The 143,776-nt window shown below is 41.1% G+C and overlaps 4 protein-coding genes across 8 annotated transcripts in view; 2 read left to right on the plus strand and 2 right to left on the minus strand.

Moving 5' to 3' along the window:
• The window catches only part of TFPI2 (tissue factor pathway inhibitor 2), a 6,215-nt gene extending 4,589 nt beyond the window's left edge, over positions 1–1,626 (minus strand). Inside the window, exons 1-3 of one of the 2 annotated variants that reach the window (XM_074574687.1) lie at positions 1,284–1,626; positions 1,017–1,196; positions 365–544 (exon numbers count right to left, since the gene is read on the minus strand). In XM_074574687.1, the coding sequence (XP_074430788.1) occupies positions 365–544; positions 1,017–1,196; positions 1,284–1,365 (442 nt within the window). In that variant the 5' untranslated portion in view covers positions 1,366–1,626. The remainder of the gene's footprint in view (positions 1–364; positions 545–1,016; positions 1,197–1,283) is intronic. The other variant, XM_074574686.1, reaches the window with a different exon arrangement.
• Positions 1,627–4,914: 3,288 nt separating this feature from the next.
• LOC141738772 (guanine nucleotide-binding protein G(I)/G(S)/G(O) subunit gamma-11) lies at positions 4,915–8,772 on the plus strand. 2 transcript variants are annotated; one of them, XM_074574694.1, is made up of 3 exons: positions 4,915–5,056; positions 5,215–5,318; positions 8,320–8,772. In XM_074574694.1, exons 2-3 carry the CDS (start codon positions 5,223–5,225, stop codon positions 8,443–8,445), a joined length of 222 nt encoding a protein of 73 aa, XP_074430795.1. In that variant the 5' UTR covers positions 4,915–5,056; positions 5,215–5,222; the 3' UTR covers positions 8,446–8,772. The 2 variants fall into 2 exon arrangements, with proteins under 2 accessions (XP_074430795.1, XP_074430794.1); XM_074574693.1 differs by lacking the exon at positions 4,915–5,056 and having other exon boundaries at positions 5,080–5,318.
• Positions 8,773–8,828: 56 nt separating this feature from the next.
• On the plus strand, positions 8,829–107,486 carry LOC141738770 (putative acyl-CoA dehydrogenase 6). 3 transcript variants are annotated; one of them, XR_012585472.1, is made up of 10 exons: positions 8,846–9,100; positions 25,870–25,990; positions 66,849–66,978; positions 74,123–74,229; positions 80,187–80,354; positions 86,520–86,693; positions 91,413–91,574; positions 91,736–91,886; positions 99,922–100,074; positions 105,768–107,486. XR_012585472.1 is itself a non-coding variant. In XM_074574690.1 (9 exons), exons 1-9 carry the CDS (start codon positions 8,948–8,950, stop codon positions 100,010–100,012), a joined length of 1,257 nt encoding a protein of 418 aa, XP_074430791.1. In that variant the 5' UTR covers positions 8,829–8,947; the 3' UTR covers positions 100,013–101,341. The 3 variants fall into 3 exon arrangements, 2 of the variants coding, with proteins under 2 accessions (XP_074430791.1, XP_074430790.1); XM_074574690.1 differs by lacking the exon at positions 105,768–107,486 and having other exon boundaries at positions 8,829–9,100; positions 99,922–101,341; XM_074574689.1 differs by lacking the exons at positions 99,922–100,074; positions 105,768–107,486 and adding an exon at positions 92,711–93,916 and having other exon boundaries at positions 8,839–9,100.
• BET1 (Bet1 golgi vesicular membrane trafficking protein) lies at positions 102,678–110,861 on the minus strand. Its single transcript, XM_074574692.1, has 4 exons — positions 110,676–110,861; positions 107,475–107,590; positions 104,712–104,768; positions 102,678–104,204 (listed from the first exon to the last, which is right to left on the minus strand). Exons 1-4 carry the CDS (start codon positions 110,692–110,694, stop codon positions 104,049–104,051), a joined length of 348 nt encoding a protein of 115 aa, XP_074430793.1. The 5' UTR covers positions 110,695–110,861; the 3' UTR covers positions 102,678–104,048.
• Between the last annotated feature and the right edge of the window lie 32,915 nt (positions 110,862–143,776).

Raw genomic sequence — 143,776 nt, forward strand, 5'->3', positions numbered from 1 at the left:
ATAATAGGATATCACTGCCCTGAACGTGACTGCCACATGTCTCACACATCTGCCTCAACCCAGATCTCCAACGTTATTTCCCTTCAGATTACACATGTACAGCTCTCTAGAAGTCAAGAGATCAGTTAAACATAGCTGTGGGCATACTTAAGGTCACAATCTTAAACTAACACAGCATTTTGCTCTTTCAGTAACAGCTGAGACAAGTGACATGTGAAAGTCTGTAGACAATATAAAAATCTGCTTCACAGAAGTCTTCAGAAATAACGCTGTACGGGTATCCAGAGGAAAATACCAAACAAAATATCGTCTTCATATTGCTTTCAAACCATCTATTTTATTAAAAAGTTTGAACAACCATTACTTTTCTCTGGAAGACAGTGGTCCACACAAGACTGCATATCTCTGAAGTTGTTGCCATTTCCGTAGCAGCCACCGTAGATGAACTCCTCACACCTCATCGAGCTCAAGTTAAAGGCATATCTCTTTAGATGACTCCTGCAAGGTCCTCCATCAGCCTCCATCCGGCATAATTTGGGCACTTCTGCAACAAAAATAATTTCATCCTCTGTAAAATCAACCCTTTGCACTGCCCGTACCCAACAACATGGTAGTGTAGACAAAACACTATTGCTCCAGTCGCAGGCAAGTCCCAGCTTGTCCCACTCTTTATGAAGTGGGATAAGCTTTACAGGAAGAACCTGATGCATTAATTAGCAACTAGCTATAATGCTAAATTACATTTAGAATATTAATAGTTAAATTCTGCATGTTGCCTCTGAGACAACTTGCTCTGATTTCTCTGCATACAGTTGACATCAGTTAGAGAGTTGCTACGGGCAGGAGGGGCAGGAGGGGTAGGTGCGAAGCATCCCCCAAGGAGCGCAGCCGCCCGGGTGCTCCCAAAAGCCCCCTCCAGCCCCTCTGCCACCCCAGGGACACTCCGGGGAAGACTGCCCCGTCGGGCGGCCCCCCGGGGCTGAGGAGGGACGGCGGGGCCGGTCCCCCACACTCACTTTTGATGGTCCAGCAGTTCTTCTCGCAGTCGTCGAAGGTGAGGAAGTTGTTGGCGTTGCCGTGGCAGCCCCCGTAGTTGAACTCCTTGCAGCTCTGCGTGTACCTATCGTAGTACCAGCGCGGCACCATGGCGCGGCAGGGGCCGTCGTCGGGGGGCAGCAGGCAGGAGCGCTGCTTCTCTGCGGGAGACACCAGCGACCGGGGCTGAAGCCACCGCGGCAGCGGAGGCGACCCCGGCCCCGCGCTGCCGCCCGCGGGGTCCCTACCTGTCAGGGTGCGGGGGGCCAGTGCCGCGCAGGCCAGCGGCAGCAGCAGGACGGGCAGCGGGAGGCGGCGGCCGGCGGCCATGTCGCGGCGGACGGGAGGAAGGGGAGGACGGGCGGGTGGCAGCGGGGTCCCGGCAGCGAGCGGAGCTGCTCGGCCCGACGGCAGCGCTTTATAAGAGCCGACGGTTTCCCCGGGCCGCCTCCCTCCTTGCGCATGTGGTGGGAGGGGAAGGTCTGATTCAGCGGGGCAGCAGGTCCCCGCTGACCTGGCCGTCAGCGGGGCGCGGCGGGGCTGCACGCCTGCCTGAGCCCGGGCGCCGGGGGGCGCAGGACAACCCCCGCCCCGCCGCCGTCGGGGGTCCCACGGCCGCCGGGGGGAGCAGCCGGGGCCGGCTGGGGGCGCCGCGGGGGATGGCTCGCCGTCGGGCTGCGCCGCCCACGGCGGAGGGGTCTCCGTCGGCGGGCTGCAGGGAGCTGCACGGGGTCCACGGCTGGCCCGTTCCCCCCCTCTTCCCCTCCCCCCCGCCCCACCCTTCCCCGCACGTTACGGGATGATGCTCGAAGAGCATTTCCTGTTAATCACGGTGAAATCCCGGACGGGTCACTTAGCGAAAGTCCTCTCCCCCCTCTCCCCCCTGGCGGCCGCTCCCTGTTCGGGGGCTGCGGGCAGAGGGCGGCAGGACGCCGAACACCAGGCAGGGGAGCCCCCGCCGGGTCCCGATCCCGCCGGGTCGAGCACGGGCCGCTTAGCGAGTGCCGCTAGAGACAGCACCGATAAACCCGGGTTACTGGTTTGTGTATAACGCTAATGAACTTGAGAAAACCGAGGCACCGTCAGGGGGCTTGGACGCCGGGGAAACCCGAGGGGCCGAATGGATGAAAGCTCTGCTTACTTCAGGGAGCTGGATTCCAGAAAATACCATGACTTGTTCTGTAAATTTTAACCCCACCGGGCAATCCGGAGTGATCTGGGGGAGGAGGGGGTGAGCAGCATACTTTCCCTCTCTAATCTATTAGAGCCATTACATTAATTAGTGTTTACTCCAGATTTAATACAGTAAGAGAGATAAGAGCGGCTGCAAATTAGACATGCTCTCTATAGATAACAATAAACTAATCTGATCTCGTATTGTTCTTCTCCACTCCCTTTACAGCCACGGTGTTGGGCCTCAATCCTTCAGGCAGGCGCTGCCGTCGATGGGATTGTGATACAGGGCCCTGGAAACGTGTGGCCTGCAGGAAGGAAGCCACAGTCCGTACGGGCTGTAAGGAGGAGGAACTTCATAGCGCCCTGATTATTTCAGGAACTGACTTTCTCTCCACGGCTTCTCTGCTTTGCTAATCTCATGGAGGATTACAACCTAGTTTTCCGACATAATTTTATTTTTCACAAAGGCAAGAAAGAGGAGTAAATTCAACCCCCACCCAACCTAGCTGGCATCTGGGAGGGTACCAATGGCACCTCTCTTCCTCCTTTTTCAACATCGTTCCTTTTTTCAGAATCTCCAGTTGCCAAAGGATGAGTGGGTGCTTTAGTGACAAAAAACCCCCAGAAACCCTGATAGAGTTTGAGACATTACCATGGGAGACATCTGCTGTGTTTTGAAATCTTATAACTACAACTGTTAGTAACAGGTGTCCTCCTTTGTATTTTTTTTAAGCTTATTAAGCACAGCAATTATAATAAAGCTTAGGTCACTCCAGTAGGAAAAAAAATAATCAAACCAAAATACATTTTCTATTTCCAGAAAAAAATCAAAAGACCATCTTTCTAATATTAGGAAACTCTCAGGTGATTTTAGTATGACTAGACTGATGTCCTTTAGTTTTCATCAGATTTTGTTGGGATTGCAAAGTCAGTCATTGAAATACTACTTTAAACAATAGCAGCAAAATGAAAGCTGTCATGCAAATACCATTTCCATATTTTCCATTTCCACTGCGCGCACACATACAAATGAAAGTTTGAGCTAAACCCACCTATCCATTAATGCTGCATCACAGTGCAGTATTTATTCAGATGCTCCTTTGCTGTAACAGCAAAGAATTTCACTTAGATTAGGTAAGTATCTGTAAAATATATGAACTAGAGTAAAGTTAACACAGCAAGTGGTAGAAAGTCCTTTACTAACTGCCATCAGCAGAGCTAGTCATGTCAGCAGACAGCTCGCTGCAGGCTTTCCATTACAGGGTTATCAATGCAACTGTCCTTCCCACCCTAACCATGCTAACCGTGTGCCAGAGCCCACCCTCAGCTCACTCTACACTGGCCACCACCAGACCACATGCTCTCTACATCTCTGCACAGCAACGTTTCTGCTCCTGGCAACAGCCCTGGCTCCCCTGAGACCCTGGCCGGCCAGCTCCTCCCACCTGCTCTGACTGGCCCAGGGACCAGCAACTGGTGGGATTTGTGGATGCAGCTGCCAGGGTACATTATGGGGGTGTAGAAATTGCATACCAACAGCTGGTAAGGGGGTGGGGAGAGGGGAATAGCCAGAGGGAGGGGAAGAGGAACTGATTTTAGTGAACTGGCTAAAACAAAACAAATACAAACCTCAAAAGCACTATAGGAGCAACAGTGGAGAAGAAAGATGTAGATCTTACATACTGCTAACAGCTGCTTACATCTGGTGAGTGGGGAGAGGAGGAGAAAGAAGTGCCCTTAAGGAGAAAAGCTAGAGATGGAAAAAGAGAGGAGCGACCGCCTATAGGGACCTTTGAAGTGCCAGATATCAGAAGGACTAAGATACGGGCCCATTTTAATGGCCTGCAGCCTTGTTCAGTGTAATGGGTCATGGATTCTGCCTCCACTGATTTTGTAGGAAAGCAGCAGCTGGAATCAGAGATGTTAGGTGCTGTACAAACATGCGTGGAAGGACCACCCTCTTCCAAAAAGCATAGCACCCTGTTTGGAACCTAGACCTCAAAAGTGTATGCAACCACAGGAGAAGAATGGCCTAGTTCCTTCATTTAACCCATAATTTCTCTTACAGACAGTGCCCCATTCTCAACACCTGTCATAACTCCATGACTCCAGAGATGCTCTGTGCAGGTCGGGCACGGCATCCCTCTCACACAGAGCTGCAACTCTGCTTTGCAGACAGAAGTACCTACCACAAAACTTGCTGTGTCTGCCATTGACAGCCTGGCCGCCTGCCGGGACACTTGACCTGAGAGCGGTTCCTTCCCCTACCTTTGCTCCAGTCCATTCATAGTTTAAACGCACAAGCCTAGAGTAATGTGCCTCCACAAACCACCTGCTGCTGCCTTAGCTGCTGGGCAGAGGAGCACAGAGCCCACGGGTGCTGGTGGCACGGGAAAACAAGAAGCATCGTGAAGGCCAGGGGGAGCAGAAGGAGATGGCAGGAGAAGAAAGACCTCACTGCTGGGCCAAAACACCCGGCCCATCTCGCTGCCTTTGCCCCACAGCGGTGGCGGAGAAGTGGAGGAGGGGGGATGCCAGCACAGGAGGGTCGCCGCTGCTTCCCGCTCCAGCCGCCTGCTGCCCCCCGGGGTGCCGGGGCGATGCGGCGGCGGGGCCCAGCGCCTTGCCCGGGAGCCGCGCCGGGGCGGCCGGACCCTCCCTGTGCAGTCAGGGCCCGTGTTAACGCCCCAGCGCCCCGGCAGCGGGGCCGGGTCGGGATTTAATCCGGTTAGGGGGGGATTAGCGCGGCGGTTTAAAGGCCGGAGCGGCGCGGGGAAGGGGTGCCAGGCGCGCCGGAGAGGAAGCGGCCGCCGCCGCCGAGCAGCGGGGCAGCCCGGACGGCACCGTGTGAGTGAGCCCCGGGGGCGGGCCGGGGGCGTCCACCGTCCCACCGCCCCGCCGCCCCGCGCCCGCCCGGGGGCTCCGGCCCCGGCGGCCTGGCTGCCCAGCGGTAACCTTTTGTCCTCCCTCCCTCCCTCTTTCCCTCCCTCCGCGCGTTGGCAGTGTAGACGATGCCAGCCATCAACATCGAGGACCTGAGCGAGAAGGACAAACTGAAAATGGAAGTGGAGCAGCTCCGGAAAGAAGTGAAGCTGGAGAGGCAGCCGGTGAGTGGCCGCGGAGAAGAGGCCCGGGGCTGCCCGACCGCCGGGACCCGAGCGGGGAGAAGCCCCGTTACTCCCGGGCCGGGGTGCGGGGGCTCATGCGGCGCCCGGGGGCACGTCGGGCGGGCGGCGGGACCGGGGGCGACAGCCCAGGGCGGAGCGGGAGCGCCCCGTCCCGCCGCGGCTGGCCCGGCGACGGCGGGGACAGTGGGGCTTCTCGAGCGGCTCTCCGGGAGAACCCCGGCCGTTTTGGGACGACCGGAGTTTGCACCGACGGCTCCAGCCACCCCCTTTTGGGGCAGGGACCGGGGACGACGCTGGCGACATACCAGCACTGGCAACGTGTAGGAGCGCGGCTCCTTCACGGGGGTGGCTGTGGAGCGAGGGGGGAAAAGGGGCCCACAGCCCCCGGAATGAGGCGCCCCGAGGGGCCGGTACGGGTCCCCCTTGGCTTCCCCTCCCTTGCGAGTCCCTGGAGCCCAGTGCCAGCACAAGGCAGCCCTGCCTGGCGAGGGAGGAGCGCGTCGAGCTCCGTTCCCCTCCTCTATAAAACGTGTTGGGATCCGCCAGTGCCAGGTGAGGGGGCGGGAAGCCCTGCTGCGGCACCGCTCCCCATCCCGGCCGGGCTGCGGGAGAAGCTGCGGGGCCACGGCCGCCCTCTTCCTCGGGCGGGCACCACGCAGTGCCCGGGCAGAGGGCAGGGGCCGAAAGACTGCTGGTGCAGAGCCATAAGCCGTCCGTGGTCCGTTAGAAACAGTGTGCTTCTAGTCAATTATGCTGATTATTCCTTTCCGCAGGTGAAATTTTTGTCATTTTGCACGTTTTCTAGAGATGAAAGACATGCAGAACTGATCTCGCTCCATGATAAAACTAATATTCTTTTTATTTTTCTTCTTTATTCTGCATGCCAGCAGAAGCAAACTACATCTAAATAAATGCTTCTAGTTAGGACTAAAAATACATTTATATGTGGGAATCAGTTGCATTAGTGACGTGAATTTCATTTCAGGTCTAGGTGTTTAGCCCAGAAAATAAAGCCACAGTTATTTTTTGGCTGTCAGTTAGGTATCAGTGATTGTAGATGTAATGGTATAGTCTACAGCTCCAGCAGTATTGAAGATTACACATCCAGCTACTATAGATAGCTGTATCATCCCTCAGGGAGTTCCCAAGCAACTGAAATATACTCTGCAGGGTGTACAGTTTTTGATTTTCATAATAATAAATTAATCATAATTTCGTAATAATAAATTAATGAATTTAAAATTCTTGCCTAAATATTTGGAATAAACCAGAAGCCCGGTCACTTAAGGGAAATGGATATTTTCAAATTACCTGTAGTAAAACACAGACAACATCCTCAATTTTACTGGTGCATTATAACAGAAGTTTCACTGTGAGAATGAAATCTGTGTTGCAGTTGTCACAGTCCCCTGGTACCTGTATGAGTGTAACACGGACAGGGAAATGCAGAAGCCACAATTCTGTGGTCACCAAAAGTAAAAACGTTTAGCCAAAGTTTTCTTGACCCCTTCCTGTACCTTTACATCACAAAGATAAAATATCCTGTTGAATAATTTTTTTAATGAATAAAAAATGTCTGAATGTGTATTTAAGCAGACATTTTTTTCTTATATGTGAAAAAGATCCTGATTGTGCTGACTGAAGTAAAACAAACCCTGTTCCTGCATATACTTTGGAGCACACCTTTATGATGGCGTAAGGTGCCCCAATTTGAATGAACAGGTTTGCGAGGCACAAAAGAGCAAGGCACATGTAATGGGATTTGCAGGTCCAAATTCTTCTCTGCTGTAAGGCAGCTAGAGGTAGTTAGACCTTATTTTATGCACTGTTTAATTGGGAATTAACTCCGAGTTCTTTCTGATGGCTTAAAGTTTAGTTTTGCACAGGCCATGCTCTGTTGTTCTGTGATACAGCAGGTAAATTAATTGGTTCTCTGGTCATAATTTTACCTATGGAGTAAAATATAATTAAGAAAGAAGGCAAGGGGCCTTGGATTAGAGATACTAGTCATCTAGTGGCCTGGGCAACAGCTGGTTTCTGCTGATGACTCTGCACTGCTGTGCCTCGGCAGGGACTGCGGGTAGGAAGGGAGGAGGCAGGGACAGAGCTGGAGCACGTCCTCAGCCGTGTCAGGTACTCGAGCACCTAAGGACAGTTTCTGCTGACATAGGGAAGAGAAAAAAGAGATGCGCATGGACAAGGATCCTCTGGAGCTGGTGGGATTTGCTTGTGTGCTCTCAGGCTCCACAGACACTGTTACTACTTTTGGTGCATGTGGTCCTGTCTCAGTCAATGTAAACTAAACCCATTTCACCTTCACAGGTGGGTTCTATGCAGGCTTACCTACACCAGTGCTAGTTTGCTATGAATGTCATGCAAAGCGTCAGGTATATTATGTTCTCTCACAACACAATAGGCTGTTTTATTAACCATTGTTCAAAATAACCCCAGGTAACCTGTAAGTAAATTGTCTTTCCAAGTCAGGTCTTTACTCCCATTCAAGATGCATGGTTGCCATTATAGAACCACAAGGCGAGAATTTGTATTACCAACAAAAAATCATTACTGAATGTTTTGTTTGGGAAAAACAAGTAAAGACATAAACACTTTGAAATTGAATTGAAAGTTACCGATCCTGAACCCATTGACCGTAAGTCATGCTGATGCTGAGGGAGAGTGTGATCTGCAGCTTAATAAAACTATAGTGGCTAATTATAAAAATAAATGCACGTTTAAGTATGTAGCAACTGCTGTTCCGAGTGGCATACACATTCCCGGTGATACAAGTTCTGTGAATATCGGGCTCTGGAAAAGTGGAAGGAAGCCCAGTCTGCACATGCTTAGTGCTGGCTCTGTGGTCACATCTTTTATATTTGATGGGACGGTAAATAGGAAGGACGTGAGTTCGCTGTTTCGCTGTTCCGACGTGCACGGTGAGCCCCGGCCCTAACGCAGCCCCTTCTCCCTTCTTTCACTCCAGGTGTCCAAATGCTCCGAGGAGATCAAGAACTACATTGAGGAGCGCTCAGGGGAGGACCCGCTGGTGAAGGGGGTTCCCGAGGACAAGAACCCCTTCAAGGAGAAGGGGGGCTGTGTCATCGCTTAGGAGAACCAACCCACCGGAGCAGATGCTCCCCTTTCACCTGTAGGGAGTCACCAGTGTGTCCCCACCGCCGCCGGTCCTTGTTGAACGAGAACAGGAGCGGATTTCTTTTTCTTTTCTTTTTTTTTTTCTTACAAAAATAAAGAAACCAACCCGAAAGCAGCCGAGACCCTCGGCAGGGACGGCTGCCCACCCCCGGCTCCCCGCCGTGCCCGTCCCTCCTCCCGCGGCTGGGACGGCTCCTTTCGCTTCGCGGCGCCCCCTTATCGCCACCCCGTTCCCCGGTCGCTTCGTGGCTGTTCGTTGGCATTAAAGGAAACCTGCCCGTAACCCGAGAGCCTGCCCTGGCTTGCTGCGGGAGCTGGAGGAGGGACGGGACGGGACGGGACGGGGCGGTGCAGGGGCCGGCGGGACGACCCGGGCCAGCCGTTAAAGCTCGTCGGGGCCAGGCCGCGGCCTTCGCCGGAGCGGGGCGGAGCAGCGCGGCGGGGGGCAGGCGGCGGCCATGGCGCTGCGCGGCGGCGGGCGCTGGGCGCGTTTGGCCTCGGCGCTGCACGGCGGGGCGGCCCCGCGGCGGGGCGGCAGCTCGGGGCGGCGGGACGGAGGGGGCGTCGGCGACACGCCGCAGCACCGCGAGTTGCGGGCGGCCCTCAGGAAGGTACCGGGGGTGTGCTGTGGGGGAGGGGACGACGGCAGTTCCCCACAGTGGGACACCCGGCCGCGCCGGCCCGAGCGGAGCAAGGTCACCGAGCCGCCTGCAGCGGCTTGGGCTGTGTTTAAATAAGTGAACGCCCCCCTGGCCGGTGTCAGGAAGGAAGCCGTGTGTCCCCCGCGTGTGACAGGCGGGACAGCAAAACGCAGGTTAAGGTCCATCTGTGGATGCAGAGCGCAAGAAAAGGCGGAACTGAGCCCAAAACAGAGCCCGTTTGTCCCTAAAAGGAGGGTAGAGAGAGGTCACTGAAAGGCTGAATCATAAATCAAGAGGACAGGAGGCACTTCTGGTAAGGTAACACATAAATTGAATGCCAGACGACAATCTGCAGGTAATTGGTGGTGCCGTTGGTGAATGCTGTGTGTTCCCAGCAGCGTCACACCTGCGGAAGGCAGCGGTATAATCAAGCACACCTGTCAAGGTTAGCTAATTGGATGGTTTGAGGCAGGAGGCCCTGGTGAGGCTCACGCTGAGGGGGCTGCCGGGGGGAGAAGCCGGCCTTTAAACTGTGAACTGATGAGGCGAGGTCAGTATGGCCGACGGACGAGGTGTGCACAGCCACACATGAAGAAGCAGAATAAAGGTTCAGAGGCAGGCATTATGGAGCGTAAGGACTTGTCCCTCGTTTAGCTGTAGCTAAGCTTAACAAGGCCTGGCTGGTGCTGCAGCAGAGTGCCGCAACTTTTTAAAAAGCAGTATGCACTGGATCGCCAAATATTAACTCATTCACGTGACTTTGGAGCTGTGCTGTCCTGTCTTTGATAGATGCTTTTCAAAATTACTTGAGGAAACTTACATATTAATGGATAAACTTAACCTTTTCCAAATTTCACCACTTTCTCGGTCCACAGATAGTGGAACTGCTTCTGAGTCATGTGATTTTTACATTTCTGCAGGGTTGGTTTTTTTAGGAGTTAACTTTCACATCTCCGGTGTTAAAACAAGATATCCCAAATGCTATTTAATTAATTGAGTTTTCTATCGCTAAAATGAGGCCTGTTATCCTTGAGCTTTAGCTCAAGTTTTGGGTTCATCTTTAGTATTATAAAAAAAGAAATCTGAGCAATAAGGAAAAGCCGTGCATGGCCAGCCTGTTTCCTAAGAAAATTAGTTCATTAGTCTAAATTCCTGGACTTTTTGCAGTGCAGAAATAAGGTGACAGAAAGGATCAGTAGAAGAAGTTGGAAATGAATCCTCTTCTCTCACCTGGATTAACAGTACAGGATTTTGCAGCTAATACCACAGCATCAAGTTTGTGCTGATCCCGTCTGGAGCGAGCCTTCGCTCTGCGAATCTGCAGAGTAATCTGCTTGCTGAACTTGTTCCCTGGCACTCAGTTACCTGCCCGGGCACTACAATTGCTTTACTGAAAAATTGGTGTCCTTCTGAAATACAAGCAAGGCCAGACCTGTGAAGGCAGTAATCTGGATCTGGAAGATTTTTAAAAGTCTTGCTTTGCCAGGGGTAGGTGTATCTCAGATGCTTGCAGCTGTGTATTTGCTGAGGGATCCAGGGGCAAGTGGCTCTATTAGTGTCTGTTGGTGCAGTTTGCTGCTCTGCTGTGTGACACAAGGCGTTTTTTTTATACGTACTGCTCTCCCCGCCCTTTTTTTTTATTCCCCCCATGCCTGTTGGATTGCAGCTAACAGCGTGCCCTACCTTGCTGGGTTTAGTGCGGGTAATTGCATCATGGGCTAAGAGGGAATGTGATGCTACATTTATCATTTAAATCCCTGTGATGAATATATTGTGGAAGAAATTACAGTAAGCAACATAAACCCAATTTTATCATTGTCCTGTATTTTACAAAATGCTTATATAGTGTTTATTCTAGATTTTATCTGATTATATGGGGGGAAAAAAAAACAAAATCACCAGTTTATGTCAAATCCAGTCTGATGTTCACCCCAAAGCTTCTAGCAATCAATGTTTGTTTTGGCATAAGTTAAACCTGTCCTCAATGACTTTAGGATAAACTAGAAAGTAAAGTCTTTGGGAGAGGATGGCCACTCAGGATCTGTGACGCATTTTAAGTGTGCCTGCTATGTAATTTGGGACACTCTTTTCTCTAGCTAAATCCATGTGCAGCTACCAGGGAGACTGGAAAAATGAGCGGTGCAATACCATGATGGGGAGCTGTTATTTTTTTTTTTTTTGGTCTCCATTCACTTTATTTTTTAATCTATGAAATTAATGCATTTTAAACGGTCTGTAACTTTCCAATTGTTCTGAGCAGGATGAGGAAGAGACTCTTATAATTCCAGGGGGCTGTTTTTAGCAAGGGGTATTGAAATAAGCTTCTGAGTGGTTTCCTTTACAACTTTGTAGGTCACCACCCTTCCTCTTGGAAATTGAAAACGTAACTTAACTTGTCGAACAATGCTTGCAGGGCAGTGGTGTCCCACAGCTTGCTGCAATAACTAAATTATAGTATAACTGGCTTGGAGGAAAAAGATTTAACCTGCTCTCTGTGTGTGTATGCACAGGAGTATGCATATACATATAGGATATATACATGCTGTCTGTTTTTCTTTTCCTCTGGCATTAGTACTAAGAAGCTTTGGGAAATAGGTTTGAAAAGGATTGGCATATATTTTGCTGGAGTTGCATGTGATATAAATGAGATTTCATTTTATATCCAGCGGTCTCTTAGTCTAGTTACGCTGTGTTACATCTCTGTAGGATAAGGGGGATTTCCCCTGTGACAGTGAGACTCCAACAAAGGACACCGCTGCCTTATTTGCCACTCTTGGCTTGTATGTCATGAGTTTCTGTTTATTAATATACATATTTTTACAAGAATTGGAGCCCCTTCATATTAGAGCGTGCAGGATCTGAATTTAATACTGACATTCGCTTTAACTTTCCGATAAAATTATTGTAAATTGTCTGTCAAAAGGATATGGCTCTTTTGACCTTCTGCAAAATACTGAAGGGTGACCACCTTGGATGGAGTTGGTTTATTTGTCTTTGTAGCAAATTATAAAAAAGAGTAACAGAACAGCAAAGTAGTAGGTGGCTGGTATTGCAAATAAATCACCTAAAAGTTAGTTTCTCACTGAATTGGGAAGGAGAAAAGACACAGCTGATGCTGCAAAATACATGAACTGCATCTATGATTTTAAAACCTTATTTATCATGCACCTGAGGCAAAAGTTTCAGGAAGAGACAGTTAAAAAATGTGACATTACTAAGGCTCACAGATTTGCACTGTCTAAGGGAAGCAAAAAGTATTCACAGATTTTGGGGTATTTGCAATAGCCTTTTTCATCTTGTGTCTGACAGAAACATCATATAAACGTTTAGGGGCTAGTTCTCTTGCTGGTATAGATAAGCACAGCAATGTGCTTTACTACTGCCAAAAATTTTTGGTGTTAATTTAACAGAGAGAAAATTTTCAAATTGATTTTTGTTGTTATTGGAAGGGACAGCTGGGATATACCACTGCAATAAGAGGAACCATCCAGTACATTCACTAGTGCCCTACCAAGAATTGCTTTTAAATCAGTTTAGGAGAGGAGGAGAGAAAAAAGTGAGCTTCAGCATAGTCAAGCAAGCTCTGTAAAAAGCCTCTTCTGATAATCAAAAAAATGTCATTTAATGTACAAACGCTTCATTGTGTAGCAGAAATGCAGAAAAGGCAATTTTATAAGCAATGCTCTTTGTTGTTACTCAGTGTCAGAGTAGTGCATACATATGAGATTGCAGTTGCTGTGCCCAAAGATTGGATTTTTTTCCAACCCCATATTCATGTTAGAACAAATTTCCACTGCATCTACTTAGACTTTTCAATGAGCATCTTTCAGTAGGAGAACTGGGCCTAAGGGATATTTTTATGGCTCAGGTCTAGCTATTCTGTTGCTTTATCATTGTCACACCTGATGGGATTAGGCAATAGGCACTTCTGACAACTAAAATTGTGTCTTAATAAGCAGTTTATGACTGAGCAAACGTCTGGGGTTTATATAGGTTTTGCCATGACTGTTCAGAAAATGTAACTTTGCTTAAATCTTCTTAGGTCACATACCCCCACTAATGAATGGGACATGTCCCAGCCAGGCATCAGGGTGCTCTGAAAGCTCGTCTGTATTTCATCTCACCTTGCTCTGGACTTTGACTTTCTGGGAGTTGGGTTTTTTTTTTTGCCTTTTTTTTTTTTCCTCTCTGGACTCAGAAGTAGTGTGAGTGCCTACATCCAGATCCAGTCCTTGAAGATGAAATTTGATAGATGAATGGTGATAGACTACACGAGGAGACTTTCAGGATACTTGGTGTGCTTCTTAAAATCGTTTGCTATCATGCAGCCAGGCTCGTGCATCTAGACAGTGATTGTTATATTTTCAATGTCCTTTAAGAACCAAAGATCCCTGGTCACTAGCCCTGGTAGCACCACCTGAGCTGTATTGTCCCTCAGATAAGTTTCAATGACTAGTTTTTAACTTCTCATTTGAAAATTAGAGCATTAGTTTCTCTGTAGGAATAAGTCAGGACAAGCTTAATAATTTTAAGTATTTCCAGAAATGCCATTATATCTGCAGTCTGCCATTTTTGATATGGCAGCCTTCAAAATATGCTGTGGAAACCTGAGATTAGGAAAACTGGTATGGGCGGCATACTGCGCTCCTGAAAGACCGAGCACTGTCTGAAATGGTGAGATGCAGAGATCCTAAGGGGAAGGGAGTAGTGGGGAAGCCAAGTTGTTGCACCTGAAGCTGCTCTTTGGTGGTGGATATTCTGCTCCCTGCCCACGCTGAATGCCAGGCCACCTGGGGAGAAAGGATAGAAAGGCTGAGTATGGAATATGTTCCGATGTGCTCTTGACCGTGCGTGCTGGTTTCTGGTCTCTGTCAATGCTGCAGAACCGGCAGGATTTTGTCTGTCACCAGAAGTCTTTTCTCCTCAGTCAGCATCGTGCAAACCTGTTGCAGGTAGGAGGATGGGTTGGAGAAGTGCCGCAGTGTTTGAGAGCGGAGCTGCTCTTCAGGCAGATTTGGGAGGGTTTCTCGGGAATGGGTCCTCTCAGACCCGTTGTCGTAAGTCTTGCCGTTAGAAGTGTGCAGTGGGATAAGCACAATGGTCTGCCATTTCCAAAGTCAGAAAAGGAAACTAGAAACTCCTCTCTTATTCTTGAGAAGAAACCAAACTTTCCTGGGGAAGCTGATGAAATCCTGGAAAAAATCGCCTCGTTTGGAGAGAAATTTGGAATATTTTATTTCATCTTAAAAAAGAAGGAACTAGAGCATGCTGAATAAAAATGTTTTGCATGATGCTGGAGTGCTGCAGTAAGTAGATCCTGTGTAAGCTTCTTGTGGTTCATATGAAAGTCCATATCTTTAGCTAATGATTCAGTATTGCAAACTAGCAAACCTTAAATGATTTCAGCGGTTTTAATCCGTAATGATACCCCAAATTTACTAGGTACTTGGCTGATACTGTGATGAGAATAGTTTAAGTTCCAGCACATATGTAAACTGGCATAAGCTGCAGGGCTGTGGTGGTTCTCTACCTACACTTTGCCATGTGCAGAAGCCGTTCTTTGAATAGCTCTAGAGAATGTTTTTTCCTCTTTCAGTGATGCAAGACAAAGAAAAGGTGAGGGCAGCAACAGAGTTAGGATCAGTTCCTAGAACTGAGTATTTTCTGTTTTATCTAAAGGATGTAGTGGGCCTCTTGGATGCAGTCAGTATCTGATGTCTGTCTGTATCTGATATGATGTCTTACGTCCAGGACTACATTGGGTACAGGTGTGATGGCACAGATAGCCCTGTCTGAAGGAGGCCCACTGGTACAGTGGGAAGTCCTAGAAGTGACAGGAGACCCTGGTTGCCACTTGTGGTCCTGGTTGGTGAAAAAGTGTCGGTGAACACTGGAAGCTCTGCTAATGGATACAGACATCTTGAGGATGGAAATCCATCAATTCAGATGAATGGTGTAGCCCAGTCAGCACTCGATACAACATTGCTTAACAAAGTCAATCTCTTCAGCTGTTACCCAATTTTCAGGTTGCGCTTCTGCCTAGGTACTGCATGAAGTCCTGAGCCCTGGGACGGGGAGCAGTGTGTGGGTGGCAAAGATGGATAAACTCCAGAGGCACGTGCCTTTGAAGTTGGATCCCATCATATGATTCCATGATGTCCTAGTACCTTGCAGCAGAGAGGTAGCCTGCGATGGCATGTGCCTCAGTGAGGTAACTGGTTTCATTCCTGCTAGGATATAACCCAGAGTCAAAAGCAGGATCCAAACCCCAACATACCAGCCTCTGGTGGGCATTACACTATGCCTCAGCTCAGCATCTCCGTTGGAGAGTATGAGATGCAGGGGCAAAAAAAAATGCTTCACTTGCTCAGTTCTGAATCACTTCTGTAAGTGTGTACAAGTAGCCAGAGCTCCCAGGCGTCCTAAAGCTTTGTCTGAGATCACCATCTAGATTGACATGACACGTATTTTTGCTTTTGTAGGACTAACCTTGTTTGAATGCATCTGCCCTCAGATCATAGGAATAACCATGCCCTGGGCACTCGCTTGCTCTAATTCTTAGTTCCCTGTATGCCAGGCTAGAAAACAACCCCCATCTTTGCCTATAATATTGTGAAAGTCTGTGGTTTGTGCTCATTCTGGTTGCTTCTGGGATGAGTCCAGAAGGATAAGATGATTGGGACAGTCACATGTGGGAGTTTTTAGATATGTTGTAATTTGTGGGGAGGGAAGGTTAGTGATACGATTAAAATTGTGAAATCCTGTGTTCTGGGGGTTGGTGCTGTGAAGAGCCTCACAGAGCACCTGGAGAGGTTGCTTTGTTACCAAATACAAAGAATCACGCTTCTTATGAACAGAATTTGTGATTGCTGTGGATGAGGGTGAACACAGTCAATCGGCTGGTGGGAGGTGGAAAAAGGGATTTCTTTGACCTGTTTTTTTCCCCTCATGCACACATGGTGCTTTGCCCGTTGTGGTGTGGTTTGATAGCAGTAGATACTGCCTACAGAGAGGTAGCTTAAGTAAAATACAATCTGCATGTGCTCAAAGGAGAGGTGGTGAGAAATTCTGTGGAACTAAACACAGAACTGATTGCCTGATCTCAGGAGGCTTTGCAAATATGTTCCTATCCTTCTCTGCTGGAGAACAGGTTTCGGTATGGTAGCTGTAGTTCTTGGAGTCCAGAGTGGGAAGCAATTTTGGGATTCTCCCTTTTCTGCCATATTCTTGGACAGGGCAGTTGGAGGGGTTGTGGTTGGGAGCGTGTAGAGACTACCAAGATACTCAGGCCTGTACAGGAGGGATTTCCCTATGCACCTGTCCTGGGAAGAAGGACAGAGGGAGGGAGGAGAGGTTGGCTAGGATCATGTGGGTGCCTCCCTAGCTGGAGCTGGTCTTCCAGCTTCTCATTCCTCAGGAAAAGGTTAAGCTGGGCTCAGCTCCCAGGGCCTGGACTGGACCTTTTATTTTCTTAGTATGGTGATAATGTGTGCCCTCTGCTCCAGCAGTGGGGCTCCCAGGTGCACCAGCAGCTGCACAGGGTGGAGAGGCAGTCCATGCTTCTGCACTCCCTGGCGGACTTGTAGATTTTTAAGTTTTAGATAAGCATTGGCAAAAACTTTGTAGTTGATTCAAGGTTTGGGTTTTTTGGTTGGTTTTTTTTGTTTTGGTTTGGTTTTTTTTGTCTTCTGAAATAAAAACTGTAGGCCGACGTATGGGACAAAAAGATTTGTGGTATTCAAATTTCTGAACCAATAATCAGCTTTGCTTTATGTATTATGTATGTTGCAAGGAACTGTGTTGCAGTGAAAGGGAAGAAACACAATGATTTAAACAGAAGCATGTCCAGTTACTGCCAAATGAATAGCCCAAGCAAAATTGCAGAATACTCATAAAGTGTATGCTTTTTTTTTTTTCTGAAAATCAGATTTTGTAAAAATAGATTAGGGCAGGTATGTTTTATTATATAATGAGATGCTGCCAACTCGTACGTTACAGCGTTTTTCCCTCCGTTAATTTTTTTTCCCTTTGAGAAAGGGAAAGTTTAATTTAGTAACAGTTTGTTCCTGTATTTGCCGATCACTGCAGTCTTCAGTTCCCAGAGCTGTAGCAGATTGCATGATTCCTTTGTTGCCTGTGGCATGGCTTAATTGAAATTACAAAAAGGAACTGTGGCGCTTTAATTAATTAAATTTAAATATATGTCTTCCCATTTCAGCCATGTATTTTCCAACACTCGGGAAATTTTTCTGGTTTTCTCTTATATGAGCCTGCTGAATGTTGGTTTTAAATCCACTGGAAGATTCTCTGGAAACTCGGCTCTGGCCACAGCTATGTGCAGTGGCAGTGGAGAAACCCAGACGTGAGCCAGGCCTGTTCACTCTCACTTTGCAGCAATGAACAGAGAAGTAGAAGTATCCTGAAGATACCTGAGGCACTAGCAATGGCATGTTATCTGCCCCTTTAGACCAGCTTTATAGTGCTAAGCTGGAATGGCTATTTTTCCTTATTTCTTAAGCTTATGTACCACCCATTGGGAAAGGGAAAAGGGGAAGGCGAAACAAGCTGAAATCTGTGTATATTTGCATCTAAACGTACATATGTGCACAGAGTAGGTTCAGGAGGGGTTACATATAACATATGTCTCTATTTTGTCAAGCGCTTAGCACATTTACAAGTGAAATAAAAGATAAGCAATATAGTCCATGGAAAAAGAGGGTGATGAGCATAAGTGGCTGCTATGGAGCCCATGCTCAGCCAGGTACTTCAGTGTGATCCTAACCTTATCTCTGTGTAGTTCCACCAAGGCAAGGGGATGGCAATGCATTTAAATAGGGTATTTTGCTTTTCAACAGCTGTTTAAGGTTTTTAGGTATGGAATGAGAAAAAAAAAAGATAAAATGTAGTTGTATTTGACTTGGCTTTCTTTTTTCTTCTCAATTATATCTTCTGGCTGGCTTGAAGTGTTCTTTTACATCCCTCAGTTTTTCTCACTGGGCTGGTTGCATCTTGTCCCACAGGTGCCATACAGAGTGGTTGGGTTCTGCACATGAAGTGCAAGAGAAGTTGGGGAGACCAAAATGATCTGAAGGGCAAAGGCAGCAGATCATGGACTTTTGGATCTCCACAGCTTGGACCTTTTCAAGGGGTGGGCGCTGGCAGATGTCCTGCCTGGTGTGTGAGTGTCTGGCATGTTCTTCAAACTGCGTGAATGAAGGACAAAATTTTGAGAGCGACTTTCCTACCTTCTCTTTTTAAGTAATGCCGCAACCACTTATTTCTTGCTCAGAAGTGCTTGTTTAGTGTTCAAAAAGATGCTGATAAGAACAGCCCATCCCACTGCTTAATGGCATTTATATACCCAGGGCTTTTATGTGATTGCTTTTTAGTCCATGAATTTGTGCACCTCTCCTTCATGGGATGTGCTTGGGGTGATAGAAGTGAGCTTGTTTATAAGGGCTAAATCAGTCACATTTCAGATTAGACCTGTTAGTACTTAATTATAATGGGGAAAATATAATAAAAAGACTTGGAGAGAAAACCAAAAATACAACTTGAGGGGCATTTTGTCTTTCAAATGCAATAAAGGCATTTAAAAAAGATATGGATATGTGTGTTAATTCCTCATTCATTTTACGTTTTCACAGGGGGGAAACAAGATTGAAAATTCTAAGTAGAGTAACAAAATGTTTTGAAAAAAATGTTTCCAGTAGTTGTAGAAAAATACAGAAGATAAAGAAAATAGAAGAAAAAGAAGATAAAGAAGATAAAAGAGAAAAAGAAGATAAAGAAAATAAAGAAATCAAAGCTGTTTTATTTCAAACCTTTATGTGAAAGTTTAAACCACGCTCTCTAGATTCATTGCTACTAACTGTAAAGTTTTAAGTTAGACATATACTTAAATACTGTGTTTTTTTCCTGCTGTTTCATCCATATTCTATGTGCTGCACTCATGTTATTATTTAGTATCTTGATGATGGCTTGAAAATATTGATACTTTACAATGGACTGCCATCTAAATTATAATTTTAGAACTTGTTGGTTTGTGGTTTGTAAAATGAATCATACTGCTCTAAAAAGCATAAGTCAAAATTGCTTGATTTTTTTTCTTTATTTTAATTATCTGGATATTCTACTTAGGACTACTTTTTTCTTTTTTTTTCCTGCCCAATGGTCATGAAACAGATATCAATGCATAAATCAAACTTCTTCAGTTCAACCCTGTATCCGTGTGGAAAGCATTTTCTTGGCTTGTTCCCAGCAACAGTCTGATGACAGCTCAGAGTACAGAAGTTTCCGTATCATCATTGAGGCCCAGTCCCAAATCCTGGACTCAAATAGGGCAAATTCCTCTGTGACTGCTCTTGTAGACAGTCATTTGCCCAGGTGTCACATCATGCGTTTGGCTGGGTAGTCAAGGGTGAATACAGAATAAGAGGCACAGATTGTATCCGAATGCCAAATCTTCCACATTGTGGGCAAAAGGGAAACTTGTCTTCCTCATGCAATGGGGAGACGTTTTTTGGTATTGTCTAGGACATTTGCTGCCTTGACAGGACCCCTTGCATAGCGGTGAGTCATTTTTTTTACACAGATCTCATAGGTTTGTCCTAACCAAGAAGAGCATGTATGTTTTTATATGAGAGGGAGTGAGGTCTGTCTCCCTTGTTTCAGTTAGTATTGGGGGGGGGGGGGAAACCAAACCAAAAAACACCACCCTAAAATGCCCTCAAACCAAAAATAACAAAAAACCCCACTACCAAAACAAAAAAAACCCAACAATCCCCAGAAAAAGTTCCTGCAAAACTTCCTGAAAACCTTTCCCCTGTGGTGGTGATGCATTCCGAAAAAGGAAATGATAGGTTGCAGCTTTGCTCTCTAGATCACTTCAGACCTTGAGTAAGCTGGTAACACTGGATTTTGGTTGCAAGAAGAAAGTTCACTAAACTTTGTATGAGCAGCCAAGTTTAGCACTGCAGGGAACACTTTCTGCCTGCTGTGTGGTTAAATCATCTTTGTGTGATGGAGTTATTTTTAACCTGTTGTTGTCTTCGAAGTCACATACTGCCTCTGATTCTGCTTGTAATGTCATTGGAGACCAAATGATTGCCTTGTCCATGAGGGTAGTGACCGCTGCGGGTCCAGGCTCATCACCAGCAGGCTGGCTGATCCGGGTGCTCGGGCAGTTTGTGGCTTCTGCCATGGTCAGGATCTCCTGGCATGTGTCACAGGGCCTGGAAGCACAGGAGCAGCTGCCATCCTGGCAGCGCTGAAGGGAATTCACGAGGGCAGGAGGGACAGCAGGACCCTGCTTTGCCCCTCATGTGCTGGTAGACGTCCTTGTCAGCAAGGTGTCATGGTAGAAGCGTCAGTCTCTTCCCCAGCCTCTCTAGTAGGTATGAGGAGCTGACCTCCTTCTCTTACCCGCCTGGATTTGCCCTGGTTGTGTCCTGAATGTATTTCCACATCCTGGTCCTCTTCCCTACGCCCTTTCCCTACCTTTCTGAAGAGTATTACTAAGAAAGGATTGGCCACTAAACTTTGTTTAGGGCCTTGGAGGTGTTGTGAGGGAGTCGAGGAGGGTCATGGCCTCCAAGCCCAGGAGCAGGAAGAAACAGGGAATATACAGTGGAAAACTCATTCAGGTGTGCTTGGGATGTGTGCCTTGGGGGGACCCAGACGGGGACCAATGTGTGGGAAATGAACAGCTGCTGTTTGGATGTATAAGTTCCCCCACCAAGGAGCAGCTGAGAGCACCTGCACAGGCTGCGGTGTGGTGGCCGGCCAGGAGCTTGCTAGGACCTGACTGCCTCGCACCCATGGGGGTGGGTTTTGGAGGCCAGGTTTGGTAGCACCCACTGGTGGCCTGTGGGTTTGACCACCTCAACTCTGCCTTATATCTTGCTAAAGCACTGCATCGTCCTCAGCACTGGCGTCCGTACGGTGCCGAGGTGTCTCTCAGTGCAGTTGTTGCTGCTGGTGGTTGTGAATAAAACTACAAGGAGAAAATTATTTTCTTTAGTTGTTGTTGATGTCAAAGGCAAAGGGCGCTCTGGTCTGTTACCTCCGTCCTTTCAAGTCAGTGTTAACGCTGATGTCTAGATGTAACCACTGAAGAACTGTCATTAGTGGTTTGTTGCTTATTGATTTGCTTTTTTGTTACGTTAAAGATCCCATTAATTTTGTCATCTTTGGTTATTATATTAGTAGAGCTAAGTTCAATTACTGTAACTTGATTTAAAGGAAAAAAATGTTCCTTATAGCATAATATGGTACATTTATGAGGCATCACTAAATCAATTTAATCTTCTTAATACAAAATACCCTTTTCTCAGAAGTTTTCTCTTGCTTTTCAAGTCAGTCTAATCTCAGCTTTGGTATAACTCCCAGGAAGCTTTAGTAAAAATTTCTGTCAATTTGTAAGAATTCAGTTTATTGTTTTCTTTTCAAGATTCATCATCTTGCTAATTGTGTGCATGCTGAAATATACTACCACTGTACAGTATTGTAAGGGATAGATATAAGAGGTATTGTGTGTAGAAGTGGCATGGCCTTTAATTTCTGATTTGAAATTCTGAATTGAAAGTGACTTGCTGGTGAATAATGGAAAGAAATCTTTAATTGCTGTAAAGGAGATCTGTACATACTCTCAGTACCCAAATTAATTCAATTACCTATTTCAACTGTTGTAGAAAAAGTGTATTTATTTTAGATTAGAGTGGGAATTAAATGGCATTTGCTAATATTTCTGGGTACAATATCAGCACAAAATACTGAGCATCATGTGAAGGAAAATCCCCAAATGTGTATTTTTGTTTCTTTTCTCACTTAAACAGTGTACTAACTTCCAGTGGAAAATAAGCAAAACATGAAACTATCTGGCAGTGTTTTGGGGAGATTATTTTCATTTTTTTTGTTTTAGAGAGAAATTAGGATAATCTGTAACACACAAACAAATCTGAATTTCTGTCTCTGTCCCCTCCCCAACCCTGCCACTGCATTTCCCCATTCCTGGGCAGGAAGCTACAGGTGCTGTTTTCACAAAACTTTGTAAAGACAATTTTAAATGAAAACACCTTTATTTTTCTTACCGTCACTCAACATGAAGTGAGTTTGTTGGCTCGATCGGTTTCCGACTGGGCAAATACACAATGTTTTTTGAAATAATTCACAGCTGATAACAGCCCCTGAAGCCATTCTTTCGGAGGCTCCCTGGAGAGTAGCCCGAGCTCTCACTGGGATGCAGGCTGAGCTCCAGAGCTGAGTCTTCCAGGCATGCATCTTTGTGGTTCAGAGGAAGTATCTTGAGAAAAACACCGGTCCCATACATGAGAATCAACTGTGCCCTCACCATCAGGAAAATAACAGAGTTTCTCTTGTGGTTTACTGGTACTTGATCAGCATGTGGGAAAGATACACGGCTCCTAAATCGTCTTTACATCCCAAATGACACTGAGATTTGGCCAGCTAGACCAGGCAAAAAGATTTCCTTTGTGTCTGTGCGGCAGCACCTGTAGTATGCTGTGTTAAAATATTTCTACTGGGAGGAGTTTTAGGTCTTGTTACGGTCAGTATCTTAGTGATGCAAGTCTAAGTGCTGTCACCCATGATTTACACGTTTCTTATGATAAAGCGTATAAAAATAAGCAATCCAGCTGCTCACCTACTTCCAAAAGCTTGCTTCTGTATATTTGTCAAACACTGCATGTTTACCTTATGATTTAGGTTAAAGTGCCTGCGTAATTTGTGCAGCTCTTAGTGTTTACTTCTTAAAGCTGTGTGCATTCAAAAAAAATTAAATTAATGCAAAGTTAATTAGTCAAGACTTAAATTAGTTCAAGTGTGAAATACTTCTCTGGAGGCACAGATGTGAGGAATTGGCTAAAGCCAAGGGAAGGGGCAAATGAAATAGTTAGGTATGCAGCGTTATTTGACCTGCATCTACGTAAACCCATCTTTAGCAATGTTTTAAGCACACATTCTGTAATTGTGTGTATTCCTTCAGTCATTGCTGGCTTGGCCCTTTGAAAATCTCTCTGTTTGTTTGCTTTTATATGAAGGGATGATAGTACCCAATAACCAGTACTAAGCATCAGCCAGTTGCCCAGCACTGCAGTTCTCTAGCAACGTGGGCTATGTTTGTGTGTGATAATGTAAGGGGAAGGTGTTTCCCAAATCCCCTCTCCCATCCAAGCCGTCTGCCCTCCGATAGCCCCACAGCCTGCTCCTCCCCTCTGTGCAAATTATTCAAGGATGTGTGTTTTCTGAAGATTTATTTTGAGGAATGATACTTTTAAAGGAATGAGACTGCATGCCTGAAAGTAGGTTAGTTTGTTTAGAGTCTTGTTTATGATTGAAAATGGCATGTGTGATTTTTGCAAACAATTTGTGTCTAAAGTTTAAAAAGCTTTTGACAGAACCTATTTCAGTTCTTTGCAAAAACACAGTTTAAAGTGAATGGTCCAGTGGCTAAGAAACAACTGTGGGTATCAGTATCTGGACAGTGATATTCTCTTTTTTTTCCCTTCAGTTTAGAGGCATGCACTGTTTGTGGTCTGTGCAGCGAGGCTGTCTTCGTTTTTTGTTGTTGTGTCATGCAGGGAAGATCTTGTTCTACTCCACATGGCAAATTTCACCTAGTAATAATTAAACTTTGGCTCTGTTAAACAATCTGAGTTTTACTCAAAGTCACAGGAGCAAGCAGGTCACAATCTGTAGAAATGATGTAAAACCACTTCCGTAATGCCTTAGTCATTCTTCTGACTCCATTTAATTTCAAAGGTAGCTTTTGTGTGTAGGTTGTGAAGCATTTGGCCCAGTACCTGCCATAAGAAGCACAAAACTCTGTTAGTACTTTCACTTCATACTTTTGCCAAGATCTGTCCGGGGTAACTTTCTGTACATGCTTCATAACCTCTTTCAGGCATTTCCCTGCATGTCATCTGATGAACATTATCAGATGTTGTTACAAACAACAATAACTCAATGTTGAGGGTCAGTGTCCTAGAATCTGAGCATCTAGGATATGACGGTATAGAAAGTTAAATGTGGGCTCTTCTAGATAGTGTCCTGGTGAGTATTCTATTAGTATTAATCATGAGACTGAGACCTGCGTTATTCAGTATAAGAAAGGGAGAGAGATGATAATTTCTGAATGAGTTGAATATTCAGTATATACGTTTCTTGGAATTTGGTGAGAGAAGTGAAAAAGTGATTTTTCTGTTACCAACAGTGAAGTATCCTTATTTCTGTGGCTGACTGGGAAGCAGAAAGCAGCCATATATGGGCTGAAATTCTCTGAAGAATGTGCAATAAATAGATAGCTCAGAAGAAGGCTCCGCAGGGTCTCCTGAGCCCAGCAGTTTGGGAAGGAGAGGAGTCTATTTCCAGCTTAAGAAACAGTGAGCACCACAGGACTTGTTTATTTACTGTGGAGAAAAGACTAAGAGGAGCGAGTTCTTAATAAATTCTTTGTAAAACAGTGTAGCAGCAAAATTTTGGTCGTGGATTAGAGGCATTTACTTTCCATTGGGAATTGGTGTTTATTTTGCTGAGGTTGGTTTGGAGGAAGAAGGGTGGCTTTTTTGTTTTGCATTTGGACCATCTCGTACGTGCTGACCCAGGTGCATGGTGCGCTTGGCGACACGGCAGAAGCAGCCTGCTCCAAGCCCTGGTTTGGCTTGTTGAGGTAGGCAGGGGTGGGCGCTATGCAACAGCTGAGTCCTTTTGAGAGCTGTTGCGACCATAGGTTGGTAGGCACAGGGAGCAAGAGTGAGGTGGCAGAAGCAGGAGAGCCCAGTGCATCCCGCAGCCTAGGGCCATTTGGCACAGAGCTGGCTCTGTTTGGGCGTTACTGCCAGCCTTCGAGGTTGTCTGCAAAACTGCAGGTTGCCCATTTTGCTCCCTTCCCATGGCCAGGGAAATCTGGGACGCTGCAGGGTGAGATGCCCAACCCTTGTGCTCTGAAACCTGAAGGTGTTACTGAACATAGTGGCTGTACTCCAGATGTGTTTTCCCTGCATCAGCTGGAAGGGAAGACAGCAACCTGAATAGAGCAAGGATGCAGTAGCCAGGCAGCTTAGGACACTGACTTTTGGAAGGTGTGCAGCAATAGCCCAATTGAGAGTTGCCCAGGGACTAGGCTTGGAAATGCTATAAAATCTGAAAGAAGACCATATTTTTCCAGTGTGTGTTTTGTCAGATCCGAGGGAAGTCTAAACGCAGACTGGACACAAGTGCCCTGAGCAGCGCTGACGTTCTTGAGAGCTTTTCAAGCAAAGGGAGGGGAAATGAGGTCTCTCCCCCTTTCCTGTCTTGCGTACCTTGTGTGGTTATGGTGAACGGATCATCAGCCTTCTTTGGCAAGGTCCCACTGAGGCCAATCCAGGTTTCCCTTCTTGTTGCTTTCTAGAAACCGTACCCAGAAAGGTAACAAATGGTGAGGGGGAACTGCCACTTTCATAGGTCTTGGAGAGACGTAAAGCAGTCCTGATGACTTACTGTTGTAGTAGTTGTAATTGCTAAAAGAATAATTTATATTTGTCTCCTTGCTCCTGTTGTAGTAGTTGTGGGTGGATGGAGAGTAAGGACATCCAACAGAAAGTCAGAAAATTAATGTGCTTTCAGAATTTTCTCTGTATGTTTTTTTTTCCTTTTTAAATTAAAGTTTTTAGACAAAAGTAGCTAAAGGTGTTTCTGTAGGAATGTCTGTGTTAATAACTTTTATTTTTCAAATCTAGCTCATCGACAAGGAGATTAATCCCTTTGTGGACAAGTGGGAAGAAGAAGGACAGTTCCCAGCACATAAAGTATTTAAAACCCTGGGACAGGCTGGATTCCTTGGTGTGGATAAGCCAACAGGTAAGAGAGCGCACAGCTGCCGAGTATTGATGTTGACAGTAATAGACTCATTATCTTAACTCACATTGCTTTTGCTGCAGATCAAAGCGTGGTTCAAAACTCAATGCAAAGTTTACTTATATTCCTCAGTCACAGGCATGCTGGTTACCAACTGTGCAAACAGGGAAAATGATGTTGCCGAGTGCTCAAGTTGATACTCTCCTAAATGGAAATGTTAAAAACATGGGTGATTGTTATTTTAAAGTCAGTGAAATGACTGTCGCTTCCATTTTCAACATACAATCCATATAATGACTTTTCTTCTGGATCCAGAAACATACAGAATAATCTCAATCTTCATTAAAGGCACCACAATTTGAAGGCATTGAAAATGTTGTAAGATTTGACCTATTATACTTCCTTAACCTGTAACCTCTATATCATTGTAATGTATTCTGTCTTGCCATTCAGAGGATGAGGTTTGTGTGGGTTTTAGGCCATTATTTCCTAGATTATCTTTAAAATGCCTATTTTAGCCCACAGGAGAATAAGAAGCTAATGACATACATAGCAAGGACAGAGCAAGTTTCATGTTTACATAGATATATTTGTGAAGAAAAAAGTCAAGAATTCCAGAGGAGTAGGAGATATTTCTACTCTTCAGCTAAAATATGTATTCCCCTAGTTTTTTTATTTGTGTGCAATGTAATATGCACCTGATTTATTTTCAAACGTTACTGTTACATGTTCCTGTCAGAATTATCTGGGTTTTTTTGCCCCTCATTTTCTTCTTTGTGGTTAAAAAGTTTAAAACAAAAGTAAGTTTGCATTGGTAAACCTTTAGCAATCGTGGTGAATTCAGAGCAGCCCAAAGAGACAATGTCTGAACAGTTTAGTGCAGGTAATCATCTATATGGAGCAGGTCACACAACCTTAGCTATGACACACCTCATCATTTTGTTGCTAAGGGATAGGGTTTGAACTGTGGAACAAATTACGTCTTTTTACCACTTATTTTCAGAGGAAATTTTTCCTCTTGAAATGAACTTTCATATTCTTATACATTCCGATGTGGAAGGTTGTGGTGGTTTTTTTTTGTTTTTTTTTTTCTCTAGCTATTCAGCTGTTGGAGCTCACAGAACTGTTTAGCTGTGACTTTTCTGACAAATCCAATTAGGTCTGAGCTCGTATTTATTTACAAAAATGCTGACAGTTTGAAAGTATACTTAAGATCTGTTTAAAGGACAAATAGGATTACTGGGGGAGGGAGAGAACCACCTCTACCTTCTGCTGTAATTATTTGGTAGGCAGATTTGAAATCTGTCTCGGTGGGGTCTCTTTCACACTGCTAATAATTGTAATAATGGTGCGTTGCATTGCTGCCCAATTACAGCCCCATCTTGTTGTTGTATTCATCACAGGGCATGGAGAGGCCTCAGCTGGGGTAAGGAGCCTCAGTGCTGAGCATATTGCCCATTAAAACATTGTGGAGGTGGGAACTTTGCATAATGCTCACAAAATAGCTAGGACAAGAAATAACTGGAGTGAAATCTGGTGAAGAAGGGACTTGTAAAGGCAAAGATGGGCACAGAAGGTTGCATGCACTGACTACGCTTGTTATCGTTAAGAATATTTTAGCCTTGGCTTTGACATGTGTATCTGCTGTTAATCTAATTTGTTGGGGCTCTGCAGCTGAATTTTATAAAAGCTATAAAAAACTGGATAAATTTCTCGGTGACACAGGCTCTGTCTCAGTTCATCTTCTCGAGCAAGGTATTGTTGGGTACATAAAATGCACCAACACCCTGGAAGATGCTGCCTGTGCAGCGTTCAGTTGTGCAACAGAATGTCACCAGATCCAGCTTTGCTCTGTAATGGTATAATGCCATCAGGTACATCCTGAAAGTCCTGAAACTGTCTCGTGACGGTAAGTGAAAGAGCCAGGTGAGTAACAGCTCAGGCTCAACAGCAGGACTATGGCAAAGCCTGAAATTCCTTATCTTCTACGCTTCTATAAAGTGCTTGTGCTTGCTGTGGGATTAGTGTCTATTGGTAGTATTAATTAAAAATAAAATTAAGAGGTATACCTTTTATACTCTGCTCAACCACTTCTATCATTTAAATGCTGTGGGCAGAGGAAGAGCGGTCTTAAGAGATTTGAGGAAGCCAAGAGCAGACAGGAATTTTTGGGGGATGCCGGTAGAGGTCTGGAGAAGAGAGGTTAATTAATTTGAGGAGAGCATTCATGACACGGAGCCATGTGAGTAACAACTTGCCCTACTTTCTCTTTCCAGCACAAACCAAAATTATAATTATCATGTTGCATCCCTTCAAGCCCAGATCATAAAGCATTCTGTTTAAAGAAGACTAAATTTTTTCAAGTGAATTCACTTTAGTAGGAACTGCGATTTTGAAATATAAGTTTTTCTGATTTTGTTTTCCAGGGTCATTCTGTCGAGTACAGGGTTGTGGTTTTTTTCCTGTAAAATTAATTTTGAAGTTTTCTGATTGGGCAGAAATGGGTCACAAACTTGTTTTGCTTAGATAGAAGGAAACATCTGTTGGATTTCAGATTTGTTGAAACTGGACTTTTTCCTGTGTAAACACCATTCCCTTTATGAACAATGAGCTGCTTAATGGGAGTCAGGTTTTTAAAAGAACGTGCCTTACATGTGTCCCTTATCGTTGGAAACTTTTTCTATGTGAAGAAATGATTTGGGGCACTATATGTATTGCAAAGGCTCCATCAATTCCCACCATATGGAGTTGAGGGCTACAAATTTGTCAGGGTTTTTCCTGTATATATTTTTTTTTTTTCTCCACAGTTGTTTACGCTTGTAGTGAATATTGGTTGTAGTACAGTAGTTCAGGATGTTAGTTGGAGGGGTCATGTAAACACTGTTGGCAAGGCCCAGCCATGCACCCATAATTGGAGAATCACGAAGATGATCAGTGAGTTTAACTTCCTACCCAGTCTGTTCAGTCCTCTGCCAAAGAAGGATTTTTCTTTTTGAACCATTACTCTGCTCTGGTATTCTTTACACAACTCAAAAATAGCGCATACACTGGTTTTCCTTGGGAAAAAGTATGTGTTGTTCTGTTACAAGTAGGAAGACTTTCCTAATATAAAATGCTTGCTGAAAAAGTGAACGTTATTTATGCATAAAAACTGTCTTTTTGCTCTATGCAAAATGTGTTTTACAGAATCACTCAGTTTAGCCTGAAGTATTTAGTTTGAGGGGAAAGAAACCCCAACATATCTATATACTTATTACTCTCCATTTATGTTTAATGTGTGTTTCTCCTCAAATTATAAGGTTTCTGGGATGTTGAGGTACTGACAGTCCCAAAACTAAGGGCAGAAAATATTAGGGTAGGCAGCAAAAATACTTTTAACAGCCTTGGTAGTTGGCCATTGTCTGTTTTGCTAAGGGAAGTGGGCAAGACATATTCTTTGGAGTGTTTTATGTGCATATTAGATGAGATATTGGAGTAAAAGCGGAAAAGATCTATGCGGTCATTAGTGATCTTATGGTTTATGAATCAAAGCCTTGGCTGTTGCTAAATTTTAGGATGTGTTGCCAAAGACACAGGCTCAAAACGTACTGTTATGTGCCTGTGTATGCCGACGCAGATGATTAAAAGTTGGTTTTTATCAACTGATGCGTAAGTACAGGAATCCTGTAAAGGCTGAGGGAAAGCAAAGAGGAAGGTTTGCAAGTGGGTGGTGTCTGCTGTCCTGCATGTTCGCATAGTATCACTGTGAGACGTAAGTGGCAATGATGGTATTTCTGGGTATTTCACTGGTGTTTTTACTGGCAGGCCCCTAGGAATATTTAGCAGAATGCAGTTGCACGTACAAATAATTATGACAGTGTGTCCAAATAGTAGCCTTCATTTATTCCTGTCAAACACTTAGCAGTGCACTTGCAGAAATATGTTCTTAAACATATCAGGAAGATCAGGAAACTATGTGGTAAGACATGTACGTGGATGGGAAAGTATAGTTTTACGCTGTCGCCTTCCCTTGCTGCTTGGGATACATGCTGGGTACGGGACTGGAGAAAGTAATGAGCAGTACGTTCTTGTCACTGGAGACAGATAAGCATCTGATGAAACAAAACAAATGTTTCAAATGATTGATTGCACTGCAACTGGAAAAAGATGCAGTATCTTCCCTTAAGTAAGCCTGTTTATTGCATGTGTCTGGGTGTTGAATGTGGGAATATAGATCTAGGCTGTCCTCTAAGGTTAATTTTGTTGTTTTCACAGAATCATAGAATGGTTCGGGTTGGAAGGGACCTTAAAGATCATCTAGTTCCAACCCCCCTGCTGTGGGCAGGGACACCTCCCACTAGACCAGGCTGCTCAAAGCCTCATCCAGCTTCACAAGTATACCTTTCTCTTGTAAGATGAGACTTTATGAGAGCTTGGTAGTGGAGAGTCACTTGGAAAGAGTGTGTGTGGTGCTCTTTTTCTTTCTTTTTTTTATTTTTTTTTCCTCTCCCCTTTTTGTAATACTAAGCCTTACTATTACATGGAATGAGCAAAAGAAGGGCCTGGGAGGAGCAGTGAATTCTGTCACTAGAAAGGGGCATAGTAGTTCAGATGAAACAAGGTTTTTATGGCCTTTAAGAGAGTTACTGAAACTTTTTCAGGTGTATCTATGGATAGTAGCTAAAAGGGATATATTTGTCAGAAGAGAATTAATATGTCCCAAACCATTTCTGTATGGCAGGAGTGGACCAGCTGCAATGCTTGTGCTTGGTTTAGTAGATTTAAACATAGCCAGCTGAACTAATTGCTTGATCTCGTTCTCACTTAAAAAAGAGTGCAATAGTAGTTAATTAGTAATAGTTGTGATCTAAAAGTTTGAGAGAGAAGCCATTGTACCATGTTCTCAGATACTAATGAACCAGCAAAATCATCATCTGAAATGTTTACCAGCTAGGAGGTATACCTGGTTTGCAATCAAGGAATAATTTAGATAAGCCTCTAAAAAACAATAGACCAGAATCAGTCACTGCTTCATTTGAATCAAATTAATGACAAAGTTAGTGATGGATGGCAGTGGTTTGGAGACCTTGATCAGATAAGTATAAGAAATTTCAGGTGCTTATCTGGCCTTAATTTTGTGGAGTGGATTGAAATCTCATGAAACAGGTTTTTGTTTGCGTAAGTTCTATGTGGGTGAGACTCCCCCCCCGCCCCTTGTGAAATGCTGAATTCAAGTCCCATCTAGCATCTTGCAAGTGTAGGATGAAATGCAATAGAAAATGGTAAGGAGGAAACAGGGTTTTGGGCTGCATTTCACAGATCATCAGATACTCCTGATCAGACCAAGGAAATGAGTGCTCGAGTCCATCTTTGGTTTTTCTTGACTCTGCACATGACTTGGAAACACGAGTGCTTCATTCTCCATGGCTGGTTAGGAAGTGCGGCTGTACCTCTGGGAAGAGCTCCTTCAGCGAACAGCAGCAGTTGAGAGAACAGACATACTGAAGGACAGCAAGTCTTTGGGGAAGAGATAATCTTCCTTTGAATGTGTTGTTGATAGAGGGATCAGATTAGTTCCTGGGATTCTTCTTTTGTACTTGAGATAAGGCAAATCCTCACACTTGTGACTTGTAATGCAGGACACAGCAGTAACTTGTCCAGTTGAGATATGTGTATACCAATACCTGAGGGGCAGGATATGAATTTCTGAAGTTTTGTATGTGTACCACTGGTAGTTACAAGTTATGTCAAAATGGTATTGAGAAAGAAATTAAGAAGTCCCTCTTTCCTGGAAGAAGTTAGAAGTATCTAACTGGGAACCAAATGCTTAGCTACGTATATGCAATTAAGCGCTTGAGCTCTTGACGCGTGGTTCTCTCATGGCACACCTGCTGTGCCGAATTCGCTTCTGCGTATCACAGGCTTTGCACAAACTGGCAGATCCACGTGGTGTCTTGAGGCTGACTAGGAGCACCTAGTCTCCGTTTGTAGATAAGAGGCAGTCACAAGCAGCTGTCACTGTTCCGTCCCCGTTCAGCACGACGTGCAGCGTTGTGCTCTGGGTGGTGCAGGAGGGTCCGTCCTTCTCTCTTGTACTTGACTTTAGGTTAAGCATACACCAACCTAAGTGCTTTATATGAGGCTTGTTAATGAAGTTTCAAGGTTGCACAAAACTGTATAAACTCCCATTACCAATTATGTGTCTTTAGGGGAACGCAGTCTAGAAATGCAGATGGAGAAGCCTGGGGGGAAAGTAGAGGTACAGCTGTTGGAAGGTACGGATGTTGTTGGAAGGTCACACTGAAATGGAGTGTTAGAGTGAGAACCTTGCTTTCCAGAATCTGAACTGTGGTCTTATCTAGTGCCTAGCTGGTTCAGTCTTTTTTCATCTACTTATGCCTGCAGCTTCAGGATGGACGAATTTCATCACGAGCTAGAGTTTTCTCCCTAATGCTGAAGTTGCAACAATAATAGTTTTCTAACTTCAATAAAATCGTGAGAAGAGGACCTGCATACTGGTCTGAGGTCCAGGTGCTGAATCAGGAGCCAGATCTTAACCTGCGGGAGAGAACTAATTTTACTACTTGTCACTGAACTGGACCAAAAGCCAGATGGTGTTTCTCAACATAACACCATGATAAACACTGGAAGAAGCAATCAGGACTCTTTGTAGTATCTTGTGATCATTTATTTGGAGGTCCACCTGTTTCAGAAGCTGTGCACTAAAAATTGTTATATTGAAGTCAATACTTCATTTAACTTTGTGACTTCTTTGTTGCATCCTTGTGTGGGGTGTTCTCGTTTTTGTTTTCCTCCTGTTCCCATGCTTCTGAAGGTCTCTGTATATCAAACTTTGGTTTGAATTTCCTTCAGTTTTGTAGAAAAGTGTTATGTTTGGAGATTTTTGAAGAGGCAAATGTGCTAAAAATCTGGTGTTCTTAATTTTATAATTGTGAGTAGGAAAAGACCGCACACTAAAGAGAGCGGCTGAATAGATTAAAGAAATATGAAATATAATAACACCTGAAAACAACATAGGGGTTGAGACATTATCAAATAAGACATACTGTTTGTCAGTTTCCATTAGAGGAGTTGTTTATCCTTTACTTCTGTGGATCGAAGGGAAGAATTGTCTCTTGACAAAGCATGGACCAGTGAATGAGTTTATACTAACATAATTTTGGTATTATAAGTCTTTCTAATTTACACATAACTGTCTTTTCCCAGTCTCAAAAGTTTGATGCTAGATTCTTGACATCTGTCATATACCTAGATGGAATAATTGGAAAGCTTTCTGAAAGGTATAAACGCACTTTTTACACTTTGAGACATGTCAGTACACCAAGTGTGGAGAACGTGGGAAAACTATCTCTGTAAAACGTAGGCTAGATTTGCTTATACCCACTCACTTTTGCATTATTAACTGCCAGGAGTGAAGATTAATTTCTTTCCTGGGGCTGAAATGGAGAAAAATATTGTGAAACAGTCATTCGGAGGTTGACATGGAAAATCTCTGAAGGGCTGTTGACTTGTCAGGGCTTGCAGATCCCATAGGTCAATAAGCAAATCACAAACTTTGAATGACATCTGACTTGAAGAGAGGATTAAAAAGATTGCAGTAAGACTGAGTTGTTCCTGGGTAAGTGTTTCTATCCCCAACACTTGGGCAAGATAAGAAGCTGGTGTCCAGCCTGTGCAAACCAGAACATGTGTAGTTGAATAAGAAGAAATGAGGAAAGAAAAAAACAAGAAATATGTTTAGTTTTGGTTCTTCTATTCTGATCTAACATTTCTCATCCCTAGTGACCTAGTTAATGCAAAATGATAAGCATCATTAATAATCTAATCGCTGGAGATCTTGCGAAACCCTTAGTCACTCCATCCTCTCTAAGGAAGTTCAGAGGTCCCCATACCAGTGAAGTGCCTTTTTGTACAAGTGAAAACCAGGTCTTGGCAATATCTTTCTCCCTCTCTGACAGATGGCTAACACTGCAGCCACCCTTGTGAATTGTGTTATTACCCTTGCAACACAACTGCGGGGCTTCCCCTGCTGTAAACTGGACTCCTGGGGATAGCACTAATCCTTTTTGGCACTTATCCCAGAAAGGAGGACAGGCGAAGGCATGGACCCAGTATTTGTGAATCTGCGTGTGACAGGCAACTTGCTTACAGGATAAGTAATGCACACAACACTTAATAACTTCGCATGCTACATGGTAATAAAAAGATGTCAGGGAAGGACAACAATATAAGGAATTTAGCTCCTTGGGGCTTAATGCTTAGATAAGGTTAGAGCTGGCAATTTGTGGCTTTCTCATTTGATGTTCTATAACAAGCAAGTTGTGAGGTAAAGATGCAGAGGATTGTGACTGCGGTGTTTTTTATCATGCTGTATTGTGGAATAGATATCACCATTTCTCAACAACCCTGGAAGTTAACCATAATTATGTGACATGGGGCTCATGTTTATACTGCTTTTAGGTGTACTTTGATTTCATTTTTTACCCTTGTGTAATATTGATACATCAGAGACTGCATGATATCCCCTAGTAGGTAAAGCAGGAAATGAAAAAAATGGTTTTATTCTGAAATGTTTCTGAAGTCTATTAAACTGGTCTGAGAAATCCCATATGGAAAAGTAATATTCTGTCCTGCATAGTGCTTTGTAGTGAGAAGCACGATCGTATATACATTATAAATTTATATATATATTGCAGTAAAGTATGTTTCATTTTATGCATATTTTTATATGGAGAGAAGGGATCTCTGATTTTTCTTTCTTTTTTTTTTTTTTTTTTTTTTTGTTTTGAACTTTAAAGAAAGGAACATCCATCTAGGCAGTTCGGCCCAATGTTGCCTGGTGGCTTGGTTTTGACATATTTCAAAGGCCCATGCTTGTTTTCTGTGCAAAGTTCATATTTCTAATCTTACTATTTAAAATAACATTGCCGTAGCCCAGTGCGGAGATATCATAAGCACTACTGAGGAGACTGGCTGCAATAAGGAGGCTTTCTACTGTGAAGACTTTTACTTATTTTTCTGTCAAATAATGGCCACTGCTGTGTGGATTCCTGGTGGGGAAGCTGCTCTGAGGTGCTCAGAGGTGTATGCCTCAAACTTCTGGATACATGGAAACCCTCACCTGTATTTGAAGTCAGTAAGATATTCGCGTTAGTTCCCCCCACACATATGGTTCCCTCAAGCAGAGGACAGTGGCCAGTTTGTGACCCAGCCATGAAGCTTGGTCTGGAGAGCACCGTACCCTCGGTGCATCTTCCTCAGCCCAAAGCTTTGGTGGTCAGAGACTTCTCATCCTGGTCATCTTTTAGGGCACTTCACTCCTTTAGCTGACCAGACTTCCTGTGGGACTCTTGCTGCTTCATTCACAGGGATAAACAAAGTGATAAATGTAATATTTTAAGTGCTTAAGAATGTATGGACTGAGTATTCACAAATATTCACCAGTTCTGATGAATATTTCTTATTCTTTCTGAGATTCATTTTTTTCATTATTTTTTTATTCTCTCCAGAGGAATTGTGCCATGTTATGCCTCCGTTCAATGAAAAAGGAGCTGTAGATAAGTGTTTAAAAAAACACTGCTGTGGTTGTTATCTGTAGCATCTCCCTACACCCTCTGATAGCCATATGTAGGTACAGCAGAAGAGAAGCATGGGCACTGCTTCTCCTGTGCTGCCGCTGCAAGCAGCAGTGTCCTGTTCCCCAGCATCACTGAAATTTGACAATTACTTGATTCCGTAAACATTTCCCAGGAGCTGAGGGGTTTGGTGGTGCCTCAGGGCTGGTAGTCTCACAAGGGGTGGCCAGGCTGAGCTGTGCCTAGAGCTTGGACCTACCAGAAGGAAGTTGTCCATCTGTCTGACCTGTAAGTTTTCTGTCCCAGCCAGTGCTCAGGGTTCTTGCCTGATGCATTAAATTATTTAATCTGGAGTCTTCTGTACACCGCTACATGAGTAATAACTATTGTGGCTTATTTTCACATGAATAAGGATTATTCATGGGTCAGAGAGTTTTTACAATTAGGTTCATTGCCCTGTTCCTAGAAACCACGAACAGTCTGCCAAGCAGACAACTTCTCAGCAAAGCACTTAGATATATACTTAAATGTTGTGCTTTAAGAAAATAAGATTTGAGAGTGCCCTTTGCTAAAAGAAGAAATAAATCTAGAACGCAGGTTTATCCACTCTTTTAAAATCTATCACAAAATAAATGTTTGGACTTTTTCCTCATGGACAGCATATTCCTAGCAGTCAACAGAGTCGACCAGAAAAGCTGGTGCTCCTTGGCCTGTCAGCTACTCCTCAAATGCCCTTGATCATGCAGCACGAGATACCTTTAGCCCTTTTATTTAAATATATGCTTAAATGCGTTAAATGTCTGGTCTTATTGCTTTGGTTCCTAAGGGACATGGCTGTGAACTGGTTGCCATTTGATATCACACTTCAGCTGTTTTTTCTAATGTGATCTGTAACGTCCAAGGAGAACACCACCAATGTTGTTTCCTGCGAACTGTAATTCAATATAGAGAGCACATTGATAAGACATGATGAATTGATAGCTCTTTTTCTTAGCATTTTGAACGAAAGTGAAGGAAATTATTTGATTTGTGCTGGAGTTTTTCAGATGTTCCTCTTTTGTGCACCTCATAGGACCAAAAAAGAATATAAGCAAATGTGCCTTTTTGAAGCTGCTGAAGGATTGGTTTGGTTGGCTTGGGTGGTTTTTTTGGGTTGGTTGGTTTTTTTGGTTTTGTTTTTTAAGTCCTGCTGAGGTACGATGCTCTCTCTGCAGACTATCATCAACACGCTGGAAGTTTAATGTTGTAGTCTTAGTGGGTTTTGTTTATCTGGTCTCCAGCCTGTTTTAAAAGAATGGTGCAGAGACTATCTTTAAGCGGAAGCGCACACAGTTAACATTCAGGGCAAACTGGGTCAGGTGTCACTGCAGTCTCCGTGGGGAATGGGTGCACAATGCAATGTAAAAACGAAGGGACTGGAAAATTTTACAACTCCACGGCTCTGGGAAACAATATTGGTCTTTTAGGGGTGGAAGGAGCACGGAGCGGGGCTGGTGGATTAGATGTGCTGGGCAGAGTTTGTTGCAGTCTCGCCTCTGTGGTGTGGTGCCAGTGAAATCTGAGCAGCTGTCTCAGTTATTTTGCAGCTGACCTTATTGGCGGAGACCTCGGGAGGAGACGTGTCAGAAGTTTATTGGGGCAGAGGTTGGGGAGTGGGCATGGGATAACGGGTTTCAGGAGGAAACAGGGAAAAGAAGCTGCAAGACGGTGTGAAGATTCGTTTAACACTTTTATTCCAGTTTTGTGCCGTCATTTCAAAGTCATGATCACCTGGAGGCAATACAGCTTTACCCAGTTTGAAGAGAAGAAAACAAAAAATAGGAAAAGTGTGTGTCAGTTGAAACAAATTGTGAAAAGAAGGCTGAATTAAAACTTCATATTTTTTTTTAAATTATTTTCCTTCTGTCCACGCAATAAACCCTTTAAATACCTTAATATTCTAGGTATCTTTCAGTAGCATAGAGAGCTTGGAGCCTTTTTGGAATGCAGAGTTGTTAAAAAGTGTCTGTTTAAGTATTTGACATGTTGGCCAACCGTGAAGCACAATGTTATAAGGAAAGTGTTCTTCTAAACACCAGAATTGTACATACACTGAAATTTAATGCCACTCTTCTGTTTTACAGAATCAGTTTTGAAATCAGACTTCAGTATCAGATTTTTGTATCGTTTTGTTTCCTGAGCAGATGCATAGGAGACCAGTTGTGACAGATGAAGTGTTTCTTGCAGGACAGTGGTATTTCCTGAAGAACATGCCTGTTTGTTGCCTTTCTGCCTTTCCTGGGATGGCCTAGAACAGCTGGTTTCTCAGTCATCTCCAGTGCAATAGCTATTGTTTCCCATAAGACCACAAACCCTCTCTGTGGTCTTGTCTGCTCTGGGAAATGTCTTCAGTGCTGGGAAGCAGGAGCCAGGAGCACAGCATGGCTCTGGAGGAGGGCAGGGACTTTTTTTTGCATAGGACCTTTGAAACGCCATGACCTGTGTATGTGCACTTTCCTTCAGCCTGTGAAGCTGACGGAAAACGTGCACTTGCCCAGAACCTCAAGCATTTATAAATTAACTTCACTTGTACAGCTGAACAGGGAAACAAAGGGTGGAGATAATGGAAAATTTCTTTGAAGGAGTATCACAGAGGCAGGTATCTGAGTGTTTTAATGGCATCATTAAATGGTTTAAAAATCTCTGAAGGTGACTTCAGTCAGCATTTCTTCTGCTTCCTATTCTGTGCGTCAGAGGAAATGAATGAGACTGTTATGCTCACCCTCACTTTATTATTCAAGAACTGGGGTCTCTCAGTGGAGTGGAAGATCAGTGAGTAATAAGCCTGCTGAAAGGAATTCTTTTTTTTCTTTTTCCTTTTTTTTTTTTCCTTTTTACATTAGATATAACCTGTGAAACTCATCCCACAGAAATCACAAGGAGCAAAGTTTAATAGGAATCCAGAAGCTATTACATACTTTTATAGATTGTGGGACCATCCACAGTTACTTCAGGGAGAGTAATTGTATTTCTGATCATCAGCTACTCACTTACTCGGCTGGTGGATTCACCATTTCACAGCTTCTTATACCCCGTGGCCTCTACTGGCTCACTAATACCCCCCGGAATAGCACATCTAGCACAGCTCTGTGTGCTGGGGTCTAAGTCTGGCAAGGGTAAAGCAGCATGTAGGTGGATAGGAGCAAGTAGGTAGATTGGAGCTTTAGTTGCAGCAAAAGATTGTCATTTTATGCAAGAAATCTGGACTTTATCTCATGACATTAGTACCCCTCTGGGATGAGATATGGTATAGGATGTTGGTCTCGTCAGTCTGCTTGAGAGCAGAGTTCAGCCTTTGGTTATTGCAGATGTTGCTCAGGGGTGATTTGTGCGCTTCTGGATGGAGTTTAATGCATCACTGAGATGCAAGGTGCAGTCCTGATGCTTTGGTTGGACAGCCTGGGTACCACTGTGTAGCTGGGGAGGATGGCACATGGCCCTGAAGAGCTCTGGAAGAAGGTCCAATTTTCTTGATTGAAATATTTCTCTCTACATGTTGACCCACGGGGAGCTTTGCAGCTGCAGGACTATGATAGAAAGGGTTGAGTGCGCTCACCTGCTTGAGAGGTATGTGGTGAGCCCCATCCGAGGCCGGGCTCATGTGGACATCCCATCAGAGCCCTCTCCACATGCTGGTGGAGCACCAGAGGAAAGATGAGATCAGGCTGCAGCCAGCTGGTCCAGGGCTGCTAGGCGTTCAGGTGGAACGTGGCAGAGCCAGGACTTGTGTGGAAAGAAAACAATCTTCTGCAGAACTACTTCTAGCAGGAAAAGATTTGCTTCAGGCTCAGTTTTGCCAGGAATGAAAAGCTCAAGTAATTAAAAAAACAAACAAACAAAAAAACCCAAAGCAAAACAAAACCACAATGGATATTTCAGCTTTTTAGGATCCTCCTCCAGCCCAGGAGAGGAAATTTTTTATATTTCCCCTTCCCTCTTTCTTCATATATTGGACTGATTATGATCACATTTTTTTTTACAGGTCATTACTACCCATATTTGTTTTCTAAGCTTTACCAGTTGTTTTCAGCCACCTCTGTCTACTTGTGTTTTCCCACTGAGCCTCTTATCTCTTTCTTCTTACATTTTTTCTCACCTTAAGAGAACTCAGGTGGGTCCTTGTGTTACTTCTCTAACAATTGCTATTTGCTGTTTCTTCTTTTTTAACTCACTTGTGAAGGACTGAGGGTATTAAAAATATTTTGCGAAAAACTAGTGAAATTCTGAGTGTAAGGAGGGGGGGAATAATCTTTAATGGTCAGATATTCTTGCCATTACTGAAGACCTTAAGGTCCTGAAGACTGAGAAAATTAAGGCTTTTTAAATCATCTACTTGCTGTGGATTTATCCTTCAAAGCCAGTGCCATTTAAAAGAAGTTTAGACAGATAGACTTTTTTTGTGGGGAAAGCTTATTAAAGATTAAATTGCATATTTTTTCCTCGAACTAGTAACGTGCTGTGTTTCCTTTACCTGGTCTCTTGTTTGTTCTTGCTCAATAACCTTTTCAGGAGTTTTATTTTGGAAGATAAATAGATTATCTTACTCCTTCGGCATTCTAATAGGGATTTGCTTTCCAAGTCTTTCTTCTCGTAGCTGAGTACTTCAGGCTGAATCCTGGTATCGTGGAAGCCCATATTTACAAACCAAAGCAAAAAAACTCTGAATCCATTTTACTAGCTTTTTGGACTTTGTTTATTTTAGGTAGAATACTGAGGGTTTTTTCTCCCTTTTCTTCTCAGGGAAGCAGCACGGGAGCAATTTGCTCTTCTGTAGCTGACGGAAAGAAGCTGTTAGCTGAGCTTGTCACTCACAGCGAGTCAGGAAATTCTTTCCACTGTGTCCAGATGCTTCCTGTGCACAAGGCTGGTGTCATACTTGGCACGTGATTAAAAAAAAAAAAAAATTGCACTCAGACTGCTTTTTATTTTGTGTTTAGCCAGGTCCTTTGGCACCATGGAGGGAGGATAGCCTTGCTGATTGGGCAGTGTCACTGTGCTTTGAGTTGTTTGGAAGAACCAAAAAGAGCTGTGTAAAATGTAATCTTTTTTTATTTTAATTTTTTTTTTTTAGCTGTTGAAAGCTTCCCTTTGCTTTCTTATCCATGCCACTTGCGTGCTGTCCTCCTTGAAGTAATAGACTAAACTATTCTGCACGTTTCAGGTTCTGCACTGCTAAAAAAATAGTTATGGCAGCTGATTCTTGTAGCAGTGCTGCATTTCGGAGGGGGAGGAGAAGATGTTGGCATCTTTGCACTCTGTGGGGGATTTGAGCTGACCGTGATACATCCTCTGACCCCTTTGCAGACTGCATTTTTCTCTTTACATGCCTCTGTGTGGCAAAAGTTGTATAAAGCGTACATTCTGGTTTGTCCTTGTAAAACCTGTGAACCTGTAAAAGAAAGTATGATGCATTTGCTACCTTTGGACTGGTCTTTCCTGGACTCCCAGGCACCACGCTAATGAGGCATCCGGATAAACCAGATTCTCTCAAGTGTCAAAGCAGTTTCCTACACTTTTTCCTTATCTCCTTCCAAACACAGTGTTGGGAATCCTGTCCTCTGTCTCTACCCAAGCTGTAGCTGGATGTCATCAAGTCCTGTAGTCCCATAAGAGGATGTGGAGAGAGGAGAATACAAGAGGAAACAAATACCAGGAGGAAAATTCTTTAAGTGGGAATCATTGCAACAGGAAATGTCCTGCTCCTTTTGGCAAACTTGCTTTCTAACTATTTTCAAGATGCTAATCTCATTTTATTCCAGTTTGGCGTTTATTTCTTGCTACTGAGAATCCAGTTTCTTCTCTCCTAGAAGAGAGAGGTGTATTTTGGTTTTTGAACATTTTGTCTGCTATTACTGATCACCAGCAAATGTACAAAAGAGATGTTATGAGTTCTGTTAGGTGATAATTTTAAAACTGAAGGAATGTGCAGTTTTGGAGATGCCCACTGAACATGCTTGTGCAAACGGATGTGCACAAGGACTGACTTGGCCCGTAGGCTCACTGCACTGTGTAACCTCTAAGCAACTCCAGAGCTTTCAGAGTTGGGTACCTGTCTGTGATAGATCAGAAATTGGCCATTGCACGGTTTCTATGGTGCTGCCGCTAAATTAGAGAAAGAAGGGAAAGTGCCAGTTTTCTATTTGGGAACAAGAGAAAGAGTGGAACAAAATAAGTCAGACTTTCTCTGAGGCTATTTTTCAAGCAGTTTACCTCTGCATCTGAAACATGAAACATGTAAATGTAGAGAATTACAAAATCTTAAAATCTTCCAACTCTTATCTTGCTAAAGCTTTAACAGGTTTTAATTGCTTACAGTTTTAAGGCAATTTTAAACAATCTGAGATTCCAAACTGAAAAAGATGAGATTATTGGGGTTTTTTTACCATTGCAGTGACCATTATCTAGATCTATAGCACAGTGTGGTTTCTTCAAGGAAAAGTGTGGAGCAAAGTGGGGAGGATGGAGATGGGGGGCATGCTATGTTGTACCTTGTGCCTGCATGATGGGGAAACAGGAGACAGCATCAGGTCTTCTCTCCTGCTTCCAAGCTGTCTGGGGCTCATACTGAGTACTGTGGATGCCACTGCCCTGTATGGCTTTAAAATATTTTGCCTGGATTTGGGTAGTTTTGTCTTTGTCCCTTGGTGTGGTGTGGATTGTCTTCCACTGATGAATGTAGCGAAGAGAAACTGGATAGAGAGTGGGTATGTTGATGTGGCTGGTAGGTTTGGGGGGTGAACCTCCAGTGAGTGCTGTAACAAGCTCATCTGTAATGAAAGATGGAGAGAACCTCCAGCAGAAACTTTTGGTGTCCTGATGTGGAGATGGAGCAGCACATGTGAAGGGTGGTGATCTCTAACACTAGCTACCATCATCCCTTTTGCTGTCTTCTGAATGAAGACACTGATAATGCTTAAAGGAAAAAAATTAGTTGACAATTTAAAATAATTTTCCCTTCCTTTCAGTATTTTATTGATTCAATGGGTAGTAGTGAGCTGTATTCTGTAAATGCCTCCACATGCTGAATGATCTCATTTTCCATGTGGGAGTACAGAATAAACTTCAGAACACAAAAGAATGCATGAAAAGGTGGCATTAATTATACAAAATTACCATCAGAAGGCAGATTATTATACAGAACATTCTTTTTGACATTGTGAAACAGCTTTTAATTTAATATTAAGTTTAATCTGACAACAGTCAGAAATAACCACAAAGCTCTGCAGTTTAATTTCTGGCAAGGGAATATCCTTAACGGTAGTTATTGAAGCATACTAACAGGTTTTTGTGGAAAAGGAATTTAAATATAAGTTCTGCTGAATAATAATGAAGAGGAGCTTAATTGAAATCAGTAATTTTTAGTCATAACGTAGCTCGGTGAGAAAAGGTGAAATGGAACAATACCCAAAATCTTCTCAGACTCCCAAGTATCTAATAGCTATGAAGCAGTTAACATCATGGACATACACAAGTAAACATAGAAGTTTGGGAGGAAAAAAAAAAAAAAAGGCTTGACATTTAGTTGATGCATTGTTTAAAAAGAAAGAAGAAAATTAATACAGTAAATAAGAGGAGAAATCAAAACTTAATGTATATAGCAGGCACCAATTTGTCTGTGGCTACAGTTGCAAAATGCGCAGTAAAGCGAATGCGGGTGAGGTAAGGCTCATGTTTTGCACTTATCCCTGGCTTTGGAGCTGCGCAAGCCCTTACATGATTCCTTTTTATCTCTGTTTATGCCAGAGAAATACTGGCTTGTTTTAAAAGGCAAAATAACCCCAACCCAAAAGCTACACTTGCAGGGTTATGAAAGTGGAATGAAAACTCTCATATGGTCATAATTATCTTTGCTTGTGTTTGGAGGCCACCACTGTAAGCAGGGCCGGTGATGCTGGGTGGCTGGCGGGTGCCCACACAGAGCTCATCACTGGCTGGAGCCAGCTGCCAGGAGGAGCCTGCACACCTGGGAGCTGAAATGCAGAGGTGGCAAAGGCAGTCTGGAGCAGAGCCAGAAACTGGACCTGAATTTTAGCAGGCCGGGTAGCTGTGATGAACATGGGAGACGGGAAATTCCCGATCAGGATGGTTTGTGTTTGCTCTCAGAAAGTCTTGGGGGAATTACTGTAGTCCAAGGCTGGAAAGACGCCAGCAGATGAACCTCGCGGAGAAGTGCTTGCCTCCAGCACCTCCCTACATACCCGCTCAGCTTCCCCTCTCCCTCCCCATTTTTGTCTGTGATGTTTTTCAGTTGAGTTATTTTTGTTGTGAGAGTGGCTGATCTCAGAAATAAGGGGAATGTTTTTAAAGCATTTTAAAAAAATGTTCTTGCTGGTCAGACACCGGGCTGTGAAATCACTTGGTAGGGGTTTTTTTATTTCAGCTGTCCCTGGAGAGTCTGAAGGATACCACAAATGCATTTTTAATGGTCAGCAAGCAATTTTACTCACAAGTAATAAATTAACAAGCAATCAGAGCATCATTTAGGGCGAAAAATAGCTTAACAATATGAAGTCATTCTAAAGTGCAGGGCCAGATGAAAATATCCATGTTCAATATAAGCTTTGAACTCATCATGTTTGTGAAGATGGGCAATAAAAAGCAGAATCAAAACATTGCTTTGTTTATTTTTTTGTGTGAGATGTGTGTCACAACCTACTCCGCAAAGGACCAACCTCGAGGGATTATAGTTAAGCTTGTTTTCACGATGATACTCTGGGAAGACGGTATGTCAACATTATATCTTGTTCTTGCAACAGTGCTTTAAACACCCAGGCTGCTGGCTGAAACTCTCAGATAATGGAATATAGCGTCTCTGTTGCTTACCTGAGCCTTTTTAGCTGCTTAGGGGCAAATATTACCTTTCTTTAAATAACCTCTGTGCCAGATAGGACCTGAGTGTTGGTTATTGTCTTCTTTTTTTTTTTTTCTGTTGAACATCAATGACAGTTGAGGACATATTTGCAATTTTAGTTTTTTGAAAATTGAAATTGTAATGAGAAAAAGGAAGCAATGTGACAAATATGCTTCCTCTTTGTTTACTTCCTTAGGATGTCTTTCCTTGTTGGTTTCTAATAAAGCTCTCAAGCTGCCTTGGACTGTGTAAGCAGATCAGTCGGTTTGCCCGAATTGTTTAACTGCTGCAGCTCTTTCCTCTCTTCCAGAATGATTATGCCAGTGCAGTGCAGAGCAAGGGGATGGCAAGACAGGTGGCGAGTCCTGCTCGCAGTGATTTTAATGGCAGCATCCTCACTGACTTTCCTGCCCTTCAACCCAGGGCTCATTAAACGTCTCCTGCATCTTCCTTGTAGCCCAGGGAAGCTTCCTGAGCCACCTGTGGATGTGCCAGCTCTGGGAAATGGCGGATGTCGCCTTACCCCCTTTCTTGTCCAGAACAGCTTCTAGAGTTTAGGTAGAGGTTTATATGTGATGAAATAATACTGATGCTACCTGTGCTGCAGCAGTGGTTGTTGAAAGCAAGGGGGGCACTGAAGGCTGTTGTTATGAAGCTGCGATGTGTTTTAAGTCGGCTTCCTAAAAAACAACTCTTACATTGTTAAGTGCTCAGTTTTCTTTAATGCTTTTGGATGTTACCAAGCTTAGCTAGATGAATTCAAGGTCCCAAAGATAATCGGTTCCTGCCTGTCTGAGAGAGTCATTAACAGGTGAGAGGAGCGAGACAAGAATGAGTGCCACCAAGAAGAGAAACATGGTGGTGTGAGCTGAAGTCATCTGCTCCTTTGGCCAGATACCTGTCTCACCTGCTCCTTTGGCACCAGCTCAGGCAGCTGTGTTTGGAGCCGCTTACTCTGTGGGCTGCCTCTTGCCCAACGGCTACCTGGGGGCCTGGAGGCAGGAGTTGGTGGTGTGGAGCCCTGGAGGACCACAGGGTGGTGGGATCAGAGCACCTGTAACTCTGCTTTTTGGACAGGATTTCTCCTGACATGATGGCAAAAGACACCACAGTCTAATTCTTTTTTCCTTTTCTGGAAGGGCAGAGTAATGATCATCACTGATGCCATAAATACAGAAAAAAAAATTCCATTCCATCTTCCACTTTCGCTGACGTTTTTTATCCTTGCTATTTCTCTGCTTATTTTCAAATTACCTATCTGATGCATTTTTCATCATATATACTTCTCGGTCTACGCTTGTGGGCTACTGTAATATTGCATGTCTTCAGGTTATTGTGAGAAGAATCATTGTGCTAGTTTTGGAGTGCTTTTTCACTATAGATTTAGAGTGTTTCTGTATTGCTTTGAGATGGTATGTTGCTGTTGTCAGATGTGAGTGTTGGTTTTTTTTCCTATATTAGTTACACAGCAGTGAAGCTTTTTTGGTGTTTTAGAAAATACTTCACTGGCTTGTTTTTTCTAAGGAAATCTTGATAAAGCCATTTTCTGTAGCTATGCTTTACATATTCATGTACTTATACATATTTTACACAGCCTAACTACGTTAAAGAAAAATTAGGGGTCAAGCAGAAGCTCACTGATCCAATTAATGAGTTCTAGTAAATGTCCTTAAATCCTTTGTGTGTTGGAAGTGGGGCACAGAGAAACCTCTCCTGATGCTTATTTCTTCTTACTGCTTTAATATTTAATTAGCATGGCTTAGTTGTTGTAATTCTCAGTGAGTTTTTAAAATATTTAATTTGAAACTAATTGGACTAATGCACTGACTATTAATTACCTGGACCTGTAGATGTAGGAATAGTAGGAAATCGGTCCATGTGAGGATGCTGTGTGCACTTCTAGGTCAAAACTGAAGCTCAGGTGTGGCTGAGTAGACTTAGGGAGATGTCTCTGTCTTTTTCTGTACCCCTTTTTGTCATCTGCAGAGAGGGAAAAGGTGAGTGGTGTAACAGCATTGGTGCTGTGCTTGGCATTTGTCCTACAAGGAGAACCAAATAAGCAGTGGTCTTCAGTCAACGTTTGTCATGGGCGGAGTGAATAACTTCACTTGTAAGAGAGTAGTGAAATGTTTATTAACATAAAACAGTGATTTAACAAAGTTAGTAGTGAATGCGACAGTGTTTTACGAGATTCGATGCCAGGGTACACTTGATTATTTACTGCAGAGAGGCCAGGGTCAGACAAGCTCTCAGGGAGACCCTCCCGTTGAGTCACGAGGTTCAGAAAGGACCCCCTGGCTTTCTAAACTCCTTCCCAGAGAGGAGTCTAGGTGCGGCTGGATCCAATCCTAGTCCCAGACTTGGTCAACGGTTTATGTCTAAAGTATTATATATGTGCAATCAATCCTTATATCACTCAGCTAAGATTTCAAAGTTTAGCGTGCTGTTAGTCACTTACCGAGAACCTGTTGCGGCAAGGAATCTCTCAGCCTCGAGGAGAAGAACCTTAAGCGAGCGTCCCCAGTCAAGGGGAGGTCCTGTCGTGCAGCCCGCTGCCGTGCAGGAGAGCTCAAAGGGCTCTTGGGCCGTACACTATTTATGGAGTAAGATAATTGACCTGTAGTCATATTCTCATGGGAGCTAGATACCTAGGTTCCCACTCCAGACAGTGTTTTGGTTATGTTGCCAGCCATCTCCCACAGTTCAAGTGCAACTCAAAACAACTCCCACTGATGTACATGGCTTGAGCAGGAGCCGGGGGGGGAAAAGGGGAGAGCACACCGCCACAACGTTATCCGTAACATGAGTAATAGTGGTAAGACATGTTGCTGTGTGTGTACATGCACACCCGTTGTATAGACACGTGTCTTACTGTACATACATGTGTGTAGGTGTAATGCACATTAAGACACATCATAGAATCGTAGAATATCTCAAGATGGAAGGGACCCATAAGGTGATAGAGTCCTACTCCCTGCCCCTCACAAGACTACCTAAAACTAAATGATATGACTAAGAGCATCATCCAGATGTACATATATTTTCCAGGCTTTAAAGACGTCTTAATGAACAATTTTTGTTTTGCCATCAATTTTAAAGGGCGAAACAATTGCATTGCTTGTGAAACATCATCTTTTTTCTGAGGCCCTTTCCTGATTGGATTTACAGGTACGGGTGGTCTGTGGGGGAAGCCTTATTTCTTAGAGGATCAGTGTGCTTTTTTTTTTTTTTTCCTTTGGCTAGTAGGTATATTGCTAGTTGGAGAGGCTTATTTGTTAATCAGCAAGTAAAAATTCAGTGAAGCATTACAAACTGTTAAGTTTTGCATTCTCACTACTGGGTGGGTGGACATTACTGTAAATTTGCGATAAGTGTGTCATACTGAAATTTGAAAACTTGCTAGTTTGATTAAAGTAAGGAAGCTTGCTCATGCTTCGTAACTCTTGCAGTTTTGTGTGTTTCCGAAGTGATCTCAAATTGTCATGAAGAACACACACATGAGTCTGTGTTAGTTCAGAAAAGATGTGGAGGCTCAGATCTCACCCTTAGAAGAATAAAAAGTAAAATCGTGCACGTTTGGGTTTGGTTGGTTGGTTTTTTTGTTTTCAGTTTTTGGGGTTTTTTTTGTTTACATTTTCCAAAATAATGCTGCCCTTTTTTTCTGCTGATAGCTTGGTTCTTGCCTGCGACTTCAGTCCAAGGTCTTACATCTTGGTGAGTGGTTAGATGTGACTCGTCAGCAGTGTGTTTGTGGGCACGGAAGCGTTGCTGCGGTGTCCTGCGCAAATCCTGCCCAGCTACCTGTTCTCCCATGTACCTGCAGCCCTGCTGGGCAGCAAACGGTATGGATGGCAGAGCAGAGAGCCTGCTGTTTGAGAAACAGCTCTGCTGCTGTGGGGTCTGGTCATGCAGTGATACAGGGATTAGGCTTTTCTATCCATCGTTTTGTTCGAATGGCAGCATGAACCCAGCTTTTGCCTGATTAAAACCAGAACAGTAGTAACTGTGATGGAAAATATTAGCAAGACTTTTTTCAGTGAGTTAACAACTCTTCCTGGTGTGGTGGCAACAAGAGTTTCAAAATGGATTACTATTTGGAGGGGTGCCCTGCTTTTCGGAGACCCTCAGCTGCTGTAAATTACAGTAATGCAGTGTGAGGGTTTGTTCTTCACACTGACAGGGAAAACTGTGGCTGCCTTCACACTTGTCTCCCAAACTCACATCTCGGGGGGGAATGAAGGAAGCAGAACTGTCTTGTGTAATATCTAGGAGATGAAGTGTAGCTATTTTCATGTTTCTTGGAGGAGCTGGAGGCTGAATGTCTTCAGTCTGCACTGCTTACTTGCAGTAAAATTGGTGTTGGATCTCCATGCATCAGCTGCTTCAGATCCCAAGTAGCAATTGAAGATATTCATATGTGAGGTGTCTTTTAGTCAGTTATCTATAGTTAAAGCAGTATACATTATTGACTAGGAAAGCTGTGGTTTATCTGCTTAAGAGTTTAGAAACAGCAGAGCCCTCTTCCTGGCATGTGCCATATCTAGTGGCAATAAAAAGAACTTAGATCTGTTTTCGTGTTTTTTTAACTCAGCTTCATTTCTTATGCTTCTTTTGTTTTCCCAAATAAAAAATACTGAAAAATTACTTTTTTTTTTTTTTTTTTCACATGCTGACAGAGACATAGCCTTATTTGGTCTCTGATCTCGATTTCAGCCTTTTTTTAATAAACCATCTTTCCATCAGCAAAAGAGACATTTTTGAAAGCTGTTCATGTTTGACTGTTTGAGTAAATTTGCTGTGGTGCTGGACTGCTTCTGCCAGTAAAGACCTAAGTTCACTATGTAGCACCGAACCACGTTCTGCTGTTCAGAAGTTTGCAGTTAATCCTTTATATAAGTGTGAGCAGAATTTGATCCCTTCTTTATTTTAAAAGTTGTTTTCTTTTTTTCTCTCTGCTACAAGGCTGCTTTCTGTATCTGTTTACCACACGCGTTGCAAGGGTCATCACTGTAATTACTAGTGAAAGCTCAAAAAAAAGGGAATTGACCTTTCCTGTGTTTCAGGAAGTTTTCATCTACAACTCTTTGCCCAAACCTGAAATTAACTGCATATTTTACTAAGACTGAGGATGGATTTGGAATGGGAGCTCTTAGCCGGGCATGTCTTGGCCTGAAAGTTTTTTGGCAAACTAATGAGTTCAGGGAAGAAACAAAGAAAGCTCAAAGGATTGATTCGTAGAAGCAATTAAAGAGCTCAGTAGTTGAGCTTGGGAGTGATTAAAGGCGTGTGATTACAATGTATGTGTCGGGCATAAACAAGGAAAGGAGGAGCTGTTTGGGACAGTGGAAGAAAGGGAGAAATACAGCCTGAAAAACTACCAGCAAATAGAATGGTGAGATTATCACCTATCACCAAAAGTTGGAAACCTTACTGCTGGAGGCATACCAATTGTATTAAATTGGTAAATGGAGAAGATGTCCAGCCTGGGACTCACTCTTCTGGAACTCATGGGATTATTTAATTTCTTTGATTCTTTTATTCAGATTTAGTGGCAAGCAGGGGACTGCTTGAGCATGTCATCTGACTTCAGGTTTAATATGGGTAATTAAGTTAAATGCAGTAATCGGCTGATCAAATCCAGTACTTGTGGATAAATTAGAGAAGTAGGTTTCAGCCTGTGGTCTATGGATCTCTGTAGATTATTTCCAAAATGAACACAAAAAGTTAACGAGGACAACGAACTTCTTGTCAGTAGGTTCTAATATTTAGTGTAAAAAAAACTATGTCCCCGAAGGAGGGGAGAAAACCCCCAACAAAATAAAGGAAAGCAGTAAAGATATTGTGTATGTCTGTATATGCTTAAAATGTCATCAGATTTTAATTTTTGTAGAGGAATGGTCAGCATGCTGTTTGGCAAGATTGTTTATAGCAGTTAGTTATACTCACTGATGAAAATCTGTGTCTTGTTTCAAGACTCCATTTTGCTATTTTCTGCTTCTGGTTTTTGGATCGTATGTTACCTGCCTTCTCCTGAATCACTGTTTTGGTTATGGGGTTAAGGTCACAGCAGGGAGACTGAAAACAACCATAGTTGTACCAAAAAGCAGCATGCCAATGTAAGTTCGTTAACAAATATTTGAAGGCATAACATCTCCAGCAGATTTCAGGCCAGATCAACTACCATCTTTCATTTTTGGAGTTGGTGTAGAGCAGGTAACCTCATACTGTGTGCTGTGGCTAACGTGACAGAAATGTGGTTATGCCTGATCCAGGCTGAATTTTTACTGTGGTGGAGCTGCTAAAGCACTGGCCTTATGTCAGCGACTGGGGAGTCCTGGCTTCTACTAATCTTCAGTGTTGCAACTATCTACAATACTTTCTGTGTTATGATGCTATCTAATTTTTTTACAATTTTTTTAAGATTTTTTTTTTTTAAATCACTGACTTAATTTATCTACTTATATATTTTTTCATTAATCTCAGGAAATGCTTTAAAGGGTTTTGCCTTTGAGATAACAATGAAATAACAGTGCAATGAGTCATTTCAAATCCAGTTTTCATAACTTACTGTCATTCTTCCACTTAGTAAAGATAAAAACAGAGGAGGTCCTATGGTCAATATTAATACTTACATATGAAGTACATAAGCAGGAACTAAAGAAATTAATATCCTTTAATTTATATACAGACTACTTTTACATTTCATATAACTGTAGTGTTACTTGGTGTTATTTCTCATGCCCTCAAGTCTTTGTTGTAAGAGCATCTTTTTTTACAGATAAGATACAGATATAAATAAGTCACTTTTCAGTGAACAGTGTCACGGTATGAATAATGAAAAGGGAATCAGGTTGGTATTGACAATAGGCAGTTCGTCTTCAGAATCTTCATAAATTTGTTCTGAGAAAGGGTTTATTAAGCAATTTCAAACAAAAGTTTGTTCACTATTAGCAATAGGCAGAAAGACCATCCATTTCTGACTGCAAATTATTTGCTATAAGCATTTCAATCACATGTATAACTTCAAGTATAAATTATCAGTAGTGAATTCTTTTATGATTTTTTTTTTAACGTTTTGCTCTGTTTCTGTGTACAGGAAACCCAGCTTATGGCATCATTGAAAGTAGTCAAAAATGTGAAGTCATTTTTCATGAAACTAATGAGAAAATAATCTCATCTGTAAACAGAAAAAGATAAACACAAAAAACATCAGTCTTTAGTTTTCTTGTTACTCCCTCTAGACAGCTTGTTAAGTCACGTTGAATTTAGAGAGTACATGCGATGTAAAAACTTTTAAAGTAAATTTTATGGAATGAGACACGAAAATCAGTGTGATTTTTGTTTTTGTCTTTTGCTATTCTGTCATCTAAAAGACCCAAGTAGGGCATTTAACAGACAAATTTGAAAACTTTTTAGAGAGTTTGGATATGGGTTTTTCATTTACATCTACTTTGATTTTGCATTATTCAGACAGTCCTGTTCTTCTGTTGCGGTTAGTGACACTCATTGAAGAGTGTGTAGTGTTGCTCGTAGCATTAGAAAGAGGGAGTTTTTAAGTGGAAGCATACCTTCTTGCAACAAAGGTTCTTTGAAAGCTGATGTAAATATTATAAGTTCATTTTAAAAAAAAGAAATAAAAAGAAAAGTATCCTTCTAAGAATTAAAAGTAGGGACCCACTATGTCCAGCTTGCATCTTGCCCTGCTGGTGTTTGAGGAGAACCTCTGGGTTACTCTGAGTGGTGGAGCTGGGTTTTGTCTCTCCAGGGTCTCCACCTGCCTCTCAAGCAGCCTTCTCTTACTGTTTGCGTTCACCAAGAGGAGTCTCCAGTTAGAGCACACACAAGTTGGTTGTGAGGATTCATGTTTCCTTCCACCCTTTGCTTCATTGAATTAGATTTAAAAATAAAATACTTTTATTCTTAAACTTCCTTCTCCTTTGTTTTGTGCGACGGAGAGCATCACTCTGCCCATCTGTCTGCCTTCCTTCCCCATGCACTTCCCTGAAATTACTCCTCTATTGTATTCCTTAATTAATTGTGCTCTTCCCAGCTTCAGGCATTTTTTTCATCCTTTGACTTCTTCAAGATGGTGTCAAAATCCTGTAATTTGTGTATCAAGAGACTTGCTCATTAGACCTCTGTTGGGTATCTTGCATCATCTACTTTGCCATAGAGAACATAAACAACACAATATTAAATTGCAGGCAATGCATTTTTTTCTAAATTACTTTGTCCTTCCACACCATCCTCTTCCATACCTTTTACCAATTTGGTGGATCCTGCTGTCATCATCAAGGGGAAAGAATAATAAGGGATTTTAAAAGAAGGTCCGTGGTATAATACCGGGACTTTGTTGCCTCATTGGCTATTTATTTTAAAGGCATACAAAATGTGTCTGTGCTTATGCAAGGAGATGAGAAAATGAAGGTAGATGAGTGGGTAAATGAGGGATAGGAGATACGGGTGTTTGGCCTCTCTCTTTTGTATGATGTTTTCTCAGCAGGAAAGCCCTGATAGCAGGTACCCTGTGACTCCAAAGTGAAACCTGACCATCAAGAAATGGGGACAGCAGCAAGGCGGTGTGGGGACTTGAGGGCTTTTTGCCCAGCAATCAGCAGAGCTGTTGTTGGCTACAGTTGAGAAACTTTGCTAGAGGTCAGATTAAAAAAAAAAAGTGAGTCAACAGGGAAACATTAGGGATAATGAAATTCCAATATGATTAGTTTTTATATAACCTTGTTGTCACACATTCTCCATCGCTGGCAGGCTAAACAGAGAGGTCTCCTGATCCAGCTGTAAAATCTGTACGCATTTGTTTGGGGTTTTTCCATCTTTTCTGTGTTTGTAATCAACAAAACAACCAGATCAGCAATGCCCATTCATCTCACTAGGATATTACAAAAGCATCCTGAATGTGGCAAAAAAGAAGATAAATCATCACTAGCATAAGGAACGAGGCTGGGTGATGCACAGTGCCCGAAGATGGGTTTGCACTGATGAAGACCTTTCAACAAGGGAGAAATGAGGATGCAGTTTCATCCCAGGTCAGGATGGGAAACACAGACCAGAGAGCAGGATTTGCCTGAAGATGCATCCTAGCTCTGGGAAGTCAGCATGGAAGAACACATTGAGAGATCGAAAACAACTGGAAGAAAAATAAAAATCATATCAAGATGTGTTCTTTGATTTATCCATACTTGTCTTTGATTAAGAGTAACCAGGTTCTTAAAGCTCTTCATTCCAATATAATGAAGTTTGGTAATTTTTTTTTTCTATTTCGCTCAAAGTTATTTAGCCTTACGACTAAGTTTTCTGGAAGCTGACAGGCTGCACACGTCTTTTCAACTTTCAGGGCTGGATTAAACAGGACTCCCAACAGCACTGACCACTCCAATACAAAATCAGGAGCAAGCCAAATCTTGCAGAGTAAATTGCAATTAAATTGCGAGTGGGGAACATTTTCTAGTAGTAAAACATTAGCCAGGGTAACCTCAGTCTGCAGCAGCAGAGCTCCCAAACACAGGGATTTCCCTAAAGTGGTAATAGATTGGGGTTTCTTTGGTGTGGTTTCTTTTTATTTTTTTCTCTGCGTGGCAATACTTCTAACGCATAAGAAGAATCTGTGAAACAAGGAAACGTACCTGATTCTTTTGTGTAAATCTCCTTAAAATGCAGAGAATAATGACTTGGTTTGGTTTGAAAGTGTAATTGCTAAGATCTGTGTGCCATTTAGGTGAGTTTGTACCTAAGTGCATTTTTTCATGTCTTGTTTTAATTAATCACTCTCAGTTTAGGCCATACTTTGTCGGTGCTGCTCTAAAATTTAGAAAACAGCATTAGCCACATTCACAATGCGAGAAGCATTTCAAACAATACTCTTCACCAAAAAACAGAAAACCTGTAGTTCAGTCATTACAGTTACCATGTTTGCATAAATGTGAGCAAAATGAATGAGTCAGTTTTTTCCTTTGTTTCTGGGTGGGTTTTTTTTTCGGAGGAAGAAGGTATGCATTAATTCATGTTTGACTTGTTTTATGTCCCCTGACTTGAAGTGGTGAGGCTGTAGCCTAGGAGATGGTGTGGTCTTTTCCAGGTAGAAAAACTTATCTCACTTCCTGCCCCGCCCCCCCCCCCCCTTTTTTTTTTTTTAAGAGAAAGACAATTTCAGCTTTAAATTTGAGGAATAGTTCATGTAACTCTTCATTGTTTCAGTGAAGTATAGCATGGTCTTAAACCTTATTTCTAATTTTGAGGCCATTCAGTATTCAATAAACAATGTTTTTCGTCGTTCCTCAACTATTTTAAACATAGAATGAGAGTTGAGCGTAAATTTATGTCTTTAGTGTGGGCTTTCTCATTCTTTATGCTGTAGTATAATGATGTGCTTTGAAGAAAGGAGGCACAGTCACTGCTGCTGTGCTCACTGTCAGTTTAGAGTTGCCAGAATCACTCCATTTGGGACTACCTAATGCTGAGAGATAGTATAAACTGGCTTCTCATTAAGCGTAATGAGTTAGCAAATAGTTGTAGTTGTTAAAAGAAGGAAAGAAAACATGATAATAAGGCAGCACTGAAAGGAGATGTAGTATTCTCAATATTGTGAAGCTTATGAGTTTTAATACACTTATTATATTTTCATGTGAGACGTTGCAGAAGCTTCAGAATTGGTTGCTGATTAAAATCTGTAGCTGCTTATATATCACTTTGCTTCTTCTGCATCAAGCTCTGGACTTTTGCCACGCTAATGTTGCTAAAAAAGGCATTTCACAAACTTGAAAAACTGACCTGGCTCTTGGGCAGTTTATGAAGACAGTCTGGAGTCGGTGTGGGATTGGTGTCTGCACCAGACTAAGGGTATGCAGAGATGTTGAACTTGCGATGTTTTTCCATGGGTGTGAGATACAAGCTTTGTGCTGGAAATGCATCTTTAAGCTGGAGCCGTTCCAAGGCAGGCATCTGCATGTCTGCTGACTCTATGGAACAACGTGGAGAGCCCACAGCACCTCAGCTGCAGGTGAACTCCAAAGGTCCAGCAGTAACGGGCTCCTCGTGTGGTTCAGAGGGACGATCCCTGCACGCCCAGCCAACTCCCGTGTCACGCACTGCCCGTAAATGAGCAAAGCACTTCAGCCCAGCACCTCTTTAGGGTTTCTCTGAAATACTGGAACGCTTATCAGCCAGCTCTTTGGAGATCTGGCTTAAGAGTAACGGGAAGGGGGTGGAAAATATTTATCTCTTTGAACAGAAAGGGTGTCTAGGAGACTGAGAAAACAAAGAATGCATCAGCAGCCTTAGTAGAGTGGCTACACAGCGAGCCATCTAACCGTGATAAAAGGTGCTTGTAGTAATGAAATCCCGTTCAGTTCCCTCTTACAGCCCTGTGCTACTCAGCAGGGTCTCATGGCAACAGAAGCCTGTTGTGTTACAGCTGGACGGATGGAGGCATGTGAAAATCAGGCAAATGTTTTTGTGACTCTTGGATGCATTTCTGAAATAGTGCCTTTTGTGAGAGGGTAAGGAACGTAACTCTCAAAACACGTGCCAAAAAGCCTTAATACATTAACATAGTTTTATAATTGTGTGTTCTGTTTCTGGAGATTCTTACACCTACGTACCAATAAATTGACTGTGATTTTCTTTTTTGTTTCAGATGTTTCAGTTACTCGTTTAGAAATAGTACACACAACACTATAACAAATCCCTGGTATCTGATGGATGGTTGCCAAGCCTATCATGTTTTTAAAATTGTTTGCAATTAGATGGATCTGATGGAAACTGCACAATACAAAACCAACTTAAAAATAGTAATAATACGTAGTTTTGACAAGTGCTTTTTCGTTCACGAAAAAGCTACCTTTCTCTCCCCATCCTCCCCAGCTTCCGTCTACTTGTTGGTGTGTGGGAGAGTTCAGGGAAGCACGATAGCTCTGGTACACCTGTCTCCTCAGGAGGTGGAGAGGACTCCAGCCTCACTGGTATTTTTCTTCTGATTTGAAAGGAAGGTATGTTACTGGCTAGATTATTGAGCCATGAAGATAACTCAGGTATTTGGCAGTACTACTAAGATCATTTTTCAAACATGTTCTGGAATGATTTTCTAATTTCTGGGAAGCAGGATTTCCCCCCCTCCAATATATGAAGTTGTTTTGCTGCTTTTATTTTCAGATGTGAATATTTAAATCTCAGTTTCAGAGCCATCCCATAGGTATGAATATATACTATATATATATGTTGATTTAATATACTTTCCTTTTCAGAATTACTCAACGTACACAATAAAATTTAATTTCTTTGCAAGTTTACTATGTGACCACATATTGAAGGTATTCTTTTCCTGAAGAATACATTTATTGCGTTGTAGCTCTAGTATGATATTTGAAGAACAAGAATATAGGATGTAATTCACTGTATAACTACTTATAAAGAAGGAAATGAGTGATATGAATAGCCAACCTCTGATGTTCTTGGAGCTGCTGGGTGGTAGCTGAACACATGAATGTCCCTGCTTGGGTTCCTGAATGATTTGTGTGTAGCAGAGATAGTATTCATGATCAGGAGAGGTCTGACTGTAGCTGCAGGTCTTTATACCGTCAATAGAGCAAAAGCACTTTTACTATCGACTTTAATTTGCTATGGCTAAATGTATTTTCTGTTTCTGTTGTAAAGAAAATACAGTTAAACTGTGTAGTAAAAGGGTAGTTATGCTATTGGGTGCATAAACACTTAGGGTCATTAGTTGTAATTCAGGTAGGACTGGGAGTCAGGGAAAGTGGAAGGGATTTTCTGGAGGGTTTTGTGGTTTTTGTCTAATCTCACTCTTCTATGGATACCTTTAATCATGGCATTGTTCCCTTTTGTCCTACGTTATTCTCTATGTATGTTACAGACCTCATTGTGTCAGTCAGATAATTGTGTATTAGGCGGTTTGATTTAGTAGTAATTTTTTACTACCAATTTTACTAATTTACTAATTACTAAAAATTTTACTACAATTAGTAGTAAATTATATTAAAATTTTATCTGCTCTGCAGCTGGGTGCTGTCATGCCTCCTTGGAATAACTTGCTTTTCATGGTTTTGAGCGCTGATTAGTTACTGATTTCGGAACCAAATCAATAAGAAGAAACAGGTAATCCTGATCAATGGTAATTTCTTGGAGTGTAGCACAGGGGATGATGAAATGCCCATAGGGATAGTATAGTATTTTGAATAGAAAGTTCTTTTGAAGAAAAAAAATCTTGAGTGGGGAATTTGATTTCTGGTATGCTTTGCACTATAGTGAAAATCCCTTCATTTGTGGCCAGCGCCACACATAAAGCACACCCTCCAATTTCAACAAAAATAGAAATAGCGATGTGGTGTATTTCACATTGGAGATTGCAATTCAGATTAGAATCCTGTTGTGTTAGCTCTTTTACAAACAGAGAGGGATAATCTGTTTTATAATAAGGTAGGGCTGACAAATCCGAAGGGAAGGATGCACACAGAATGGTGGGCAGAAATGAGAACTAAACTAGGTACTTTCAGCTCTAGAGTAGTGTTTAAAGTGTTTGTCCACACTCCTGAAACCAAATGAGAGTTTTCTAGGGAATGTTTTTTTCCAGTAAAATTATCAAGAATAGAGAAAGCATGGGAAGGTGTCAGTTTCTTTGTTGGAGAAAAAGAAGGGGAAATGCATTGTTTTGACACTGCATAAAATCTTCCGGTTTCATCCCAGAATGGGTTTTAATTATGAAAGTTCCTTTGTATGTCTTTTTGAAAAAAAAATAAAAAACTGACAAAAGGATACAATTTCATGTTATAAAAACATTGAGATTTTTGCATTTTTATTTTGCTTTTGTTCCCAGTCTGATTTCAAACTCATGACCCTTCCTGGAAAACTGAAAGTTTGAGTTTTGTCCTAGCAGCTAACCACACTCCGTTGCTCAGAAATAGCATCAGCCTGCGGATGCAGATGTTGCCAACTGAAGAGAATTTTGCCTATTAATACTTATAAACAAGGAAGTTACCTGATGAGGGAGGGGTGTGCTTCTAGCTGTGGCATTAGGTGATACCTGTCTCTTTAATAATTTGCTCACTGTGACTGTGCTAAGAATATGTTGATCTGCAATGTGGCAGGTATTCTGGGATGGCATGACGTGGTATGTTTGTTTTCAGTATCTGGCCCAGCTTCTCTGGGACGTAAGGAGTCAGCCACTGGAATATCATTTGGTCCTGTAAGCCTGTGCTGATCAGAAGTTCCTGTGGAAGCCTCCTGTGGTGTGCTTCTGTTCCAAATTCAGTGCTACTGAACTCAAACCACTGTGCTAGCCAGGCGAGCTCTAGAGCACATCCAAGGTTCATGTAATTATTCACTGCACAGACTCTGAAATGTTTTTGTTTGTTTTTTTTTTTTGAATCTATTCAAAACCAGCGTTTGTCAAGTTTCTCCTCCTATGCCCACAATTTCAGTTCTCAAGTTTAAAGCTCCATTTGGAGGTTGCAAGTTTTGGAACTTGTGTGTTCTAGTAAAATGTATGCCTTCCATTGTGACATCTTGGGCTAAGCGGCTTAAGTTTTCCATGTCAGACAAATCTGGATTTCCAACAAGCTGTTTATCAGCTTGGACTGGAAGAAAAGGTCTTGTAGGGAAGAAAAACACAGCTTTCAGCTGATAAATAGTCAGCCTTTGTATTAAATTTTGGCATAGAAATTTTAATAAGTAACAAAGGTAATAAATCTGTTTAATCCATGAATCACATAGTATTGCATTTCAGTTTAATTACTTATTTATGTAGAATTCAGAAGAGCCAGAATGAGCTCTGGATATTTTGAATATTGACTCTACATCCTTATGCTTTTAAGAAATGAAAGTAACTAGGCTGGTTTTTGCTTATAGGGTTTACTACAAAACTGAGTATAATTTCTTCTTGACCCCTTTTTAACCAGCTTTTAAAAAACGCTTGCAAATGTGCATACTTGTATTCAGTCCTGATACTCATCCTTTCTCTCTGTAGAACTTAAACTGGAGAATGTTCTTTGGTCTCTCTCTGTCTGTTACCTATTGATAAGTCTATTCCTATTTTCTTTCCCTGTTCATCTATGGGATATTGAATGTCTGTACGTTACTGTAGATTCCTTATAATATCTATTTGTGTATTCACACTTCAGATCCTGTTGGACAAAAAACCGTTAAGTTTTTGTAGTAGTTTGTGGTGGTTCACGTGAGGGGAAGAGCCCTGAATCAGAGCAGCAGCAGCAGCACGTAAAGATGATGCACCTGCTTTGTTCTTATACAGGTGTGAGATTAATTGATTTATTATCTGTTCAAAATGTTCAACACATTTAAAAGCAGCTAGCTGAGCAGCTGTGCAGTCGTTTTCTTGGGAGGAAGAGCACATTTTACATGGGGCTGACAGGCTGATTCACAGTGGTGTCAGTGGGACTGTAGTGGACACACACTGTGTCGAAGGATGTTGATGCAGTGTTGGCCTGTTTGTCAGAAGGGTGGCAACCTACAAGCTGGAGAGAAGCAGTATTTCCTGCTGGATAAGTCTGACTCAGAGAACTAAACTGAGCATCCAAAAGCAAACCTTAAACCAGGCGAATGTGCAACGTGTAGGAATGTTTACATTTAATGTATGTAAGGAGGTTGGCAGTCATTGCTGATGGACTGACCTCAAGCAGCGGGGAGGTTGCGGGGTGGTGTTCTTCAAACCTAGGTGATGGTTTGTTTGTGAGCTTGCCCAAAGAGAAGCCCCATGAGAAGCAGCATGGCTTTGCCACTGAAGCTCAGGAGGTGTGCACTCCTATGCACTCCTTGACTTCATTTTTCCATGTTTTTTTTCTTGTTTTCTTCATGCTGTGGCATTCAGTTTGACTAACATTTTCAACCATACAACAATTGAGATGTGTACTTTTTAATCTCAAAGAAAAGAAATTGTAAGATGGTTTAACTAGGCTTCTGTGGAATCGATGTTGGGTCAGAGCTGAGGGGGACAAATCGTCTCAGTTTAAAAGCAGGCAGAAGATAACTGAGGAATCTGTGACCAGTGATTGCATCAAGTTTTTCTCTGAGTTGGAACTGATGCAATAGCTGGTGCTTGGGACTGTGTGCAATCTTAGATCTTCTTTTTTCTTTCTTTTTTTTTTTTCTTTTTTTGCTACTGCATTTACACTGTTAATGTTTCTTGTGTTGCCATGTGGACATTTCATTCTTTTGTACCACGCAGCTTAGCTTTTCCTTCCCTGTAACATTGTTTGTATACCATTTTGGGAGCTTGTGTGATTTTTTTTTTTTTTTTTTTAAGAGGTCTGATGTCCTTTCTGAAGATTTATGCAGATGTGATTGCTGACTCAGATGGCACTTGGTGACACTGCACAACCATTTAGAAAATAAAAAAAACTTTCCAAAAGGTTTTTGGAGGTCGGAGGGTACTAAGTGCAGCTGTTGTTAACTAGTCATTTAGAATATAGTGCTCTGGCTTTCTAAAGCACTGTCCTATACAGCTTCTAACCGTCTTCAGCTGTGTCCATGCTGCCCCCAGCTAGGGTCGGGTCTGTGTGGTGCATTCATATGCTCAGTGGCAGGTACTGCCGAGTTCCTACTTGGCATTTTGTGCTGTTTTCATAGGGATTTTTGTTATCCTTACACCGTGGGGGAAGTTTCTCCTGTATTTTCTAGTGTAGTTCTGTCTTAATCTAAAATGGTGCTAGACAGATCCAATCACCTTATTCGTCTTATTTAGTTTCTGAAGCGGTCACCGTGATGACGGCTGTAGCAATGAATGTTGCAGGAACATACAATTCGCACTTTTAATTCTTCAGGGGTTGTACTTGTGCTGCTAACTGTATACGTTTGAAAAGGAATTAGCAGCCAATCTGTATTTTTCCTTTTCCAGAGAATACTGGATCACAAAAGCGATGTTACAAGTAAAACTTTGGTTAGCAGAAGAGGTCCTTGTCTGCCTTGGATTTTTTGGACGAATTATTGAGTATTTCTGAGAGATTAAGTAGTGTATGTGGTCATGATTTTTCTAGGATCAACCAAACAAAATTATAAAGCGTTATAATTTTTCCTGTTTTGGGACAAACTTTCAGTCAAACTGAGGGAGTTTAATCCGTTTGACTAAGGTAATCTGCTAAGGGGAACTTTGTATCTAGTAGTACAAGGGTTTTATTTGTTTCTTTTTTGGTTGGGTTTTGTTGGGGTTTTTTTGTGAATTGATACAGGGGAAATAGCCAAAAAAATACATGTGTTCATCTCAAGAAGACTAAAGTGAATTTACAGTGTTTCTGTCACATGAAATGAGAGTTTCTTCCACCGCACCCAGCAAGAATCAAATACCCAAGAAGGCAGGAGGTGTTTTCTGAGCTTGATCAGCCTCAGCTTTTCAGAATGGGTTTGTGGGAAATTTTACAATATGGAGAGTACGCCTTTAGTAATTCTTTAAATTCTTTTTATGTAAAGAAGAGGAAAGGAATTACGGTAGGATTTCTGTACTGTCCTACCTGATGACATTTGTAATTATGTAACTTCAGAGCTCTCTGTTGTCCTCTGGAGTTGAAATTCTTGAATTATATTTATGACACTTGAGTAAGGTTTGAACACTTAATTTTTGCTTCGGCTCATTTAAAGATGTAGGCTATGATGAAAACTGGCAATTAACTCTGTCATCTTAGTGTCAGATGTAGGAGTCTCTCAGACCTGTCTTCAAAATGGGAGTTGATTGATGTTTTATGTGTCTTTCTAGTCACTAGAAATAAGTGCACACGTTTGTTTTTTCTTGCACTGAGTTAGGTGCCAATAGTAGAAATAATACTGCGTGATTTCCTTTGGTGTAGTTACACTTTATGTGAACTTTGGAAGCTATGTAAACAAAGATAAATTATATAAACGTTTAAGATTGAGTTATGGATAGGGCTGTATTGTGTTTTCACCATTCTTTTTTCCAGGCTCTGTCACATTCTTAAAACACTCTGAAGATCCCCTGTTTCTCCTTGCTTCAACTCACTTATAGACCCTTTTTGCCACGGATTTTGTCATTCCCACTGACAGCTATTAGATGGGGTTCAGAAGCAAATTCCAAATAGAGACACCTCTAAACTCTTACAAAATTTGGACTAGAGACTTCCAGCCTGTCTCACAGTTAAACAGAGTCATATTTGAACAGGGAGCCTGTAGCTGAACAAGTGACAGGAAACGTGTTGGTCTTCACAAAAATGAAATGATTTTATGAAAGACCTCAGCTTCTCATTTGCCTTTTTAAGTCCTTTTTCATAGACATTCTTTGCCTTTGTTTTCCCAACTGGTCTCAGCAGTGTTTCTGTTTTGATGTGTGGCAGATAAAGATCAGATAGTCTTTCTCTTTTTTTTATTTGTATTTTTGGCCGTCATCTTTGCTGTCTGCCTATACTCACATATAAAAGTCCTGATACCGTAAATTATCAGATTTAGTAGAATGTACATCCACATCTTTTAAAAAACCACATTTATTAAAACTTGCTGTTTTCTTTTTGGACTCCCACTCCACTGGCAATGTCACAAGTTTAACAGTGTAGAAATAAGTTAGTCTGTATAAAGTAAGACTTTAAAAGAAAAATAGATTAATGTGTTGACCATGGTGTGGTGGGTTCACCTTGGCCAGCAGGCAGACACCCACCCAGCCACTCGCTCACTGCACCTCCTCAACAGGACAGGCGAGAAAGTATGTTGGCAAAGATTGGCTGTTGTGATAAAGTCAGGGAGACTGCTCACCAGTTACCATCATGGGCAAAGAAGATTTGGCTTGGGGAAAATTAATTTAATTTGCTGCCAATTACAATAGATTTGTGTAGTGAGAAACAAAAGGCAAATTAAAACAACCTGTTCCCCTCATCCTCTCCCCCTTCTTCCCAGGCTTAGCGTCAATTCTTCATTCCTGAGTCTCTTACCCCCCTCCCCACCCCGAGTGGCGCAGGAGGATGGGGCTGGGAGGTTGCAGTCAGTCCATAACAGCTCCTCTCTTCTGCTCTTTCCTCCTCACGCTTTTCCCCTACGCCGGCGTGGGTCCTGCCCATGGTCTGCAGTGCAGAATCTTCATTTATTTGCATTTTCATATGTTTTTGCTTTGGGCTTTATAATTTAATTTCTCTGTAAAAGAACCTGAAGCCAAACAATGGATAAGATATCAAATTAAGTCATCTGACAGCTGGAAGTTGTGCTATTGTCAGCAAAATAGTAATAATTTGAATATCACAGAGTTACCTTTTTCTACCTGTTTTGAATTATAAAAACATTAGTGCATTAGACTTTCTGCCTAGTTTTGCTTTGCTTTGTTCTCCTGATATTTCTTGCAAATTAAAAATGGAAATGTAGCCAAACAATTCTCTAAGGGTCACTCACCTCATTTTAAAGTTAAATGAAATATTTATCCTAGAAATGTTTTCCACATGAATATTTACTTACAGCTTGTTATTCTTCTTTAAAAAAAACAAACAATCACATCTGAAATTGATTTGGTTCCTTTAATTATGTATTTTTCACCAAAAATTATATTAGGCATGGTGTTTGCTTTTCTGAATTAAAATTAAATTGACCTATTGGCATTACATCATTGCACAGATGCTTCCAGGAGGTGGTGTTTGTTGATGAGACTGGCGATCGCGACCCTCCTACCACCAGCTTATTTCCTTATTGCAAGTAAGAGTTATTCCAAAAAAGAGTAAGGCTTATTCCAAATAAAAACTAAACATTTGTTCTGTAAAGCATTCACCGTCATTGCTGCAGCAGGTGGAAGTAAGAATGGCCTGGTGGTTTTGTCTCAATTAAAGAGCCGAGTCCTGTGGCATGCAGGGTGATGTGCTTGGACGAGCCCCAAAATAGCTGGCTGGAGGGCCGGCCGCTTTGGGGTGAAAGCCAGGCTGCCACTGTGTCCTGTCACATGTCTTGTTGCCGTGTGTGACACTGCTGGCAGCGCATCTCAGCACAGAGATCCAGTTCTTCAAAGAAATGGGACACAGCTGTCTTTAGCCATGGCATAGGTTACCCAAATTACTTGAGGATATAGCGGCACAGACTGCACTGACAAGTTGAAACTCGGTCAAATACTTTGGGTTCAAAAGAGGCATTCCCTATAATCGTCCATCAAACCGCTCACGGAGTGAGTTTCTCCATGAAACTCTTTCTCCTTGGAACAGAACTGATCGTATTGTCTGATTAATGTTTTTACCATTTGCTTCTGCCCTTCCTGCCTGTCTGCACCTGTGGTTGTATTTTGCATTATCTATCCACAGATTATAAAATCTTCTGAGGATGCATCATCTCATTGCCCGGTAGGGCTTCCACCCTCCGCCTTCTCAGCTCCTGAGGCTTCGTTCTGATTGTTTCCTCCCTTTGGTAGGAAATTCCTTCAGTGTCATCACTTTGAGATGTGATTTTTTGCACTTTTGCAGCTATTTGTTTTTAAAATGTACCACTTAGCTACTAATCTTAAATGAGAGCAAGGCAAGTCTGTTACATAGTAATATATAATCAATTGTGGTAGAACAAAGAATGCATGTAAGCCGTACGTTTGCATAAAACGGTCCTTCTTTGGGTCAGTTTTGCGCATAGCATTCCTCCTGTAAAGTTGTTTTGGGTAAATCAAGAAACTAAGATTTTGACTTGTGAAATCAAGTGAAAGACAGGAATATAACTGGTTGGTAGACAAAACTAAAGACAAAATTATTAATAACTGTAGTTTGGCAATAAAATGATTGACTGATTTTACAAAAAATAAAATCAAATGGAAAGCATTTGTGCAGTGCCAAAGCTAAGGTTATGTATTATAACTCTCCTATAGATTAGTGTAAAATCAGCAAAAATTCTCTCATACCACACATCTTTAAATAACCTTACCTTTGCATACGCATACATGCCTTACTGTTCCTCAAAGCATTTATTTATTGATGGCGGCTTTGGAAAGGCAAGAGAATTCCATTATATATTATACTAAACACATTCCCATGTTACTGTTGTTTCACTGTACTGCTTAAGCTCCCAGTAAGAATTTTAATTTTGTGTATATTTTTAAGAAACATTCTTTATTTTCAGGTAGAAGTTTGGAAAAGTAGCTTCTTTTTTTTTAAATTCTGACAATCCAGACTATTCCGGATGACCTAAGGAGAAATGTTATTTGAAAATTGAACTTCACACTTAGCCTTTTCCATTTGTGTTTTCCTTTATTTCTGCAGAAAAAGGATGCACAAAGGTAGTTTCTGTGGGTTTAGGAAACAGATGATAGCACACAAAGCCCTGTGTTTATATGCACTGGGGTGTTTTGATTTTTAATTAATGGTGTTTTTTGAAAACTTCAAAGCAGGTCAGTAGAGGGCTGAGCTCAGATAGTGTTTGATGTCAGCAAGTAAATATGGAAGTGGGTCATCTGCCCCTTATTGTGTGTGTTGAGGGGTGGGGGATTGTATCTACTTATTTGAAATTTTCTGAGTTGGTCTTCAAATAAGTAAGAAAAAGAAAAAAAAAAAAGGAGGAAAATGTTATCTAATCAAAGCTGCTCAGTCAACTAATGACGTCAAGCAGTAACGTTCTCTTTCTCACCATATTTCCTTTGGACTATAAACTGTTTAATACAGCTAGGAATTACCTCATCCATCATAGCAACGTAGCTCTTCTGTGTTTCACTACGTGGTGGGTTTATCAGTGCTGGGCATGGGAGGGAGGTGAAGAATAATATCCTCTTTAATTGAATTTGCAGATCGGAATGTGGGGAGGAGGAACGGCCCGTGCTGGCATCCGGCCAGCGCCCCGGGTTGTCAGCCTCCTGCTAATGAAAAATGCTTTAATGACTGCACCTACTGGGGGCCAGGATATGAAATACATGTGTTCAGTATTGTACTCGTGCCTAACGTGGATTTTGAGCTACGGCAGTAACTTAACCCAGGGACGGGACCTGCACGTGGTCTTGCTCTGTGCTGACTTGACGGCTGCATGTGAGAAAGATGACCTCTGCTTGAGTGCGCTTGGGGGGTGAGAGTGGGTGTCAGGCCTTATTGTGGAGAAATAAAAGCACTTCTTGCCTCGAGGTGATTTGTTCATATGCGCTTCCTGATGAAAAGAATAATTTTGCCTTCTGATGTTGTTTTCAGCAGCAAGTCGCTTTTTCCTGCTGTTTCCAATAAAAGTAATGATGCTACTTAGGATATTCAGAGGTGACTTGATGTACATGCGGGTAATTAGAACAGGTGTAATTTTAAATTCAGGTTTTGTGAAGCACAGTGTGGCATTACTTTTCTGAAAGGAAAGCTGATAATTGTCAAATATTTAAAAATTAGCCATGAAATTGCAGTTGGCAAATCCTTGCAGTAGCAATATCTTATTTTGTTTCATGTTGCTTATGCCAGTCTAGAACATGAGTGTCATAGATTTGTTTTTTCCTCAGAATATGGCGGCATGGGCTTGGACTTCTCCTATAACATTGCAGTGGCAGAAGAGCTGGGAAATATCCGCTGTGGAGGTATTCCTATGGCTATTGGGGTGCAAGCTGGCATGACTACTCCTGCTCTTACAAGGTAATTTTCAAAAAGTTTAGCCTAAAACCCAAATCATTGTGTGTTTAGACCTAAAACCCACTCTGTATAACACTAGAAAAAAGAAATTACTGTGCAGATTTACTGTCTAGCTGCTTTTCAGTAACGCTTGAGGAAGGAACCTACTCTGCCTCTCTCAGACAGTTTGCTTTAGGGGAGAAAATACATATTTTTTTAATATTAGACTGTCATATATTAAAACATAGGCTTCGTTTAATAGTAGATTATATGTTTACAAACACAGAACCTTGGTGCCACAGCCAATAAAACAATTTTAATTCCAGAGTCCCTCTATTCATGTTTGTATTTTTTCTTAGCCAGATAGCCTGGTACAGCCATACTGAGGATGCATTTAGTTCCAATGATTAGGATCAATCTAATTTTATTTTATAATTTACTTGCTTTTTTCCAGCTTTACAAGGTGCTTATTACTGACAGTGACTTTTCAGAAATAATGATCAATATTGGTGTAAATCCTAAAGCTGTAGCACATGCGTCATGCTTCCTAAATACACCCATCTGGGCAATTACTCGTTTTGCTCTTTCTCATCTGCTTGTGTCAGTGTTCCCCTTTTATCACGTGCTGTCGTTCAGGCTCCTGCACTTTCTGAATCTGTTTTGGTTTTCGTCCCTCGATAAAAGTGGCAGTTACCAGCTGCTGCTTCATGTAGTAGTTTCACAGACATTCTGCATCAAAACAGCAGCTTGCCAAACTAGAGGGAGGTGAGAAGCTAGTCCAGCAGTTTTCCCCTGGAATATGGATATACCTAAAATTCCAGAAGGTGATGCTGGGGATTAAATTCAAATAATAATTATGAAGTCAGGAATTTCTCTGCACAAAACAGATACACAAGAGCGGAATTTTTTCACAGAAGAACATTATAGGGTTGGGTTGTTTGTTGGTGGTTGTTTTTTTTTTTCCAATTCTGAATGAAAATGCCTGTAAATCCACTGTAGAGTCTGGAATGTAGGCTCTGTTCCCTTGACATCCATTTATCCTTCTGCTAGGTATGTGCAACTTCAGAGGTCTCAGCCGCGAGAAATCTTTCTAAAAGTTTTCTTCTCCTTTGTGTAATACACCAAAAGCTTGCTGAAAGCATGGAGTTCAGTATGTCTGTTACAACAGTAGCTTAGTCATAGTCCAACTGAGAATAAAAACAATATTTTAAAAGACTTCAGAGAATAGTACCTTGCCCCCATGATAGCCTTTTATTCCCAGGGTTTTAAAAAAATCTGTGGGTAAAAGACGACTTCCATTTTTCTTCCATTGCAGTTTTTTGGCCTTCTGTTACTCTGGTCTGCTGTAATAAAGCAGTGAAGCAACATACATTTGTGCTAGTGAAATCCTAAAGTGGATGTTGTTGGAAAGTAAATGTGAAAATGTCGTTAACATGATGAAATCTGTAATTGAATTTGCATCTGTATTAATGAAATTTTCCTCCAGTCTTAAGTCAATTCCACTGACCAGTTATACAGTATAGTGTCCCACCCTTAAGATGTAAAAATGAAACTTGGAAAGAGAAAGCTGGCTGCTACAGGAAATTTTGCACAGGTGCAGCTTTACTTTACTTACGCAATATAGTGAGAGGGCTAACTGCTCGTCCTGGGTCATGGATTCAAATTGCATTCACAGCTAGATGGTCTCTTTAAAGGGATCTGTGTACTGTGGTGATCCTAAACAAGTTCGAAGAGATAATCCAAATTTTGTATCTTAACTAGGCAGTGTTACACGTGATGCATCAGCAATGCACAAAGTAAAGAGTAATGGTAATCAACCATCGTCCCCTAAAAAGCTTTAAAGAAGAAGTCTAGAGCCCTTTGTTCGCTTTCCTGACTTTGGTCTTTCTTCAGCGTTCATCAGGCATGTGTTGAGTGCACCTGTGAACCAACTCGGTGAATGTGATACATCATGAAGATGCTCTGCCACTATAAATTAGAGATGTTCCCTCAATTAGATACATAGACAGCGCAGTAGTTTGAACAGATGGATACATATATGCACATGCAAACACACACACACCCTAAGCTTTTTAAATTTTCATACTTTGGAAAAATAAAGTCTTAAAAGATCTGGAGTCAGGATGCCTCCTGATGCTGTTTCTGCAACTTCAGTGGGTTTCTTGCTTCAGTGATAAGCTGTTGGAAGGCTTAGTTCGTGAAGGTCTTTGAGGTATTCAGTTAATTGGGAAGTACATTGTAGGTAAAAGTTTTAATTATATAAATAATAAATTTTTAAAACGTTACACGTATCTGTTTGCATGTTCACTGTTCCTGCTCCTTTTTACTTCATTCTGTATGGGTTTTTTTTGACAACCTTCAGAAAGTTATATTCATGGTCATACTTGGAAGCAACCCTGCAGATTTTGATTTATATGCATGTCTATTGTGCAGACAAATATAGGAGAAAATAGTTTCATATCACTTGAAGATGCCCAGGCTGCTCCATTTTTTTTCCCAGATTCTACTAAGTGAAGCAGTAGCGCTTTCTGATTTTGAGAACTAAATGCAAAATGTTTTGTCAGCAGTGATCTGACCTTTGATGTACCTAGTTCTGAACATAACACTCCGTCAGGTCTTTCAAATGCATTCAAATATAATACATCACTCGCTTTCACGCTTACAAGTAGAGTGGAGAAAGCAGGTCTCAGCTGGGGCAGTGAAAAAGATACATTTCCCTGGACTTGTAAACACACCTGTAGGGTGACACATCCATAGTGATACCAGATCAGCATAGAGCTCCTTTATCTCGGCAGCAGGCAGTAAACTTTCCTTTTTTCTTTTTTCCCCCCCCTATTATTTATAGGAAAACAGTAAGGTTAATGATGATTATTTCATGGGAAAAGAGTGCTTTTCTGTTTCATCAACTTACTCATCACTGATTCTTTCTCCATCCTGAACAGCAGCATACCTGAGAATTAATGTCAAAAAAGTTAGGTTTACTGTCTCTTTTCCTCTTTGCTATGAAGGAGAGAAGATGCAGCTGACAATCAGAACAGCAATTTTGAAAAGCAGGATCATCCATTTGATCAGCTGGGAAAAGGGTGAAAATGGGAAGAGGTCATTCAAGAGCTGAGTGGCTTTCCCACTGGCATAGAGTAAGGCAAAGCTTGGTTATGTCTTTCTTCAAGAACAGACATACTGAGTTGTCTCGCTCTTGCATTTGGTGCGTAGTTTATATAGTGTGCATAAGGTAGGCCAGATCTTGCCCTGAGCCAGGGCAGAGACTGTTATAGGTGCTGCTTTCAACGTATCATTAAAAAAAGTCTCATTAAGCATTACTGTCATGATGGCTAGTTATGTTGCATCCATAGCCAGTTGTGCTGCTTTGTGGTTTTGAATAGCTGTGAGGGTCTAACCTGCCCAGAGCAATACGGTGGGGCAATATGAAGTCAAGCAGCTGCTTCTGAACTAACTTTCCTCAAACCAGCTTCACGCTGTTCCTGTACCTTTGAGGTTTCTCCAGCTCCTGGTGACAGCCTGGCCATGCTACGGTGGCAGGTTGTCTGGTGGGCGGCCTTGAGGCCTCCAGAGCAGGACACCAGCTACATGAGTAGCTCTTAAAAACAGCATGACTCGATAGAGGGTAATCTTTAATATAACTCCTCTTTTACAATATCTGCATTTTAGTGCAAAATGCGTTCCTAAATAAATAGAAGATTGACATAATCATTGTTAACCGAAACCCTTCAGGTAGTCTCATCTGCATGAGGCAGTCATACCCATTAGGTCGTCTTATGCAGGCTTCTCATCTGTATTCTTTCCAGAAATATAGCTGTAGCTTGAACTGAGCAATTTATTTCATAAAATCTTCAAATCACTGAAGCTTAAAGGCTTGATAAAAACTGGGAGTGAGAGCGCTTTTCTTATTCCTTTTTTTTCTTATGCTGTCTTTCACAAAAAGTAAATAAGTTTTCTAAATGCAGGTTTTTTTAAACTTGCATGTCGTCTTATCTTGACTGAAATAGGGACTCAAAGAGCGAAAGCTGATTGCAGTGTGGATTCTTTTAAATCTAGGTTATGTAAATTACTGAATTTAATGAGGCTTCCATGCTGCCCAGGGGTGCTTGCCGCAGTTCATGCATTTCTAACCTTTTCTGGGCCTGTGAAGAGCATCTCTCCCCTTTTGATTTTTCATCCTTCTTTTCCTGTATCTTCAAGATCCAAGGAGTACTGCTAAACTGGACCTGGACATCAGATGGTAAGATGCCCATGCAGGACTACACCGAAGGAAAAGTGTGGCATGTGGCTACTGCATTATGAGTAGTTTGAGTATGGGAGCAGAACAGAAAGAGAATTGGGAGAAATTCACCTCTTGCTAGTGTGTAAGAAGGAAAGTGGAAGTAGGTCAGAGTTATCCTCATCTTTGCCCAAAGGACATTTTTATATTCCTAGGGAGTCCATGAGTAAACCATTGCGTCATGTTTGAGATACTGTAGAGTAATGCATAGATCATCTGAAAACTGCACTACTTCTTGCTGTATTTTTGCTTTGGTGGTGAATAGTGCTCGAATGTGTGAGCTCCAGTGCAAGAAAGCTTGAGCTGATCACATGCTGAGAGCCATGTCAGAGCTGCCTGCAGCTGTTCATATTCACAATTTCAATTTGCACTTAATAGTGTACCATACTAGTGTATCTATCAGTTCTACTCAGAACTTTCCTTACTAATTTAATTAATTCACTTCAGCTCAGCCTTTTTCCCCAGATGCAGAAGAAACAAAATGGAATAAGATCTGCAGTTCTACCAAGATGATTATCAGCCCAATTAAGTCAGAATAGTGATGTGTGATAGACATATTTTCCTTCAATGTAGCAATCTAACCTGTCAGAAACCATATTTTTATATATATTTGAGATGAATAAAGGTGACTTCATATTTCTAATTGGCAGGGCACATAAACAGAACTATGTGGAATGAGGAAGTGTTCTTACATCTGTATTTTGCCATGGTTTTATTTTCCTTTTGCCTACCATTTACAAGATTGTATGCCATTGTCATTTTTGTGTCTGTATTAATGATATTCCACCAATGTTACTTATAAAGTGTGGTGGAAGAAAGGACGGGCTGCTTTCATGCAACTCTTAACATGTCAGAATCTCACACTTGGGACTTGTGGGTTACCCAGCACCAACAAGGATCTCCGTTTGATTGACTGTAGACTTGTGTGCGTGTATATATACATACACACATGCATGAAAATATATTTTAGAGCAATGCTAAGGCTGCATAGTTAATCAAATGGGGAACTATGCCTAGGGGTACAGCCCCAGCCTAGAAAGTAGACATAGTCTGGCTTGTCTTGAGCCGTGATCTCATTGCAAACAGTGTTTTCTAGTTCTGGAGCTGTTAAACTCGAAAGAAGTGGGTATTGCATTTATGCAAACCTGCAGTTTTTCTGGGATGCGTTTAAGATGAGTAGAATTTTATAGAAACAACATATTTCTGACACAATAACTAGCTGCTTGCTGAGCTGCATGTCTTCTTGGCAAGGCGTAGAGACCCGTGATCTTCTGAAGATAGTGTTGCCAGGCTTTTTTTTTTTTTTTTAATTGCAAAATAACTTCTTCTGTAGCCTCATTTTTGGGAAAAGCTGAACTGTTTTCTGGAACTTGAGCCAAACAAATAAGGATATCAAACAAAAAACATTATTCTGAGGAAAGGTCTTGTCATGGAAATCCTCTGTTGAAATAACTAAAGGTTGGCAAAGTTTTAAGCATCAGAAAGCATTGCCAAAAATCCCTGCTAGCTCCTCTCATAATCTGATTTTTCATGTTGTTGGTTGCGGTTTTTTTTTGTCTAATGAATGTTCGGCTGGCCATACTTGATCATATCCCAAGGAAAAGAGAAATAATAAAAAAAAAAAGCGTGTGCTGCATAACAGAGCAGGGGACTTTGTCCCAGTATGCTGGAGGAAAGAGTAAACACTCCAAGCTCGCTTCTTGTATTTATTTGGGATTGCTGCCGTGATTATCAGCAGGGACAGGACTAGGAATTGAGCTCCCTGTGTGCACAAAGTGAACGTGTCTTCCAGCTCCCCGTCTGTTTTCTGGCCGTCCCGTGTCCTTTGATGGTTTTGTGGAGGGGAAGGGTCAGAGTATCAGCTAAAACGGCATCACTCCTTTGGAAGTACTGGGACAGTGGTTTAGAAGGAGGGCCTGGGAAACTGCAGCCTGCTTCGGCAGCCAACGGACTGAGGAGATGAGTGGAGATGCTGGCCTGAGAAGCATCCCACCAAAGAGGGGGCTGAGGAGGAACTTGACGTTCGTGGATTTCTGCTCACAGAAGAGACATCTCATGACTCAAGGAATTTTTTCAGTCTAGCACAAGAGAGGTTCACGAAGTAGACCACAAGCTCACCATTCATGCTTCAAGTGAATGTTAATTAGGACAAAATCAACCGCGAAATGAGGTGAACCATGTGGTGGTTCATAAATGAAAGCTATGTGGTGGAAAAAAAGAGGGTGCCTCTTAACTGAATTGAAATATGGCCAAGTGAATTTTTTGTGTTTAAATGGCATCAACCACTTTGCCATTTCCCTTTATATTTTTGTGGGGACTAAAAGAACAGCTGGGAAGAAGCAGTAATAGATTTGACTGGGGTTTATGCAGATGTGAAATATTAGTAATGTAAATACATATATTTGCAGAGGGTGGCCGGGGTGGCCATCATGTGTCATAACTTTTCTGTCACCGCTAAAACCTGGCAAAGAGCTGGTGCAAAATTCAGAAGATATGCAGAGAGCAGGTCCTCCGTCCTGGCTGGCTGCAGACTGGTACAGGAGCTTTGAGGGGAAACCCCAGGGACTATGTTTATTTAGATGATAGTGCTCAAAACAACAGTCATAAAGATCAGATTTTGGGCGTCAAGATAACACATTTCTGTGGAAGTAAGATGCCTGAATAGGCATAAAAACCTTGTTTAAAATGACTGTGACTGCACCTCTGGTGAAGGCTCTGAATCATAGCTTTGGAGGGTTTTTGTTCTGCCTTTTGGCTCTGGGACAGATTTTACCTAGTCATAGGAAAATTGATCACTGTGTGGGTAGAACAAAATTTGTACCTAACTTGTAAATAAAGTTTACCTTCAAAAGCTTTTAATATCCTATCTTTTTCATTATATTGTTGCAGGTTTGGTTCTGATGAGTTGAAAAAACAGTTCCTTGTACCAACTATAGCTGGAGATCTTGTGGCTTGCTTGGGAATCAGTGAAGCTGGAGCTGGGTCAGATGTCGCAAGTAAGTTAACCTAGCAAATTGCCAATTTTAGACAGCCTGGTATTTTAAAGGAAAGAATCTGGTTTCCCTGGCCTTTCTCTTTGCCACTGTCATTTGTAAGAAATGCAAAGGAAGGAGAGTCTGGCATGGTGAGGGCAAAAAGTAATATTCCAGGAGTGGTAACACATGCCTCTGATGCATCTAAAAGCAATCAAATTGATTGTATTTGTCAGTGAATCAATAGCTATAACCCTGTATAGGCTGAGCACAACAGATTAATATGCAGCTGTGATGCTGGCCCTGGATTTCTCCTACTGTTTGTCCTGCTGCTGCCTCCCCTGTGCTGTCTGAGCTTGCCGCCGGCAAGGAGGACCCCAGCCCCTCCTGTAGTTGCACAGCCACTGTCAGTTGTGCAAACCTGCCGATGTCAGTGATAGGAGCTGTGGCCCCTTCAGCTGTACCAAAACTTGCGCTTCCTTAAAACAGACCTCTCCCGTGAACACCGGCAAGTTGCAGAACTAGTCCATTCTGAAAACGATGGCATCAGTGTCACAATGGGTTCCCCTTGCTCATTCTTACCCCACCTCAGCACCCTCCGTTGTTCCTGTGCGGCAAAAATGTCTCTGAACTGGTGATTGTTTTCTTTAGAGCTAATGAAGAATTTGCCATGTCAGATCTCTTAGCTTTGTGATTTAGTTACTTTGCAGGCAACTATTTTTCTTGTTTTAGTGCAAGAATATGTTTAAAAACATGGACAAATGAAACTATTATTCTGAAGTGCCTGAGGCAGTAGATCATTTGAACAGTTAAATTAAAACAGATATTGTAGCAAAAGTAAAAGGTGTCTCATCTGACTGTGAATTGTGGACTTTAAGAAAAGGAAATGACAAGAAACCACTTCTAGAGGTTTTGTTGTTGGACACAGGATGGCTAAATTGAACACATGGTGCTCTTACAAATCACTGAGACAAGGTCTTCTGCAGACAAAATCGATGAGTTTGACAGAAGTTTTTTCATCAACAGAGTCCTGTGTCCATCTCCTTGACCAAACTCATGTTGTTCTCTCAAGACAAATAGATCATTTAGCTCAGTGTTAGAGCAAGGGTGCAGCAGGTAGTTTTCAAGAGAGTTAATGGGGATAACAAAATAACGTGACTAAATCTTCCTGTGTGATCCATTGCTGTTTTCCTTTCTAGCTAATTGATTTTGTTTGTAAGAAAAAAATCCGTAATTTTTATAGACTTGTTTTTCATTAAAATAATTTGAAATTTGAGTTTTGCTAATGTAGGAAATAAAACATCATTTATTTTAATTAACGCTGCTCTAGTTTAATTAGATGATTATCAGAACTTTCTAAACATGATTTTAATTTTTTGATGCAGTGTTCCAGATAATAACTAACATAAATATTCTTTTAGCTGCATGTTGTTTATCATCTAGTTTAATTGGTAGGATACACTTGGATTAATACAGTTAAAGAGAAATTTGGAATCAGCTAGGATTATCTGATGAACCCAGACTGCAGCTGGGAGGCAGACCACAGGATGAAATGATTATACTTTTTCACCTGTCGCGAAAGAGCTGATCCCTGGTATAAATCCAGAAAACAGCTTACAATGGGTAATTAAAAGGACAACTTAGACATGAGCAGCACTAGTTTATGTTCTCAGTAACAGTGGTTTGCACGAGGCAGAGAGAACGTATCATCTCCGTGCTTTAAAGTAGACCGAACTTCGTGAAACTGCACTTGATGCTTCCTTTGGTTTCTCGTGCTCTTGCGATGTTTGTCTCCCTTCTCTAAGTGAGGTAAAGCAGAGCAACTGGTCACACGTGGAGGCTGCGGACGGACGTGCTTCTGCCATGTGAGCCGGTATATTTTAAACTGAAGAGCGACACAGAGTAAGGTACCTCTAGCATTGCTCTTCTGCTAGTTGTGAGATTACTGAAGGTGATGTGAACACAGAAGAAAAAATAGCGCGTCCCTACACGAGAAAGGAAAGGTGCCTGGAATTAATTTATTAAAAATTCAACACAACAAAAAGGACTGTGTATACTAGTCTAATATAAATTTCAAGTCAATTTGAAGGAGCGCGTGTCTGCTTTGAAATGTAGTTTTATATTGTACATAGCATTGACCATGTACAGCAAAGCTAGCACAGAGATGACTTGAGGAGCAGAACGGGACAGAACAGTTGGTACAGAAAGTGTTTCTTCAGTTTCAGGATTCTTGGTACCACAAAACATACACGTTTGTGTCGGTTTGGATTATTTTGTCTCATTCTAGCTGAATCCTATTCCAGAACTGATACAATGTTTTGCTGATAGTCTGTGGGGGATATGTAAGAACACACCATGGAAGACACTTCCTCTTTCTTCAAGTTATGTCTTCCAGGGAACCGCACCAAGTAACCCTGTTCATATCTGCCTTTTCAACACAGGTATCTTGCCCCATTTTGTCTTAGTGGAATCCAATCTTTCTGCTTTTTTTGGGTTTAGGTCATCTTTTTAAGCACGAAAAACCAAAATTGCACGTGATGTCTGTAATGGCACAAATATTTCTCCAGCCCTAATAGAAATATTACCTTCTGATATGTGATGTTACACAACAGTTTGCTCCCTTGTGAATCCTGTAATTAACTATGGAGGTCATGTTCATTAGCATTTTGCTATTGAAACACTGTAAGATACAGCAATCATTCCTATTACTTTGTGCCTCAGTACTTGTACTTGCCGTGTTGAATTTGAAAACTCAAGATCATTCCTTTCTTGCTGGGTGATACCTCTGTTGTCTGTGCTGGTGATGTCTCCCAAGTTTGTGTCACCAGCAAATTTCATTAGTGTATTTCGATTCTTCTTTTAAAGATCATTAATGGAAATATTTAATAGGTTTTGTCCAAAGGCTGATATCGATGGAGGAGGTCCAATAGTACCCTCCCTGCACGTCAGCACTTCCTCTTTTAATGCAACCCGATGCAATTTCCCCTTTGCCAAGTTCCTTACCCACATTTCCACTTTTGTCCTAATTCTTATCTTTTCAAAATTTTAACTCATAGTTACCCAGTAGCATCAATTTTAGTTTGCTTGGGTCCAACAGATTTTTTTCCTGTTCTGCTTTTCTCTAGAAAATCCGTTTTCAATAATTAACAAATCAGGTTGGTTTTAAATAAGATACCACTGGTAAATTGAATTATCTTTTCTTTCCAAATGTATTCTGAGGCCATGCGGATTGCCAAAACCAACAACCTGTGTTTTCACTAATTTTAATTTCTGTACAGTCCTTCCTGTAGATGTCTTGCTTTGTCAGCTATATTTTGAATCTTTTTGTAATCTCATGTAAAATATTTCTTCAGTTTTGAAGTGTCCTTGATATATCTCGTGGTTTTTTTCATTCTCTTTTCAGTTCTGTGGCTGAAACATTTTTGTTTGCTGCCTCAATCCTTGATTTTGTTGGTTTTCATCTGCAAGATTTAACTTAGGTTGACCTCTGGCAGTTCTTACCTTATGACCTCCAAACTGTAACTTACTCTGATGATTAATCTCTTTCCTTTCCTGTAGGCCATCTCCTGTTTTTTGAAGTGATTATTCATTTATTTAGACTTGAAGTTCTTTTTTGCAAGTTTGGGGTTTTTTTTCCTGTGCTGATGATCTAAATTCCACATATGTGTTCTTCATTTTTTACTTTAAGGATATGCGTTTGTCCTGGTTTGAGGTAAAACAGAGCCTATCTTTGATTGTAATATTGACCTTAAAAGTTGAAGCCAACTTTGTCTTTTGTCAAATCTATTTAGCTGCTTGGTTGGACTCAAGAGCACAGTGGAGAAGAAAACTTGAGGCTCAAGTATGTTGTGACCTGAATGGTGAAGTGACCAGCCCTGGTTGTTTCTATGGGACTAGCTGTATCGTATGCCATTTGAAGATGCCTTGTGGCCTGTCCTAGAAGGGGCCCTCACAGCGTGCTTTGTAAGTTGTTGAGTTATAGGCACTACAGGGCCAATGGTGTGGACCTGCCAAAAATGAGTTATGGAGCACCCACTGAAGTAGCCTTTTCCCATAGCTATGGCCTATCAGGGAGAATGATTACAGTCAATTATTCCAAAATATCTTCATAGCTGTATTCCTGAGACTGAGTCCACTTGGCTTTAGTAAATTGTTAAGTAGGTTTTCAAAGACTGCTGTATTTTAAACATAAAACTTTCTTATTGACTTGGTCATCTTTCTTCTTATTAAAGTTAAAGAGAATCAGCTCTTCCTAAGTTGATTTTAAATACTCGATTCTCCAGTGTTTGCAGCAAACTGTCAGCCATCACATTTGGGAGTACTTGAACGTTCCCATTAGTAAGACATTTGTTCTTTAATCTGTATTTGGGTGGTTAGTCCCCTGTGACGCCATGCTTGCAAGAACTGTTTACATTTGTGATAACATCACAGTGCTCATTGTTCCTCTGCAGACCTTCCATGGGACCTCTATCTAATCTCTTCAGTAGCTGTTCCACAACAGAGAGATGTGTGATGTAAATCACTGTGTACTGCTCCCATCCTTTTCACGCTACTTCAGTACAGAGTCTTATTTCTTATTCCATCTCTTGTTTGTCCTTCATTTATTATTTAGTCTCCATGTATATGATTGTTCAGTGTCTGTGTCCATTATGAGCGTCATACTTTAGATCCTGCAGTTTGTTTGCCTTCATTAGTATACAGATTTCATATTAAGTCCCTTGGATGGATTTGGCATAGTCTTTTCATTGACTGAATAGCTATACAGCAGCTGGTTTTGTCCACATTAGTACTATCTCTTTCCCTTGCTGTTCATCGTTATCTGCTTCTAAGTTCCTTTAAGCATAGCTATATCCGATATTCCCTTGTCTTATACCTTAAACAATTTTCTCCCGTCATTTTTCCCAGTGTCTTCATTAACAAGACCTCTTTTCAGCCATGCTGACCTCAGTCCCAGTTTACCTTGTAAATGAAGATCAGATACTTGGTTTTGCTTTGGTTTATGTTTAGAGCCTTTGGGAAGAAGGTTCATGTGCAGATTGAGGTGGGTGTGTGTGAAGGTGTAGCCAGCTGACTTAAATGTGCCTTGGTGCCTGACTCCTATTCTCCACGTCTACTGCCTCCCTCTTACGGACTTTATAGTCTCATTAGATTTACAGGTGCTGTTAGGGGTGTGGTAGGGTTCTCTTATACTATCATCTACTTATAGCTAGATATCTGCTGAAGAGTTATCCTCAGTTGGGGTTTTGGTAGAAGTTGTTCAGTTGCAGGGAGAAGAAGCCAGCCCTTTGGAAATTCTGATGGGTTGTAAATAATAACTAATGATTCACTCTGGTTGTATGTTGCAGCTAGTGCTGCTTTCAGCGTGATGTGAACACTCACGGATGAAAATAAGATTGTGTTTTTTACAGGGGGTATAAATAGTAGGTGTTTAGAACTCCTTCATGTACAGACAATCTTAGCATTTAGGCTTGTCCTTTTGAAAGTTTACTAGCTTTGAATTTATTACGCCATTCTGACCAAGAACATGCAGGAAGTGCGTGTATGTATATCTTTATGTATACACAGATATTGAGGCTTCTGTTTGTTTAAGTCAGGACTCTGAAATTAACAGCCTCCTCCGTGACTAATGTGCACAGTAACAGAAACACATAATAGGTCACCTCAGACTGAAATGTTTCTGTCCTGGGTGTTTGACGACCACATTTACTTAGGCAGTTTTCTGCTTTCATCCACTGGGATGAAGACTCCACCTAAAGGAGGGTGAGAGAAGTGGTCTGGTTTCCCTGTCTCACCTTCCAAGGATTGTGCAGACGGTTCTGCCTTGTGCAGCCTGGAAAGGTTAGAGGACTTGGGGTGTATGAAGGGAGAACCAAATATTAGTTATCTTTCTGAGAACAAGAGAGTGACTCTGCCAGTCATACAGGGACCAGCCTATCCCTCTTTCATAAGAATAACCCTTCATTTCCTATGTTTTGAAATAGATATCAAGACGACAGCTGTGAAAAAAGGCGATGAATATGTCATAAATGGTGGTAAGATGTGGACTACGTCTGGGTGCCAAGCGGACTGGATGTGCCTGCTGGCAAACACCAGTGAAGGACCTCCCCATCGAAATAAATCTCTCATATGTCTGCCAATGAATCTACCTGGTAATAACACAGAACTCTTTCTCTTCTAATTTGATTTTATTCGTGGGTTTGTGTATGCCTAATAGAAGAAGGAAGGGTGTTCAACAGAAAGGACTGCACCCATAAGTGCTCTTCTAAGTTAGGTGTCGTACACTGTTATACAAAGTTGGTTCTGAAATGCATTTGCACACTTCCACAAAAAATTAGGGGACAAGAGGAAATGAGAAGGAAGTTAAATATTTTGCAGACTTCAGCTTGTGACCCCCAAAACGATTTTATATGGAGAGTCCTTTTCATCAAAAATAAATTTATAAAAATTGTTCAGATACAATTGCATGGAAATATTTCATAACCCTCTGTGAGAATGAATAGACAAGTCAATGCCAAGGACAAAATTAATGCCTCAAAGAAATCATTAAAAATAGAGCCAACATGGAAAATTATAACATCCAGTGCCTTTTAGTTTTGGAGAAGTTCCACAAAACTTTTATCTTGTTTTTTTGTCCCCAAAAAGGCATGGAGATGCAATCCGCAAAATAAATAACGTATTACTCTATTTACATAGATCTTTGCTACATATGAACTATTTGTAAGATGTTCTTAAATTATCTTTCCAAAATAGTGTTAAATGCTTTCCTGTTTTGTATATATATATTATTTTTTCGATGAATGGAGGAGTATTTTTAAGCTTGCTGTCTTATTTCTTGAGAGAATATTGAAAGTGATTCTCAAACATATGAAAATAAAAGGATAAAGAGTTTAGAGATTTCAAACTTGGGAAATATCTCCCAAAACAATCTTATCCCACGTGCCAACACCTGCCTCCCAGAAGCCCATGGGCAGTATCTGACTCCATTAGGGTGTGTTTACTGACCAGCTGTATAGACTACTAGAAGGATGCTGTGATTTTGTTGTGTGGATGGTCCTGATCTTTCTCCAATAACTTCCCTCCACCACCCAGCTGAAGAGAAACGCAGGCGTAGCCAGGGTGCTTCATGGCTGTGCTCTGCAAAGGGATCTTTTTGGCAGGGCACTATTATCATTATCCGTTTAAATTCCAAATTTAATGAGTTAAATGTGGGCTGGAGTGAAAGCTTCAAAGATCTTGGAAGCAGTGATTTGTTTTTGAAGAAAGCTAGTCATTTGAGTGAAGACACTGAAGAAATACACCCTGATCTAAGGGTACAAGTTTCAGTAATAGAGTCCATGTGGTGTTTGTTCCCGAGTAGTCTGCAGACCTCACAGCAATAACGTTCTGTTATGTGTGAAGAACGTCATTCAGACAGGATACGGTTAAGGTTATGTTGGTGAGGACCTTTTGCAGTTTTAACACCTGTTCAAAAATTTTTAAACCTTTTTGGTTTTCATTCATTTTAGTATTTAAAAAATTATGTAATATATCAATTTATTTATTTAATAACGTTTAATATAGTTAACACGTTTAAATTACATAATATATATTCACTATATAATCTTGTATATTAATATATTTATATATTAATATAAAGTATTAAAACCTATGACATTTTTGTTCATTCAATTCAGAGTATTTTACATACCAAACATATGTCATTACCAGTATTTCCCACGTAGGGACATCCCCACGGCAGTGAAGTGCAGGTCCATATGTTCACTTAATGGATCAGACTGAGAACAAAACCCAGGTCTGTAATTCTGCAAAAGAGGGTGATGACAGTACTTAAGGGAATGTCTTGTTAAGTGAATTTCAGCGTGGAGTAAGTCAAGCAAGGAAGTGAATTGCCTCGGGAATTAAGCAAGTTCTAAGTGGGTTGTGAGTTTCTACAACGTCTGCTCATGCAAGGCAGGCTTGGAATGGGAGCTCAGGGAAGACGGAGCTGGGCTGCTTCACTAGTTGTTGACTTTATCCTTATTGATTGATGAGCAAACATGTAACTCAGAGCCAGAATCTCCCTGAATTTCCAGGTAAACTCACTTACCAGTCACCTGCATGAAGCTGTCCTCCTGATTTTTCATGAAAGAGTCAGAGCACAAATGCAATACTACTACTCTGAGATCAGTTTTCCAAAAACATCAAAGTAGCCAACCCACTGTTAGAGGCAGATCAAATATACAGAAATTGACTTGGAGGTTTTCAGCTACTTTGTTTATTCCAAAAAGACATGTGAGTCATTGTAGCTTTAAGGGAGGTGCTGTTAGGTCACATAGCCTATACACAGACCTTCCTTACCTGCAGTAAATAGATTTTGAGTAGAAAAATTGCCTGAGTCACCTGCAGCTGATCTGCAGAAGTGTGGAAGTCTTCCTAGAAACAAGAATTGCACTTCTCAAAGTGTATATGCTTTCATTCTTCTGTGTGATACAGACATTGGCCTCCAAAAGGGTCACGGTACCAAGACTGGTGACCTTCTGAAATTAAGTATTAAGACGGTTCATTGTGCTTGGTGGGTGGGTCATATCAGAAATGAGATTTTTCAAGAAGGCAAAAAGTACGAAAAAGGCTGCCATTTGACACAGATGTGAGGAGGAAGCTCCAGCTGTTTTGCTACATCCTAAGGATGTCTGTCTGCCAAAGATTGTGCTTCTTGGAGGGCAGCAGACCAAGACTGTACAGGAAGTGTCTGGAGGACATCACCGAATGATGCACTATCCAGCGTCCGTAGATGTATGTGTGTCAAAGCTTGAGAATGAGTGTGTTATGTCTGACTAACTGCTGCAGTGACCAGCCTATATGGCAAGGTAAGGAAGGGATCCATGGCGGAGCTCCCAGGACATGGGAGACTAGTCCAGCGTTTTTCAGAAAAATCTTAATTGTTTCATACTTGTATCATGTGGTGATAAGGAAAAAAAAAAAGTTCCAAGTCCGAAAGCAAATTGCTAACTTCAACAACTTGTAGTTTATTGGAAATATGAAGTAGGATTTGCTTCTTCTAATTTTAGGTGTGTGCAGTGTCTATTCTGGGGTGAAGCAAATGATGGTTTAGATTTGACAGACACTGCAGAATGCATTTCTTATAAAGGGATTTCGGATAACGTCAGTGTGGTTTCACAGCAGATATCCAAATTAGGTGAATACTCCTCATACTAACAATGTCTTAAAAAAAAAAAAAAAAGAAAAAGCCACATTTCTCATATGATGAAAGAGAATCTAACAAGTCGTAAAATGTCTGGGTGTAAGACACATAGACAAATGGCTTGCAGCCCTAATCTGGTAACTATTTGTGTGCTGGTTTGTCTTCTGAGTCCCCAGGTAGTGCTAGGGTAGATTGCAAGGAGGAGATAATAAAGAGAAGAGCATCCAGGAAAGGGGAAAGAGCAGGTTTCACAGGTTGCAATTTAAAATGTGCCTCTTTCCATTTGTAATGGCACTAAATGGTGTCAGGAGAGAGCGACTGCCTTTCTCTCAAGATAGAATATAGGAAATAAAAGAGATTGTCAGAAGGCTGGAGGAGTGGGAAAAAATGAAAAATCACAGATGCCTGGAAAGAACTGCCCAGGAAGAGGTATAGCAATCCATCTCAGTGATACTGGTGCAAGTAGCACAAACGAGTCCTAACAGAGTCATTTTAGTAAGTCAGGCACTTGGCCTTACTAGATTGCGATTTGTGTGTTATTGGAGGGCTTGTGATTTATTTAATACAGACAAGCTCCAGGAGTTATCTGGGCAGATGATTTCTACTGCTGCTGGTAATTTTTAGTATATCGTACCCCTTATGAAGAGAATGAAGATAATTAAACTAAGTAAAGGAAGATTTTGATGCCCATATCGTAGCAAATGAGATGATTATGTATCATTGTCTTAAAAAAAGAGAAAACGTAAAGTGTGTGCTAGCAACACGAGGCTGATGCACTTTGGCCTCCTGAATGAGAAACGTGAATTAATCTAAGAGGAAGTGAAACTGGTAAGGCACAACAAAGAGGGGGTGCCGCTGGATTCAGGAAACTTGAACACACAACCCAATCTGGAAGAAGTATGGATAGAAATCATTAACACGTTTAGCTCCTCTAGCCAGACCTGTAAGAGCTTCCGTGAATAGTTGTTGTTGTATGTGCATCTGTGGAAGTACACAACATGATTGATTTAGCAATATAAAGAATTGGCAGCAGTTATACTTTTTCCAGCAGAGTCCTTAGTAAACCACCCACTAGTAAGAGCAGTAAGTGCATCATCACATGGGTGAGGAGCAGTGATTGCATAAAACCAGCTGGAAGTAGACTGAAGACATGATCTCTGAGACTCTCAAAGAAACCAAGTGGTAATATTCCAACAGAAAAGGATGTTCCAGAAATCATTTGGGCTTGTAAATCGTCCAGTGTGTGTTTGTTTAGCTCTGATTTTAATACAGAAACAAACCACAAATGCTTTTTTGGAATGACTGGGTGCAAATTGCTGGATAATTTTCAATCCAAGAGTGAAAAATTTTTATCCAGCTGTCCTGATTTTCTTCCTGCATTGAACACATATCAAAGCAAGTATTCCTAACACATAATCTGTTTATAGATTGGCTGGTGGAGAAAAATTTTGAGTGGAAGGTGTGGAAGTCTATGTGGACCTTATTCTGAGACCAGTCTTGGCATTTGGAAATAGTGTCAGTATTTCATCTCTGCAGAGAGATGAAACTTTCCATAACCTTATTCAGTGCAGCCAGAGAGAGTGAATTTGAAGGAAACGACTGCCAACTTCTTCTGCCTGCAAAACAAAAGTAATTTTCACATGGCTGAAGGCCTCCTGTCAGTAGAAGTTGAGATGTCTATATTAGTTCAGAAAGAGATGTTCACTGAAAGCCGTGAAGGATAGCAAGGTACAAACAAGTACAGAGAGGGACCACAACAATCTGTGCGGTGACCAACTCCTACCGCGCCACATTAGAGAGTAGTAGAGGACTGGGGGGAAAAAAAATAGAATGAAGAAGAAAATATTACCAGAATACCTCCTCATCACAAAACTGGTTAGAATACCGTGTATGTGGGTAGTAAAATGTTTGGTTTTCTGCAAAGACATATGCTGATTTGAAGGACTGTTTTTCTACATATATTGACTTGACACATGTAGTCAGTGTGTCTCGCACAAATTCTCATACCTGGTTGTTGGCCTCATTTTACCTCTGAAACATTCTTGACTTCCAGCCCAAATATTTGCATTAGCTCCAGAGCAACAAGGAGGTAATAACTGAAGACAAGTGATTTGCCACAAGAAGTTAGTGGGTGTCTGTTAAACTCCGATGGCACAGTGGTAAGCCACGCTTGCATCTGAACAATAGCAAGAGAGAAATTGTAGCTAGGAAAAAAACAAGAGGAAAGAGTCCTACCTGGTGTGACTAGGTAGCGGAAGCCTTATGTGGCCAAACCTGAAGAAACCGGGTTCATCTCCAACAGACCATTGCACGTGGGGGCAGAGTCAGTGCTGTGTAGGGAGGTCTGTGGGGAAGCAAACCCTCTTCACAAGCATGTCCACACGAAAACTCAGAGGAATGAATTGCAACCGTTATGAACCCTTCTGTGACTGCTTAGATGAACTAAACAGTATTTTACAGGACATCATAAAATACATAGTTTTAACAAAATTTGGAACTGATATGGAATTGTTGGATGTTTGTAACAGTTATGAACTTGAGTCTAACTTTTTATTATTAGGAAAAAGCGGTGTGGTGCGATTAAAAACTCTGTCTTCTACGGGATAGGCTAGAAAAGGGAGGATAAATGTGGAAGAGAGGAAAGGAAGAGGATTTTCAGGAGGAGAAATTCTCTAGTTGCAGCTTAAAACATAGCTCTGGTTTTGTCGTTATTAAATATTTCTCTACTGTTTGATAGCGGTGCAGGCACTCAGCAAATACTGCTAAATTGAATTCCAGAATTTTATTACAGTGCACTACAAATCAAACATAAGCAAAAAAATATTGCATTGTTTCAAGATGTGGATGAAGTAAGATCATTACAACTAGTAAGTAATTACGATTTGGGGACATAATGAAAAGTGGGACCTTTACAGTTGCGGTTTCCGATTTGCTAATTAAATAAAATGGAAAAACTCTTAAAAATAGGATGTGGGCCATCTCACTCTTAAATTCCAGAATACCGTTATGTTTTACCTAAACGTAGGTTTCGCCGTAGTCTTGACATATCTGCAAACTTTGTTTTCTTAAAATGCTGTACTTGTACATAGTGCTCCAATTTTTTGTGGCCTTTCTAATACCCCTTTTTCTTCAGGCATTCATGTCACTAAAAAGATAGACAAACTAGGCATGAGGTCATCGGACACAGCTCAGATCTTCTTTGAAGACGTAAGGGTCCCCAGCAAAAACCTCATCGGTGAGGAAGGAAAGGGTTTTACGTATCAGATGTTGCAATTCCAAGAAGAGCGGCTGTGGGGAGTAGCCACTGGTAAGTCGTCGTCTGTGCTCTGGGGCTGGGCAGGGACACAAGGGTCACCCTTCGCATGACTAACATAACTTTCCTTTCATTGTAAGTTGCAATGACCTCTTACAATCTGTTTTTGAAATCTGTCATAGCCTGGATACAGACAACCTTCCCTTTCTGCACGAAAACTTGAAATAGAAAATATTTTGTGAGGCATCACAGGGGCTGGGTTTGCCTTATTTCTTTTTCTTCTGCTGATAAGAAAATATGGCATCATGTTATGTCTGCCCCAAATACAGTACAAAGGCTATCAAAATACTGGCATGAAATAGAAGGACAGTGACTTTTCCTTTAGTACAATAAGCTAGGATGTTTATCCTGGATTTTAGAAAACTAACGTAGTGGCTGTGGAAAGAAGAGGCTCTTAGAGGATGTAAGAGCTTTGTTCTCTGGATCTGTTTTACCTCATAAGTGGTACTACACCAAATGCCTTCCCCTGAAATTACACCGTCACAGAGTTCCTGTTACTATGAACTCAGGCTGTACTCGAATCCGCATATTTGAGTTATATGGATTCTCGATATTCCAGGTTACCAGATCCAAGTCCAGATTGTCCATTTTCTCCTAACCTTCCCTCACACCCCACAGTGTTTGCTTTTTCAACCTAAATATAATGTGTTTTACTGTAAGAAGATTGGTCCTCTTTAAATTTCATGGTTGTATAAATAATCTCACCATATTCGTGCTCCTGCCCATACCCTGCTGTCACTGTCTGTGTGTGGCTGGGGAATTGGGAACTCTTAAGAAGTGATTTTCTGATTCAGTGACCAAATAAAAAAAATCACTCCCTTTTGTGGGTTGATCCCAGACCAAGTATTTTAGAGTTCAGATGCTTTAAAAAAATCTTTGGTTTTGGCCAAAATTCCTAGTTCAGCCTGAGAAAAATAGTAAATGTGAGAGTAGTTTTAGCAAAGAAGAGGAGGTTAGGCCTGCAAGGGCTGCCACTGCAGACTCGGGCAAGGAGGAGGCACAGTCCTACTGCTGGCCCTGCTTCAATCGAGGCATTCACGGACTGCAAGGATGTGCATTGTGCATTTTTATGCTCAGTTTGAAGTCTGAGTTAAACAAAAGAGTTGGAAACGCTGGGTTGCAGTGATACTCCCCAGGCAGCAGAGCAGCCCGTGGTATTAGTCATGCCGCAGGCAAAAGTGACGCGCGCTGACAGCATCAAAACACAATGACAACACAAAACACAAAACAGGTTAGATCACTCCTGTTAAAACCACTGGCAGCTTGGTACTGTCCAGCCTTGCACAACTGCCCAGCAGTCACTGTGCTCTGACGGGAAGTGGGACACCAGGTTTCAATTCTTCTTTTTGCCTGGAACAACACAGCGGGAGCAGGAGAACCCTCGCCCTGAGTGAGTGGACTGGGAAGGGCATCTTCGCTCCCCCCCGTCATGGCCAGCAGGGGCCATCAAGGAGGAAGAGCCTTGGAGCTCGCCAAGGGAGAGGGAGCTGCCTCCTGCAGCGCGGTGGCCAGCGTGTTATACCTGGTTTTGCTTTTATCCACTGTCCGATATAAAATGCATGAAAGCACTGGGAGCAGGGACAAGACCCATGGTTTGAGCCAAGTTGCAAACTTTGGAGGTAACCAGTTGTGGTAAACCAGGGAAAAGAGAAACCGATGTTCAGAAGGGAGCCAGGTGCTTGATGGATGTGGTTTGTTACACCACGACATCTAGCTGTTAACTTCCAGTCCTGCAAATGGTTTCATATACGTTCAACCACAAGTGTTCTGCTGAAGGCTCAGATATGCAAAACTACGTACGTGCCTTCAGTAGGTTTGTGATGAGGTCTGCATGTGTAATCCTAGTCCTCACTTCTGGCCCTCAGAAGGACATTTCTCTTCCTTCCCAGTTCATGACTATTCATGTGACATTGAAAATCATCAGTCTGCTCTTAAACACTTTAGGGACCAGTCCTGGCATCCTCACTTTCACTGCTTCCTAAAACTTGGAAGAAGCAGTTGACTGCTATTCTTTTCTTTCTTTCCTTTTTGAGCATTATTTTGTTTTGTTGTGTTTGGGGGGTTTTGTTTTGTTTTTATGTATTTTTAGTATCAAGTATCACGCGCTCCAGCCTTCCATTTGTTTATTAATTATCTTCTTTGTGGCTAGATTTCAGAACGTGTGGGGAATGTCCTTCCTTCCTTCACCTTTTTTTTTTTTTTTTTTTATATTACCCCGTTTAAAATGAATTTTCGGTCAAACAGATTTAAAACATAAATGGAAAACTAATTTCCTGGAATTGCAAAATTTGGTAACAGGTGTGGTCTTTTCCTCCGAGTGACATGTTACCAAACACAGCGGTAAAAGTCGCTCCGTTTCTTCCTTCATTGAAAGAGAAGAGCTGCCACGTCTCCCTCCCATATTGTGACACTCAGTAAACACCGTCCGTTTGTGGACCTGTCGCACTGATCACAGGAAACGAATGTTGCTATGGCAAGAAAGCAAACAGTTATTTTGTGAATTGCTTAACTTGGAGGCAAAGAAGGAGTTCAGTGTGTGTGAGAGAGCAGAATGGCACTTTTCTAAGGAATTCTGTCTGCTCCTGTAGTCTCAGTTTTATGAGCACCATTGAGTCATGGCCAGTAAGCAGGATGACAGAACCACTTACATGGGCAATGCATGTCCTTAAGGGACAGACTTTTGGCTTGGAGCTCACTGTACATCTCACTAGAGAGTGATCAGCCACAGCCTAAGAAAAATATATTAATTTCCCCCTTTGTTTTTCTTTTTTTGAGAGGAGACATAGCGAGGCAAAATGTGTTTACAGTAAGCAGAAGTTTCAAGTGGAAAAATAAAAGTTGGATGGAGGTACGAGGAAAAGATTATTCTGCATCTGGCAACTTCAAGTGCTTTCACAATGCTCAGCTGTGCGGTAGACCATGCGTTCCTTAGGCTGCCCTGGAGTCACGTTTCCCGCATGTGCTGTCAGTTACAACCCGCGGGGCCGAGTTTGAGAACGTTGTATGACTAAAGGGGAAACAAATATATAGGGGGGGGGGGAAAAATTCTGCGAGAAAATGAGTTTCTCTGTTAAGAATGGCATTTTTCTGTACTTTTATGGCTGGCAAAGTATTGTGTGCTGTTATGTTGTACAAGGCTGTTGGCAGTCGTGATATGCACAACATGCTGCGTTTCCTTGCTGTTTGCTGCACAGCGAAGCTTTGTCGTGTTAGAGCTAAATTCATAGCTCTAAATACCACCTCAGAATGCTTTGGGTTGGAAGGGACCTTTAAAGGTCTATATCTATAAGGCAATTTGTTTTCCTGTCCAGAAAACCAGCATTAGGGTGGCAGCCTAGTGTATTAACACAGAAGAAATGAGGACATTAATGTATATGCTCTTTTGAAAAATAAGCATCGAGGCTAGTCATTTGAGAAAGAAGGCGAAAATATTTAAGGAATGAGAAAAGCTGATCACCATGTGAAAAATAGCGCTCTGTGGAAGAGCTGGTGAATGATCATGGCAGGGGGCGATCGGTGGGGTGCAGAGCCTGCGTATGAGAGCAGTATAGGGATGAAGTTTAACTAGAGATGATCTTGAAAGCAATGCAAAAAGGAATATGGAAGCACACCAGGCTCCTGTAAGGAACTGTCATGTGAGTAACTGGCAGGTGGGAAAAGGGATTTTGTAGTAGTCCAGAGCTTGGTTGTATTTTGCATTTCAGATTCAGAGTTTCTTGTTTGAGATTCTAAATGTGAATGGATGTGGAATGCATATTTTGAAAAGAAAATACATGTCCCTTCTCATACAGATGGGTTTGTGAACTCTCTCCCTCTCCCTACTGCTTGCCATAGTGACAGGGGTCCACATTTGCCAAACAAAATTTTCCACAAATTCAGCACCTGCTGTTATAATTATCATTGTCTTGCTAAGCTGCAAGAGACTGATAGCCTAGCCCTTCACTTCAAGGCTGGTTTGCCTTGGAAAAGAAACTTTCCCCTTTTCTAGTTTAAAACAGGGTACCTCTAAGTTTGCTCAAAAAGCAGCAGCAGACTAGTTCTCTTGCTTTAAAGCAGCGTGTGCCATCTCTCTCACCTGTCTTCCGGCAATATCCTGTTTTGATTCTGTTTCCATTAGAAGCACTGTTTAGCGTTTACTAAAAGTGGCTGTGAATCTTAATGTTTTTCCCTTCCGTTCTATACTGGGATCTGATCACAGAATGCAGACGCAGTAAGCAGTCTGTTGTGTTCCTTGATCTCTGAATAGGCTTCTGCCTTCTCTCTGAAAGCTTCCTTGAATTTACATTTCTACAGCATTGCTCAGCGAACACACTGCCTTCAGATTTTCTTTCGGGATTGTAGCAGACCTTCAGGACACGGGTAATACGGAGGAGCAGAAGATTTTGCTGAGGCCCCACGTGAGGCATTAAGGATAAAGTGTAAATACTCGTCATTACATGCTGCTCTCTCTGACTTTCCTTCCCTCCTCACCACCCCCCTTCACTCTCCTTTAAATTTTGGCAGTTTGTGGCTCAGGTGAAGTAGGGATAAAGAGGTCTTCAAGGTACAAGGAAATACCAGACCTTTTGCAGAACTGAAACCGCACCCTAAACTGAGCCTATAGAATAATTTAGTTTAGGAAACTTAATGTATTGTTTGTACAATGTGAAAAAAAAGACAAGAAAAACAGATCTGGCTAAAATGATGTCTTGTTCTGTGCTTTGCTTCTTCAAGTCCTGACACAGCTGGAAACTGTAATACAAGAAACTATTGACTACACTCGCCAGCGGAAAGTGTTTGACCAGTCCGTCCTGCACAACCAAGCCGTGCACTTCCACCTGGCCGAGCTGGCCACCGAGGTGGAGCTGCTTCGCTCGCTGCTGTACCGCACCGTTGGTGAGCTCCCACATCTGCCTTCCCAGATGTGCTTCTCTTTATGCAAAGAATGTTGTCGGGCTAAAGGAACATGGGGAGGTGATTGCCAGAGAGGTAGGCTGTCATCAGTGACTGTGTGTGTATAACTGTGCTTTTTTATTCCTTTTTTTTTTTTTTTTTAGCTCTGTATGTGGAAGGCAACGATGTGACAAAATTTGCTTCCATGGCTAAGCTAAAGGCAGGTCGTCTGGCCCGTGAAGTGACTGATAGCTGTCTCCAGTTTTGGGGAGGAATGGGATTCACCAGCGAGGTTCTGGTGAGCAGGTTTTACAGGTAAGCGAGTGAGTGGTGAAAATAGGAAATGGCTTTACTGAAATCTGGCCTCTTAAATGGCTCAGTAAAAGATCACCCACTAGAAAAGGGCACCAGCACTGAGCTGGTGTGAATGGTATTGTTCCACTGAATGGCATGTCACTGATGTACGTTGTGGATGCAAAAGCATCCATAGTCCCATTGACTTGGAGGTGACGTGTGAGTGTCAGGACATAGGCTGACTATTCCTTTGCCAGATCTTGGCTTTGCATTACAACCGTGTAGTTGGAACTACCCACAAGTTAGCTTGAATGTCAGATGAAAGAAATAAACTCGATGTTTTCCCTCATGGTCCTCCGGTACCTGCCAGACAATAGAACAAGAAAAAAAGGGGAAGCCTACCAACAAGTGATTTTTTTGTCTTTGCTCTTTGTTTGCTTGTAGTCTTGATTACAAGAACAGAACTAAAACAAAACAGATGCTTTCTTCCAAAACCAATGAAAATCAGCTTTATCTTTTTCCTCAAATATATGTGTAAAGCTGGAGTTCACCATTAGGCTCCTGCAGTACTCTTTTCTGATAGCAGCCTCCACCTGATTAGTCACACCAGATACCGTGGGAGACATACGAGAGATGTAGCTGCATCCAGCAAGTTGTTAGATCATTAAAATGGTACAGAGGCCTTTTTGCAAACTAATTAAAGTCCCTTCAAATTTTACCATATATCTACTTAGAGTAAAATTCTCTCTAAGCAAACAGTTTTCTTGGCAGCTGTTAGGAAAATTCTGGCCCCAGTGTCTTATATTCTGTAGAAGGACCAAAATGGAACTTGCATTTTCTTGCAGGAACAGATTTCAGCCTGGAGAAGAGAACGCTCTGGGGAGACCTTATTGTGGCTTTTCAGCACTTAAAGGGGGCCTACAGGAAAGATGGGGACAAATTTTTAGCAGGGTCTGTTGCGATAGAAGGGGTAATGGTTTTACACTAAAAGAGGGTAGATTTAGGCTAGATATAAGGAAGAATTTTTTTATTATGAGGGTGGTGAAACACTGGAACAGGTTGCTCAGAGAAGTGGTAAGTGCCCCATCCCTGGAAACATTCAAGATCAGGTTAGACGGGGCTCTGAGCAACCTGATCTAGTTGAAGATGTCCCTGCTCATCGCAGCAGGGCTGGACTAGATGACCTTTTAAGGTCCCTCCCAACACAAATGATTCTTTGATTTCAGTTCAGCCCTTAAATATATGATACCTAATCAAAGGCCAGCAAAATTAGTTAGTGGCTCAGTTAGTTGAAAGCTTTGGTAAATGTATCTGTGTAAAGTGAGCGCAGAACACTTAAAATCTGTAAAAAGCTTATTTCTTTTTTAGTAGGTTGAGTTACTTTTTCTATTTTTAATAGCATTTTATCAACAAGAATGCCATTGTGGTAAGTCAGAGAGATCCTCAACCTTTTTTGACTTGTGTATTCCTGACATTTTCTGGTGAAGGTGCAGACTGCTGTATGGTGATGTTTTGAAGCCAGCTGTCAATATGATGGTTTTTCTTAGTTACTTTTTTCACAGCCTTTTCATTAGAATCTAGTGGTCCCTGGTGATGCAGATGTTAAAAGCTACTGCAGCAGAGACTCTGAATAAAATGAATTCTTGTCTTGAGACACTTACTGTCAATGTAGTAATGTGTACAGATTAATGTGTATGTGCTTTTATATAGCTTTGATTTGTCTTTAGATTTCCTAGTCCAGTATATTATTGCTAACTCTGGGCAGGGCTTTTTTGTGTGAATTCCAGAGCGGTTTCTAAGTATACCAGCACAGTCACATTTTCCCTGAGAAGAAATCCAGAGTATTTCCTATTGGTATTAACTCTGCCAGCTGGCTAAAGAAACATATCTTTCTTCCTCTAAAACACACACTATTATAAATGAGGCTAAAGGTGGTGTGATATCTATACTCTAAAATTTTCTGTGAATCAGTAAAATTCCATTATTGAGTAACCATAAGCTCCAGGAAGGGAGAAGTAGACTATCACCTAAATAAACAATTACAGGTTCGAGTCGGAGTCTTGTTAATCTGTAACGATAAGCAAAGCAGCAACTTTCCTACAGCCGTTCTTTTTGGTACGACAGTCTGAGTAACCATTCACGTCACCGTGATATTTGTCAAGTAGCGAGCAGCATAACTGCACAGCATGACATCTAGTCATAACGTGCAAAGATTTTTGTAGCGTAATCCTTACCAAGTTTCCAAGGAAATGTTAGTCTTCGATACATGTTGAGCGGTTACTCCTCAAAGAGCACACAAAATAACGCATGGTTAGTGTATGAAGTCTTTGAATTTTAGTTTTTTAGTGTTGGTGAGAAATAATAAACAGAGCCAGCAAATAATCTGTCTGCCAAATGACTTTATTCATATCTGTCGTTTTAATCACTAGTCTTTTAAACTTCGTAGAACTGACTTTTCTAAAGTGCAGTATTCCCTAGAAGGCATAAAGACAGGTGTTTCACCACGTAGGTGCCTGTAAGTGGGCTGATTTTATATATGTAAATGTCTCGTTTTCAGTTGTAGGGATTCTGAGAAGGAGAATGGGTTTGGAAAAAAAAAAAAAGTTTTGAGCCCAAATATCAAAGGGTTTCATAGAAAAATACAAGCCAGTATAAAAAACAATAAGAGTGGACTTTCCAGACTTTACCCTAGTAGCAGGATTCTGGAGAAGGAGAGCGCCAGACTGGAGTTGTGTTTGTTTATTTTTCTCTTCCCTGTATGAAATTCCTCAAAGACATCATGACTTAGGAAAAATCAATTATTGAACAAATCCACAACCTCTATGAAAGACCCAGGTTGTGAGAGATCAGAGGGAGGAAAACTTCTTGTAGCAAGTATACTGCAATTATTCAGACTTCATAACATGAGTTTTAAAAAATTTCAGGTAGTCATCTATGTATCTTAATAGTAATTATGTACACTTGTTATAGGAAGAACTTGTCAGGTCTTCTTAAAAGAGTTTGTTCTTTTTTTTAAATTAAGATTGTTTCTAAGTACTAAACGCTGTGTCTAACTGCTGCCAGTTCTTACCAGTTTTACTGGTGACGGGGATAACGTTATCGTTTCTTTATTTGCTGCATTGTGAAAGACTCAGGAAAGCAGTAGTGAAAAATATTGATTGACTACCCATGTGAAACAGATGAAGCGTAAATAGCATTGCAAATGCACATAGCTGCAGGAGAAAAACACACTTCTTTTTTCCCCTCAACTGTCACCCAGGTATTGCAATATGAAGCTTTCCTGAGTCTTTCACAATGCAGCAAGTGAAGAAATGATAATGTTATCCCCATTCAGTATAGTTTTAAGTGGATTTTGTTTTGAATAATTAATGCATTTCCTTCTAAATTATTTTTGTATTCCTTCCGTTCACAAAGTCAATTGAAATACTTTATTCAGTTTCATTCTCTCTTTAATTTTTTATATTCTTCATTCCTTACAAAGCATGTCTAAACTAGAATGAGTCTAGACAATTGGGGATTTTTAATCAGTCTGTGTCATTATCACAATTTATGGTTGCACCAAACGAAACGAAACTTACCAGTTTCTGCTGACAAAACCAATTTGCTTTGAAGTCAGGAGGTAACTGTTGGGACAAGACTTAATAACGATTCTTCAGTCATCTGTGAAAACAAATCTGTAGTTTCAACCTTTTTCTGCAGAGGTTTTGTGACAGACAGAATCACAGAATGGTAGGGGTTGGAAGGGACCTCTGGAGATCATCTAGTCCAACCCCCCTGCCAGAGCAGGCTCACCTAGAGCAGATTACACAGGAACGCGTCCAGGCGGGTTTTGAATGTCTCCAGAGTTGGAGACTCCACCACCTCTCTGGGCAGCCTGTGCCAGTGCTCTGCCACCCTCAAAGGAAAGAAGTTCCTCCTCACATTTAGGTGGAATTTCCCATGTTCAAGTTTGTGCCTCTTGTCCTGTGGTAGACACTTGTCTACCGCTTTGGTTGACTTTTATGAGTACCTTGAGAGGGAATTTAGGAGGTGGAGCACATGACATCTAGCTCTAATATGGCAAATCAAAGTAGGTAACTGCACAGTGATGACTTTAAAGCAGAGCGAAGGTCCAGAGCGGACCAAGGTGATGCCCGGTCCTGCTCAGCTGTCCCTTCAAAATGCCCCGCAGGGGAAATAGGCAGAGCCATGTGAACTGGCAGGCCCGGCTGCTGGTGGCTCGCTCAAACTTCTCACTCTGGATCAAAGTCTTCTTTAGATGCTGCTTAATGTGAAGAGCCTACAGGCAATCTATCTGAGTCTGCAGATGGAAGAAGTCACAAGATATTAAACTTGAGGGTACATCAATATATTTTCTGGCAAAAAGTCTTGCCAGTAATACACCTTTAAAATAATAATTGGGGGAAAAAAAGGGTAAACGTTTTGTAATGAAGTGCAACTTGTGCTGAAAGGAAGCAGTGTGTAAATGGCCTTCTGGGAAGCAGTGACACTCTGAGCCACGTAAACCTTGGGAAGGATTTACCAATGGCCTCCTAACCAGGGAAGCAGGGAGCAGCATCTCTGCCATAAAGGCAGGCTGCTAGGGAAAAACAGAGCTGGAGTCACCAAAACTGGCTTTTTTTCGCCACGTCTGATTGGCACTGATCACTGCTGGAAACAGGAAAGAAAATGACTTAGTTTATTTTCTCAGGACTTTTAAGTTATGTGAAGACATTTGCATTGAAGATAGATAGTGCAGCGGGCTCCTCTCAGGGTGTTTGTGACCAGAAGGGGCTTTCTGGATCTCAACACCACATGGCTTTTAAGAGGAAAATGTAGTGTAGAGCAGTTGCCTGAGCAGGCACGGCTTCTCGGCTGCAGGTACTAAGTGGTGATGGGATGCACAACACCATCACGTTTTATCACCTTGAGGGTAGAGACAGATTTAGTGTGCCATTTGCCCAGTAGCATCCTGGCTTGCATCAGGAATAATGTGGTGAGCAGGACTAAGGAAGTGATCATCCCCTGTATTCGGCACTGGTGAGGCCGCACCTCAAATACTGCGTCCAGTTTTGGGCCTCTCACTACAAGAAAGATATTGAGGTACCGGAGTGTGTCCAGAGAAGGGCAGTGAAGCTGGTGAGGGGTCTGGAGCACAACTCTTACAAGGAGCAGCTGAGGGAGCTGGGGTGGTTTAGCCTGGAGAAAAGGAGGCTGAGGGGAGACCTTATCGCTCTCTACAACTACCTGAAAGGAGGCTGTAGCGAGGTGGGGGTTGGTCTCTTCTCCCAGGTAACAGGTGATAGGACGAGAAGAAACGGCCTCAAGTCACACCAGGGGAGGTTTAGATTGGATATTAGGAAAAATTTCTTCACTGAAAGGGTTGTCAAGCGCTGGAACAGGCTGCCCAGGGAAGTGGTTGAGTCCCTATCCCTGGAGGTATTTAAAAGAGGTGTGGATATGGTGCTTAGGGACATGGTTTAGTGGTGGACTTGGCAGTGTTAGGTTAATGGTTGGACTTGATGATCCTAAAGGTCTTTTCCAACCTAAACGATTCTATGATTAGCTGTGGCCTCAGCACTTATATAGCACATCAGCAGCTTTCCTCACGCTGTGAGGTAGGGACCTGTCCCTCCTTCATGGCTAGTGAAATCGCATGCAAGGGAGAGCACAGACTGGAGCAAGGACCAGCCCTGATTTTCAGGATAACTGGGACCAAAAGGTTTACAGGCAGGGTGATGGACACGACTTGGTGTGAGCAAAACAAGTGTTGAATTTGATTTAGTTGAGTATAATTAAGTCTTATAATCTACAGTGGAAGTTTCAAGTGCATGGGATTTCCTGAATGACAGGAAGCTCTTTACAGGGAGTGTTTTAGGGGGACAGAACACAACGGTCAGGATCTTTCTCTTTCCCCAGGCAAACTCCCACTCTCTAATGAAAATAGCATTCAACAAGGAGCTAGAGGTTTGGTTGCTCAAAATGACACCTTTACATAACTGTCCGGTGCGTTGTGGGCTGGTTCCTCGCTGTCCTTGGCCAGGGTGAAGCCATCGCAGCTCGGTGCTCACCTCAGCAGGGCTGCAGGGAGGCAGCAACAAGGCAATGGAGAAATCAAAGCAAAGCGCTGCTGTGCCAGATCAAAAGCATTCCAGGGGTAGCCTACCTAAAGCAATAAAATTCTAATATTTATATATATTAAAATATTTATATGCCGTATTAATTGTGCATTATTGATATACTATAAACTATCAAATCATAAACTCACATTAAATAGCTGATCCACAAGCTTACTTTACTATGTCATCTTCCCCAGCTTCCTCACAGAGCTCCTGGCAGGATAGTTAGTCCCGTGGTTTTGTTTTCTTACACTGAAAGCAAGTCTCTTTCCCAGAAGAGGCCTGCTAGATTAAAATCATTTGAGTCCTTTGTCATCTTGATCCTCTTAAACTAGGTGAAACCTTCTGTCCTGTCTCCCTGGGGGAGAGATTACCATTAGTCACCTGCCTGTAGATTCTGCAGGAAATATTCCGTATCTCACCCATAGAGACAAGAATATAATCACCATCAATTTTGTAAAGACACACACACACACGTATATACATACACTCAAAAACATATGTGAAAGTTGGTTTTTTAAAACATGTGTTTATATGTCATAACCTGCCATGTTTGTCACACACCACCAAAGCCAGATCTTACCCCTGCCTTTTTATAACTTCATATAAACAAGCCACATGTGCCCAGGATTATTCCTGCTGCAAATGGAATAATGGAAGGGTTTTATTGGCATCACAGAGGAGTTCTGAGGATTAATTCCTTACTGTTGCTACAGTGCTGTGAAGATGCAAGATGCTAAGCGTTGGCAGGGGCTTTCTGCAGCTTGAAAAAGCAAACAGCCCTGTGGCACGGAGAACAAGTAACCTGCCATTGCTCCAGCTCTGCTGCCTTCAACGAGGCCCATAGGAAGCTGCGGAATATTCAGGTTATTGAATTAAGCAGAGGCAGTTTAGCAGAACTGTTGCAGTGTTTTGGTTTGTTTGTTTTTTTTGTTTTTTTTTCTTATCCCCAAAGGAGAAAAGAAATTTGTGAAGAAAATTGCTTAAGGTTGCAGTAGTTTGCAGCCTGGCTAGCACAGGGAACTTAGGCAATACTGTTAGGGATGACTCAGTGATGTTCACAGCAGTTTTTAAATGAGTGCGATTAGAAAAATCAAATCAAAGTAAGCAAGCTTGCAGCAGCCGATCATTTTTAAAGCAGAGGAGCTTTATATACTATATAATGCTATACTATACTGCTATATAATACTATACTATACTGCTATATAACACTAATACGGATTATGCCTGATCTCACATAGCCGTTAGGGAGACCAGGATGCTTGTCAGTTAAAAAAAAAAAAAGTGAATGAAAATTGTACCTTCTCTGTACAGTTCTTCAATACCTCATGTCCTGATTGACTAATAGACTTTTTACCATGCAGTTAAGCTAAGTGCTGAGACACTTTTTGCCGCTGGCCCTCCAAAAGCTCCCTCCCCTCCTAAAATTCAACTGCAGGCTTAGGCACCTACAGCTTTGACAAAGGAACGGTGGGGATGTTGCGGGAAGTATCGCAGACCGTCTCCGCAGGAGGAGGCAGTGGGTGAGGTGTGCCGCAGGCGACTGGCATTAGTACGTAAGGTGTAGGTAATCTGAGCAGGTGGTCCAGCAGAAAACCCCGGGAAGAGCCTGTGATGCTTTACATGCCAGTCCAAAGTGGTGAGACCTAAACAGAATTTTCAAGATGAAAATACAGTATTATACCAAGTTAGTTATTTTTTAAATAATCCGAAAATTGGACGTGCCAAATTATATTTTAAGCCTTTTGAATTAGCAACATCCGTGTACACAAAAGGATGTTTACTGCGCTGACAACGCATTTGTCCCCACCGTGTATGCACTTTGGTAAACCAGGGGTTTCAATGTAGTAGGAGCGGCTCCATAATAAATGCATAGAATAAATGGGTATGTACAGCGTGTACTTGTTCCATCAGGATAGCCATGCAAATGTTTAAATCCACTCTTCATATTTCTACAGAGACTTGAGATTAATGTCAATAGGAGGTGGGACCGATGAAACCATGCTTTCCATCATATGCAAATACATGGAAACACTTCCAACCAAGTGACGCATCTCCACTCTTCCTTGAAAATTATCAAGCAAGAGCATGGCTTGTTTTGCACACTGAAGGTAACAGCCAGTACACGTTTCAAGGGTAAAATAAGCAGGAAACATAACAGTAATTTTGCCAGTGAACTGCTTATCAGGGTCTCTGCCCATTATCATTCTACATTCTGCCACTTTCTGTTGATACAAAGCAGTCTGAAAGCATGTGGCCTCCTGCAAATTTTTTTCAGTGGGTTACTTTTTGGGGGAAAGGTCTAGTGATCCACACTAAGCACCCAGAAATAAATGTCGTCTTTAATCAAGGTATATCTACATTTTAGAGCATCTAAGCCACCAATTAAGAAACACAACTTCCATATTAACACAGCTATGATTTTACTAGTAGCCTCATCTAATTTCAGTGTAACTTTGCTCTCAAGATCAGTCATTATGGCACAAATTATTCCCTGCCTTATTCAAATATTGGAACAGTGATTTGGCTCTCAATTACAGTACCTCCCCTATCTTTGAATTTTACCAAGTAATCATTAAAATGAGCGTTGTCATCTTTGCCAAGTTCTCATGGACTTGTACTACACCTTGTCATGGATGTTTGGTGGTGGGAATGGGGGTTGATTTTTATTTGTAGAATTCTACACACAACTGTTTAATTGTATCTGAAGCTTTTGGAGGCCTGAAGTTCAGCAGTAAGGTATCACGGTTTATGTGTAATTATTAAAGAAAAATATTAAAAAACCCCATGTCAGTATGAAAATTGTGTGTTATTACTTAAATGAGATGGGACAATTTATGTTGTATACCACAGTCACCTTAAAGCAACGTGTATGCTAAGTACTTTCAAAACTACTGTGATTTGTTACACAAATATGAAATACGTATCTGCTATGATAAGCACAAATTCTCAATTCGATCTTCTTTAAATATTACTCTTTACATTTACTTGCTTATCAGCCATACCTTCAAAACTAACATCAGCAACTCTTCCTAAAGTCAGAACAGACAACTTGCCTAATCGCAAAAAAAAAAAAAGCTTCCGTGGAATTTTGCTTGTAACCAAATGGATTTTCTAAGGAATCTCCATGATATGATACTGTAAGATTAACAGTTTGATAGTTAAAAGATTGTATTTTCTTCCACCGGAAATGATCTGTATGGTTGCAAGGTAGAGTCTAAGTTATATTAAATTGAGAAAAACAATATATAAATATTGTATCAATTATGTACAAGATTTCAAAACCAAGAATAACCATAACTGCAGTATTCCTATGCAGCTGCTATTAACTGTAACTTTGTAAAAGTACAATTAAATGCTACTAGTATTTTTCTGTCATGTCCACTGTATAGTGTATTTTATTCTACAAGATCATACTGTAGCATCCTGAAATCTTGCAAACTATCTGTGAATAGACAGAGAACTGACAGAGCAATACTTTTCTAGCAGAAAATAACCAGTAAATTGCAGATGCTGAGGAAAATATTAAGGCTGCAATGCATGCTTCCCACCAATTTCCATTCCACTTCCCGAGTGAAATATTCTCAAAGCAGTTTCACCTGTACATAAGTTGCCATAATCATTCTAAGCAAACTTGCAGGATCTTAGTTCTGATTTTAAAGTGAAAATTGACTTTTACTGGAAGTGAAGAAAGGGAAATGTGCTACATCTTGTACTTGCTCAAAAAGTAAAATAACATAAAACCATACAGAAACATGTTACAGTTTTGACTACGTAACTTTCAGTTGCCTTTCAGTTCAGAAAGTTCACGTTAAAAGAGCCAAATGAAGTTGTGTTTTAGCACTTAATTAAAAAAAACAACCTTGTGTGTTTTCTAATAGACATGTAGAAAGTTGGTTGGAGGCTTCATACATTCCTTGTGCTTAAGCTTTCTCCCTATTTCCCGCCCTATCGAGACAACTATAAAAAAAAAAAGACAATCCTCCTTAAATTAAAAAACACAGAAAGGAAGACGTAGGCTTAAGATTTCCCCTCCAGTTCATTTTCTCTCACGGTGCTGCACCACTAAAGTATGGGAGGGGGGGTGTAGGGTAAGAAGACCTAGTTCCTATTCTACATTAATTACTTTATCTGTTTTGACAAGTAAAAAGAAAATCCTATTGGTTTTATATATGATCTGAAGGACTAGGAAAAATCATTTATCGATATGTGCTCTGTCAAGACTTAAGGAACACCCCAGCATGTTTTTCAGAACAAAGACAGGAAACGTATCGGCCGTATAACTAGCTGCATCCACCCATTCTTCTACTTTGTATTAGGTAGTTAAAAACTTTTTCCTTTTATTGGTATGGCAGATTGATTGCTAAAAAAAAGAAAAAAAAAAAGCCCAGAAATTGTTCAGACACCACATTTAAGAGTCAGAAATATATTTCTAGAAGATGATCAACTATCAGAGGAGTGTGATTGTCAAACAGATACGTCAGCAATTATCATCTCACTTGTTAGGTACCTTGCACTCCACTGTCTCATTAAAACCATACCAGCGCATCAACTTTGGATGGCAAACTATGTCCTACTGACTAGCTTTGGGAACGCTGTAGTTGTTTAACAAGCCTAGCAATTCTCATATAGAGACGCTGCATTATCCTGGTGTTAGGACTTAGATGGTCTGTTTGTAGAAGTACTGCGGACCTTTTGACAGTCAAAGATTAAATCGGATAGAAATATTTGAGCTTTATTTACTTTTACACATTGTGTGCTTCATATTAGATAGGTGATTTACATGTCACACTTCTGTTATATATGAACTCTAACATGAAAGAAATGTAGCATATACCTCCATTTCTTATTTTCATGGTGCTCCCCACACAAGTACAGCCCCTTAAATGCTGCACTGTTTCCAAAAAGGTACACTGGTACTCTACAGCAGAAAAGAACGTATATAAACAACACTAGTTAGAATACTACAGGACACTTTATTTGTCACTTTATAATTAGTTATTAATGGCAACATGTTATACAGTATTTCTAGAAAAGTTTTTCAAAAATTGTAGATACAATTTCAATGTCTAGGAAACAATTTTTTGAATGTTAAACTCAGCAATATAATAGCTTCAACTATTAGAAACTATTTGGTGAGCTAAAGCTAAGTCTTCAAAATAAAAATCCTGAATATGACAGCACCTCCAACAGGTGCATCATAATATACTTTAATATAAAATTCAAAATATCTAACCTCATATTTCAGACATCATGCAGTATAGATTTATGGATCATCACAGATTGAAAAGTAAACTATTAATGGTAAAAGTTTAGTGATTCAATGGAATCATTAAGTTTTAGATACTTTTAATATAAAGAAAACATTTGTACTGTGTCCATATTGGTTGATCCCAATGATCAAAGGCATTTGCTTAAAACAGTAGATGTATAAGCATGATTTGTCACATTTAAATAAAAAAAAAAAAAATCAATCCAGTTTTAAGTAACTTCTCCCCAAAACACAGTTTAAGCTACTTCAACATGTGCACCATCAGACCTATACACAAAAATCATTTTTGGGGGTACCACTATTACACTTGTTAGCTTCAGGCTAGCCTTTTAAAAATCCACAGATAAAACCGATTCAGAAAGATCCAAGTATTCTTCGTGCTTTTGCAACCTAGAAATTACGATATGCCTGGAACTGGAGCTCTAATTTAGAGCATGGCCCAGAATGAAAAGCAGAATGAAAGAGAAAGCTTTGTAATTCTGCAGTTACTTCATATCCAAACAACCGTTGTTTTCTGGGTTTGTTTTTTTTTTTTTTTTAAATCAATTCTAAAAACTATTTTCCCCTAAAAAAACAACCTACTATGCTAGCAGTTTCTGCATATTTACGAATAATCCCCGCAAAACAGGGGATGATGGGAAAAATTCCGATACATTAAGAAAACTATATATAACGTTGCATTAATAGTTAATGCAATTCACAACAATTTCAATGTGTTTTATCAACAGAATATGCCACTTTAGATCAATGTCTTCATTAATTAAGACTGCTTTATAGTTGAAATTACACAATTTAAACCGATGGTAACATGCATCACCTCAGTTTAATAATCCAGTATATCACAAAAAAAACAAACAATGCAAAGAGCATCATGTAGCATAATAACTTTGTCTGGCTTCCTCTGGAGAGTGTTCTCAGTCTGCCCATAGTTGCACCTAGAAGTCCACCCGCAGAGTCAAAATCATTATCCTACATGTAAAAACAAGCAAACAAAGAAAACAACAAAAACCATGTTACTCCGAGGACAAAAAGATTACCCCTAAAGCTTGCTAAGCGTAGTTTTTTCTGTTTTTCCAAAACTAATGTTATTTCAGAGGCAGTTTCTGAAAATTAACCAGGAAAAACTTTCACCCATTTATCCAAATGGATGCAAGTGAAAAAAGCATTTCTGACTTCCTTATTTTTTGCTTCCCTTTTCTATTCTTAAATACATTTAAATATAGAACTGCCTTTTTAATACTACTATACCATTGCTAATTGAAAACAAATAGTCATATCTAAGTATAAAGACCTTGACTGTGAATTGGAAGTAATGCGTTTGCACATCTATCTTTTTGAACAGAAATACTGCTGCTGAATTGGTCATATTTTACAGTCCACATTTAATACAGATGTTCATACTAAAAGGAATGCTTTGTATTACTAACTTCTTAATCCTGCCCCATATTTAAAGAAAGTTAGTGACTAAACACTTACCATTTCTGATAACATTTTATTTTGGTTTTTAACTTCTGTTCCAATTTCAATGGAAAGCTATTAAAAAAAAAAAACAAAACCCAGAAAGTATTAAATACCAGTAAATCAGTTATCAGGGAAATCAGTCTAAAATACATGACTTGACAAGCACTTTCCCAAATAAAGTGTGAAAACAGCACCTGGTATTTTCAAAAACCAAAATAACACACTGTCCTAGTTTGAGGTAAAACAGAACCAACTTTCTGTCTAGTAATTTTACTTCTTAGCTAGGCCTCTTCTAACTCTCTGAAATTAATAGCATATTGTGTCGAAAACAGTTCATTCTCAGAGTGATAAAACCAATGTTTACAGTTTCTGCCAAGGAATGGTACGCAGAGAGGGTCTTGCTTATACTTATTGCTATAACAACCAAGGTCAGCTAATTTTGTTATTTGCACCATTGAAGGGTCAGAAACGGAAAAGCGTAGAGGGGTCCCACCTGCAGGGAGGAGCGGACAGGACAGGGGACCCAAAACTGACCAACAGGGTATTTCATCCCATCTGCCCCATGCTCGGTATAAAAGCTGAGGGATCAAAGGATCAACCCTTTTCCTTCAATGGCCGACGTCTGAGGAGGACCCTGTCTGTTCGTCTGCCTTTGACCCCGATCCGTGTGTTCCTGACTCCATCTGTGGAACCCAGTTCCCACCCGTCGCTGAGTCCAGCCTGGGACTTCCCCAGTGCTTGCCAGTGACGTCATCCTGGGAGCCTAATACGGTTTTGTATATACTGTATCTATTTCATTATTTCCTTTATATCTTAATATTTCATTAAAGTAGTTTAATTTCTTCTAAACTCATAAATCTCTCGTTACCTCTCCTCCTCCTCTCCATGTACGAGGGGGGGGGGGGGGAGAGGATCTCTCGCCAGCCATTGTCCAATTGGCTAAAACCACGACACACGCACAGTATTCTGTCAGTAACCATTAGGAAAGTAAATATTTGTCATTTGACTAGATGAGCCTAGACAGTCACGGAAGGTACTCAATGCTCCTCCTCCCCTTTTCTCCTTCAACAGGGAATTCCATATTAGAATTATTGCATGGACTTCCAAAAATTCAAGGTCTAGTCAAGTGTAAGTATCAGTTATCCATTTCCTGGAACAATTGTTAAAACTACTGGCATACAGCACAGAGGACCACGAGCATTCCTTTTGACTCAGTGTTGACAGAGCTGACACCTGTAACCTGCGAACACATCTCTTTTGACAAGTTGCTGCTATGCTATGAATGGGGATTTCTTTTGTGAACTTATCTATTCCTTCTCTGCTTTGTGTCGTGAAACAGCAAGGGCGCAGCAGGACAAGGAGGCAAGTCGAGTATGCAAGTGAGGGTCAGTCCAGAGGTAGTAAGTAACCAGGGTCAGCAACAGCCTGGTCATCACCCAGCGCATCGACAGCTATGAGACAGGTCCAAGGTCAAGTCAGAATCAGGGAGGAATGAGAGCAGGCACAAACAGAGCTGCCACACAGCTGCAACGTAGCAAAGGTGGGGGCCAGCCAGTAGAACGCCGGCTTAAAAACAGCTCCCAAGTGAAACAGAGAATCCCCACTGAGGCTTCTTAGCAGCTCTTCCTCCATAACAGTTCTTATCAGCATGCTGGCCTTGAACAACCACCTCAGCTCCTAAAAGGGAGAGAAATGTGCTCCAGGCCCTGATGCTTTGGATTAGCAAAAATCATATGTTTTTTGTGACACAACCTAAATCTCATTATTTCTTACTGCTGCATTTCACCACAACCTATCATGAACTCAAGAGTGAAACATGAGCCTTCTAGGAAGATTACCTGAAGATTATTCCATATTTAAGATCATTACATTGCACTAAAAGATGCAACTGCAGAAAGAGCACACGTGCTGCTCCATGGGGCACTAGCAACCACACTGTAGACGCACCCTGGGACACTGATTTGAAATAGAACATACCAGAGAAGGGGAAGAGAAGTGAAATTCTGTAACAAAGGTCAAAGCTTTTCTTTTTACAGCCTTAACTTACTCTAAATTATTTAGGTGTATATTTTCTTACCTTAAACCTAAGGTTTTATTTTCTATTTAAGACTAAACAAACTTCTTTTAAGCAACAGGATATTATTAGTAATAAGAATTTGAAGGAGTTTAGGCCTAAGAATTCATTGGCTTTTACTACATACATAGAAACAGCACCTATTGCTAAGATGTATTTAAAAAAAAAATAAATCTTAAGTTTTAAGAAAAAAACCCCACACAATTTTAATCACAGAGCTGTCTTTAAGTTAGACTCGCTTGAAAGAAGTCCTCAATCTCTGGAAGGAATCAGAATCATTAAAATAACAAATTTCTTTTTCAGAGTATATTAACGTGCCATTTCTAACAGCTGTTTTTACATTACAGATTTATCAGCAGCTACAGCAGAAGCTGATGAATCACAATGGTAACACCAAAAACAAGTAGTCCATTTTCTTAAATGAACCTGAGCCAGTTTACTGACCTAAACTCAAATTTTCTAGTTTCTGCAGAGACAGACAGTAAGCCGTAGGTAACACCACAGATGTCCTAATGATTAGCAAAAAAAGACTCAACGGACTCTAGCTAAAAAGCTAATTAAAGAAAGAATCAGATTGTGCATTTTGGTTGACAATAATTCTTTCTTGTATTAAATTTATGTTTTAAACTAAGTCTACCGCTTGACCGGTCCATATAATTTGATTCAATAAATGTGAGATGGTACCACTATAATTAAATACTTACTGATTTGATGGCACTGACTTTTGTACGCAGACTTTCTGTTAACCTTTCATTTTCTTCTTCATAAACACTGTATCCACTATTGGTATAGCCATAGCTACCAGCAGATGCTCCCTCGCCTGTAAACACAAGAGTCAGTAGTTAGAGAGAAAAGTCCACTGGTGCAAGTACCCTTCACATGCGGCAAAGCACGCTTCCCACTTAAAAATGCATTTCCTTAACGTTACCCTCAGCAATCAGAAAGAGGCACCACATGTTCCTGAGACAGAAATTCAACCTTTTTCAAATGTATACATTATCTTTCAATATGCAAATCAAAGATGGAAAACTGAGGAATGGTTGTAATTTAATAGTATAAAAATTTTTCCCCACATAGTGTTTTCAGATTACTTCTGTGGAAATCAGCCTAGGCATTACATGGAGATGTGAAGGGAGCATTGAGGCCACTACATAAGAGCGGTAAACCTAACTCAAGATAGGAAAGTAGAGATCATTCTCTAACAAAGACAAAAACCATTTGATCGCACCCACATTTAAAGGGGAGAGGATACTCTGATCCTTACATGTATTTCCCTACAAACAAGACCTCAGACAAGAAGCCAGGCCCCTGAGGAGAACACTGCCATTTCTGTTGCCATTTGCAGTTTTGTTCCCACTCCTACGTTTGCTTTTTGGGTGATGGAGCTTCAGGACTATTGTTTGGAGCTCCAGACAACTGACTCAGCAGAGTAAGCGGAGCAGAAGGGAACGAAAGCTCCTCAGTTCCCCACATTCACTCCAACCTCTAATTAAGATCTCTACAGACAACAGCTGGAGAGCAGCATGGGCAAAGGAGAATTAAAGCCATGTCCCGTCTAGACAAAAATCAGTCTTAGGCCTCAAATCAAGGATTTGAAACTAAAGAAGAGAAACCGAGAAAGGCAAACAGAAAAGAACTATTATAAGCTTTATCGTAAAGATCCTACTAGATTAATTAAACTATCAATCCAGCTATAACATTAATCAATATTTATATGGCTAGTCAGAATGCCACACTAAAATTGCCTGAATGCCTTTGGTTAATTCCTCTTCAATGCAATTTGAAGATTTTTGTGCTTGGGTGCCTTTTTTCTTTTTGAGGAAAAAGGGAGAGAAGAGAGACACAAACCATATTCACAGATAAAGCTCCATTTCAGTTTCACAGTCTGTTTGGCATACATAATATTAGTATTTTAAAAGAGGGAATTATGATGCTACTTTCATAATAGATATCATTTAATATTAACCCATACAGCTGTTCTTTAAGTGTAAGTAATGACAATTTTTTAGTTTGCACTTGTAAACTGTTTTAGTGTTATTCTATGAATTAAGCTAACAACAAATTCTCAGCAAGACAAAATGGGTGAAATGCATGTTTCCATTTCATCACAGGGAGAGTCAATAAATTCTCCCTCCCCTCAATTAAAAGTACCAATGCCAAGTATAGAAAGTTGACTAAAATGACAGCATTTAGAGAGTCAGGGTTGTTCCCTTTGTCTCGTTTTACAAATGCATCTAAGTACAGTACTTCCTACCAGGCGATGCACAATTTTGAATATAAGTTCATATACCACATAGCTTCAGGCCAAAATACCACAACTATGATTATTACATAGACTGTGTCATTCATAATATGTGAATAACAGACAGAGCCACTTCTATCCATGTAATAGAAAGCACTAGGTAGAAAGAAGCCTGGCTACTACTGTTTACAGGAAGGACAGAAACTTCAGCATGGCAGTTCTATGGGCTGTCTTGCAACACTGTTCATTGACAGGACCTGTAACATGGACATGACCATAACATAATAACAGGTTAAAAAAAGAAGTACCAGGTAGCTGGTGCCCACAGCAGAAGTACTGGTGCCCAGCTTCTATTTCCAGCCTACTAAATAAAAAGAAATTCTAGACTGACAGTTGAAATGTCAAGGGAAAGCAGCAAATTCTACTGCAGTTGGTAACAGTCATAATAGACATTTAAGTCTCTGCTTGACCTTCCATCAGATTGTTTAAGAAGTCATTTCAGAATGTTCCTTAAGGCACTGTTTGCCAGAGACATGCTAAAAGAAGGCATGCTCTTTCCCCTGCACTCGTTCCATAAACATCCATCACTTCACTTTTTCAGAAACAGCATTCTGAGCTGGATGGCCTTCAGTCTAACCCTCCTCAGTTCAGACTCAAGAGCGAGCTGTTAGTGGCAAAGAAAGGACTGAAGACCTGGGCATTATCAAACGCCACCTTTTTCTGATAAACATCCCAGCACCTCTCTTGATCTAGTAAGAAGTGTATCCAAGACTTGTTTTATCCTGTGAAAATACTATTACACAACACAAATAGAAAGTGTAGAAGTAAATCTAGGGTGGTGCTACAGATACATCTGGTATAGCACGATACACATGGCATTTATCAGCCCCTAAATATTCACTGTCTAGGAAAAAGTACCAGAATTCAGTGATAGATTTCTGAGGCATAAACATTACCTAAGCTTTAGAGCGAGGTCACAGCACCTGCATGGTTCTAGAACATGACATGGGAGTCCAAAGTTTATAGTTATCAATGTGGCTGCTGGTTGAAAAATGGGGCCTGAGCTTCTCAAAACACTCAGCAAGAACTCTGCTGAGATTTCTGCCTTTGCATCAGGTTATACTTATAATAAATTGACAACAGTTGGTGAGGTTTTTTTCCCCAAACATAGCAGGAAAACACATGGAAGTACCAAAGTTAAAAAAACAATTGAGAATTTGGAAAGGACTTGACTGAAGAGTGAAAAATCTGTCCGCCCATGGAAACATAGCTCAAACTAACGCTGCATTGGAACGATTCACGAACACAACTAAATACAAGCCCCAGTGCTGCTCCCGAAGTCCAGCTGAGCTAGAAGAAGAGAGACAGAAGCAGGGGTAATGGGCACAATACTCTTCCCACCCAACGCCCCGAGCTCTGCTGCAGGCCCGCACCCACCGGCACAGCCCCTCGCACGCAGACACCCCCTGGAGCCCCTACTCGGGGCCGGGCCCTGCCCCGCCGCCCCCGGCAGCGGCTCCCACAGGCCACGGGCTGCCCCGGCCGGCCCGGACGAGCGTTCCACCCCCTCTCAGCACCCTCCAGCACCAGCCGAGGGCCCCGCCAGGCCGGGCGGGCCACCGGCGCGGCTGCAGGCCCCGCCGTCGCGGGCCGCCGCGCTTACCCAGCCCCGCGCGCCTCATCGCCGTGCCCGGAGCTGCCCGAGGGAGGAGAAGGAGATGGAGAAGGACGGGAGCGACTCCCGCACCCACACCGCCCGAAGGAAGCGGGGCTGGGCGGCTCGGCCACCCGTCTCATTCACTCGCCGAGCGCCACGACAGCGCTCGGCGCCGCGCGGCCCGCTGGGTACGGGCCGGGCCGCAGGGGCTGATGGGGGCTGTAGTTCCGCGCCGGGCCGCCGGACGGGAGGCGGTGCTGAGGGGAGGTCCGGCCCGCCCCGGCCTCGCCCCATCCCGGCGGCAGGGGCCTGGCCAGAAGCGTTCCAGTCCAGGGCTTGACCCGTCGAGATCCTGTCCCGTCCGGAGCATCCAGCCGCCTCCAGCCTCCGGTTCATCCCGGCTGGAGGCCTCCCCCGCAGCAGCCCAGGGCATTGAGCCAGCCTGGCGTTTCTGAGGGGACAGGGTGACAGAGCGTGCGGGCCGGGCTTTCACAAGCGGGGCCTGAAAATGGCGCGATTTACTAAAAGTGTGCATTTTGGGCAGCTGGAGCGTGAGGCAGCTGTTTCCGGGGGCAGATGGAGGCAGGAGGCCAGCCACCAGCTGGAGCGGGAGCTGGCGGAGCAACATCATCCCTGTGCGTCCACCTCCCCGCGGCTTCAGCAGAGCAAAGTCTATGAAATGTAACCAATTGTGAATTTTCTCAATGCATTACCCATTTTGTCGTGCATTAAACTTTTAAGAATTGATCACAGAATCACAGAATCAGAATCACAGAAACTTCAGAGTTGGAAGGGACCTCTAGAGATCATCTAGTCCAACTCCCCTGCTAAAGCAGGATTGCCCAGAGCACATCACTCAGGACTGCATCCAGGGGGGTCTTGAAATTCATCTCCAGAGAAGGGGACTCCACAACCTCCCTGGGCAGCCTGTGCCAGTGCTCTGTCACCCTCACCGTAAAGAAGTTTTTCCGTGTATTTGAACGGAACTTCCTATGTTCTAACTTGTGCCCATTGCCCCTCGTCCTGTCACTGGGAACCAATGAAAAGAGTCTGGCACCATCCTCCTTCAAGCCACCCTTTAGATACTTGTATGCCATAATAAGGTCTCCCCTCAGCCTTCTCTTCTCCAGGCTAAAGAGTCCCAGCTCTCTCAGTCTTTCCTCATAAGGGAGATGCTCCAGTCCCTCAATCATCTTAGTTGCCTTACACTGGACCTGCTCCAGTAGTTCCCTGTCCCTCTTGAATTGGGGAGCCCAAAACTGGACGCAGTATTCCAGTTGTGGCCTCACCAGTGCAGAGTAGAGGGGGAGAATGACCTCCCTCGACCTACTGGCCACAGTCTTCCCTATGCAGCCCAGGATTCCATTGGCCTTTTTGGCAACAAGGGCACATCGTTGGCTCATGGATAGTTTACTGTCTACCAGGACCCCCAGATCCTTCTCCTCAGAACTACTTCCCAGCAGGTCCACCCCTAACCTATACTGGTTTTCCTGAAAGGAAAAAAAAATGTCTCAGCCTTTGTTTCAGGAGGACATCAGTACCTTAATCATTTTATTGTTCGGAAAAGGGGAGATTCTCAGTGGCTGTCTTGTAACAGGCAGTCAATTAAAATTCAGTGCTGAGTGGAGCTTTACCACATTTTTTTCCCCACCATTTATTCAGAAGTAGCAGGCACGCTACTGCAGCATACAGCAACTCGAACTGGAAACCTGCAGATTTCATTATTATTGAATTTTCAGTTCTCCGAATGATTTGAATTTCATTTGCGAAGGTAATTTCTTCTTCATTCTTTAACCCCTTACAATGCTTTATCAGAAATGGGTTTTACCGGCTTTTATTAAAGATGTGACTCACTCTATATATCAGTGGGTTGAATTTATTTCCCAGGATGATACCAGAGTCAGTGTTCCAGCGTAAAGCAAAGAAAATCATGGAGTCCATTCAGAGTTTGCTATTTCAGGTGTGGCGTCCCCTGGACTAAAGGATGTGCATTGGCTCTTCCAATTACAGCATACTGCCATGTCATTAATTGGTTTGGTATTTGTCTTCTGGTGGGAACTAAAACACCCAGTATTGGACCAAGATCCACTTGTTCAAGCTATATAAACGCAGACCAAAGCTCCTACTTCAGTGAGCTTGCAGTGTAACATGAGTCTTCATGTAGGCAGGTAAAGTTGTAGAAGGAAGAATAAAATAACTGTTGTCAATAAGAAGGCCTGTGCCCTCCTGCTGACGTCCTGTGCAATTGCTTTAAGACACACCATGTATCTTTTTGCAGTTTAGAAAACCACAAATAATTGCAGCATTCCTTTTCTCTCCACTTGTCCAAGTTCAGTTGAGACATTAGTCTTGTATCAGCCCAAATTTAGTACAGACATTGAGAAGCTGTTGTTCATGTGTTTACTTCTCAGTCACATCTGGATACCTACATCTCAAGCAGCATTATAAAGCTGTTTGTAAAATGTAAAAGTAAAAAAGTACAAAAAAGTAAAATGAGTATAATGTAGAAACTGGCCTCTTAGTTTATTTAGTATTTGATAATTTAAGCAGTTTATCCAAAATCGCAACCCAGGCATTAGTTGCACGTACAAAAGAGAGGAGAAGGCCAAGGAGAAGAAATGAACTGCAGAACTGACACCACACGGTGCAGCGTGAAGCCAGTCTCTGTGGGATTTTGTCTGGAACTCAGCAATTCTTACAGGAGTTTACAAGCTGCCATCACTGGTGACTAGAGACTTGATTTACATCAGGTCAGGGAAACACACCAGTTGTTTCAAAGAAGGGAAAAGTTCTATCACCAGGTTAGATGCTGTTCATGCTAAAACCAGCTGAAGTTCACGGATGGGCCCATTTCTTACCTTGCCTGGACAAAGAGGTCTCTTAAAGGATTACATGCTTAGAACAGCAAAATTTAGATGTTGTAGAGTTTACAGAGGATGAACAGATTCTGAGAAAACCTTCTTCATGAGTGTTACAGATTTTAACTGGGGCTCTATTAGGAGCAATATCGTCATCAAACACAACTTCTGACGGAGGGTTAGGGTGACAGCCTATGCAGTAACTAAATAACCAGAGAGTAAAATTGAGGCTCCAGGAGGCAGTAGGAAAATGTCTTTTAGTAACAGCTGGGCTGAGTCTCATTGTTATGTATAATCTTATTTACATTTTTTTTCATACATCGTCAAAAAAAAATGATTACATTTGGTGGCATTGCAATATGAAAAGATTTTTTTTTTACAATATTTGCATATTCTATGTCACCCTTCTTTTCCCCCCCATGATTCGTGTTCCATTTTTTAATAAATATGGATTTATTCATAACTAGGTAAAATAAGTACATCTCCCCACTAGGATTGTAATTATGATTCATTGTTAAGGGTCTCATTTTTCATTTTTACGTAAATTTTTTGTAAAATAAAATCCCAATTAGCCACATGGAAGGTGTTCAGAACTCATACTGTTTATGTCTATAGTCTGCTTATGGTGTTTTGAAATAACATATCAAGTCTACATGCAATGTATAAATAGCATGTTTAATTCTTCACAGTTTCTTACAGCAAAGCATTGAAATGATACTGACATAATTAATGCTTCAAATCCATTTTTATCGTATTGAATTTATATTTTTTTCATACGCTGAAAGTGCCTCATAGAAAAGTTAATTTTATAGTTCTCCTGATGAATAATGAGATAGTAATAATGAAATAATAATGAAATAGTAATAATAATGATGATGAATAATGAAATCGTGATTCTGTCTCACAACAGAGGCTGGACATAGAGGTCAACTGGGTATCATTAATATTCACTACGTTTATGTTAGATTTCCATTGATTGTTTTTATTCGTATTAATCATGTCACAGACCGAATCTGTGAAATAAATACCATTTTTTTCTGTTGACATGATTAATGGTGCTCCTGTTGGCTTTCTGTCCCGTTCCCTGGCAGGTGTCCCAGCGGAGGCTGTGGCCCGGGCTGCCCGGCTTTGTGCGCCAGGTGTGCCTGCGAGGCAGCTGTGGCTGCAGCTGTTCCTTGGCATGCGCAGCTCTTCCTGCCAGGAAGCCCAAATGAGTAGTCGGCAAGTGGTTTTAAGTGACCGACTCATCAACCTTTTGTTTATCAGTGACAACATATAGGAAGAAAAAGCACGTTAAAAAAAAAAAAAAAAGCGTGCAGTCTGCAAGCTTATCTGTCTTGACCATGTTTTTATAATCTTTTAATAGTGGCCTACAATGACACAGGTGTGTCATTGTCAGACACTCTGCTTTAGCAATGTGTAATCTCCTTTCCCCAAAATATTAATGAACAATTACTCTTTTTTTTTTTAAGAGATATTTTATAAAAGAGGCATCCCACATGTCCTACCAACTGTCATACCACTGTTACCATTTTTTAGTTCTCTTTACTGTCTCCAATTAAACTATCTGAATACATTTACATAGCAAGCAGCCCGTATATTTTATGAGTAGATTACTCCATGACTCCCTCGCAAAAGCAATAAAAAGAAAAAAATAACAGGGAAGCTCTCTGAAAAGATCCTGTGTAATCAAACTTCCAATACACAACCGAAATCCGAGGAATCTTATTAACATGATAATAATAGTGACATGATTATCATTGAATTATTAAATAAGTAACCAGAATGTCAGTGTTCTTACATGTTTGATAAACAGGGTTTCACAGTCGTCATGATTCACTTGCTACTTTCAACAATTACAGGCTGTGAAAACAGCCTAACAAGTCACAGGCATCATTAGAGAGTTGAAAAGCTGATACTGCATGGTATTTCATTAGTATCAAATATTTCAATCACTGTTTTGTTAAGCAGTAAGCTTCAATTATTAAAAAAAATATTTGCTGGTTAAATCTTGATTCATTGTGCAATTAAGTAACAGCTGACGAGACATTTCTAAATAAAATTAATACATTAACCACATAGAAGCAGAGCTAGATCACAGAATGTTTTTGATTAGGATTCAGTATCTTCAAAAAGGAGTAATGTCAGCATCTTCCATCAGTATCCTTGTCACTTAATATCCTGGTTTATTCTAATTAACATCTATTTCTATTTAGCAAATTAGAGCCCTTGAAGTGCTTCTATTCCAACAAACTCAGATCACTCAGGTATTTCCTCCCATATTGTGAAAGCTGACAAAACTGACACTGGACTTAGGATGTCATCAGCCTTGTTCTTCAAAACTTCATTAAATACTGTGAAAGAGATCAATGGCTGTTTCTAGTCTTAATGCGCTTCCATTGTAGATGGCAACTTCTTTCTGGGATAAGGTTTGGAGCCATGTCGTCTCATTGTGTATTCAAACTCCATTAATTTTTTATGGTGTTCTTTTAATATAACCCTTACCAAGTATCTGCCAAAATAGCCTTTATTGTTTTTAGAAGATAACCAAGAAGTTTCTTAGTCAAGGTTCTGGGAACTCCTGTTTATCTTTGATAAAATCATGTTGCTGGGAATCAGAGGAGCTTCCTTGAATATGTGCAATTGTACTCATCCATGCCTAGTCATCCTGGGCCTTTCCTTACACAGGTTCAAAGGATCATTAATACTTTGTACCTATAAAGACTTCATAGCATTGTGTGTGTATATGATTACAGGTTGAGAAATCATGCAAACTCATAATAAGATTTTACGACTCAGTAAATATGTTTAAACCAAAATTTACGGTATGTATTTATATACAGTTGTGGCTGTAATGCATTCCATGTTATTTTCTTGTTCCTGATTTCAGTATCATCTCAGTTTTTCCAGTCCAGTTTTCCAATGTTATCCTGTGGGAGGCCTCAGGGAGCTTGGTTGGTCAGACAGGGGTCAGCAGCGAAGGACCAGCTGGGGGAAGGAGAAGCTATATGTGTGGCTGCATCAGCAGAAAGTGACTAGTAAGAAAGTACAGTCTTTTTCACCTTTACAACACTTTTTTTACATTTATTAACAGTGAACGCATCTTTCCCCTCACTTTGATATAAGCTATGTTTGGGAAGTATTGAGCTTTATATTAGCTCATGGATAATATCATTTAAATATAATTATTATTTACTTGGTTGTTGTTGATAAATACTGAGAATCTGCTTACTCTTTCCATTAGTTACTTTTTAGTAGCATATCTGCTCCATCTCTTGTTTGATTCTACACGGAATACACACAGAAATCTCCGCTATATTTTTATTGATGTCTTGTCAGTGCTGTTAAAGTACATCAAAATAGAGAAGGAAGGCTATGGACATAACTGCTGGTCTCCCTCCTAAATTTCCTTACATAGGGCTAGAGTCAAAATTTACTGAAGTCATGGAGAATTTTTGTATTGACTTTGGATCAGGCTGTAAATTTTTATTTAAAAAACTCCAGCTCCGCTGATTCTTTGTCGTCCAAGTAGTGTATGCTGTGTAATCTATGAATAATTCCAGTCATGATTTCTTTCTCTAATATTAAGGTACCATTTCTGATGTCAGCTTTGACTGGGTAATAGTATCAGCTGAATGAGTGATAAGAATTCAGAGCCATTGCAGCAGCCCGAGCATTAATAACTGTAATGTCTAAAGAGGAGGACTAATAAATTTAAAATAAAAAGTGGAAGTCGAAGTAATTTTTCATTTCAGTAAAACAAATGTATGGGATGAATGGAGCATACAGTTCCAATGCTTCATAAGATGCAATTAAACAGTAATTTGATGATTTACGTTCTGTTTATTTTGACCTTTCAGACATGTGGGAAGGGCTTTCACCAGTCAAAATATTCAACAAAAACAGAGACTTCAGGCACAATGAATTTCAGTGTGGGGAGAACTATTTTGCAGACCTGTATCTAGGCAGAGCATTTTCCTACAGCACATTTCTCAAGGCAGATGGGGCAGACATCATCCTTGTTTCCTTGTCCAGCAAGGCAAAACTGAGACCGTAAATCAAGCTTCCTGGGTGCTGGAGCGAGAGCTTTGTGCTAGCTTTGTGCTTGGCCACTGGAGTGTTACTTAAAAAAAAACAAAAACCAAAAAACCAAAACAAACAAACAAACAAAAACAACAAAAAAACCCTAAACATCATGTACTTCTTTAATTCTCTTTAGTTTTCCCATAGGTCAACAAATCATGCACAAAACAATTTGTTTCGTGACTAATTAGAGAAGCTAATGCCTGAACATAAATCTGCAAAAGCTCTTGCAAGCCCCTCGTTTTCCTGAAAGACCATTACAAATAAATTACCGATTCAAAGTACCTTTGCAAAGATAATTTTCTTAGGCTGTTGCATGGAGTGCAGCAGCAGGGCTAATTACCTGTACTGGAGCATGATGCTAATGGGATGATGTGGCTTCCTGTATTGTGGTGGCTCATTCAGAGTTTAGTTGTGGGTTTCTGTGTAGCACTACATTATGCCACAAGAATATATACGTTTATTGTCGGTATTCATATTATTTGACAGATTCAGTGTAGCAACTGGGAAGAAAGTGTAACATTGTTTTCCATAAAGATGCATCAATGCACCTCTAAGAAAAGCTCTTCTAACGCCCTGAAAATCTGAGCACCTTACCTAGCTTTTAATGAAGGCAGTAACAAAATATCATCAATTTTTATGCCATGGTATCAAAGACTGGAGTAATTATAATGTGGAAAGGATCATTAATTATAGTGTAGAAAGGATCAATATATTTCAGAATTAAAAGTTATGGGTTCTTTTCATGGTTTTCTGTAAATGTAGATAAAAGCAAACTTAGGTTATGTTTTATGGTATACCGTGAAGAAAGATTTCACCTCCCACAGCCCATTCACCAACGGAATAAATCTTCTCTTGAAAATAGCATGAAAAGTTGTTGTCACTTGTACGGTCAAAAAGGATGTGATATATGAGTTAGAATTAAATGACAGTCTACAGATTTATGCCAACACATACGAACGTCTACTTTATGGATGTAATGAGCCATACTCATAATTGGACAATAAGCAGAATCCTCTGTCCCTTTAGGGATCATGTTAAGCAAAAGGTCTAGAGAACTGCCTACAGGATAAAAATGTTTCTACCCCATTTAACATCAGTTTAACTTCACCAAACCTGCATCCTGTTGTGGATATCTTGAGGTCCACCAGCCCGTGTCCAGTGGTGGGTTGCCTCTTGGTTCAAGGTCCACCAGCTGGTGCTTTGTTGTGGATTGGATCCTGGCTTACAGATCAAAGTCTGCCAAACTGCTCTTGTGTCTCTTGTCTCCGAGTGCTGGCCTTGGCCTGCTGGAACTCTATACCCTGCTATTTAACTTGTGACAAATTAAGCAGCTATCTTATCCAACACATTTTCCTTCCCTTTTATGCTTTGCTAAGGAGGCCTTATTCAGCTTATCCATCTTAGAAAACATGGCTTTACACCCCTGCTGCTCAGATGACCATCATCCCCTTGACTAATTGCCATCTTTAGTTCTACACAACCAAGTAAAGATGGGTTGATATTTTCTAATCCTTTTATCCAGGAAATCCAGTTATTCAACTGAACCCTCTTATCCAAATCTCTTTCCTGAGGTCCTGAATGAGGGGAAAGGGTCAGGTTGATGTTTTTTACAGAGTAACTTCCCCCAGAAGGGTTCAGGAAGGATGGAGAGGACACTATACACAAGCAAACTCTACTCACAGTAATGCTCCTGAGTTGAATCCATATACTACAAATCATTCTGATTAATTATACTTTAGTTGGAAACTCATAAAGTTAAAATGCAAATGATAGTTTAATATAGCAGTGCTGGGTGTCCACACTGATGTAAAAGAAAATGTAGATATTTAGCATATCTGAATTTCATATTCATGTATCTTCATTTATAAAGATAATTTTTCTTTAAATGAGATTACTAGGATAACCTCGTTTATTAAAAATAAAAACTGTTATTCAATAAGACTGCCTTTTAAGTTATGTATTCCATTTGTATTTAAAGGCTATGCTTTAGTCATTACTAATCAAAGTATTCTTCTAGTGCCCCAGTCCAAATCCCTATTTCCTGGCAGGGTACATGGTCATGGATCTGGTTTGAAGAGTTCCTCTGGTGGCTTCCTGCTGAACAGTGTAGACCAACACTCCTCCTTCACGGATCAGCATTGACCCCAGTAAAGGTAGGGATGATTCTGGCCACATGATTCTGTTTTAGGAAATGCGGTTTTCTGTATCTGGACAAATCATGACCAACTACAGTGTGACTGACTGCATATTCCTTTGGGCTTTTTCCAGAGATGAGAGTTCTTAAGAAATTAATAATAGAAAGAAGTCTGGCAAGGCCAGCAAAACCAGACAGCAAACAAGATAGGTCTGTGGCACCTGGCTCTCGTGCCTGGTATTTGCTTGGCACATACGGCCAAAGCCCAGACTGGAGAGGCACTGGAGCCACTGCTGGTGTGCGGTTGCTCTGGTGGAAGTCTAACACACCCAGTGCGTGCCGTGTGCGTGCAGGTTCGACATGTTCATGCACGTGCCACAGGATCTGCCACTTTTGGATCTGACTCATGATCTTTTTGAATCATAGGAAACACAAAAGATCCTGGGCCAAGTCCCAGAGAAAAATCTTGGTGACCTGCCAGGAGAGCAGGTCTAGTTCTAATTCTGGATTTGCACCTCCTAACATGGTGGCACGTGAGAGGTCAGATTCAGCGTAGGCTCTCATGCTCATGCCTGGAGAAAGGGCAGTATTTCCTCACATCTCTTGTAGCACGCAGTGCAGACAGCAGCTCAGAAATTGTGGCTAGAAAGTGATACGCAGGATGGAGAGTGAAGATAATTGGATTCCGAACTTGCAAAATTAATTCTGGGATGGAGCCAAATCTTTAACATCCCTGTTCTTCTGTTTCCCTGTCACTAAAACGTGAATTTCTTGCCAAGGATGTTAAGAGGCTTATTTAATCATTTTTACTAATATGCTCTAACGCCTTAAAATGTGGCCTAAGAAAGAAAAGTATTATTCAAAGTCAGTGGAAGAAGAATGCCCGCTATTTGCATTACAGTAGAATCAAATGACCTGATCCATCATGTAGATTATATAGGAAGACATGATTCCTCCCTCAGAGTCAGTGGGAGAGGAATGATCATTTTTTGCATTACAATAGAGTCAGATGATATGGTCCATCTTGTAAGTTATATACAAAGGCGTGGCTTCTCTCTCAGATACCTTATAACCCTTATGACTCCTGTAGTATCTGTTATGTTATTGTGAGTATTACATTTTCAGACACATTTTAGCAAAGAAGAAGCCATTTGAAGGAAAGATAAGTAGGAGCACAAAATTAATGAAAATGCATTAACATAATATCTAAAATATATTATTATATGTAAGTTTTTAGAATAAAGGTGAAAAACTTTTTATTAGAAATAGTGTACATCTTGGTAAAAGAAGCTGTAAGTTTTGATGGTGCTGCACTGGATGTAACAGTTTTATGAAAAAAATACAGAATGTGCAGACAAGTTTGCAAAATCATGTTCACCCATATCATCAAACAGCTATATATAAAGAGCTTCCATGTGAGGCTGTTCAAGGTCATGATTTATCATGGACTAGGTACAAGTTCTGTGTATGTACTTACAGTGCATGTAATGAGAATCTATTCTAGGAGTCACGTAATTTGTGGAGCAGAAGTGCATTTTAAGAATTATTAAGAAATATTCGATAGCTATCACCCTTAACAGATTCATAATAAGAATTTTTTAAAATGTAAACAAGGACAGTTTGGGTTAAAAATAGGCAGATGTGCTGCATTGTGTTCTACCAATTGATTTTGTCAAAGCTTTCTCCTCACATTCCCTGCCTGCCCCCCACCACCCCCCGCAGCGATTGTCAGAAAGGGGAAATTCATCTCTCCCTCATGACCCTGCGTGGCTGGACTTCCAGCGCGGAATGAAGGTAGCATTCAGAAGGATCCCTGCACGCTGATGTGCCAGCTAGTCTGGTGGTTTCTGTGGGTGGACAACTGAAGGCAGAAGAGGTGCAGGTTTCACTGCTGCCTCAGGCTGAACTTCTCCAGCATCAGCCTGGGCAATTCATGTCCGCTCCTCCTCAGGTGCCCAGGGTTCCACAGGGTGCCCAAGGTGAGTGCTGGCCAGAGCAGACAGCAGCCTTGGTGCTGCTCCCGAGAGAAACCAGGAGCAGGGAGCGAAGGAAGGGGCAAGGGAGGGACCTTGAGAGCTGCCTGGGGTGTAGTCAGCTCCAAGCTTTACTGTAATCATGATCATAATAAAATATTTCTCTTCTGTTTTTTCTCTGTTGCCTAAAAAGCTTAAGAACTTGCATAACAGTTTTCCCTCCACTGGTGTGTTATCGGGGGTTTTTTCTGGGTTTGTTTTTTTTTTTACTAGTCAGGTATTTTTAGGATACTTGTGGGAATTTAACATCTTTAAGGCCATAACCCTTCTCATTGTCAATAGCAATTAGCTAGTGCTTGTGTTCAAATGGATTCGGGGGATTGAAGGCAGTCTGACTGGGAGACAGATATCCTCCTGGTAGCTGGGCAAGACACCTCTACTGGGGAAGAGGGGGAAAAAAGGGAGAGAGACCTCCTTAGTCTGGAAGAAAATACGTGGGGAGGCAGAAATAACTTAAAGCCTTGTGTACAGTCAGTACAATTACCAAAGCAAGGAGGTTAATGCTTGTAGGAGATATCCTAAGGGACCTGAGGTATTCTACTGTCTCTACCTCGCAGAATTCTCAAAAGACGTTGAATCCTTGCTGGACGCTTACACGTGGCGTAAGGAATGTGAATATCATAGGCACTTGAAAATGAGAAAATGATCCTTTGTGGTTCACTTTTGCCACCTATTAGCTAGGAGGCTAATTAGATGAGTTGTTACAGCTTAACTTTGAGGTTCTTCAGTGAACTGTTTTGTATAAACCTGGTTTTCGGGAATATCCCATGTGAACTTTAGTAGCAATAAATTCTAGCCAAGATTTTAAAAATAGTCCAACTGTTCATCTTCAGTCTTTTAAGAGCTTATTTTTCCTAAAACTCTGGAGAATATAAACTTAAAGCCAAGTCAAATTATTTACATATACTGTGAACTATCAACAAAACAATTGAAACTCTTACTGGGAGACTATAACACACTGATAGTTAAGATTTTATTTCATAGAATACAAATAAGGATTTTAAATGACATTTAAGAAGAGAATATGAAAAGATTGTTTTCTTTCCAGAGCTGAATTATTAGTAGGTTTGTACTGAGTTGCAGGATATCATTATTATTTTTACATCAGTAATGCCTTTCTAACCTCAATTAGCAGGAGACCAGAAGCTACACTATGAATCTTTCACTGAAATGCAGTTGTCAGCTATGTAAATGACTTTATAAATGTGTCCTGAAAATGGAAATGGTTTATGCAAATTAACCTGAACCACAGTGTGCACGATGAGAAGTAGAAGAAATGATGGAATTAACTCAGTGGTGTTGGGAAGCGTCATTGGACTCCACCTGAATGGAAAAACACCACTTGGAGAATCAGCTGAGTTCCACCAGAAGGGGGAAAGGAGACCTAGCTAATGTTTTCAGAAGTGCTAGGGCAGATGGAGCACATCTCTCCCGCTCACTCCTTTCCGTGTAAAAGTATTTTTTCATTCGCAGAGCATTTCCTCTCATGCAAAAAGAAGCATAATTTTAAATACACGCTGACCACCTGGAAAAACCCTTCTACAAATGGAAATAGATTTAAAACTAAGAGATTAATGTTTCACACTCCTTACTGGTAGATGGCTCTTAAAAAGGCTTGGAAAGAACTATGAGAATCCTTGAAACCATTCAATTTGAATTATTTGAGAGCTGGCAGCCTGACAAAAAGAAATATAAGTCTTTTTCCTTCCTTCACATGTCATGAATATTTGCTAATATTTGGTATTTTATCCGTTATATTAAAGACTCGTCATGAGCTCCTGCTCTGAATTTGCTTTAGTCATTGATTATTAATGTCTCACATACTGTCATTTGAGACATTGTTACTCAATGTCTTTAGTAGGTTTAACTCAGTAAAATCTGCAGTTGCTGCTCCTTGGACAGTCTTTATTTTGCCTGTGTTCATACAACTCAGGTGGAATTTCTGACCCAAGGGGTATTAAGGGAAGTGTCAGTACTGACCTTAAAGAAGGCACAATTTCAATCCTGAAATCAGAATATGTAGCTAAAAGAGGATCTGAAAGAGGACCAGAAGGCTGGCTGAAGTGAAACAGATTCAGGTGCTAGGTTTTAGCTTGTACATATGTAATATAGATTACTCCTTCCTCAGTTCTAACAGCCATATTTTTCTTCTGTAAAAAGTAAGGGCTCTGTCCTAGATGCTTTCTTGAGGGTTTTACTGATTCTTTTAAATATATTTGTTCAAAAATGCTGATAACCTTTTGTTAAATGAATTATAGTTTCTGTCAAGATAAATGAAAATAGCAAACCATGATGATTTTAGAAGTTGGCAGTTACAGTGTCTTCCCAAAAAAATAGAAAGCCAGTGCCACTTAATAAGCTATTATTACTTGTACAAACATGTTTCTCTTCTAACTTTATTTGTGGCATTTTAATGAAATTGCCAGTTCACTGTTACAAATATGTATCATGTTGATGCATTCTTTATCTTCAACCTTGAAACCTCTCAGCTAAACCGAGACATTGCACCAAATACCACAATTTATTTAAAGTTAACATTTCCCCAAGTATCAAAAATCTATATGAAGAATTGATTAAAAATTTTCCAGGTGAGGGACCTGAAAGCTCATCTGTGCAACTAAAATAAAGACCACTTACTGATAAAGTAAAAATAAAGACTGACAGCTTCACAGAAGAAATCAACTTCACAGTTAATCTACAAGGCTTGTAGATGAAGGCTTGTGGGGGTGATATAGTGTGATACGCTTCACGCTGTGATGTGAACCTTGACTTCTAACAGCTGTGTGAAGCAGAGTTGGTATTTATAGTCTGTAATAGGAATACATGTACTGTGATAAACATGGGGATTTTATTTTCTTTAATCTTCATCTTGTTGCCTTGTCTCTCAGTTTAAAAAAAAAAACAACTACTACAAGGATAAAACAGCAGGAGGGACCAGCAAAGCAGCTAAAGAAGAAGACTGACAATAAGACGGTAGATAATATTTATACATCTGGGTCTGGCAGAGCATAACACAACTCTAAGCATCACTAGAAGCTTCTAAGATAGGTGTTTTCCATATCCAGGGGTGGTCATAATTAAAGGTACCGTTTCTGATGATGCCTACAAAGTCCCATGTCCTCTCAGTCACCGCATACCCTACACAAGTAACCCACGCGAGAGACTGTGCCGCTTAGGGTGAGCGTGGTGTTCAGAGCGGAGTAACAGGAGGGGGTGAGTTGCGGAGGCAAAGTGCTAACACAGTGTATGGTGTACAGCTCTGAGGAAAGATGGCATTTAGGAAACAGAGAAGAAAGGAACAGTCCTTTTGTTTATTTATTTTTTTATTTTTATCCTTTGGAACCTAGCTGTACCAGATATCTCAGTTTCTGCTCAAACCTACTCGTCCTTCCCATAATAACTTTTTCTTACCCTGGAAATCAGGCCACCTCTGAACTATTGACTTCTAGTTTTAAGAGTCTGGAAAATTTTCAGTCTCTACATTATACTGAAATATTTTCTGATTTTTGTTTTAACATACAAACCCATCCATTAAATTTCTCAAGGTGAGATCATCATATTTTGTTTTCTACTGGTACCACAAAATCAGAGAGCCTTTCCAAATGGTTTAAGACTCAAAGTTAATGACATCAGGTTTAAAAATTCCAGTTGGTACACAAGCCATGATCCTGAGCAGAATTGAGACAACAGAAAATGTAACGTTTTTATTTGTGTTTCATGCTTTATAGCAATAGCTATCCTGTTCCACATTGCTGGAGAGCAAAAACAACTAATGATTTCAACTATGGTGAAGTCATTCCACTGTAGTAAGGGGTGTGCCAGCTGGGTTTCAGACTTTGGTCTACATTTACTTCACTGGGAAAAGATTTTAGAGATTGGTAGCTTTAGCAGCTGTGGCAAATAGCCGATTGGAAACTGAAGCCATATCCATGTAATCTAGACGAGGTACAACTGTTACTGGAAAGGACGTTCAATATCACAACTTACTTAGCAGCACGGGTTAAGTTAGGTGAGACTTGAAAGTCAAAATTAGATAGCTATTCTTGACAGTTTAAATAGAAGTTAGGGCCTTATTGAAATAGCTACTACAGCTTCGTGTGATGAACGTTTAATTCCCTTTGTGCTTGCCCCAATGGATCTGAAAAAATAGACTGTTTTGTAGAGCTGGTAAAAGTGCATCAGTTCAGCTTGAACTTTTAAGTAAGTTCCTTATAAAAAATATTCACAGAATCACAGAAGGGTTGAGGTTGGAAGGGAACTCTGGATGTCAGCTGGTCCAACCCTCTGCTCAAGCTGAGTCACCACCAGCCTGCTGCTGAGGACAATGTCCAGACGGCTTTTAAATATCTCCAAGGATGGAGATTGTGAATTGCTTATGTCTCTCATTGTTTCTTAAAAATATTCTGAAGCAGGATAAGCATTTTTGAGAAAGCTTCTAAGACAATTTTGACTACTTCAGAGCTGTGAATTACACAATGATTATGCCACTCACTATACAGAGGGGTTACCGGAGAGTCTCTGCGTTGAGATTCATCTTTTCCTGAACACACTGGAATGGTCCAGTTAAGTTTAATATTTTCCTCCTACTGTGTTTCATTTGTGTCACTGGGAGAAATCTGCTGAAGAGTTTCATGAGCAGTTATAGCTTTTTTTAATGAGTTTTCAAATTATATTTCTAGTCCAGCCTCTTTATCAAACACACAGCAGTTTGCTGACAGCATCCACTGCTTCATTTCAAACACTCCACTTATCACCTGGTTTCTGCTGGATGCTTTCCCTGTCTTTTACAAAAAGCTTAATCTGAGATACCAAGCAGCTTTTTAGTACTGAGTATGTATTAGTCAATATGGTGACAAATGAAAAGCTTGCACATGCCTATTACACCAGACAAATCTGCAAATGAAAAACTTATTTAGCTGCAATTTTTTGTAGCATCAGGAAATTACACTGGTTTTAGGGCAGAGGATTTCTTTGAAGTGAATAAGTAAATAACCCTTCTTACACAATTCTATTGTATATATTTAATTGTATTTTATGCTTTTATTAAACTGTGTCAGTTGGGTTTATCATTGAATAATGGCACATTAATAGGGAAAAGCAGACTGTTAGGCTGTTCATTAGCTGTACAGCACAAAATCAGAGCAGCTTTTCTTTCAGTTGACAGATTTGGACCTTTTATACTGTGTGTGTAGTATCCTAGCAGGGATGTGTCTTCTTATACCTCACAGAAACAATTGTTTAATTGCCTTTTGCTAACTACAAAGATCCATGTGGTCAGTGGAAGTGTTGAAAAATAACAATGCTGAAAAATAACGATCACATTTTTTCATGTGTCTCCTGTCAAATAAACTGGGAGAAATGATGCACTACCCCAGACCAAAGATCAAGGGATGAGGTGGAGTATCCAGGGGTTGTGCTGGCACTGACCATCTAACCCATTCAGCAAGGGCTGAACGTAGGTTACGAGGATGCAGGTGTTTGAATTTGCTTAAGTAAAGTATAATTCTGTGTTCCCTTGTACTATCACACACAATTAGAAATTGATAGCTAAGTGCTGCAGTTTGACTTACCGAAAGTAGAAGATAGCAATACTGGACCCAGCATCAGCAATGGGAGTGCAACAACTTCCCAGTTACCACAAAGGGGGCTCTGGGAGCAATTTCTGTGCACAGGATAGTAGGGCTGCTTATATTCCCGTACCTGTGCCCTATACATTCAGCAATGTGCAAGCCAGCATATACATGGCTTTTATGTCCAGCAATTTGAAAGCATTTCTGAGGCTATCGTCAGGCCACTCACAACAAACTAATGGGTATAGTTTGATTTTGCAATTGCATTTAAAAAGAGGAATAACTGGTAGTTGCATAAGTAGTAATTAGATTCTTTTACTAATATTCATAGAACCATAGAATCTTAGAATGGCTCAGGCTGGAAGGGACCTTAAAGATCATCCGGTTCCAACCGCCTGCCATGGTCAGGGACACCTCCCACTAGACCAGGCTGCTCAAAGCCCCATCCAGCCTGGCCTTGAACGCTCCCAGGGATGGGGCATCCACAGCTTCTCTGGGCAACCCGTTCCAGTGTCTCACCACCCTCACAGTAAAGAATTTCTCCCCAATATGTAATCTAAATCCACCCTCTTTCAGTGTGAAGTGATTATCCCTCATCCTATCACTACGTGCCCTTGTTCTGCTGTAGTTTTATAAACAATTAAGAGAGTGTTAACAAAAACTATGAAAAATCTCTTTGAGGGCAATATTCCATAGGAACAAGGCAATTATAATTGTGTTTATGAAAATGAACACCTCAAAGAAGATATATTGGCCTATGGAAACAAATCCAAACTGCACAGTTGAAAGGATGTGGGACTACAAAAGTACTACAGAGTGCTAAAAAACTATAGACAGAAGTAATTAGAAACCTAGATGGAAGAAGCAGCCTAGACAGAGGAAAGAAAAAGTTAATCTCTCCATCTATGCTGAGTAAAGTTTTTTTTACTGCTACTTGATTGAAAAGCAAAGATACTATTTTCTCTGTTAATATTTAATATCTTACTATTGTACGTATCAGAGATATGAACAGATGCCTTAGTAAAGTCAGCTAAATATTGGTTTTCTGTATTCATTTCTGTTGTCTGGCTTTTAAATGTCTAGTCAGTGGCTGTCCAGTAGATTCAGGAATCATAGCTGGTTTATTACTTGTTTCTGCTTAAGGCCCAGGCTGCAAATCTCTCTCCTGTAGTTTACAGAACCATTGCATTGTGCTTCTTTGTGTCCGTCTTCCGCATGTAAGGGCAATTAATCTATCCTGAGAGAATATGGAAGAAAATATCTATTTCAGATCTATTTGAATATCTAAATAAATGTTTAGGAATTATTTTGTCAGAAAGGCCGCTGTTTTTCTCAACAGAAAAATGTAAATTATATCTCATTTCTCTAGGGTCCACCATTTTTTGTGCCTTTTTCAAATATTTTGTAAAGTGTTAAATATCTGTTCAGAGCGGTCATCAAGTTTACTCTGCGCAGGATTGCATATATATTGTCGCACATTAAGCGAGTGTCCAAGTCTTCAGATGCTTGTGAGGCTGGAGCTGCTACAAGGTGCACCAGTTCATCTTCAGTACTTGCATAGGCCAGGTTGCAGCTGTGCCTGCATCATCTTGCAGTCCTTAACATTTTTGTTCACAGCGTTTGAGTGATGCAAAAAACACGGGTATCTCTGCTTTGTGGGTGGAAAATAAAAAGCTTAAAGTTTAATTCTAAATTTTATGATTCTAAATTAATTAAGGGCATTTGAAAAAAAAGTATGTGTATCTCTGAAAGAGGGCTTTAGGCAGCATTTAGCTTTCAAATCCCCAACTGCAATTCTAAGAACCTGTCCACAGCTGCTGTCTCATAATGCACACACCTAAACTCATAAGCCCCTCAGTCCTTCAGACTCTTAAGTGCTCCTACACCTAGCCAGAAACATTTCTGCTTGGACAAGGCTGACCACCTCAGCGTCTTCCAATTTGGACATCAGATACATAAGACATTTGGTTCACACAGATACACAGCCCTGCCCGGGTTTGCACAAAGGCTGTAGACCAGTGCAGAATTGTAGAATCATAGAATGGTTTAGGTTAGAAGGGACCTTAAAGATCACCTAGTTCCACCCCCCCTGCCATGGGCAGGGACACCTCCCACTAGACCAGGCTGCTCAAAGCCCCATCCAGCCTGGCCTTGAACACTCCCAGGGATGGGGCATCCACAGCTTCTCTGGGCAACCTGTTCCAGTGCCTCACCACCCTCACAGCAAAGAATTTCTTGCTGATATCTAATGTAAATCTCCCCTCTTTCAGTTTAAAACCATTACCCCTCATCCTATCACTACATTCCCTGATTCTTTCTTATAAATAAGAGGCTTGTTTGTCTGGGGTTTTTTTGGTTTTAGTAAGATCCAGCAAGTGAGAGAACTTGTCAAATAAGAGCAGAGAAAAATGTGGCTGGGATAATTTGTCTAGTATAAATTTCACTGGCCTGGCTTCACAGTTCTGGACCCTTCTTTCCAAATCCACTTTGGACAAATCAGCACTGCTGTGGCCAGCATCAATAAGTTTTCTGATACTTTTTCAGGCTTCAGGAGATTAACTCAAACACAACTGAACTTCTTGTGTTTCACCATCATTTATTCTCCATTGGTCAGTGGCCATGAAAAAATGGTGAAAAAAAGCACATCCAGTTATGAGCTGTGAGATTTGTACTCAGGAGCTGTACCTGGGTTAGTACACGTGTGTGCTTTGATGACTGATACATACTACGGTCTGCAAAATACTGACTTCTGAAAGATGGAACGGACACTGAGCCATTAATCTGGTTCTTCCTTCCTTCAGTGAAGCAGCAGAGTGAGCTTAATTATTTGGTAGTCTCTTGTTACTGTCATTCCACAATGGGATTTTTAATTTTTTTTAATGTTTCATACTTGTTTCCCTATTTATGCTGGTGACTCACAGCCAGTACCCTGACCTGGATAGTTCTGTTGATTGCTGTATGGAATACTTAATCTCATGTTGCCACTCATACCTTTTATAGCAAATCTAATTTAATTACTGGGTTTTTTTTCCTCCTCTGTGTCTTTCTTGCCTTGGAGTAATTTCTGGAGATGTTTACTGGTAACTCTGATTTCTTTACTAAAACATCATTGCTTCTTCAGTAGTTTAAAAATTATAGCTAATATATGAGCTTGTGAAAAGATTCCTTCCACATGCTTTGTCCTAAGCAATTCTTGCTAATACATAAAAAGTTTTTGCTCGTGGACTCTAGGCATCATTTTTGGTATTCTAACTTTCAATAACCTGAATAAAAAATCTGGAGCAATCATTGTGGAGACAGCAGATTTTAGTGATGAATAACTGAGTTGCCAGAAGGATAAAATCTTAGCCACACCGAAGAATTCCCCTAGATGTAGAAGTCCTTTCATATATAGATCTCATTCCAATTTGGGGTATGTACCAATAACTCACTGTCATAAAAAATTGGGCTTTCTGTCTTGAATGTTGAAGGGCTTGAGAGCTCATTTAAAAAAAAAAAAATACATTCTATGAAATGTATACATAATGATACCCCAAAGTTTTAATGAAATTCCTAGTTAGAATCAAGGACAATATATCTTCTCACAAATTCAGAAATATTATACTCCATAAAATTAAAATGTATTTCTGTCGCACACAAAGGAGAGTATTGTTTCACTAATTTGGCTGAATCTGCCTATTTTCCAGTTCTTCCCACTTCCTTCTAACCAAATAATTTATTTTGAATTTGACAGCTTTCTGTATTATGATCCTCAACAGCCTCCCAAAATTTGTTGGCAGATAATAAATTTTACGTCAAGTCTAACTCAGAAGGTTTTTTTCTCTAATAAATGTTTATATCCCTGGGTAAGAGAAGTTCTGAAGGTATGACATTTGTGAAGAAAAAATAGGGAAAATAGCTGCTAAAAATCATTCATCATCATACAGCAGCTATATGTTAAAAGTATCTGCTGTTTAGGCTACTGTATTGGTAGCCTTCATTTTCAGAACAGACATCTTTAAGTTTCAGAAACAGAGAAGAAAAGGTATTGGAAAACCTTTTAGAGATAATGCTTTTGTTTTCTGTCAGATGACTGACTCTAAATGGATGATACTATGACAGAAACATCCTCCTGTAGATCTAAAATGTTGTAGAAATACCAGGTGGGAAAAGGAGCTGATTTTTGTCTTTAAAGGAAAAAATATTTTTTCATGTAATTCAAATGAGAAACCCTTAAAATATATTCTCGCTTTTGGGAGTTTGGGATTTGTGTGTGTGTATGTTTTATGAATCTATAAAATAGCCTGTGCTTTTCCTTTGAGGATTATGGTCCATGTTTATGATTACTGAGCTTATTTACTTTCTAATCAATGTGCTAATCACTTTCAAGGTGGGGGCTGTTAGCAAGTCATTATGAGCTAGGAGCAAGTAAATTAAATAGATGTAAAGAGCCACATGGTTCCTCATTTGCTTAGAACAGTAGCTCTGCAGGGGAAAGGTGCAAGGCTTGAAGAAGCACTGGCAAGTAGTAATTTTGTGTAATGCTGGAAATACTAAGTTTGCTATGTTGCCAAACTTTTGTTTGGCTTCCTCAATGGCTCTGAGTAGCGATGTTGTGATTACCTGATGACTGTGCTATGATTGCATTTCTTTCGCAACAGGAATATGTGCAAAGTTAAGTGGTTAGTGACCAGACTGTTGACCACTTCCTAGTGTCTAGCACTGGTTGTAGGTAGGGGGTTTTCGGGGTTGAGGGGAAAGTGCCATACACAGCCTTTTTTGTTTTTTCTCTATTTTTTTTTCCTTTTTTTTTTGTCACCTTCCTTCTTTTTTTTTTTTTTTTCCCCTGGGAGTCCTGCTTCCCTCTGTACTAGCAGGAAACAGTATAGGACAAATGAGTTATTGCCAAATTTCATAACTTGCAGTCTGGACTAGATGAATCTGAATGCTAGTTTGTTGACAGTTTTGGCTCTACAGCCCATCGCAAACAAGAAATCATACAAAATCCACACCCACATTTTTAGTGCTCATGAAGTTCTGTTGTAGCCTGAACTGAAGGGTTGGTTTATGGCTTCATATCCTGATAACCATCTAGAGTATGTCCAAGTAGTGTGTTGGTGGAATATTGTTGGCAGTATCTGATATGCGTTCTATGGGTACAGTAGGCTAAGGCATGTAATGTTCAAATTACTTATTCAGGCCCATTAAAATGTCACAGGGAAAAACAGAATAAATCCAGAAATACTAAGTCTCAACTCTTATCAAATAAACTGAATTGTCCGTGATTAGGGAAGAAAGAGGACCCTCAAAAAAGGCACATCTTTTTCTGGGTTGCATGAGCATCATGTGTGCTGTCTTTAATTAAACTGAAAGACGTTAATTTTGTGTGCCTTCATATTTTAAGATTTCAGTAAAAGTGAATACTGAATATAGAGTGAGCAGTTCAACTGAAAGCTAGCTAATGAGGCTTAACTCAGGGTATTCTGTTACCTGGCTTTTCACAAAGTCTTCCTCTGTTCTTCTTACCGCTTAGCTGAGAATCTTCCTTTAACATCCTTGACTAGATATTAATAAATAATAAAATGTGGCTTAGAAATACACACCCCATGAAATTTCAAGCTCTCAGAGGCATGCCCACAGTCAGACATGCCTTCAGCAAGCAAGGAGTTACTCTTGAAGAGATCTGATTTAATTTGCTCTGATCAACAATAGCTGTGAATCCATTGTGGTTTGGGGCCTAAATAGGTGATTGTTAATTGTTTAATGTGTTAAGGAAAAGTTAGTGATACATGAGAGAAGTTTCTGTTGCTGATCTCAAAAACCATGAGTAATCCTCAAGATCAGCAGTGGGACCGTGGCTGACTCAGCTCTATGTAATATCTATAAACCCATTAGCAAAGCAAGAAGCTGATGAATTATTCTGGAGAGAACTCAAGGGGAAAGTGATTTCCTCTGTCATTAGTCAAGTCAGAGCAATAAATATGGTCTGTCTTTGATTTGGAGTCCCTGGCAGACTGCAGGTTTTTCACTGACCTCTGTCGTCATCTCCTTTCATAGAATCATAGAATCGACTAGGTTGGAAGGGACCTTTCAGATCATCTAGTCCAACCATCAACCTAACTCTGACAAAACCCGTCACTAAACCTCTAAGCACTTGGTCTACCTGTCTTTCAAATACCTCCAGGGATGGTGCCTCAACCACTTCCGTGGGCAGCCTGTTCCAATGCTTGGTAACCCTTTCAGTGTAAAAATGTTTCTGAATATCCAGTCTAAACCTCCCGGTGCAACTTGAGGCCATTTACTCTTGTCCTACTGCCTGTTACCTGTGAGAAGAGACCGACCCCCACCTCGCTACGACCTCCTTTCAGGTAGTTGTAGAGCGCGATAAGGTCTCCCTCCAGCCTCTTTCAACACTTGCTCTGTGCTTACCCCACCAGCCAGCTGTGAGCCACAAAATCCACAGGCTCTGACTCTGGTTAAAGCAGAGAGCAATTATAATGCATTGGATAAGGCAAGGCAGAAGGAATCAAAGCATAGGTAAGTTGAGGCTAGGGGAAGTCCAGCAGGTATGGTAGAAGCTTGGTTTGACTGGGAGCCTGGATGGAGGAAGGGATGGGTTAGGGCAGCAAACCCACCACTTCAGGCAGAAAATGGTTCTTAAACTGACCTTGAATACAGCCCAGCTTAGGGTAAGCATTCCACAGTGACATTTAAGGATGCAGAACAGAGTTTGTCATCAAGAGGGACATCTTTTATCCCTTTTCTCATTTTGGGGGCAGAGATGCATAAGGCTTTCCAGAACTGAGGCAGGAAAAAAATGAGTTGGGATCAAACAACTGTTACTTTATGTAATGCTCGACCTTTCCACCTTGTTTCTAAGTAGCCATTAAGTTGTAATTTTAGTCTGACTTATAAACAAAGAACCATTTGAAACAGAAAAGAGCTGAACTTTGAGGTTTGGAAATGTCAAAAATGATATGTTTGGTGACCTCAAAACCTTTTCTTCAATGTTTTTATGATTTTACTGGAATCAAATAGTTCCTGCAAAGTGCATCAGCTTTGATGGATACATTTTCCACAACGAAAATACTTAAAATTAGAAATAAATGGAGATTTTTTTTTTAAGATATCTAAGTATGTCAGAGCATGTTGCACATGTGAAGGACCATGTGTCTTCTTTTGCTATAGAGATAATAACAAACCACAGATACGTAATTTTTAAATCAAGAGGATATATACAGATGCTAGTGTTCAAATCACACTACTTGAAATCAGCATCCATTTAGATAGTTGATTTATGTACTCTGCTGAGAATGAACCGTGTTTTAGCGTCGTCACTGTAATTTTTGTTGTATGTGTGAAGCTGGTTTGTCTACCAGTGTTGAACAGAACGGCCTGTTGGTGGCCTCATAGAGCTGGTAACTGCAATGCTTTTATTTGACTGAAGAATGGAATGTACTTGCCTACTGTGCTTATATAGAGGAAGCAATTTTCTGCGTCTCCATAGTCAGTCTTTAGTAGTATTTGTCTCAGTTGTAAATGAAAAACATTTTGCTGTTTCTTCAGTTATAATTTCTTCTCAGCAAGCATCAACTGAAAATTATAATTTAAGGCTTCCTACTGCAAAAGATATTTTTCATAATATTTGGCATTCTGTCAAAAATGGAAAAGTCTCACCATAAAGACTCTTACAATTAAGACGGTTATATCTGCAGTTTACAATTCAGTCCAGCCAGTATCAGATAAATAATAATATCTTTAGGTTTCAATTTCAATGCTGTATTAATGCAGATACAAACTGCTCAGTATAAAGAAATGTTTTCCTTGCACTAGAATCGAACTGAAGAGGACCATCTTTATCTTCAATGGTAAGAAGGCTTTTTTTTTTTGCTGTGAATCTCTGGAATCTACATGCAATTGCAGCATGAAATGTGTAGTCATGGTCCTTTCAGGGTGAGCTCTGATGTTTTCATCACACGTGAAGCTCTGACTTAGCCATCGTGCCAGGGACTGATTTGGTGACCTGGGCTCATGTAGTTTGTGGAACATGCTTTGGGAATATACACGTGAAGTCTATGACTTATGTTTTTTTTGAACTAGAGCCCATCTTCTAGAAAGTGAACCCATTTATATTTAATGTCTGTAAGTAATGGAGAATCCTTATGTCTGTAAGTCATTTCAGTGTGTTTTTGGCACTGCCAATCATGCATTATTTCCAGTCTAATCTTGTTTCGATTTGGTGTACAGTCTCTAGAGCTTCTCTGTGTCTCTTTTAAAGATCCATCTACTTTTCTGCCTTTGTCTGGTTACCTTTCCTTAAATGAAATTACCTTCACAGCATAGCTTGATGACTGTTAAGCCACCATTACTGCTTCTCCCTCCCCTCTGTTTCAAAGTAGTCGTGTCAGCTTTCAGCCTGCTGTTGCTTTCTTAGTGGTAATACATACCTTTATGTTGGCCGTGCAATGAACCTGGCAGGTAAATGGATCTAAGTTAAAACCATCTTCCTTTTGGTTTTATCTTTTGTCTTTTAACTAGCCTCCTTAAAAGTGCCTCACACTGAAAACTTGTGCTGGACCCAAAATGTTTGCTCAGCAACATGCAGGAGGGCTTCTTTCAGATACAGTACCAGCTCAAAGCAATGGGGAAGTAAAAGCAGCAGTTTGCTGCTGGAGGGCAAACATGCTTTTTGGGCATGGAAGATAGCAGGTTTTTCTCAACGCAAGTTGTACAGATTAAAAAACAAACTACAAATCAAATTCAAGACTTTCCACAGTGAGAGGAAAGTCTCACTTTCCAATGTGAGAGGTTTGTACTTATTTACTCTTTATTAGCCCTAGTGGAAATAGCCCTCTACTTGGGCAAATAACTTCTTGTTTGGTTATCGGCACAGGTTGTGATGTAATCTGTTTCTTCCTACCTTTCCCCCTTCTATTCTGAAGCATGTATTGCTCTAAGTCATCATCTGGCTTTTCTAGCTTTCTAAAGGTGCCTTGCTCGAAACCTATGTGAAGGAAAGATTTTTCATTGTGCTTACTATTCCATAATACCTGTAATCCTTGACCAAAGTGTTGGGTTGATTGTACTCTCAGCAGCTGTTTCACCTGAACCGCACTTTGCCAGAGATCACTCTCGGGTTGATTCGATCAGCTGTGAGATAAAGAAGAGAGAAGTTCAAGCAATGAAGTAGTTCAAATGTCAAAACATATTTTTGAAAGGCAATTAAAACTGATTATTTGCAGAGTTCATGATCACACTGTGTCCAGCAGTGTAAAAAAAGGTACTGAGGTTAACAGTTTCCTCTGTACTATACCAGATAAGCAATTTAAATGTCTCTGGGAAACAGTCCTTTGTGGCCGTTTCTTTTAATGAGCTTTCAAAACAATTGCCCAAGTCTCTATTTCAGACGCCAGAAAGTCTTCAACTTTACTGCCAATTGAGGAAAACCCAATAACATCAGGTTAAAGCACCCTTGAGATCCTTTGCTGGCTGACAAAACTGTTAGTGTCTATTTAGAGTACAAACACCTGGGCTGGTTTTTTGGGTTTGTTTTTGTTTTTTAAAATCCAAAGCACTGAAAACATAACAAAAAGAGTTGGGTGCTCAGCATCTTGGCAAGCCAGGCCCATCGAAAGTGTACAGAATCATTAATGGTTTATTTTGACCAAACATTACTTTATAGTGAAATGACTGTTTTCAGCAAACATTAACTAGATGTAAATGTGTTCTGCTGTGGTTGGAAAGTATGGGACTTGAAGAGAAGATCCTGGTAGTCACAAAACTTGATTCTTCAAAACAGTTTACAAAACTCCAAGTCTACTAAATCAATAAAAAGATGAAAAGGGGATGGGTAACGGGGAAGGTCAGCGCAGACATGCAGCAAGAGAAATACCCCATAAAGAGGATTTGTACTGCAGAACTGTGTGTACAGAAGCAGTGCTTCATTTCCTCACCAAATTCTTGAACTGTGTGTGTTCATCGACCATGGAAGTCATTCCAGCATTTCTTTCTAATTCTAATATGGATGTTAGCAAGGTAAGTGAGGCTAGCAGAGGCCATTTAAACAGAGCAGTCTTTTTCTGTAGCTGCTACAGACTTAGATACATGCCAGTTCCCATCGTCATGCAACCGGGAGCAGCGTGAGCTGTGGGCCTTATACAAATGAAGTGGGTTCTCTTGTGGGTGGGGGGGGGGCTTTGTCCTCATGGGCAACTAGAGGGATATCCAGTGTCGTTCTGTTAGCAGCTAAAAAACACAGCTAAAACCACATCTAAGTCCCACCTGGCTTTACTCTTTCAACTCTTTCTTGAGTTTGAACAGCTGCTTTCCTCCTAGCTGCACTGTGAAACAACCAAATAGGTGTGACGCCAACTTTAAAGACTAACTAAAGTAGTTTGTTTATACTGGAGCGCTATTGTATCTGTAAACTCATCAGAACACATTAAATAGAGAGCTGTAGTCCAAGATTCTGTATACTCTGTTTCAGTCGCGTCTTGGAGAAGTTGTTTCTTGACTGATAAGTTAATCATAAAGTCTTGCTCATTCAGCTCTTCAGTTATGTGCTACGGGAGTCAGGATAGTGGACTTTTGTGATCTTGTTTGATGCTTTTTGACATATACCAACTAAGGCATCTTAGAAATTATAAACCAAAAAAGAAAATTCATAAAAGAAATTATCCATTCAAAAGAAAATTGGTATTTTAATCTTCCACTTCTTACAAAATAATGAGTGCTTATTTAAAGATTCCTCATAGAAATTTAAGCAAATAAGTAACTGAAATGCTCCATAAATAAGAGCAGAGATTACAGGGTTTCAGTTTCATGTAAGCAAATTATTTCCATGCATGTAATGACTGCCTAAACGAATAGGCACTTGAGCATGCAAGTGATAATTATATGTGTTAAAGTCTTGTTCTTGTCTACCAATTCATGTATCTTGCATGCATAAGTGCTTTTTGTGTAGGAACATATTTGTGTGACCTCTGCTTAGGGCCTTTTTCTGTCTTCTCTCAGCTCATGGGATTGGGTTTTAATTCAGCTCATATCATTGGGTGCATGGTGCCCTCTGCAGCTCTTGCCCATTTGATTCAATTAACCTATTCTTGAAAGACTAGATTTTCAACAGCATTTTATGAATTAGATAATGAAGTTCCCATTTTTAATACTTTCTGTAGCAGTTTTTTAAAGAGGTGAATTTCTAGTTTTATTAGGAACTAGAGAAAACAGAGAAAGAAGAATCAGAGGTGCAGGTCCTACAGAGTACTGAGGAGTCAGGGCTCTTTGTAAGGACCTGCTGTCTCCATTCAGAACAGCATTACCCTCCCAGGTCTGCATCTACATTGTATTAGTGCTTTATTAAATACCCTTCTCCAGCCTTCCTATTGTTTCTGGGCAATGAGAACTTCAGTGTATGTTTTTGCTCTAACATTACATTAGACACGGAGTGCCTAATTGCTCTGGACAATACTAGTCCATGTAGTGTATCGCTTGCACACGATAAAATGCAGCCTGTTAGTCATGAAGCAGATCAAAAGTTGATCTGTACTGCAGTTTTCTCATTTGAAGAAAAAACTTAATGAATGTTTCTTAATTTCTTCTTTTCTTAAAAAGATTTTAATGTTTCTCAACACATATGGTTTCAAATGAGATAAAGTCAAGTGACAAGCCTTTGAATATGTAATAACACATACAGAGCAGGAGGAAAGTGAGGAGTGGGCGGGTATGGTGGTGACTCTGCTGTTCAGTAAAGGAACATCTAGTGGTGAGCAGTAGGTGCTAATTTCCACTCTTTAAACCTCTTCTTTCATAATGGGCCAAATCCATAACCTTCATTAAAAGAGTAGAATTATCCGAGTTCCCATATAGTTGTACTGTAATGGGTAATGGACTCCTCCATCCTAATAGGAAAGTTCGCTTTAGTCTGAAGCTGCATCTTGCCTTGAACTGTTACAAATTAATGAAGGGTCTAACTTTAGATGCAAACAAGCCAGGTAGATCCTGAGATTCTTCCATAGTCTATCTTTGTTTTTACCTGTATAGAGCTATCTCTCTCTCTCTCTCTCATCTTAGTGATATTAGCACCTTTCTTCTTGTGTTGTTATTTGAAGTCTTTGTTAAATCCCATGCTTGTAAGCTGTCTAAGAAATCTCTGAACCCTTCTGGTCATGTATTGCTGTGTTCTCACAACACTTCCCGTGGTTCAGCATAATTTCTGTATGTATGCAAGAAGTTTTATTCAGAAATTATACTGAAGTATTAATGTTTCCACATCTGTCTTGAGTTGCAATGTTTGTGTAGAAGTTGAACTGAAGGAAATGAGTCTGCATAAAAGGGATTCTTATGTTGCGCAGAGAAATCCTCTTTAATTTGAACGTCGACTGTGGCTTGGTGCCAGTACATCAAGCTGTGTTGCAAAGCAATGAAGTATAAAATAGGACCTTAGCTGTATGAAATTGCCCTGGTCTTTTCCTCGCACTGCGTTGTTCTACGAAAACTGAATGTGGAGAGAAACTAATTAGTACAACGAAATGTTGGAGGCTGGCTTCTCTGGTCTGTTAGAGCGTTTCAAGATGTGCTTCTCTAAGTAGGGGACAGCTGCTCCCACTGCAGGAACTGTTTCCTTCCAGCAGACGTCTGCCAAGAAAGGTAACTGAGGCCTATGCACCTGGTTCTGTTCCAACGTTTTATTCTCCCAGGTGCTTCATATTATGACCTGCAGAGCCTCAAAATAAAGAATACTTTACAAAGTTTATAATTTTAGCTATCCAGAGAAACCTCATGGTGGTACGAATGTTGTGTGTAAGTGGAGCAGTTTCATCTTTATGTTCTCAGGAATATTTTTAGGAGTATTTATCTGAAAGAACTGCTGCATTGAGTGATTAATTATGTAATACCTACATATGTAATTGCCAGCTGCATTTTAATTAGGCATCTCTTAACTTCATGTTTCAAAATGAGTGTAATAATCATTAAATTATAGGGTTTTTCCCTTTACTTTATATGAGATGCTACCTAGTCTCTTGATTAAAAAACTACTTTCTATAACAGCCAACAGCTTGGCTGTTGTAGGCATGTAGGAGATCCAGGTTTAATTCTGTATCTTGAGGGCCTTGGTGACTTGACTCAATCCTAGCTAAGTGACCCAATTTCTGGGCTATTTGGGAGGTGCATGGAAAGGTGGTTTTGGGGGCCTGAGGAACGTTTGATGTCACTTTGCATGGGCGAGAGGAGGAGCGCTCTGAAAGGAGTTCCATTTTGCTCAGGAGCAGAATAACTTCCAGATACCTGCCTTTCAGAGCACAGAGTCTTCTTTTGCCTAATAATTCTAAAATGCTGGGATCTCTGAAATGCAGTTTTTGTCCATTCACAATTATAAGAATACTACTACTAGACCTTGATAGCAGTTATTTACATGAAGACTTAGAGTAAGTGAAAGTCTTCTTTCCCTTTGAGATACTGTCTCTGACAGCTCAGAGAAATGAATGCTTATGTTCCCACAGAGGCCTCCTACTGCTCCTCTTAGGAAGCATAAATTTGTCTTTTTGAACTGTATAGCTTCTGCTTTACTCGTCCAGATTCTGTGCAGCTCTAGGGAGTACAAAAATGTTGGCCTTTCAACGATGCCAAGATATAAAAACTGACAAACTGGGAAGATGAAATAACATGGATTTAATAGAGAAAAATATCTGAGTTGAGCTTGTCTGTATTTTAGATGCTGCACTTGATTTGTTACTGTGGCTTAATTTAAATGTGTTTCCTAAGTGATGTTTGCATTTGCCAGTGAAGTTTATTCAGCCTCAAATGAAGTTAACAGCACAAAAAATTCTAAGGGTCATTTTTAACCTTTATGTTAATGTCTCATCACTGCCAGATGAAAGACAGCATCCAGTGGAAAACATTTGCTTATAACAATTCAAGATCAAATCCTAAATCATTATCGCAGGCCTAGAATCAGCACACAGCTGGAATGTGGGTATCACTCCCATATGTTGAAATACACGGAGGCAGAAGAGCGAGCCAGGAGGCTGTTGCCGGCTTCTCAGCAGTGTGTTTTGCGTCCGGTGCGATCTAGGCATACCAGAAACCTGGGGGCTGCGCTCTGAATTTTCTGCAGGCAAACTTATGAGTGCTTGAGCCAAAGTGATTAATGGGAAACTAGAATCCCTCTTCCTCTCAAACGCTTAGTGTTAATGCACCACATTAATACTACTTAAATATTGGAGACTGGCACTTCATTTCTTTGTGTCCTGTTAAAATGAATTGATTTAGCTACTTCATTTTCTTGACTCCTACCTCTAAGCAGCACCAAAAAAAAATTATAGTGCTTACTATATAGGGGAAAGAAAGGGTTTTCTTGTGGGCAGAGAACGCCTCAAAACGGGCCACTTTTGCCACTGTTTTGGCAGAAAACAAAAAAACATATGACATGTCATGTCAGAACACTTTAAAAAATTCAGTTTGGTAGCTTAAGAAATATTTCCAAATGCTGCATTAAAATAAATTTGTTATAACAATACCAAGCTATATCTTGAATATTAGACTCTTACTTGATTTCTTTGGGTGTTTGTTGAGTTGGACCATCTCAAACAAACCAATAACAACTTCCCCACCCCAATGTAGCTTCCTTCTACCTTGCTACATTCCTTGTTTCATTTTATTAAAGAAAGAATTAACTGGGGAATAGGACGAGGCAGACTGACATCCATCTACTAATATTTCAGCCAGAGATAGATCTGCTACTGATGTAATTTGAACACAGCTGAGTTTAGGAATATGTCTACACTGGAATTTAATTATTTGTTTTCCTCAGCATCCGAACTAGCGCTATGTGATAAAATGAACAGTAAATAATTGTGCTTGTTTTCTGATTTTTGTTGTCTTTTTTCTCCAGTACTCAGTTTCATTTGAGTACTCAATTTCATTTGAAATAGGATTCTGCTACTGATAACCTTGACTGCAAGCATAACCTCCCACTTAGGCTTTTGCAAAGTGTGACTAGTGACATCAGCTTTTATTTAAAGTTTAACTGAGGAGAACAATCTACTTCCCAGTGAAAACTGAAGGTAGTGTCTGATTTTTCCTTGCTGTTAATAGCACCACAAGGTGTGTTAGTCTAGTCTTTATATAGTAAAGTTTTGACTTTTCCAGTAGCTGGCAGATTATGTTTTCATGTTCAAGTGATCTGTTTAATCTCAGAGTTTTGTTAAACTAGGCAAATGACATTGCAAAAATTTTTCTGTAATGAAAATTGGGATACTATCTGCTGCAACAGCAATCTATTACCTAATTGTTATTAAATACCAATATGCTGTCGTGACACCTTGTTAGATGTGATGCGATGCTGCACACAGCAATTACCAGCTCTTTGCTTATTTTTCTCACTGCCTGGGGCCCAGGTAGGAATCTAAGTTTTGCTACTGGTTTCCAAGCAAGAGAGTCACCATCTTGCCATCAGCCTGGCTTTCTCAGATCTTCTCTCGGTCCCTTGAGTGGAGAAAGACTTGCCAGCTACTGTCAGTCTGAGTGAGAGAAAGCAGCTTCCTTCTGTAACTGCTGGCCCAGGACATCATGACTCAAAATGAATAAATAGCTAGACCTGATTCCTCAGCTTTGAATCTGGTCATACATCATCAATCCCCTTGTCCTTTACATAACTTATAAATGCAGCCATACAAAGAGCAGAATGGAGGGAAAAAACAGAACCCACCAGGCAGGTCTCATAGTGAGTTAAGCTTCACAAACACTACCACCCCTTCAACACTGAAACAGAACACATGTAAATCAGGTGCAAAGTAAAGTCAAGGTCGATAACGTGGGCTGACTTGGTTCAGCGCACAGCTGATTAGGAGCATATGCCTGTTCCAGCTAGAAGTAGCCAAATAGAGAATCCCACCAACAAAGCACTGCAGGTGGGGAAAAATCCCAGCTGTGTCATTCTCAGGGCTGTAGGCTGAGATGCCATCAAGTCCTGAGAGGAGATAGTATGGAAAATACGGGCGTTGTGTATGGAGTTATCCAAGAGATAACGATTTAGCAGGTACCATGGCCTCTAGGTGATAGGTTTGGATGTAATGTGGCTAGATGGTGGTGGGTTGGCCTTGAATCTTATTGCATTCAGTACTGGTGCTATACTCGCTTCCCCACGATGCAGTCTTCCCTTTCAGGTTTAAAATGCAATAATCAGATTATGAGTATTGTTTCCAACCCTAATGAGTTTAATTTAATTAGTTTATCATTAGCTCTGAATCAGGACCTTGCTGCAGTACTCTCTGCTATGCTTCATTTAATTATATTTAACGCAATCTCTTTGTTTCCCCAGAGGCTAGATAAGCTTGCAGCCAAAGAATCAAAATCAATACAGAGGGCTGTTCTCAGACCCTGTGTTTTCAGGTAGGTCTGGAAGAACCAGGCTTAAAACATGCATTGCATCTACTGTTTAGTTCCCCAT

The sequence above is a fragment of the Larus michahellis genome, chromosome 2 (assembly GCF_964199755.1).
Source record: "Larus michahellis chromosome 2, bLarMic1.1, whole genome shotgun sequence".
NCBI classification, from domain to species: domain Eukaryota; kingdom Metazoa; phylum Chordata; class Aves; order Charadriiformes; family Laridae; genus Larus; species Larus michahellis.

Excerpts from the sequence above, each read along its gene's own strand:
- LOC141738772 (XM_074574694.1), top strand. The coding sequence starts at position 5,223 with ATGCCAGCCATCAACATCGAGGACCTGAGCGAGAAGGACAAACTGAAA. Across the intron at positions 5,319-8,319 it reads TGAAGCTGGAGAGGCAGCCG|GTGTCCAAATGCTCCGAGGA; the intron begins GTGAGTGGCCGC and ends CTTTCACTCCAG.
- LOC141738770 (XM_074574689.1), top strand. The coding sequence starts at position 8,948 with ATGGCGCTGCGCGGCGGCGGGCGCTGGGCGCGTTTGGCCTCGGCGCTG. Across the intron at positions 74,230-80,186 it reads AGCTGGGTCAGATGTCGCAA|ATATCAAGACGACAGCTGTG; the intron begins GTAAGTTAACCT and ends GTTTTGAAATAG. Across the intron at positions 86,694-91,412 it reads GCTGTGGGGAGTAGCCACTG|TCCTGACACAGCTGGAAACT; the intron begins GTAAGTCGTCGT and ends TGCTTCTTCAAG.
- BET1 (XM_074574692.1), bottom strand. Across the intron at positions 104,769-107,474 it reads AAGTCAGTGCCATCAAATCA|CTTTCCATTGAAATTGGAAC; the intron begins GTAAGTATTTAA and ends TTTTTTTAATAG. Across the intron at positions 104,205-104,711 it reads ATAAAATGTTATCAGAAATG|GATAATGATTTTGACTCTGC; the intron begins GTAAGTGTTTAG and ends TTTTACATGTAG.